Source organism: Stegodyphus dumicola, chromosome 3 (genome assembly GCF_044657685.1).
Source record: "Stegodyphus dumicola isolate Sdum_Otavi_A_Nest chromosome 3, ASM4465768v1".
In the NCBI taxonomy this organism is placed as follows: domain Eukaryota; kingdom Metazoa; phylum Arthropoda; class Arachnida; order Araneae; family Eresidae; genus Stegodyphus; species Stegodyphus dumicola.
In genome coordinates, this window is record NC_140770.1 from 50048104 (window position 1) to 50192282 (window position 144179).

Here is a 144179-nt window from a genome sequence, read left to right on the forward strand (position 1 = left end):
TGTTACTTTTGCTTCAGAATGAAGGTTCTTTATAAAATTTACAGAGTTTCATATTCTTTGGTAACATAAATTAGTACCAAACTCCTAACTTAGAGCGAAGTATCGTTGTTCCGGAAGTTAACCACGGAGACATGATAAAAATTGAAATAACCTTTTTATTAAATCAGAACTTTAACATAAAAGCGCTTGATATGTCAGTCATCACTTGTGGTGATGCAACTTAAAGTTCCAGTCAAATCCTATAAATTAAACTAAGCCTAATGGTCAAAGACTTAACAATTAACTTTAAGTTATCTCAGAACTTGTCACCGACGTAACAATTAGCAGGGTGTCTCTCGTTGAGTGAGGACGTGCGACAATGAGCTCCCCACAAGCCACCTGCAGCGATGCGATGCCGGAATTCATAGCCGGCAGCCCCTCCGAAGCAAGCGCCGAGATGGACACGACCGTCCCTGTCTCCGACACTGAACCAACTCCAGAGGTAAATCCGGACGATTTGCTCATCCAGATTAAACAACTGTATCTTCTCAAGGCGAAATTCACAGAATTGGAACAGAATCTGTCCAGGGTCAGAAGATCAACTCCTCTTGCAAGCTTTGATCTCAAGTGCGTCGAACAAGAATCTAAGGTAACGCTTTTTAATCTTACCACTCTTGCAAAACGCCTAAATCTGCCTCTCTTTGCCATTCCCCCAACTGAAGATGAGTGTATTAAGAAATTAATCAAATCAGCTAAAGAACTAACTAAAGATGTTATCTCGAGTAAAAATAATCCAAATTCTGATAAACCTCAAAATTTAAATAAAAACATATCCAATAGCCCAATTCTAAAACCTGCAAAGTTAAATGCAGAAAAAATTCTTCATAGCGCTAAGAAAATTCAAAAATTAACTCTAAATTCAAGAGATAGTAACGATTTGCCTAAAAATAAAAAACTTAGGAAAGTTGACGATGAAGGATTTCAGCGGCCTCCTCGCCATCTTGTAGCACGAGGTGCGCCAAATTCCCCTTCGAAACCACAACCTAACAATAGCCTACCTCCATTTTGGAGCGAACAACCGGAGGAGGAATTGCCTCCCACCCAACCTGCGGTTAGGGTAGAAGAAAACAGCGATCTCGTGGAGCAACCCGGAGACGGTACTTCCCCCCCTACTGAAAGCTCTAAGAATTCAAAGAGAAAAATTCCTTTCTTCTTTGTAGAGCCAAAAGACTTTGAATTTCTTACCTCCTTAGTGCAAGCTACTGTGCCTACGGCCATCTGCAGGATGAAGGGTAAGTTTCTCCGCATAGAAATGCAGTCCGAGGAAGACTATCGTTCGGTAGCCCAAATTTTAAACAATCAGGGCGCCGAATATAAGTCGTTTAACCTTAAGCAGGATCGGCCCGTAAAGGCAATATTACGCGGCTTACCCAACTCAGCAAAAACAGAAAAAATCAAAGCTGAATTGCAACTCCTGGGTTATTCTGTTATCTCTGTAACCCAACTCCGTAGGCACAGGTCCCGCTACCCAATGCCATTATTTTTAGTACAGCTAAATCCTGCATTAAATGTCTATGACATTTTTGAAGAAACCACAATGTTCGGCATTGAGATCAAGTTCGAGAAGCATATCGGGAAGAAGGGACCGAGCCAGTGTTGGCGCTGCCAAGGCTTCTTCCATAGTTCCGCAGTGTGCACACTGCCAATCCGGTGTCTGAGGTGCGCCGGCCCGCATTACGCGTACCAATGCACCAAAGACCCGGAGGAAGCCAACACCTGCGCGAACTGCCTTGGGCGGCACGCAGCCAACTGGTTTCACTGTCCCCGAAACCCAGCCAACAAAAACAAAAACCCCCCTATTAGATCGGATAGCGGGATTTCAAAATTTGTACCGGCTCCGGCTAAAGCTCCGATTAGCAGCACGGATCCCTCATTTAGTGATGTCGTTTCCGGACGGAAAAATCCCGGACTACCATCATCTACTAAGGACCAGAACAAAGCACCTGTGACGAAGCAAGCTCCCAAGCAAGCGCCGAAGCAGCGTCCTCTCCAGCCAACTCCACCGGCCCAGGCTCCAGCCCCGACCGTAGATGATGGAAGTTGCACAGATACCCTCCGGAGCGTTTTCCAAATCGCCTCGGAATTCGGTATCGAACACAAGATCCTCCTCGAGGCTTTTAGAAATGCTCTCCCCAGGCTCCGAAATGTCTCCACGGGGCCTGAGAGAGCATTTTATATTTATGAGGCATACTGTGGCCTCTTAAACTAACGGCCTCAAGTTCAACTGTGCAACCAGTGAAGATTCTCTCCTGATCTCCTACTGGAACGCTAACGGAATCAAGAAGAAGATTCACGAAGTCCGGGATTTCATTAATGAGCATCACATGGACCTCTTCCTCGTTCAGGAGACACATCTGGTTGAGGGACTTAGCGCGAACATCGCGAATTATTTCTGCTACCGAAATGACAGAGAGGTATGCATCAGTGACACTGTTCGTGCTAGTGGCGGTACTAGCATTTATGTAAAACGCTCCCTAAAGCATTCTAGGATTCCCACGCCACCACTGGAGGCCTTAGAAGCGACTATAGTACAAATTCATATTGCAAATTGTCCCCCAATAGCAGTAGCGTCCTGCTATATGCCTCCGAGACAGGGACCCGCATTTATCTCTGATCTCAGAAAATTAAGTGGTGTTGCAAATAACCTGATTATCGCAGGAGATTTAAATGCCCGTCATAGAAGTTGGGATTGTGTCACTGCCAACAACTATGGCGATAAACTCAAAATTTGGGCTCAGGACGCCCGTATCCAAATTATTGCGCCAAACACACCCACCCATTACCAGTTTCCTGGGGGGTTGGGTGCTCCTTCCATTATTGATCTGGCCTTATTTAAAAATATCCCAGTGGATTATTCGATCGAAGTGATTCCGGAATTGTCCTCTGACCATTATCCGGTTCACCTCACCCTTAAAACATCCAAAATTAACCAAAATTTACCGGCGCAAGTCTCCACAAATTGGGACAACTTTCGGTATGTCTTGGAAAATGGTATTCTCCCCCCTATCAAAATTCACGATAATCAGGAGGTTGATTTTGCCATTGACAGGCTCAACCAAACCCTAGGAAGCGCATTTACGGCTGCTTCCAAACCCAAATTCAGGCAAAATTATTATAAATTACCTGATCACATTAAAGATAAAATCAAAATTAAAAACCGCCTTCGCAGAGACTGGCAAAATACACGTTCGGAAAATTTTCGAGTGCAACTGCGAAGGATCCAGAATGAGATCAAGTCTGACATTAAGAAATACACAGACGAAAAATACGCAAACTATCTTAAGTCCTTAAAGACTTCCGATAATAGCCTCTGGGTTGCTAGTGCACGGCTTCGCAAACCAAAACACGACATTCCCCCCCTAATGGGCACGGTCAATGACCGGATGGCATTAACAGACACCGAAAAGGCTGAACGCATAGCAGACAGCCTTCAAACACAATTTTCACCTAACACTGGACTCATGTTCGATTCCTGTGCAGAGCACACGCATGAAGTCCAACACCAAGTTGAAGAATTTCTCTCCTCAGATACAAATTCTGAGGATCCTATCACCACAACAATGACTGAGATTTCTGCTTTTATCAAAAATCTCACCCCTGCAAAAGCACCTGGCCTGGATAGGATTTCTAATCGCATGATTAAAAATCTGCCAGTTAAATTCATATTTTACCTAGCAGTTTTGATAAATTCAATGCTAAGGCTAAAATATTATCCCCATAGCTGGAAGAATGCATTAGTCATTCCTATTCTAAAACCTGGAATGGACCCAAAGGTCCCTCAAAATTATAGGCCGATCAGCCTTCTGTCTTCACTTAGTAAAATTTACGAAGCTATACTGCTTAGATACCTGAATGATTTCTGCCGAAACCGAAATATTATTATTCCTCAGCAATTCGGCTTTCGTGCTAAACACTCAACTCAGGCCCAGCTACTGAGGGTAGTTGAAATCATTCACACAGGATCTCGCAGTGGAAAGCCTACAGCTATTGTTTATTTAGACGTAGCAAAGGCTTTCGACAGATGTTGGCATATCGGAATTTTATTCAAGCTCATGCGACTTGAAATTTCGGCTAATTTTGTGCACATAATGCACTCTTACCTCACTAATCGTACCTTTTCTGTCAAAGTAAAATATTCTGTCTCTTCTCCTCGCCCTATCCTGGCGGGGGTGCCTCAGGGAGGAATTCTTAGCGCCACGCTCTTCAACTTGTATGTAAATGACATACCACAAACACCAAGTGTCGATCTAGCACTCTATGCAGACGACACAGCCATCATTTCACAGCACTCAACATTACATGCCACTCTCAATCACCTACAGCTGTATTTAACAGACTTGGAGTCCTGGCTCATTACCTGGAAAATCAAAATTAATGTCGCAAAAAGTGCCGCCACAGTTTTCTTTTCCAGAAAGAGGAATGTCCATAGTCAACTCCCTCCACTCAGATTATTTGAAGAAAATGTACCCTGGGTGGAATCCTATAAATATCTGGGAGTTTATCTAGATGCGAAGCTGCTCTGGAATACCCACATCAATTACGCCATCTCAAAAGCAAGAACTTCAAGAACCCAACTGATGTCTCTCCTCAAAAGAACCAGCAACCTCTCCCTCAACAATAAGATCCTTTTATACAAGAGTACCATCCTACCGATCCTGACGTACGCCGCTGTCGTCTGGTCAACTGCTGCCAATAGCCATCTAAAGAAAATCCAAGTATTCCAGAGCGTCACGCTTCGTATCCTGACAAATGCTCATTATTTCGTCCGTAATGAAGTGCTTCATAACGATCTCAAAATTCTACCCCTAGATGCCTTTTTCCGGCAAAATTCGGCAAAATTCTTTAATAGATTAACGCAGATTGAAAACCCAGTCTTGCATTCACTTCCTGCTTACGATCCAGCTGAGCCCAGCTCAGCTAAGCGACCTAGGAGCGTTCTTGATAGAACTTATAACATCTTTCCTAGGAAGCCGAAGCGGAGGTGTCTGCTTGACTAGGAATTCTTTCTAAAAATTTTTAAATTAACAAGCACTTCACGGGCCTAACCCGACGACCCTTAATTAATTCCATACTTCCACATGCCCGCCGGACCTAATTCGGCCTCGTTTCTCGGTTTTATATCCGTGCTGCTATAGGTAACATGCCCCTCCACTTGCCAAGACCTCATCTTTTCATAAAACACGGCCCAGACAATTATAAATCAGACTTGCAATAGTTTTAACGTTTCTCTATTATTTTATCACCTAACTTAATTATTTAACTTAAACTGCCTAATTATTGAAATTTAAATTAATATTCTAATCTTCTAAATCTAACTCCCCCATACGCTACTCAAAACACTTTTATTTCATGAATTTTTGTTCCAGCAATCTGCATATGTACAAGCTTGCATATCTTCAAACACCAACTGCAATCAGGTAATTTTGGTTAATTCTGTCCCCATTTTTATTTCTTTCCACTTTTTAATCCACCTCTCCTCTCCAACTTATAACGTTTTTCTTTACTTCCCTTCCCTTTAACTATCCTAAAACTTCTCCGTCTTTTCTACAGTTAACTTCTTCACGGTTCTTTCCGCTCCAAAAGTTGCTCCTATTGTACTCTTGCCACGGGCGGTAGGAGAACTTTTTCTTCTCTTGAATCCTTTCCCCCCCTCTTTTCGTTCCACCATCCCTTGCTCTGCTTTAGTCGTAAGACTCTCTCCCCCCCAGCCCATCCCCAAGGCATTAGCGATTACTGCGGTTTTCCGTATTACCTAACATACCTTTCCCGAGCCCTGGAAAATTATGATTCCCGGCTATTAGTCTTTCAATCTTTCCGATTCCATTAATGCAATGCATTCAGGAATTCGCCTTATCCAACACCTCTCTCTCTTTCAACCTAGCGTTGAAAGCAGAAAGAATTTATCGTCCATAGTGAGGACTCCTTATTCACTTCCTTCTCTGTAAACCCTTAATGGTCTCCTTCATTACCCTTCAGCCAGTGCTTTGTCTTAATCACCTCAGTTTTCCTTAACGAAGTTGTGGAGGTAATTGCATTAAGTTGCAAAGGTACTCCGGAAAATATCGCCTTGGGCCTTGGGCCGACGTAACAACTATATGTTGGCAGAATTATAGCAAAACCAAAGAATTACAATCTTATCAGAGCTGGCGAAACTTAGTGGAAAACGTGGTCTTTTCCACTAAGTTTCGCCAGCTCTGATAAGATAGAAACACAAAAAGGTAGAAACACGCTGTCTTTTATAAACCAAAGCCTCGACTTAAATATTCTCGAACTCACTGACATTTCTTGTGAAGAAATGGAAAAGAGAAGTTATGGTAAATGTCTAAACCATAACAACTAACTCATTAAAATAACAACCATTCTACAAGTTTAAAAAATAATATTCTTAAGAAAAGCTTTGGAAAAGTCTCCAATAGCAAGTTGGTAAAGGAAGACGCCACCCAACCGGGATAGTGTTTAGCGAATCTCACTACCGTACTTAAGGGCCTGAGTTCTTCGAATCCCGGAGAACGTATGGATGTTTGTAAACGCATAGCGTCTGTGTGGCATGGGGAAGCTCTAAATATGCGGCGAGAGGAAAGGCCTTTCAAGATGTTGGTGGTAGGGGAAGAGGGGGTACAAGATCCTCGGAATCATCACCCGCCGGGGTGCTCTCCATCAAAACTGGGAGGTGGAACTGACCTTGTCACCTATATGGTGCTCAAGGCTCTTAGCGACGCGCAACCTTGCATGCCTCGCCACGATGGATTTCGTGGGCTTGTTCTGATGTTATTCTCAGACAGGTGAGATAAGTCACAAGAACAATAAATGTCCTCTACAATGATGGTCACTTACAGTTTTTGATTTAAAAAAAAATAGAATAATGACTAAAAATATATTAAATGATTTTGATCAGCATATTCTGCTATCGAAGTCTGCGTAACAGCTATGATGCGCTACTAACACTGCAAAAAATAAAGCAGAATATGTGAAGTTATGAGACTCAATGGCATACGCAAAACGTTGAGGAATACCATCAGAGAAGTTATAAAGGAAGGACAAAGGAGTTAGGTTGCCCTAGTGCTACATTTGAACTGTATTACATACTTTATATTTCCTTTCAGCATAATAATGATACAAATAGAAAATTGCTCTCATAATATACTTACCTTCGTATACTACAATCGTTTCTTTGAGAACGACAGCTTTCGGCTTTGTAAATTTATTGGGTAAATTCTTCAACCTTTTGTTCCATTTGTTCAGGTTAGGATTGTATCTTACCACAACTATCACTCGTTTGAATCGTCCAGCTACGTATATCTTGTTGCATAATGCCAACACAGCAATGACTTCGCTGAAATTCACAGTAGGAGGCAAGAGTGTCCACGTATTTGTTAAAGGATCATACACTTCTCCAATGGATACTTCTTGTTGAAGAAAGGGATCGAAATAAGCGCCAAATGTGTAAATCTTTCCTCTTAGGACGGCCGCATCTCCCCGGCAGGGGTTTGCAGTAGAAGCCACATACTGCCACATATTGGTCACCGGATCATAACATTCAACAATTCTGAATTTTGTATATCTAGGAAGATAAAAATTGCCTCCAATAACGTATAGGCGACCGGCTACAGAAGCTATTGCACAATCTAGTCGAGTTGTCCTAAAATTTGGCAGAGGTATCAGTCTAGCTTGTACAACATCGAATAACCAGCATTCCCAACCCATGAAGAGATATACGCTCAGACCAGGTCCACGATCAACATCGACTGGCCGGAAGAGAAAACTAGATACTTTTCTTTGGAAATCCAGTTTTTCGTCATAAGTTATGAAACAACTGCAATTTTCTTTCTCGCAATCGAATATAACGTAACACTTCTTTGGTGGCAATGGTCGTCTTTTACTTACATTGCTTGAGCTTATATGCTTGAATGTCTCATTGCTTTTCATGATGGCGTGATCAGCAATCTTTGATAAATCACTGAGATTCAACCGCAGATAGGGCAAGAGTCTAGCCACTTGTTGCAATCTTTCTTGAGGGTTACTTAGTGCCCAAATTTCAGTAGCTTTCCAAACAGTCCATTCATCAGACACATTAAGGTCATCAGATTTCAAAATTGTTTCGATATCTTCCATTCTTAATTTCGACAAGCATTCGCTGTGCTCTTGAACAACCTTCTCAAAATGCGTCACCACGAAGCGAAAACATTCCTCATTGAGTCCTAAGTGTTCCAACCAGGATGATATTTCATAAAATGCAACGCAATTATACATGGAGATGTGAGAACGAACATAATTGCAGCATTTAGATACTAAGCCTTGTACCAAAAAATATTCAGATGCAAACATAAGATCTTGGACAATAGCTTCGTCAATTTGCACTTTGTAGTCAGTAGCGTACTTAATAATTATTTCCATAACTTCCGCTGACACTCCTGAGATGTGACATGTACTAAACCTTCTTCTGCAACCTATTCATAAATAGTGAAAAGTATTATGAATAAAACATTGGCACATCATTAAAACTCAGTATTAAAATATGAAAATGCAATACTTTGAGCAAAAATTTCCTAATTTTACAGTAACGTAAATTATAAAATGTTAAGTTTCGAATCCTAAGGACTGAGCATATAAAATTTTAATTTTTTCGAAAGAAATAACAGATTTATACAAGTGTATAAGTTTGTTAGGTTTATTTATATTAATTAAGAAGTTACCTCTTGTTACGAATCTGTGCTGTTAAGTCTCTCTTTCCGTTTTCTTGCTAGAATGCAAATTAGCTCCTGTATATTTAAGTGTGGATTGAGATTGTTTCAGCCAGTAACGTGTAAATAACAAAAGTTATCCAAGGGTTATAATTAATCAAAGGCTTACATGGCTTTGTCATATTAAGCACATCATAGGAAAAGCCTGTGGTATAGCCAACCAGCTTCCTGTACTCTTTGGAAATTACTCTGGATTCTAAAAAATATAAGGCATTAAAGGTCCTATGCATTATAAGGATAATTCTGTGCTACGTATGTGCAGCCTGGCTGTCAGCCTCAAAGTCAGAACTCCACAAACTTCAGGTAGTACACAGTAAGATTCCAAGAAGAATTGTAAGTGTTTATTATCGGACTTGAAATAAATTGATCCATGACAACTTGAATATCGCCTGTATAGTGGATTACATTACCAAACATAACAAGCTTTTCTTCAAACCTGGACGTAGCTGTGGTTGCTGCATAATTTGCAGAAGTTCTTAGTTACCAAATCATTTCAGAAGATAATTTGATAAAGCCATTTGCTACTCATAATCTTAGAGATCACAACTTCGTAACCTAGTTTTGACTATCAACGTTTACTTGTTTTCTAGCGCGGCATGACTTTTGTCTCTCGTCACTTTCCTCGTCACTAGATTGGCACAGGAGACAATGGTCTTCCCAAGTTTACCTCAATTTCTTGACCGTTCTTGGAGTTTCATCTGCTACTTCATTAAACTCAATGGCTTGTTTTATAAGGTATATCTGCCGCCTTCTTGGCATGTCTTCGTGATGTAGTGGTCTGCATGCTGAGCGTATTCCAGAGCTCCGCGGTTCAGTTCCCACCGAAGGCGGATGCTCATTTTTTCTCTTTTCTGCTTAAAAATTACCTAATGTCCCTACAGTGGCGCTCGAACTTAAAAAAAGGGTTGTGGATGATGATTCTCCACACCCAGGATTTGGCGATTGGGTCCCCTAAAAACCCCAGTCGCCCTTTAAAAGAGCAGAGTATATAAGATATTTCTTCTTGGCATGCCTTCGTGGTGTGGTAGTCTGCACGCTGGTCGCGTATTACAGAGTTCTGCGGTTCGATTCCCGGTGAAAGCGGTTGCTCATTTTTCATCTTTCCTGCTTCCAAATTACCTAATGTCTCTACAGGTTTTCTTATTTAGTTTATTGAGGCGTCCTCTAAGGCCACAGAAGCGATTTCATAATCCGTATCCGCATCCATATGTTTTAGCCAGATTGTGTTCTTCCTACTGAAGGCCACGTTACTAGTTGTTATTCTACGATAAGCATTCCTGTCTACATCATTGCTTTATTCTTGTTGACGGTGCTGTCACGACGGTGTAGGTTAAGGGCCAAGCCTTTGGCGAATAGATACTTAGGTTTAGTTAATTTAAAATTCTACTTTTGAGTTCACGCCATAAATACTACCTGATTTTGAACATTTTTGTATTGATTTGTATTTTTTGAACGTTTCTGTTTGCTTATGTAGACATAACTCTGACGTCGTTTGAGTCGACTTAGTGTATTTTACCAAAACATGTGAAACTCCATAAATTCTAATGTAAGAAGAAAAATAACCATATTTATGTCCTTTTGTTGGATTTCAACTAAAGGGAAAGTGAATAAGTTCCCTGCTTTTTAAATGGAAAAACTATTATGTCGTAAATGCTGTATTATGGTAGGTAAAGCAGTTAACTTCGCCAAAAGTTGATAAGATTTGATATCTAGCTGATTTAACGAATTTCACTTGAAAATGAACTATGGTAGCGTAGCTGAAAATTAGGTTCTGAAATCAAAGTAATTGGTGTAAGGTAACTGGCGTAAACTGGCAATGTAAATGAATAATACGAAACTAACTACATCCAAATCATAGGTATAATGTGTAAGCTTGTACAGGCATTAGATATGTTTTGAAAGGTGGAGAGATGAAAAATGAGCAATGCCCTCGCCGGAACTCAAACGACGGACCTGTCGAACACGCGCCGAGTGTGCTGACCATTACACCACGAAGGCATGCTAAGAAGGCGGGAGAAATGCCTTATATACTCCCCCTTTTAAAGGGCGACTGGGGATTAAGATAATTCTTGGATGCCCTGCCCCGTGAACTAAGCACACTACAGGTACACGTCACCTTTGGGCACTTCGTGGAGGTTCAACCTCCACTATTACCCTTCCAGGGGAGCAGCACCTGGATACGACACCAAGGAACACTGGTCGTCAATTGCTCCTGCCAGTCGTATGGGCGAGCCCGTCGCACAGGGCCGTTACCCAGCAAACCGGAGGGATAACCCCCGGCTACGGATCCAACCGCTCAGGACATGCCAGACTCCGAGGCCGGCCAATGAGTGACCTTTCCCAGAGCCTTCAGCACCACCAAGTTCATAACTTTTATACCCCCGTGTCCGAGACTGCCTAGGTACAGATCCTAGGCAGTAGTTATCCTGATTTTATCTCATATTAAAAGCTAAGATTAGTAATTAGAAACTGATTAATTTAACAGTGCTGAAACAATTTGCTTGCTAGCATTATTTGCATCGTTTAAAATATACATAATTCAATAATATTTAGGTTTGTAAGTTGTCGAAAAGTGTTGGAATCTCTAACAGTTTACTTTATTACATTTATCATAGTCGTTATCGGTAGAAAATATCGTTAGATGGTTCATTTTCATGAAGGCTACTTTATTTCAGAGGAATAATATTTTCCCCAAGGACCTTTTCAAAAGAAACTGAAATGAAGTGTTAAAAATGATGCCCTAATTTGTCAGAGCTTTAAAATTAGCATTACGCTAATCTTAGAGTGGATTGCTTTCCTGATGATACACGCTAATCCAAATCAGGTGGAATGACGTATACTGTCCAGTTTCTTGTAGAAAAAGCTGTACTGAAATTAATGTTATCTTTTTGGACACTGAATTTCCTAGATACAGGAGTCGGAGGTTGCTATACGTCACTTCAGGTGACATACATTCTTAATGAAGAACAACATGGATGGCTTTCAGGCATTAATATTATCAAGAGAAATGTAATTTACAAAATATAATACACTATAAAAAAATTCAGAGGTTAAAGTCATATAAAATGGTACTCTTCTATTGTCAGAACCGGACGTTAATTAAATAATGCTGTAAGTAGGTTAGTTGATAAATACATTTAATGTTTGATAAATAATAAATTTGCGTTAAGTAGTAACAATCATTAAGTTTACAAAACAAAATGTTTAATAAATATCTTTGGTACTTTTCCGTTTTGCCGGCGCAAGCGATAAAGTCGCCAGTAATGGTACAACCGATGCCAAACGAAATATCCTTTCACTTTAACTTTTACATTTTCAAAGCAAGTCGCAGCCATTTCTTATCATATTGATTGTTTCTTTCAATACTGGCATACAATTACATAAAATTTTTACCAGATAGTTCAATTTTATGCCCTAAGGCCATTCGCTGGCGGTAATTAAATCAATTAGGATGCAATCACACCGCTCACCCGATGGCGAAAATATAGAAAAGCCAAAGTCAAGGGTTAAATTCATCCATTCTAATGAGAATGCACTAGCGAAGTAAAGCACTGAGGTTTTACATAATTTCTGAGTAAGCTATTCGTACGGATTGAAATAATTCTTGCAGTTAAACTTATATTCCAAATTAAGATTTAACTTGAAATTAATCTAGATAATTACTGAGAGAATCAGATTTTTGTAGTGTAGTTTACGTGAGATGAGACACTTGGGGTCAAGTGATATGAACCGGCGAATCAGGATGTTATGCGATGAAAGCATAGTAAATTCTTATATTAATGTCTTTTTACAAATTTATTGTCTTTATTTATTGGCATTTTACGAAATTTTAAACAACATTAACTAACATTTGTCAACATTTTTTATGTGTATGTATTTTCGCCAATAAAGTCTTCTTGGCGAGATTTGCGCCGGCAAAACGGAAAAGTACTGTTTCCGTTTAAATATATAACATATATATAAACATAGCTTACATAAAACATATATATATAATTATATGCTTTATGTAAGATTTAGATGGTAAATAATCGTTTTGGAAAATAAATTGTTTCCCTTTTGTGAATGAATATTTAAAATTCTCCGCAAATAATAGATATTCTTGATATTTGCAATGTATTCATACATTTTCTGCTATTTATTACATGCTCAAAATGTAAAAAGTCGCTGTTTGTGAATCTATATATATATAGAAAGGAAAATACAAACCTGTTGTTGTGAAAACGGTAAGAAAATATGGGCTAATTCTAGATAATAAGGTCCGATGCACAGCGAATTTTTTACCATCGTCCGTTTCAATCCATGCATCGCAAAGATAAGGGAATCTGTCGAATTCACCTCTCTTTAAAACACCGCGGCTTTTGCTAGAACTCCGTTGCTTGCCCATGTGGATGTTTTCGGATTAAAATATCGGTTCTCCATCAATTACTTCATAGAAATTCTGTTTACCATGCATGAAATAAATTAATAGCCTTGAATCATAACACGAGCTAAAATAGATATGCGTGGTTGGCAGCTGAAGAACGCGCAATATTACCTAACTAGCATACGTGGGCTGCGTGTTAAATTTATAAGTTCTATGCACAAAATAACTTATAAATTACTATGACTTATACTGTACATAGAACTTATAAATTAAATTAAAATTTATAAGTTCTATGTACACATGAAAGAAAATGTATAAAAACATTTCAGTATGAATGAATATGAAAAATTCTTTCCAAGCAACAACCAAATCGTAAATAAGTATTTTGTTGCCAAACCAGGAAATAAAAACTTTTGAAACTTCATGGCCATACGTATGACGTCATGATTTAAATTAAATGCAATATAACAACTTTTTATTAATATCAATAAAAGAATTAACGTGACAATAATATATCGTGTCAATTATCCTAATTCGAAACAAAAAAAGTTGCCAACATCAGCTATTTATTTAAAATGCTGACATTAACATTTATGACATAATATGACGTCACATGCAATTCTTCACCGTCAGAATATAACCTTATACAATAATACTGTATTTAATGTTTGGTAATTTATTTTTATTTCATATTTTCTAAAACTTCCAAAGTTTTTATTAAAAAAACTCTACGATTTGAAAACGAGCATTGGCAACACTTTCGAAATAGAGCAGATTTTTATTTCCAGCGCGCGCGTCTGTTGCCACTCGGAAAGATGAGTGTGAAAATTTCGAGTTTTCAAAGTGTTTAATGAGATACATTCCGCAAGAGAAGAAGAGGAAGAATGACCTTGCTTGTTTGCATTAGCTGTACATAAGCCACGTGATCTCTGAGGTCATCTGCATCGTTTGTTTACAAAAGATATACATAAGTCACGTGATCAATAATGTCATCAGAATGTATCTCATTAATATCTGGGCTGATTAAAGTCGTGCAAAGATAAGAATGATCGAAATGCCTTCCCTCGAAGTTTTAGGATCCGGGGGTACCTCTCTCGAATTTCAACTCTCTTCCGGAACGGAAGAGATAACACAAACAAGCAAACAATCTTTAATAGTATAAATACTGCATTGATAAAAATTATAATTGTGAGAATTTCAGTCCGCATTGCTGATTAGCACTAGTTCTGGCAGTTTCAGCCAGACTAAATTGTCTGTGCAGTGTATAATAGCTATGTTTTAATTTATTACCTGATAACTAACTTATTATCTCATAACATAACGCTTGGTATGATAATTAACACATTACATGAGTTTTAACAAACTGTATACTTTGATATTTATAGGGTACTCTTCTGTCATCGGAACCGGATTCAGAAATGTGTCTAATGTATGCAAGTATAATGGGTGTATCTGTTCATATATGCATAAGTACGTATGTATGCGTGTGTATACACACATACATATACACGCACATATATACGCACGTGCATACATACATACATACATTTTCCAATCCAGTTCCGGTAATAAAAAAAGTACCGTTTATAGACATACAAAGGAAAAATTTAACCTAATCTAATAAGAAAATCTTGCAAAGTTTGTGAAACTGTTGACAACTATAAAGTCGCTATAATAAATAGGGTGTGAACGAAGAAACTCCATGTGTAGTCACCACACAAAGAAGACAGATGACAGGTAATAGACCTATTAAGAGCTCTGAGAAAACGTGCTTTGATATAATAAAAATAATAACTTTCACAGTAAAGTCTCTGCTTGACATTATAAAACTCCTACCATCATGTATAATGTCAGAGGATTTTACCAATCATCCACGTGTTTTTCATTATAGCCACTCGATTTCAGGGGAATCAACGATACACCTGAAATTGTGCTGCTTGGGTGACAGTTAAGTTGAATATTCCTAAATCTTACTGTGATTCACATTTTTTTTACTGTGGTTAAGAAAATTTATGTGCATTTGCCATGTTCTCTCAGTCCATGAAAATCGACACCGCAGACAGTTGAGCTTATAAGAGTTGTGAGATTAAGTGCTCTAATCCTGCAGAAATAAATGAGCTACACCCCGCAAGAGAAGAAGAAGAATGACCTCGCTGTTTACATTAGCTATGCATATGTCATGTGATCTCTGATGTCATCGAAATGTATCTCATCGTCTCTAACCATAATGAATCAGAAGAAACACAAAACTGTTGGTCAATGATAGCCCTGCATCTTTCAGTTTGAAACCTACCGCCAGAGTTCCGTTAAAGTCTGAAAATCATCTTATTGCAAGATGATACTTCATACTGCATGTTCGTTTTGAGCAAAGAATACGTGGATCATTTCATAAATTATTCACTGATTATTACGGTTTAAATGTATGTTAATATATTGTTACGAATTTTGTATTTAGATAGCTAATTTTAGTAGACTTATAATGAAAATTGTTTTATTTCCCCGTGGAATACAGCGCGTGACAAATTTTAAGAGAAAGCTGTGCTGGAAAAGTAAAAATACAGAAGCATGTCCATTTAACATTGAATAAATGGATATCTCGGTAATTTTTATTTAAATTGAATAAATGTAATTGTCTACTATGTTAGTTGTAACCGTAATTAGATCCTCTTATTGGTTTCTAGAAATCTCGAGAAGCAGAAAATGTTAGAACTACCTCGCGCGGCCGGTTGAAAACTATTTAAAGCCGGACAGAAACATCTCAGCTCAGTTGTTTAAGTTATTTGCGTAGTTAGTAGTAGTTGCGTATTTTGCGTAGTTATTGTTGTTGCGAGTTGTTCCGCGTGAAGTGAAATAAATCGGATTAGCTTTCTCTTTAAATGCGCTGTGCATTACGTTCTATTTAGCATTTTTAGTAGTTTGAAGTATTGATTATGACTGCGTGATATTGTGAACACTTGTACGAATATCTCTGAGGAAAATCCCAGCGTTCTGTTATATTTCTTTTGATAAGAATAAATTTTATTAACCTTTTATCGGACTTGTGCATTCAATCAATTACGAACACGTACGCATGTAACAGCATTGAATATTATCTCAAAGCAAAGCAATAATATTGTTACGTGTATATGGTTTCAAAATTGGTTGAATACGTTTATAGACTTATACAATCTTTAAATAAGAGTTGCATATGAATATATTCCTGTCTAGTAATTAAAAAATTATGAAAAAAAAAACAACAAATATTATGTTTATTTTTTAAAGAAAACTTTAGTTCAAATGTTAATATTTGGGATCAAAAAACACTTTTCTTGTTTTGACGAACACGAAGCATCTCCCTGAACGAACACGAAGCATTTTATCACTTCTAAATTTTTTTAAGGATCTGAGTCAAAATACTTAGATTAGAAATATTCCTCTTCACATATCTGCAAACTTTAATGTTATCAGCAATTCCCCCTTACCAAGAGTCGTTATCTCTGCCTTCAATTGTCTGCCTGTGTAACAATTATCTTAAGGATAGAATATCTCAGATGTAATTATGAAATAAAATCTTTAGTTAAACATCTAAGACGCAAAAAATGGAAAAATGGAATAATATTCTGTGCATTTTTTACTCTTTTAAAGTATTTCATATAACAATTCCTGTAGTAACTCAAAAAAAAAAAAAAAAAAAAAAAAAAAAAAAAACCTGTAACTGCTCAACACAAAATCATATCTACGAAGAATACAAAAATTAGCAATGACAACTAAAAAGAGATATGTAAACTAAAAGTTAAGGTTATAAGTTTGCAAGATATATGAGGACAATGTTAATTGTTTGATCTGTAAAATAGGAAATTCAAGGCCGTTGCCAGTACCATTATTTGCAATCATAATGCGTGTCGTCATCATCGAACAACATTTATTTTCTCCACATTGTATAAGACTATTCGGGTCAGTTTTTATTCTCTTTTTTTTTTTTTACTGAAGCGGAACACATTAAACGAAAATTAATTGGGAAAAAGAATTAATCTACTCGACTTTTATTCCGCAGTTGTTGTTCCCATGGTTAAGAGTCAAATCGTGAGGAGGGAAATAACCTTAAAGCTTTTATTTTAAAGTAACAGAATATAGCTTACTATCTCTATTATTAACTATCTATTCTTCTCGACATGTACCAGAATACCATTCCTTCTTTTAAGATTTTTTGATTAAAGTGGTTATTTACTTTCCGATATTCAAATGGTGCCGAAATCGAAAGAGTAGTTTTGATTTGAAATAACATTAATAAATTCAACCACTCTCAGTTTATTCAAACCAAACTGTAAACATATAACAGCAAATTATTCATACGTAAACATTTAGTAATAATAAAATCACACAGTTAAGCTTTAAAATAAGAATTAGAACAGTTCCAGGTCGGCTACATTCTAAGCGACCGAATTCTATGGATGACAAATCCCAAGCAACGCAGGGCAATGAAAAAGTGAAATTAATTTTAGACGCATATAAGTAAACAGTGGTTCATTTCAGACAATGATTTAAAACTAAAAATTGAGAATGTTTTTTGTTAATACATTATGTAGGTATGTGTAATTCTACATTTTACTGAATAGAAATTATATTTTTTAATTTATTATCGTTACATGAAATTGCATTTGTGCTATACTTTCATTATTAACTTTAAAGTAATTTCTCGGTTTCAAAATTTATTATGAATATTAAATTCATAATGATTCAAAATTTTAATTAATATGCAGTAGCAAATAATGTACTTAACATTTGTTTGAAGTAATCAGTAATACTTTCTGCGTCCATTTGTATTTATAATATCAATTTCAAGACGAACTTCTAACTCAAAAATCAATCTAAAACTTACTCGACTATTATTGTGATCTGTGCAAAATGTTGTTAAAGTTTTGAACATATTGCATGCGTCACTATTAACTAGGTAACGGAAGATATGACCAAATTTCATTATTCATAATTTTCTGATTTTTTACTTCTTTTACGAAGTAGTACTGGAAGTATTGTAATCGCGAAAAATTAAGGGTATCATATTTCAACAAAAATATCCATTCTGATCGCTCTCGAATCTATTTGAACGATGGTTTGCGTGACATCTGTATGTACCGACAGAATAAAGGTCCCTTTTTCTCAAAAAGTTACAAATGGAAATAAAATGGATTTATAAGAAAATTTTTCGTGACGTCTGTACGTACGTACATATCTCGCGCAACTCATAAACGAGTGGCCTCAGAACGTTGAAATTTTGTATATAAGACTGGTATAACAAGTGGTTGTGCACATTCGTTTTTGGTTGCAAAGGCAGCACCAAAAGTATACCTATTCTGTTACTCGGCTTGGTAAACTCAGCCTTTTTTATTGCTATATGTTGGTAAACTGTGCATTTTTTTGCTTTAAATGCGATTGAATTATGTTATTAATGTTTTTATGCCTTTATTTAATCTGCATGCATTGTTTGTAAAATTATAAACAATTTAAAAGTTGTTTCAGTGCTACTAAGTCTAACGGAGAAGCTAATTACACTGGTTATCATATATTAAGGAACAATCACAAAAATAGCGATAACTCCCTCAAAAATAAGCCAAACCGTGTAAAATTTGAATATGTTGCGAAGTAAGAGTAGCTGAGTAACACTGCAATATGCAAATTAGTGGCGCTGCTTTCGGAATACGTCATCTGCGAGGAGCATAAAAGTCCATGTTTGAGAACAAGCCCACATATTTCACTGTGACAGTGACATCAGAAATCTGAGATAGCCAATTCGTAACAATGATCTCCAGGCATCATTTGCCTGCAGAACTGCGATGGAGAGCCATTGGGAGACTAGAGGCAGGACAAAGTCAAACAGAAGTGACCAGATGGCTAAATGTGAGTCCTTCTGTGGTTCATAGACTTTGGAGGCAATTTCAAGCCACAGATTCGGCATCTAGAAGGTTCAACCAAGGACGGCCAACTGCTACGACGAGCGCCGATGACCGATATTTGACATTATGTGCATGCAGGAATAGAACCGCTACTCCGACTCTTCTTAGATCCTACCTTGCTGTAGCCACCGGAAAGTTTGTGTCAACGTCAACTGAACGTAGAATTCTTCACGAAGGTGGTCTGTATGTGAGGCGACCAACCATTTGTGGGCCGCTCACGTCACGCCATAGGAGAGACCATTTTCAGTGGGCAAGACAACATGTCCACTGGACGCTTGATCAATGGAGGGCGGTTCTCCTAACGGATGAGTCCAGGTTTAGTCTAGAAAGCGATAGTAAGCGTTATTTGATATGAAGAGAACCTAGAACCCGTTATTATCCGTCAAATATCCGTGAAAGAGATGCATACGGAAGGGGCAGTGTCTGTGTTTGGGGTGGCATCTCTTTGGATGGACGCACAGATTTCCATGTCTTTCTAAGGGGAACTGTGAATGCTCAGATTTATAGAGATGACATCCTTGATGTTTATGTGCTCCCATATGCCGGGGCAATAAGTGATGCTTTCCTGTTACAGGACGACAACGCAAGACCACACAGGGCTCGCATCGTAGATGATTATCTTCAGTAGAAAACAATTATGCGCATGGAATGGCCAGCTCGATCCCTGGACATGAATCCTATCGAGCACGTTTGGGAGGCTTTAGAGAGACGTCTAGCTGCTCTCAATCCACCCCCTCAAACCCTTGCCGCGCTTGCAACTGCTTTGCAAAGGCAATGGCTCTCGCTTCCTATGGAACTGATAGACCGCATAATTGAAAGCATCACACATCACTGTATGTGCTGTATTGCTTCTAGAGGCGATCATATTCCATATTGAAGGTACTTTTCCTATAGCAAACTGACACCTTCGATTTGTTCATTTTATACATGTCTAATTTCTATACTACCATATTTGTGTGGTAATTTCTTTTTATGTTATTTTATACCTTAATATGTGTTGTATATTGTGGGTAAGTTTCATTAAATTCTACATGTAACTTTTTCAGTAATCGTTATTTTTGTGATTTTTCCTTAATTTATGATAACCAGTGTATTTACATTTGAAACTTAGCAGAATAGTGAATTAAGTCAGTTCCTGCACCTTCATTGTCTTTTGCGGACTGGGATCAAAAATAAACTGTCAGTCTTGTGTGCCGAAAAATCTGCCTTTTTGCCCGCTGACCGAATTGCTTGTTTTGCGTAGAAAATCTAATTTTAAATGTTTTAACTGAATTTGGTGTTTTATGTTTTCCACATTTTTCAATTTTTAATGAAGATATTTTGAGGTTTTAGTTTTATGTATTTTTGCCTTGCCGCGAAGTGAGAATTGAATTAATTGAATGAGAAATCTATCTCTAATTTAAATTCGAGGGAACTAAGTTTAAATGAAATGCAGCAAAAAATGTACATGATTTAATAGGCCGTAAAAGGATGTCATGTGGTGTCTGTCCACATCAGATTTTTTCCCCACAATCAATAAGGTTTTTTACTGTTTCTGCTTTTTTGTTTATTCATCACATTCTACTGATGCTATCTCAACAATTAACATGCACTCATAGGCAATCATTTAGATGAAAAATATTCGTGTCCTACAAATGCGAATTTGATTAATTTAACTAATCACCGTTCATTCCTCAATACAAAAAGAGATGCGACATTGACATTTCAATTTACATTGATTCGCCATTTGTCCCTTTTACTTTTTTACAAATTTGGCCTTTATGTGAACTTTTTACTTCATCATCTACCTATTTGCATGGTCTACCATCTGATTCCGACTTCAAATCCTTCGTGGCAACTTCTCAAAAGCTTTTACAGCAATCTTAGATCCGCGATTTCTTCCATATGGCTAATAATTTGAAAACAGAAACTTTCGAGTAGAGAAGATTTCTTACTTGACATTTTTACAGTAGAGTAGAAAAGGGTTCTTACTTGGCACTTTAAAAAATCATAGGATCAGATATTAAGCCGAAATACTATTTTGGCACGCGTATTAATCAATTGATTGTAAATTAATGTCAGTTTTACTACCGATTTTAATAAATGCTGTTGGACTTTTATTGAAACCAGCTTTTGTGAAAGAATTTACAATTATAAGCCTACGGGCTATTAATATCGTTTTGGCATTTTACGTTGGTTCACTATAAAACGGCATTTCACTTTTCAAATTGGCCCACCAGCGGCCGAGCGATAAAGTGGCTGAACACTGATAGTTCGGTCCGAGGTTCGAATCCCGCGAACGGGCAGGCTGCATGGGAGTTTTCGTGGTTTTCCACATGTCTAAAGTGTATACAAGCCAGTTTCCCTTAGAAAGTCCACCGCAAAGGCATCCTTCCCCTTAGGCAGATAGCCCTCGAGGCTTTGCCATAATCCCTTAGAAAGTCCACCACAAAGGCATCCTTCCCCTTAGGCAGATAGCCCTCGAGGCTTTGCCATAATCACATACACACACACACTTTTCAAATTGTTGCCACCAAATATTATCACCCTGTATTATATTTAAAGAAATTAAATAATGCAGAATTTGCCTGAATGTATGTATGTTTCACGCATTGTGAAGAAACGACAGTTCCTAGAGACATTAAATTTTGAATAACGTAGTCCTTCACTCGAATATGGGCATCTGGTAGCCCGAATTTGGAATTTTTTTTATTATGTATTTTATACTAGCAGCTACGCGGCCAGCCATCGTCTGGCTTTTAAATGTACCGGGAAAATGCCTGAAGGGATCACCAAACATTAAATTTAAAAACTGTACAGAATATTACTCTGCAGAACAACTTTATCAAAAAAATCAATAAAAATGTATCATATATATATAAAAATATGACAATGAAATATGCCAATCTCTTACAAACAGTGACATAAATACGATGAAAAAGTGTTGCCAAACCCATATTTCTAAAAGAATGAAACTATCCAAAATGATGCGATTTCATCAAAAATCTATCAACAACAATAAGAAAGGAAAAATGTTGCCATAATCACATTTTTAAAGATGTGAGATGTGAGAAGTGTACTCGGAAGCTTCATTTAATTAAAAAAAAAATTACAAAATATTATAATTTTTCCAAAATTCTTTTTGTAAAAGCAGTCGCATGGATGAAAGTTTACCGTGTCCAAAAATCAAAGAAAAACAAACCGCACATTTTTAAAAATAAACTTTTTAGAAAAAATCCCGCTGAAATGGTGTTAAGCTGACTTTGTTAAATAAATTCGTATTTAATCGATTTATTGAAACACGAAATTTATTGTAAGTTCGTAAAATAGCTAAGTGCCTACGTTTCATGACGATGTGAAAATGGAGTGTGTAGAGTAAAATCTCGTTTTCCTATAGCCCATTATGTATCAAAATGACGCGATTTCGTCACAAAACATAAAATAAAAAAAATAAAAAAAAATTCGAATTCGAATTTCGAAAAAATCGCTTCGAGGTGCACTGGCTCTTGTCTAGATGCACCTATGTACCAAATTTCGTAGCCGTAGGTCTATCAGCTTACACACAGCGCGAACGAAAGCACACACACAGACAGACTCTTTCCATTAACATTAACATCACGTTCACCTTTACGGATGTTTACTCCCCTTACATTTCTTACTGGTATTATGTTGGTAGCGTAGCAAAGCAAAGACATTACGATGTCTAAGGATATTTTGCATGGAGTGACGTTGAATGTGGGTATCACATTTCAAATCCCTTTTCTGAATCCCTCGTAGAAAAAAAAAAAAAAAAAAAAAAGGCCCCTTTGGGAGTAATATAAATTCTGAAAGCTTTCAAATTTTATTTTTTTTTTTTTCTTAACTTCTTTCCAAACAGAATTAATCGATTGGATTCATATAAAATTGTGACTGCTTTTGCTAAATGTATTGCAGGTTTGGTTCCATTTTGGGGGATTACTGACTTTAAAACTGATTTTCTGTAAGATGCTTTTAACGAAAGAATGATACCGCAATGTAACAGCTGTATGACTGATGCGGTATTTAGGGGAGTAAATATTTATATTCACGTACTATATTACGTCGCATGTTTTTCTCCTTTGTGTATTTTCTCTTTAGCGTTTCAACGCCAGGTTCTGAAAATTCGCGCAATTTTGTCCTTCCTAAGTGTACTCAGAGGACAAGCTTCCCTAAATTTTAAAACGGATTCGTCCATGTAGTGATTCTTTTTATTCTACTAACAAAGACAAACACTCTAAATTACCTGCGAACATCAAGCCGAACCTTTACCATCTAACTATTGGACTTTACGCCAGCCTGATACAACAACCAACTCATCACAGCGAAGGAAACATGAATTGACATTCAGTCTACGATTTCGCTGAGTTGGCTACACATTCACCTTCTTCCATTATTTATGAGCCCCGCCAGCGGCCGAGCGGTAAAGTCGCTGAACCTGGTAGTTCGGAGAAAGCAGGGAGAAAATACCTTATAGTAATAGTTTACATTAAACCCTCTGAAATGTATATGTTACCGTGAAAGACCGAAATTGGAGAATATCGACTTTCACCGGAAAATGTCGACTTTCACCGGAGAATGTCAACATTCACCAAATACGTCGATGAAAGATCGAATATTTCTTTACATTCGGACTCTCATCGGTGTATGTCGACAATCACAGATATGCTCTGGTGTAGGTCGAAAAGAGAGGAGTATATGTGCACGCTGCCATTCCAAAAGGAAGTGTTTCACAAATAAATGCAGTTGTAAAAGCAAGGGCCTCTTGTGCTATTCAAAGTGTCATAATAGTTTACGTTGTTGCAATAAATAAGATTTGAATCACATAATTTGGTAAGTTTATAACTTCTATTATTTTCCTTTCTCATTTTGAATGTACTGTGTGTTTTAAGTTCTTATATCCTTAAGTCCTTATTTTGAGTCTCAAGTGCGTTTTTTCGTGAATGAATTACGGAGAAGGAAAGATAATATTCTTATATGTTCAACATTCACCATTAGTACATGGTGAATGTCGACATTCAGCGGTGTAAGTCAGAAATAAGAGTATTTGGAAAATATTTCGGACATACACCAAGCGACTATGTGAATGTTGACATTCACTGGTGAAAGTCGACATTCTCCAGATTTCGGTGTTTCACCGTAACATATATACGAATATAACTTTTAAGAACTGTAAGAAATTTCGCGTACTAGTATAATTTTAACATCACATTGTTTTAAACGTTTCTTTTTTACTCTGTTTCTTTGCATGAAGGCGAATAAATTCGAGCTGAAAGTTTCAATCGCCATTCACCACGCCCTGTTTCTGTCTGATTTTATTTATTAGGGGCGAACAAACATGTTCCCTGCCAACACCGTATAGTAGTTAAACAGAAAATATTGTTAAAAGTCAGGCTAAATAATAAGTTCACGTCCGATTTAAATGGAAAAACCTAAAATTTCTTATACATCAACAGTGCAAAAACTCGAAAATTTCTTCTACATCAACAGTTTACAACAATTCATTCATTTATTGCAGTTACATGAATGTTAAGGACTTCTATACTAAAGCATAAAACATGGCCTTCTAACTGGTATATGCCTTAAGTAGTGCCTCATAATCCCAGGTTTCAGATATCGTGAATCTCGAGACAAGCATTAAACCTATCCAACAGGTAAGTACTTAAGCTTTCCCACTGTGATGCTGACCTGGTTAGAGAGACAGGTTGTTCACGATGTTAAAGAGGCCTCGGGGATGTTCCTGATACATGGCCGTGACTCTGATGCTTTTTTCGTCCGATAGCTCTAATGTCAAGGTCAGAGAAAAGGTCGTCCACGAGACACTTCGTTTATTTTAAAAACAAGTCTCATATTTCTTATCAAGTTTGAACTCGTAATTGGACTAAATCCTCTTCTAATTTACTGTATCTTCTGTTTCCAAAACGGATACGGTAAAATTGCTGATGTTTTTGTACGTTCTTACAGAACAAAATAGTATTTTAATCAAATAATTAAAATTATTTAATGTAAAATGCACAAATTTTCTGTATGTTGTCTACTATTAATGAATTAAATGTAATCCAAGCGCAGAAAAAAAAGTAAATTACCTTTTCATTATTTGTTGTTAAATTCTAAAAACTGTGAAATACATTTATTATTATTCAATATCGTTTTTATTGTAAAGAATTACATTATAAACATGTTTTTTCGTTCAGGGTTTTATATTGAATATGTGTGTCTTGGAGATGGTATATGGAAACTTTTCTTATTATAAATAATTATGAATTATTAATTGCATTAATATATATATTGATACAATTTTGCGTCGGATTATGTCGAAGTTTATCGAAATTTCAGGGATTTTAATAACGAATCTAATGTTTGAATAATGAACGCGAAAAGTTTCGCGATTACGCTTTCTACAACACCCATTAGCGGCTGAGCGGTAAAATTACTGAACACTGGTAGTTCGGTTAAACTTCTGAAACCCGGAAAACGGGCTGGCTGCATGGGTGTTTTCGTTATTTTTTGCATGTGTAACGCGTATTCAGTTCTTCTGTATGCATACGTGAGTAAAGCGGGCTGAAAACGCAAAACCGCTGAACACTGGTAGTTCGGTCCAACTTTCGAATCCCGGCGAACAGGCAGGCTCCATGGGTTTTTTCGTGATTTTTCGCATGTGTATAGTGTATGGAGTATTTTCTGGATGCATATGTGAATAAAGCGGGCGCAGCCCGCGCAAAGCCGCATAACACTGGTAGTTTGGTCGAACTTTCGAATCCTGGCGAACGGGCTGGCTGCATGGGTGTTTTCTTTATTTTCTGCATGTGTAATGCGTATGCAGTATCTTCTGCATGCAGACGTGAATAAAGCGAGCACAAAACCGCTGAACACTGGAGTTCGGTCCAACTTTCGAATCCGAGCGAGCGGGCTGGGAGGATGGGTGTTTCCGTGATTTTCCGCATGTGTAACGTTTATAAAGTATCTTGTGGATGCATACGGGAATAAAGCGGGCGCAGCCCGCGTAGAACCGCTGAACACTGGGAATTCGGTCCTACGTTCAAATCCCAGCTAAAGGGCTGGCTGAATGAGTGTTTTCTTGATTTTCCGCATGTGTATAATGTATGCAGTATCTTCTGGATGCATACGTGAATAAAGCGGGCGCAGCTCGCGCAAAACCGCTTAACGCTGGTAGTTCGGTCCAACATTCGAATCCCGCCAAGCGCGCTGGCTGCATGGGTGTTTTCGTGATTTTCTGCATGTGTATCGTGTATACATTGTCTTCTGGAAGAATACGTGAATAAAGCGGGTGGAGGCATCGGAAAACCGTTGAACGCTGGTAGTTCGGTCACACTTTCGAATACCACGAAGGCATCCATACCCTGATGTAGCGGGCTTCAACCCGCTAGTTACATCAATAAAATCCGTAAATGATCTCGAAATACACAATATTTTTGGAATAAATATGAATCAATAATATAAGTTAAAATCTTCCAACGTATTACATAATGTCACATGCAAACAATTTTATAAACTATTAGCTGTGTTCTTCGATTCTGATTAATAACATAACAAGCCCACGAAATTCATCGTGGCAAAGAGGGCAAAATTACGCCTGTTGTTGACAACAGCCTTGAGTAGGTGGTAGTTCTGCTCCTAATTTTGAGAAAGAGCACCCCGGTGGGGGGACAAATTCGAAGGTCTCCCACCTTTCTTCCTCTACCTCTAACCTCTCTAGAGGACTTTCGGCTCACCGCATATTTAGAGTACCCTCATGCCGCACAGGCACTATACATTTACAAACACCCATGCCTTCTCCGAGGTTCGAACCCGAACCCTTCGTAACTGCAGTCAGCGTCACTAACCTCTATTCCGGTTGCTAATCTGGTTTAGCAAATCTCTTTTGTTGTTATTATGAGAAATTAATGGGTAATGTAGTAATACTGTAGACACAATTTTTCCCGCATTCTTCGGGAAGAGGACTGGAATTCTAGATACTTGATGGTCTGAGGCTTGAATCAGGAATGATCAATTTCTGTCGCACAGGAAGGCAGTTTAAGATGCTTGTGGAATTACAGGCAGCACACCACGTTTTGTTCAGCCAATATTTAGGAGGAAAAATAAACAAGATTTTTTATTTCCAAATTGACAGTTATGTTTATTAGAGTTTTTCTTTTATTTTTCAAATGTTGGGCCCTCAGTCGGCATTGGCTTGGCCGCTGTTAAGGCCATACATGGTGGTTACTTTATTATGGAGGTACCTAATATATCGGCTACCCTTTGCCTCCTATAACGTGACGGGTAGTTACAACCATACCTTCTCCGGGATTTGAGCCCGGGTTCTTTGGTATCGCAGCTGATTTCCCTAACCAATATACCGTCTGGGCGACTTATTTGAAATTATTATTACAAGTGTTTTTACAGATTTAATAATAATGATAATAATTGAATTTATCATCATATTCAAGAAAATGTTTCTGCGTTTTAAGTTAATGTTATAATTTGAGCAGAAAATTGAGTTTGTAATCATGGGAGGAAGTTGTTATAGAAACTACGTGGTAAGTGCAGAAAGCACGTATTCCGGCTCTATTCCGCGAATAACGTTACGAGGCGAGTTAATGTTATGGGGCGGATTTTGAAAGCAGATCTCGCTAGACTGTACTTTCTGGTACACTGGCAGCTTAGGGCTATGTTTTTTTTTTTTTTTTTTTTTTTTTTTTTTGTTCATGAAGGCAGTGGAATGGCTATTGCTACAAAATATCTCAAGATGCAGTTTAAAGAAAACAATTCTAGATCTCACGTTGCTTATATTATTATGAGTATCTTGCTTGGATCTGGTGCACTGCCATAGCTTGTCGCGTCACCGGTTTGAAGTCATCGGTCATCGAGTAAAAGTAGCTGACAACATACTCTTTCTTACCATCGATCAATACATTGTTCTTTTAAAAGAGGCACTTCGAGCCCTCCCCACTTGAGATCGTAACTCGGGTCATCATTATTTTCAGCGCCTTTTTTGAGACTGCAATTGGAGTCAAGCCTTCATTCATGAAGCGAAGCTTGTTAAATGGAAAGAAACAGCAGAAAAATTGAGCCACTCAAATTGTCTGCTGCAGCTGTCGTTTCCATGGTCACGAGGCAATCGATCAGCGAAAATGACCTTGAAGTTCTTATTTAAAAGCAACAGTTTGTATGGCTGGTTGATTAGCTGAGCCTTAAAGGAATGTCTTATTGGAGAACTCATATTGAAGAAGAAAATCCATTCCGTTTCTCGGAAGCCAGGTCCACCACGAATTTCTAGGAATCAGCTGTCTTATCTTCTCATTAATCTGTGGGTCTTTCATGTTTAATGTGCCCACGCTTATTGAAGTAAAACTAAGTCCAGAAACAGAATTTGTGTACAAAGCTCGCATTTTGCAATCTTCGATTTGTCATTTTTCCCACAGGTAAATAGATGAGTCACAGGTAAATACATTCATAACGTCCTCATTACAGAGCACTTTATAGATCTGTTTACCTGTGGCTTATCTTAAAGCGCAAGAAAAGAGTGAAAATTATATGATATAATTTTAAGACATTTCCTGAGAATAAATAATTTCCATACAACATTGTTTTTAGCCCAAAGGCTCAATTTGCCCGGAAGGGATATTAATTTCGTTTTGACATTTTGCGTTGATTCACTACAAACGGCGAATAACTTTTTAAATTGTTGCTATCAAATATTAGAATCCTGTATTATATTTAAAAAAATTAAATAATAAAGAATATGCATAAATAAATGTCTGTATGTTTCTCGCATTGTTATAAAACTACGGTTCTTAGAACCATCCAATTTTGAATAACGTGCTTCTCCACCCAAATATGGGCATCTGGAAGCCCAAATTTGGAACTTGGAATTATCTTTATTATCTGTTTCATATTTTGTAAAACATTTATGAGTTTATGATTAGGAAATTCAACGATTTCACAGCGAACAAGGACAACACTGTACGGAACAAAAACATTTATCTCCAGCTCGCGAAATTGTGTATCGGAAATTCTAAAGATATATAGTTTTAAACATTTTGCGATATTGCTATTGAATTGAATTTTATGGTTTAAGCGCGAAGAACATGATATTTAATAAATAAAGGTAACACACAAAACGGTAAAAAACGTCACTTTGGGCGTAATATAAACTTCGAAAGCTATCTTTTTTTTTTTTTATTTTAGTCCTAAGGGATTTGAATCCCGAAGGACTATTAGTTTCGTTTTGGCATTTTGCGTCGGACGGATAAATGTCGGTTCACTTTTCAAACTGTTGCCACAAAATGTTAGAGTCCTGCATTATATTTTAAGAAATTAAATAATGAAAAATCTGCATAAATGTATGTATATTTCTCGTATTGTGATAAAACAATGGTACATAGAGTCATCGAATTTTGAATAACGTAATCCTCCAACGAATATGAGCATGTGGAAGACCAAATTTGAAATTTGAAATTTGTTTTATGATCGATTTCCTATTTTTTAAAACTTTGACGAATTTTTGATTAACAAACTCAAGGATTTCAAAGCGAGCAATGGCAACGTTTGTACAGAAAAAACATTTTTATCTCCAGCGCGTGAGTCTCTGTATCGGAAATTCTAAAGATATGCTCGTTTTAAAACTATTTTGCGATATTGCTGTTGCACTGGATCTTATGGTTTAAGTGCGAGGAACATGATATTTAATAAAGAAAGGTAACACACAAAATGTTAAAAAAACGCCCCTTTGGACGTAATTTAAAATCTGAAACATTTCAGATTTTTTTTTTATTTATTTATTTTTTTTATAGACAGCTCTTCATCTTGCCAATAAAATATGATAAACAACTGGTTAATGAAAAATTATTTTTTTTATAAATAAGGATGCATTAACTTATAACTATCATGTTATATACATTGTTATCAAATATATCAACTTGTTACAAATCAAAACAAATTTTTTTTTAATTGCGTATATTTATGCTCAGCAGTTGAACCATACGTAAAACTTTGTAAAATATGTCTTTACAAAATGATCTAGAAGGTTTTGAACAAATAGTATAGGAGCGTTGTTACCATTAACTATTACACAACTTTAAGCATAATATAATTTATACAATAACACTAAAGCCACTGAATTCATTGGTAGTGTATAAATGAAAAGCAAGTATCAATGCAAACATAGTCCACAATCTATATAAATGGTGTCTTACTTCTAATTTATTAAAGATTTAAAGCAATGCATCTTTCGAGAGGGATTCATTTCATCGCCAAGAAGCAAGCACGGTGACCCCCAACTATTTAAAATTCGGTCACAATCCTGCCTAGGGTCATCTTTACTTCCCGGGTATATAAACTAGATTCCTACCCGGACGTTAATTCACGTGCATTTCCACTCGTAAAGAACTTCTCAAACAGCATGGATGATCGACGAATCTTCTGCCTTCTGATCCCCCTCTTGGTGTTCCTTGCTTTCGAAGTTCAAAATGCCCACTCGCAGACGCTTCTGTTAGGGGCTTGCCCTAACCCACCTGTGCAGCAGAACTTTTCCGCCCAAGACGTGAGTAGAATTTTAATGATATATTTTGGTAGGATTTTTTTTTTTCTCAATTCTGTTTAATTTCTTACGTAGTATTAATAATGTCTTATAATGTATATCCTATTTCAATTTTTTAACTGAGATGAAATCAGAAAACAAGAAATCTCACTATTCTTTGCATACAGCATAACATTCCGTTTCGACATGTATATAGAATATATGGTAATTTTTCAAAGACGTGCTTTGAATATTTTTCTGAAAAACTGGTAGTGGCTCTAATTTTATATTTCAGATCTGAAAATATATATATAAGTATTATTTTAAATGTTGAACTACTTTATTATGAATATACATATTTCTCCACGTTAAGCTATACAATTACATGAAAAGGAAACTTCTTTTCAACTACAGAGCAGACGATAAAGAAAATCAGTATTCGTTGCTTAATTTTAAGAAATAAATAAAATATTCCGAAAATGTTTAATGTTGAAAGATTTTGAAAATTATGGGGTATTACGAGCAATCTTTACAAAGTTCTAATTTGAGAATATTCTTTTACAGAACTCTAACGACTAAATCAATACACCGCAAGCTTAATGTTGCCAAAAATTAATGACTATTATCATAACAACTTATTTTCTGATTGATACAATAATGCCCTTTTATAAAAATAGCACAACTGAGCCTTTATATTTTTTATCCAAGAATTGCTATTAATTTCGATTTGGCATTTTGCGTCGACCACTATCAAATGGCATTTCATTTTTGAGATTGTTGCCATCAAATATTAGAGCCCTGCATTATATTTAAGGAAATTAAATAATGAAGAATCTGCATGAATGTATGCATGTTTCTCACACTGTGAAGAAACAACGATTTCTAGAGACATCAGATTTTGAACAACGTAGACCTCCATTCGAATAGGGGCATCTGGAAACCGAAATTTGGAATTTAGAATTTGTTTTATTATTTATTTCATATTTTTCAAAACTTTGACGAATTTTTGATTGACAAATTCAACGAGCTCAAAGCGAGAATGACAACACTATACGGGATAAAAAAACACTTTTATCTCCAGCGTGCGATACTGTGTATCGGAAATTATAAACATTTGCTCTTTTTTTTAATATTCTGTGATATTGCTGTGGAATTGAATTTTATGGTTTAAGTGCGAAGAATTAAATAGAGCTAACACACAAAACGTTCAAAAAAACGCCGCTTTGGGCTTAATATAAAATCTGAAAGCTTTCAGATTTTTTTTAATAAATAATTTCAATTTTTAACATTATAACGCGATTTTTTCCTTGTGAGTTAAATAATAAGAAGTAATATTTCAATCTGAACAAGAATCAATTATTTATTTTTTCGTCATTAATATATAATTTATTTTTTCCTTAAACAAATACAGATTAGAAAATCTTTAACCCTCATGTATACAATATACGTTCATTAGACAGCTGCGACTCATGTATACAATATACGTGTACGGAGCAACATGGATGTTACTCTGGTTTTCAGTTCAGCTGGGTACACTTCCTTTTTCCTCCTAAGGGACAGTTTACATTATTCTTATCATTATAAGGGCACAGCCCCGATCCTCCTAGCCGGCACAAGCTATGTATGATCAGAAAATGTGACTGGCCAGAAGGAACCGTTTGCATATATTATAGTCTCTAACTTTTTAAGAGTAACTTCAAGGCCGTTGCCAGATCTCCCGATTTGCGATTGTAAGGCGCGTCGTCATCACCAGATGGCATTTATTTTCTCCACCTTATTTGAAATTATATTTCAAGCCAGGCGCGGTTCATTTGCGCGTTTTTCGTGAAGCGAAACACACTAAACGGAAATAAAGTGGAAAGAAAAATTAGCTACTCAAATCATATCCTGCAGCTGTCATAATTACTAGGCAAGTCAGATAGCGGAAAATAACATTGAAGTTCGTATATTAAATTTATAGAGTCATTAGGTTTTTTTTTTTTTTTTTTTTTAATGCTGGAGAGTTGAAAAATATGGAGTGACTTCGCCGGGACTCGAACCCTGGACCTCTCGAATACACGTCGAGTATGCTTCCAATCACACCACGAAGGTATTTGGAAAGGAGGGGAAAATACCTTATACATCCCCTTTTAAAGGGCGACTGGGGATTAAAACACCCGATCGCCAAATCCTTTTGGTGACGATTTATCGTCCACCACCTTTTAGTTCGGGCGCCACTGTACAGTCATTAGATTTTCTGATGCTGGAGAGGGGAAAAATATTCAATGCCCTCCCCAGGACTCGAGTCCTGGACCTCTCGAATACGCTTTGCGTATGCTTCCAGTTACACTACGAAGGCACGCGAAAAGGAGGGCGAAAATTTACCTCGTAAAATAACAACCCTATACCATAGACAATTTTTTGAAATTCATGTTCAGTGGAAACGTTATTACTTAGCTAACACTAAATTATAATAAGGAAATAAAACACTAATAATAATAATAATTAGGAAATCGAACACTAAATAATAATTAGGAAATCGAATCTCTGTTGTAACAAAAAAGGACTATAGTAAGCATTGTAACATTCAAACTTTGAAAGAAAAAAAAAAGCTTAGTAATTTTTCGCAGTTTTCTTGCATTTCTATTAATTACTTTTTCAGAGTAAATAAACCTGTGTAAATGGCGATCATTGTCGAGTGGGTAAGACCGCTGAACTCTGGGATAAAAGTCTGGCTCGGGTTCAAGTTCGTGGCTGACTGTACGAGCATTTTCTAAATTTTCCGTTTCTCTCGGATAATCATAAATATTTTTAAAGGATTTATTTTAGATATGATTCAATTAGCTTCTTATGGCTAAGATTTTTTTTTTTTTTTTTTTTTTAATTATCAAAATTTTGTTTAGTTCTTAGGTCGTTGGTATGAGGTGGAGAGAACTTTTGTCATGGCAGAAGTCGGATGGAGATGCATTTCCGTGGATTATAAGGAAGAAAGTGGAAGAATTCGTGTCGAAACGGCTGGTACTGCAGTGTAAGTATTTTTATTTTTAAGGAACTAAAAAATTTCTACCAGCACTTAGGGTGCTGTTATATAAGCCATGAGAAGCAATACTGCATTATCGTAATAGGGGTGTTAAAATTATCAATTATCAGTTAAAAATTATCTAACAAGCATGATATATTAGTTAACGAAAGTTTTTTTTAATATGAAAATTCAGTCTCGAAGTTCCATTGGAGTTTTAATTTAAAGCAATAATGCGCGAATGATCTGAATTTAAGTGTGAATAGTATAAATTACACTGCGAAAAAAAAAAAAAAAATGTTACAGTTCTATATCTCTTGTTCTACTGGGACGATTGAAGAAATTCAAACTGATTTTCCCATGTCTCGAAAACGCATGTTACGATATATATTAGATTTATATATAGCGTTGCTCTACCACAGGTATTTTAATCGGATTTTTTTTCTGTAATAACATACCCATTTTTTCCATATCTCGATTCTACGAATCTAATTATGCCTATATATTAAATTTTGCAATTTTTGGTAAGAAATTTAAAAATTTATCTTGGCGCATTTTTTTTCAGTTTCAGGAAAGAATGGTGAACTTCTTAATTTACAGCAACCCATTTTCCTTTCGTTTTCTTCACTGCCCGCGAGCGTAAAAAAAGTTATCGTTCCTACTTTCAAATAATTTTAACAAAGTGCGTAAACCACATTTTCGCTATTATAAATTACAATAAATACGCCAACTTTCAAAACGCGACAAAATGTATATTCACGTATATCTTAGGAAATTTTGAATAAAAAACTCTAATGTTTTGCAGGTGTGCTTGGAAATACATCTACTTTAAGATAATGGCAAAAATTGTGTAGCTTATAATTCAAAATTTTTTTTCGAAAAATTTACAAAAATTATTATAAAATACAAATTTAAAAAATAAATCAGAAAAAAGGGCGAATTTATTTTGGAATGAACCTAAATTTCGAAATATGAAGGGAAGAATCAAATAAGTTTAATAAAAAAATCTGATATGTACGCCACATGACTTCCTTGTACGGAATATTAAATTATACGCATTTTTTCTTGCATTTCGTTTAAACTTAGCCCACCAGCGGCCGAGCGGTAAAATCGCTGAACACTGGTAATTCGGTCCGAGGTTCGAATCCCGCGAACGGACTGGCTGCATGGGCGTTTTCGTGGTTTTCCCCATGTGTAACGAGTATACGAGCCAGTTTAACTTAGAAAGTCCTCCACGAAGGCATCCCTCCCCTTAGGCAGATAGCCCTAGTGTGCTTTGCCGTATTCTCAATACACCACCACCGTATACACCGTTTAAACGTATTGGATTGAATTAAATCTACTTCGCCAACAGCGCATAAACCACAATAGAATAAATGCATTCTTTAAATTTCACTTTGTTTACCATAGCGACACTCTGGCGCTAGGTTTACTTAACAGTATTATATTTCGTTCATAACTCAGAATGCACAAAATTTATACCATTTAAAGAATTAACTAATCGTTGCCACATGTTCTATTCAAATACTGTAATAAAGCTAGAACGATGTATAAAAGAAATTAAGCAAACAAAACAAAAGCGAAACAGTTTTTCACAGACAATTGAGTATTTCTTATTCAATTAATTCAGTTCTCACTTCGCGACAAGGCAAAAATGCATAAAAACTCAAAATATCTCTATTAAAAATTACGAAGTAAATCTTAAATACTTATTTTCTCGAAAAAATTCCAGAAAGGATTAAGCATGATTTTATTCGCAATAATAAATGAAGGCGTTATCTTTGTTGTTGCGAAGCTAAATTTCTCTATATTGGCAACAAATCCACTATCCTGCTGTTTCAAATGTAAAACAAACAGTGGCCGCCATCAAAAAAAAAAAAAAAAAAAAAATTATTAGGCTTAGCGGCACTTAAACAACTTTAAAATTGTTGATAATTCTTAAAATATTGCATACAGATTTACTAAAGGCATAAAAACCTTAACCGGAAGATAAGAACAACACAATTCAATCATTTTTAAAGCAAAAAATGTACAATTTACAAACATAAGAGTAAAGAAACTGAGATCGCTGAGCCGCGTAAGAGTGGATATATATATAAATATATTTATATACGTTTAGTGCGGCCGATTGCAACCAAAATACGAGGTGCACATCTGCATGTTATAACAGTCCTATGTACAAAATTTCAACGTTCTGAGGCTACTCGTTTTTGAGTTATGCGAGATACGTAGGTACGTAGGTACGTATGTTCGTACAGACGCTACGAAAAATTCTCTTCAGAATTCATTTTAAAGCTGTTTTATATTTTTTTTGGAGGAAAGGAGTCTTTTATTCTGTCCTTAAGTACAGATAGCGCGCAAAAACATTGCTAAATTGCATTCGAAAGCGGTCAAAATGGATATTTTAGTTGAAATATGCTGCCTGAAACTTTTCGCGATTATAATACTTCCTTTTTACTTCGTACAAGGAAGTAAAAGAGATATTAATAAATATATATCAAATTCGATTAACATGAAGGAGGTGAAATTTTGAGAGCTAATTTTGTAAAAACTTCTCGTGTGATTTTTACAATTTGGCATAATTTGAGTCGTACAATCGATATATGGAAAAACATTGGCATGTCATTTCAGAAAAAATCCGATTTTGTGTCAAAATATCTATATTAAAACAATGGTAGATATATAGTAATCTAATACATATGTTATGTCGCGCTTTCGAGACAAGAAAACCGCAAGTTGAATTTCGTCAATCGGCCCTATGTAAGAGAAGATATAAAAGTGTCCAGTTTTTCGCAGTATACTTATAATAATTATTATGGGTGATAATCAACGAAAACGTTTTCTTAAAATTTGCATAGATAGACAGTTTCAACATTTATTTTATCCATTCTTAGCTAGTATGAAACATAAGTTTGGGATAATATTTCTGTAGATTTATGCGAAATGATGTAAGCATGAAGATTAATTCATTAGGAAAAGGAAGCTTAAGATTATCTTCAAAAGCAAAGATTTCACGTTGCCATATCATCCTAACAAAATAGTGCATAAAAAGCTACTGCATAAGAATTTTAAACGACATTGCCACGCCTCGTATTATAAACATTTTAAAGCATAGGTAACAACAAATTACGTTGGGAAATTTTAAGTAAACCTGAGCCTCTATGAGTTTCAAAATCTTAAATGGTGATTACAGCCACAGATAAAAGAAGATGCTTCTTTAAGAACTTCTTCAGAACTAACTTCTTACCTGATTTTTTTAAAGAATGTTATGCCTCATCCGAACAATAGCATTTTTCTCATAATTTTCTGCATACGCCGTCAATTCTACTTCATCAGTTAGATTAAGATGCAATTGAGTTTTTATCTCTTTTATTTTTTTTAACATCATGTTTATCTTTTTTGTTTTACATTTAATGATTTCTATTAGTTATGAACTTGAGCACACTGCGTCGTCGCAAAATTTCAGTAAGCAATTATCAGTTATCCAGGAAAGAATGAGTCCAGTTACATTTATTCCTATCGGAAAATCGTTTCGGTTTATTAAAATTTCCGATGACGAACGGCCTTCGGGAACGAATTAAATTCGAAAACCGAGGTTTCCCTGTACTAAGATTTCCAATCATTGGAAAATGTTTGCACATAATGCTTGTAACTGCACCAAGTAAAAAAGTAATTACGTTAATTACGTTATTACACAATTAAAAAGTTATTACGTTATTACACAAAGGGCATCCTTTTTGAGTCAGCTGGAAATAACTAGTTGGTACTATAAAAAATTAAATCTCGTTTATACATTCTTCAGCTATTTGCTATTTTTCATATATTAATGATGCCTATTGGTTGGGATTATTAATGATTATTAATGATGATTATTGGTTGGAGAGCCAACTGCGATACCAAAGGCCTCGGGCTCGAATCACGGAGAAGGCATGGTTGTAACTATCAATCTTTTCATAAGGAGCAAAGGTGGCTCACCTATTAAGTGTCTCAATAATAAAGTGACCACAACTTCTGACCTTAGTAGTGGCCAAGCCGAAGTCCACTGAGGGCCCGCCATTGAGAAAAAAAAAATTCTCTCCTTCTTAATACATGAATTTAATTTGCAATAAATTTTTAGACAAAAGGGCGTTAGCCCAGAAGGGCTATTAATTTCGTTTTGGCATTTTGCGTTGAATAACTTTCTTCACTGATTCACTTTTCAAACTATTGTCACCAAATATTACAGCCATTTATTATATTTAAAGAAATTAAATAAGGAAGAATCTGCATAAATGTATGTATGTTTTTCGCACTGTGATAAAACAACGGTACCTAAAGCCATCAAATTTTTAATAGCGTAATCTTTCACCGAATATGGGAATCTGGAAGCCCTAATTTGGAATTTGTTTTATTATCTTGTAGAGTTCCCCACTTGTAAATGCTACGTTGCAGTTGAGCGTGAAGAATCTTAAGATCTGATAAGCGAATAATCGCTTGCGTTCGTGTGAAAAGAAACAACAAGATGGAAGGGTATTTATTATTCAAATAAGATTTAACAGAACTCCGTCTTGGAGTGTACAATAAAAGCCGACACTTGGGCTTGAACTTAAGAGGCTAAGAAGTAAACTAAAACTAATCTAAACTAAAGAGATATAACCCTTAAACACGAGATGACTGCGAAGTTATCAAGGGCCGAGCGTAATAGCAGCTTTGAGAGAGAGTAGCCCAAAAGGCGGACGCTCGCTAATCAGAAACTCTGATTCTCTCTAACTCAGCAAATAGAACTACGCGGTTAAATACCACTCTTCCACATTATGTATTCAGACGTGATTCTAAAACTACGTTCTGGCCGGAAGTAGTAAGTTGAAAATAAGAATTTGACAGGAAACAAGTTTACCTCAAAATTTAACTGTTAATAGAATTAACATAATCTTTATAATCTATTTCATAATTTATCAGACATTAACAAATTTTTCATTACCAACGATTTCAAAGCAAGGAATGGCAACACTGTACAACCGCCTTTTCCCAAAAAACTCCACATTTTTATCTCCAGCGCGCGAGATTGTGTATCGGAAATTCTGAAGACATGCTTATTTTAAAATTAGTTTGCGATATTGCTGTTGAATTAAATTTTATGGTTTAAATGCGAAGAACATAATATTTAATAACTAAAGGCCACCTTGGGGGTAATATAAAATCTGAAAGCTTTTAGATATTTTTTTCATTATGTATTGTTTCTTTTTTTCTGTACATATAATACACAGATACACATGAAATGTTATAATAAGCAACACTTCTTGTGTCACTGAACAATGAGTAAATTTGAGTCTAATGTTTGAGAGAAATGGTTGCTCTTTAAGTACAGATCATTATTCATTTTATCAATGGAAACGAAACTGGAAAGCAGTCAATAAAGGTCACAGATACGAACCATTTATATTATGTTACATGATAGTTTATACTTTAAAATTATTTAATAATATATGAAGAATTCCAAAGTTGTTTAAATTTAGACGAATTAGGTAAATATACATTGAAAAACCAACAGATTTTTGTCATTTATAATACATATAACAGGCGCGTTTTCGGATTCAGAAATTGGGAACGGTATTATATTACCATTCAAAATCAGAAAGATGCATTAAAAAAAAAGACGTGGCTCGGAATTTATAATAATTATTGTTCCATAGTTAAATATTCATATAAAATAGCTATTATATAAATTTTGAAGCATACAATACTTCAAAATTCTTATAAGCACATATTTCATAACAAACTCCACGGTATCCGTGTGTATCATGGCTCACCAGCAAACTTTCAAGCTGATTAATCTCGTGATTGTTTTTTTTTTCTATAGGGCATTAAACATTGAAACTGATAATTATATCTGTGAACTTATTTAATAGTATTAAAAATAATATTTGTTAATTTTATTTCAGAGTTAGAAGAGTAATGACTGCTGTCGCAACATTCTCACCTAACAGCCCAGCACGAATTATCCTTAGAGGGGAAGGATGTAAGTACCTAGACAGTTTTATATTATGATATTAAGTTTATATTCAATTCCAGTTATTAAGCATTAATGAAAGAAACTTATTACAACTAAGAAAAAAGCTTCCCCGTATGTATATATATGTAAGTATATTTCACGCAAAAGCGTGATCTAGCAGTCCAGACAGTATAGTGGTTAGGGGAGTAAACCGCTGAGTTGGCTTCCGACCCAGGTATAGATATATCCATGCAGAATTGGTTACCAACTCGGCGGGAGTCAACCACTAGCTGCCATGCCGCATCCATGGGCATCCCCGGCTGAGCAGACAACATTTATAAAATGCAAAAAAGAAATATGCATGTGCATACAAGGCACTTGAAGAAGAATACAGCAATGTACAATGAAATATACATGTGCATACAAGACACTTGAAGAAGAATACAACAATGTACAAAGAAATATATATGTTCACTTGAAGAAGAGTAAAATCAAAATAAATGTATATACATATAGATACAAACTCAGATACAGGTACACTTACATACATATATATTCCGAAACAAATAAAAGTATACATACTCTCACTCATATTCATATATACATCTATATATATGCGATATCATGGTAGTTGAAGTTTACATGAAGCATGCCATTGAGGTACGCGTGATCCTTAGTATAAATTAGGTACCATAAATAAAAGATATAAACATGTACAGATACATTACAGCATTCAGATACAGTACAAACTTTATGTGTGAGAACCTGGCACAGCATAAATACAAAATTACATATTGAACATACTTATCACATACTCTGTTGCTGACATATTGAACGAGCTTATATAGACTTTTATGGCTACTATCTTCCAGCATCAGAAGATTAATTGCTGGTACAGAAGTCAATTATTGTTTTCAGTTTCCGTTGGGCAACTCTGTTACTTTGTAGATTCTGGAACCAATTTGGCCAGAATCTGGCTCCTGGTTGCTTGAGGCTTATAAGTTCTGTGTGTGGGCAGGAGAATACAAAATGGTCAGTGGTTAGGGGGTAGGGGAGCCTATTGCGGTCTCGAAGAGCCCGATCTTGAGTCCTGGAGAAGGCATGGATGTTTGTAAATGTATAGTGTCTTCCGACCATGGGGCACTTTAAATATATGGCAATCTATTCTCTCCATGTAGCTTGATGGTAGGGTAGAGGGGCTGTCCCTCAAAATTTGGAGGGAATAGAAGTCCATCCTCCTTGAGGCTCTGGCAACAATTCTTCGATGAAATTCGAGGACAACAACAACAAGCGTGCTGTACAGTATAATGAACTCATTTAAGTGACTCTTCGCAGTCACACCATTGCAAAAGATAAAATTATCTAATATAAAATAACATCTTTATATTTTACAAATGACATTCATTTCATTGACATTTAATTGACGTTTTATTTTGCATTAGCAAAATTTCTACTGACTTGAAAATTCCAACAAGGAAGAAGACTTGAAATTTCAGTACTAAAATTGCTGACGTCTGTAAACAGTTTGTGACTCCTTATTATTAAAAGCAGCCGAAAAAAGTGTCGCTTAGACGATATAGTAGGTAGGGAAGTCTACTACGGTACCGAAGGGTCCTGGTTCGAATCCCAGAGTAGACATGGATGTTGGTAAATGTATAGTGTCGGTGCGGCATGGCGGCACTCCGAATATGCGGCGAGCTCAAAGTACTCTCGTATGGATTGGTGGAAGGGGAGAGGGTCCCCCGGGGGTCCTCTCCCTCAAAATTGGGAGTGGAAAATAGAAGTCCTACCTCTCTTTGGAGTATGCTCTGGCAACTATTGTTCCATGTAATATGGACACGACAGCAACCGAAAAAAGTACAAGATGGTCAGAAAGTCTGGAACGATTTACAAAAGTTGTAAAAATGTAATTATAAAAAAATTACGAAGATGGATATAACTTGTAGTAATTTACATAAAAACAAGAAAACGAAACACAAGAAAGGTGTCCCCCTCCAGGAGATAATTATTTAATTCAATGATTGCCAATGTAAGTCTCTGTAATCACTGAATTACAACAACAATTGCAATCCTACCCAAAGTAGTACTGAAAACCTTTTATGAATTATATATCTTAAAATTTAATTGTGTAAGCATCCGTCAACAGAAGATACTATTTTATTCTTTTCGAATGCCGTTTAAATTGCAAAGATTTCGCAAGTATGATAAAACACCTTCTGTTGAAGAAACTTTGAGCCAATATTTATCGTTTGGGCGAACTCTCATTCTCTTATGCCAATTTGCTTAATTATTACAATTTTTAAAAAAAATTATAGGCTTTTTTGGATTATCTTACACATGTACTATTCTGCATTCTTAACATTTAAAAATTAAATTTATTTAATGCATTTTAATGAAAACTGAATATGGAAGCTATCATCAGAAATTATATAAATAAGTAATCAGAATAACATCAGTTAACACTAATGTCAACTTACTCTTTAATCAGAATAATAGCAGTTAAAACTAATGTCAAATTACTCTTTAATCAGCATAACAGCAGTTAAAATTAATGTCAAATTTCTTAGTAATCAGAATAACAACAGTTAAAACTAATTTCAAATTACTCTTTAATCAGAATAACAACAGTTAAAACTAATGTCAAGTTCACTTTGAAGTTAAATCCCAACAATATGGGGAATTATAAAAACTGAACAAAATATCTATAATACTGAAATAAATTTAGTTGAAAACCTGTTTTAAAAGTCTTCTGCTATTGCTTTGAAACCAAATAAGGTTGCAGTAACAAAATGACGACTAAACAAAAATAACAAAACAAACAGAAAAGTATTAAAATGACGACTAAAATGCATTTTAGCTAAGTTTATTCGTTATGTATTTTCAAAATGTTTTGTACCTGGAATTTTCATTCAAAATTGCATTATTCCAATAGCTTCCCATACATTAGAAATTGTTTAAATATCATGTATCTTTTACAGCCCTACCGACGCAGAGTACCAACTATGTCTTGTTTACGGATTATGAAAATGTGGCTGTAGTGTGGTCCTGCAGAAATGTGGAGCCTCCAATTCCAATAACAGGCTTTGATTTCTTACGAAATTTCACTCATACGGGTAAGTGTAGAATTCTTTCTGCAATTAAAAGCAGAATTTTCTTATTCCTGTTGAATTTTACTCTCTTCCTTTCAAAAATATTACTCTACATCTCTCTCCTCTACTGTTCTCCTCTCTACTTTTCTCTCTCTACTTTCTCCCTATTACTCTACTTTTTTTTATTTCTAATCAAGCCATCGGTAACAGCTGCATATTTCCCCAATAATTTTCATCTAGAATGTTGCAGAGATTTATTCAGTTTGACTAACAGTTAACTTTTAGTTAAAGCAACTTTCCTTTCACTCTCGTTTTCACCGATTCGTTCCTGCCAGAATGTTGATGAAATAGCGCGCGTAAATTGAGGTACGAAGAGGTGCTGCTTAAGCGAAGATTTGGGAAGGTGATTTTAGACCGTGATACTCCATCTTGAAGGCCACGTTGTTATTTTGAATTAATAGTGATTTGATTCTGTAGCGTTGAGTGCTTCTAGCCATTAAGCTTGCTTCTACCCGCTTCTATGAGTCAGAGCCTTCCTACGAATTAAATTACCTGGTGAAACTTTAGGCTAATTTAATTGCATTTTATTTTAAGTTCATCGTTACCTGTTTTAAGTTAAGCCAGAAGTGTTGGATTTATATATGTCCAAGTGAGGCCATTTCGTCAATTATATTTGTTTGAATAAAGGGTTCTTTACATCCTTCTTCTGACTTTTCTGTTACACCGGGTACAATTCCTTATACAGTCTTCTAGAGCTTGTTAGTTTACGTTACCTATGCGAACGAGATTCTATAGTGGGTTTTAGAATTTTTCCTCACTTGCTTTATAAGTCAGTGCAGTGAAAAGATAATTGCTATTACAGAAAAAAATTATTTAAACTGTTGTGGCATAAATTAAAGAATTTCAACTTATAATTTACTAAGAAGAAGCAAGTTCTACTTACTTTGCAAAATGTTTATTTATTCCCTGTTATCTATTATTAATTTTGTAGTTTTTATTATTTCTGCAGTCATTTATTGCTTTATTACTCTGTAAATAATTTACTTGAATTTTCAAATGTGTAATCAATTTATATTTTAAGCTGTTTCAATATTTTGAAAATTTCTCTGAAAAAGTAATGTCCAAGGGTAATCAAGCGTTCTTTTCAGTTTCATTTTATTTGATAAATATTAGTTCTTTCTAGCTTCGTTATTCAACAAACCCTCCATTAGTCAAATAGCAGTGTTTTAATTTAATAGTGTTATTAAAAGTCTGTAGTTAACTTATATTTTTGAACAAATATCCATGTATTTGTCAACTTAAAAAATAAGGACCTTCTTATTGTCAAAAAACGATATTAACTTCTGAAGACTCATTAATTCTGTTAAGAATATCGTTTTCTGTATTTATTATTACACTCCAATTTGTAATATTTAATTTTTAGAATTTTGCAACTAGTTTTCAGATATATTCAAAAAGAAAATGTTTGTAAGTTTAAAATTAAGTAAGCTGTTCTACATACGCATCTTATTTTTACTACTGCATAAAAACTTCTGTATCTAAATACTATGTTTAAATTATTGGATTACGTTAAATTTGTATGCTGATACTTAACAAATTCTATGATAAGATGCCTTAGAAATACAACCAGCTGTGGCAAAGCAAATTTTAAAACAAAATCAACTCGTTGTTTATTATGATTTCTAATCAAGCTGTCGGTAGCAGCTGCATATTTATTCACATCGTATCCTCTGCAGCCTTCTTTATACTCTAATTACTTTTTTCTGTCTAGCAAAAGTGTTTTGCTAAAAGCTGATAACAGGTGGAAAAGTCTGCAAACGACATTCTTAAGGGGACTCATACACCTTAAACCCCTCATGATCTTCGAATATGTGACTATTGCAAGAATTGGAATATTTTATTTATTTTAAAAGCAATTACTTCCAACATTTTACAGCTGACTACAGGATATAGCTGCTTTGGAAATTAGTAACCAGAAAGTTTGTGTTGCCACAAATATTTTTGTAATTTAATCCTCTTTGTGACAAAATATTTCGCCATGTTTCCACCTTGCGCGCATGATATTTTAAAAATGGCTAACGGTACATACTTAAAATTTGATGGAATTCTTTATATGGGCACTATTTTCTAACTGAACCAACAATCTGATGAATATTTTAATATTGAAAAATTTTATGGACGAAAACATTACAAATTTTTTTAATAAAATACATTTTATAAACTCAACTCCAAATAAAATAAAAATTTAACATGAAATTTTTAGAATTTTAGGTTCACAGTAGTTTCCAGATGTTATAAAAGCTATATATTAAATATGGAATTAAATTATGAAACAGAATGTTTTAACTGTGCGCGCAAGTTGAAAACATGACGAAAAATGTTGTCACAAAGCGGATTAAATTATAAAAATATTTGTGGCAACACAAACTTTCTGATTACTATTTCAGAAAGCAGCTATATTATGTAGTCAGCTGTAAAAAAACTGGCAGTAATTGCTTTTGAAATAAATAAGTTATCCCAATTCTTGCAACAGTCACCTATTCGAACATCTTATGGGTTTTAAGGTGTATGAGTCCCCTTAAAGAAATGCAGAAATAATAAAAGCTTGCTCAAAAACACACAAAACATAGTACAATTTCGAAAGTAAAATATCTCAATCAAGGAAATGTGACCTTGCATAGTATTCAACATATATACGTTGTAAACAGTTACATATTAAGAAGTTAATAATGTTTTTAATTGAATGAAGAGAAAAATGTTTTTAACTGAAAGATGATAAATGTACTTTTAACTGAGAGAAGATAAAAGTGCTTTTAATTTAACTGAAACATAAAATTATTAACTACGAATTAAAAGCTTTGTCTGAAATTTATCAAATTTATTAAATAAATAAATGATTTTAGACTGTATAATTCAACATAAATCAACTTATTATGTTTAATTATTAATAATATTGTAGAATTTAAAAATTTTAAGGTTTTATTTGAAATTTCATCTGCTATTTGTATAAATCTCTCCTATGAATATTGAGTTTAAAAAAATCCAAAGGTAAATTAATATGAAAGTAAATCCGAAGTATGTTAGAAATTTGGAATACAATAGTCGGATTAAAGGAATGTACAGGTTTTTAAATGTTATCTCTTATTGGAGCTTACGATGCCTATGTAGTCACTGCTTTGAAAGGTAACATCTTAAATGCGGCGTCAGTCTCCAGGCACAGACGGTTAACTTTCCCCTTGGCCGGCGTCGGTCCCCAAGGATCGTCAGTTTAAAAGTTAGCAAATAATTCAGTAATTTCAATGAAATTTATTAAACTTATTTATAACATATTTATTTTAATTTATTAGCCCAAAGAGGCGTAATCACAGTAAGGCTATTAGTCTCAAAACGACACTTAGCGTTGGTTCACTATAAATGTCCATTTCAGTTTTGAAATTATTGCCATCAAATTTTATCGCCCTGTATTATATTTAAATAAATTAAATAATGGAGAATCTGCTTGAATGTATGCATGTTTCTCGTATTGTGAAAAAATAATGCTACCTAACAATGTCTATTTCATATTTTGTAAAACTTTAACAAATTTTTGATTAAAAATCTCAACGATTTCAAAGCGAGTAATGGCAACAGTGTAGGAAAAAAGAATTATCTCCAGAGGGCAAGACTGTCTATCAGAAATTCTCAAGATATGCTGTTTTAAGATATTTTTAGCCCAAAGGGACATTAGTCCAAATGTCCTCGAAACGGTTATGTGTGTGTAAATGGAAAAAACGTCCCTTTTGCCACAATATAAATAGTCTGGAAGACCTTCATATTTCTTTTAATTATCTTTATATTAGACACAGCTTTTATTTTCAAGTCCCATTCCCTGTCTTAATGAATTATCATGTTCCAACAATGACAACCGGAATCCTGGGCGATGTTGATGGTTGGATGATATAAAAAATTCACTCGATGTATCACTGCCTTCTTCTCTTCCGAATATTTTCGGTTTTATGGGCTATAAATACTTTCAAAAACAAGCCAAGATTTTCTATTCTCAAATCGTCTCTACACTTCCATGGCGTTTTTCTAACTAATCGTGTCTAGGAGTCCGCTTTCTTGTCCTTTGTATACGTGTGCACTGGTCGTATACGCGTGCATTTATTTATAAGTGTACGTTTGTATACGTCTGCATAATTGTCCCAGTCCGAAAGCAAAATATCCCACCAGCGGCCAAGCGTTAAAGCGCCTGAACACTGGTAGTTCATTCCGAGGTTCGATTCCCCAGAATATGCTGGCTGCATGGTCGTCTTCGTGGTTTTCCCCATGTAACGTGTATACGAGCCAGTTTCTCTTAGAAAGGTCCTCCATGAAGGCATCTCTTCCCTTAGGCAGTTAGCTCACCGAGCTTTGCCGTAGTCACATAAACTAAACTAAACTAAATTGAAGGAAAAATAAGAAGGATAAATAAAATAAAGTAGTTCTCTGTTCATTCTTCCCTGCGCTCGCTCGCTACCGGCTGAACGGAAAGGACAGCAATATCGGCTCCTTTTTCAGCGTGTTATACAGCTGATTTTATAAGGTATTTCTCCCACCTTCTTGGCGTGCCTTCGTGGTGTGGTGGTCTGCACACTGGGGTGTTCCAGAGGTCTGTGGTTCGATTCCTGGCGAAGGCGATTGCTCATTTTTCATCTTGCCTGCTTGCAAAAAATTACCTCAAGTCTCTACACTTTGATTTTAGCCATGAAATTAACCTTTAAAGGGATTAATCAAAAGATGAAAATTTACTTGAAAACTGTCTATTACGTTTCAGTGGTTCATATTTTATGAATATTTACTGTACGCTTATCAATCTACAAGTTTTTATCTTGTAATATTTTTAAAACCATAGAAATACACGTAATTAACATTGAAAATTTTAGTTACTCTATGCTTTCTATGTATAATTTAATTTATATTTTGCATCTAATTCTAAACAGAGGCAATCTACCTGTTAATTATGTGATATTTACAAAATCTAAACTAGACCTATTTAATGAGAAGTTTGTGTTTTCGTATTTGTTCGGAAATATAATGATGATCACATTTCAGTAAAGATAACTCTTGAAGCGTTTTTAGTACTAAAATACGCCACACTTAGTGGTATAGACTTATGGTGATTAGTGGAAAGTGATTGCTATCCTGAAACCAAAAGTTTGTGTTCAAATCCCGCATATCGGTTATACGGTATAATTATACATATATATATATATATGTGTGTGTGTGTGTGTAATAATAAAATTCCATAGTCAAAAATACACCTAAAATTCTAACTGTATGTTCTTTTCATTTTTAATGGCGACGGTCTCTTATTTGAAAGTACGTGGAATTAAATCCACAGCCCCGTAGTCAAATTATTTTTCCCGCCTTTTTTACACGTACAGTTATAGAATGTTCTGGAGATATTTAAAGCAAACTGGAATGGCTGACGTCATTTCTTGGAATCTCCGCCTTTCCAGAGGCTAAAAAGGACTCGCAAAGGAATATCGGGGTCTTTTCTTTAATGTAACGATGCAGTAAACTTCATAAAAAAAGTTATTAGTAGTTCTTTTTTATTTACTCCGGAGATATGAATTTTTGTAACTGCTATTTCTCCTGACCAATAATAAATGGATCCTGTTTTTTAAACTTATCGTCTGATAATTTAAGCTACGACTACATCTATATTTCTTCGCCAATCTATTTATTCCGGACAAAATCTAGTACGTCCCATATCTATATATATAGTGGTACTGAGTTAAATCACATTGTCATCTGTAAGGTGCTCAAAGCTGTCAGACAAGTGACAACAACAACAATAAACAAAAGCAGAAGGAATATATGAGTATATTTTCCTTTTCATTCTGTTTCATGCTTGCACTATCGGTTTAGTCCCTGTGGTTATGGTAACAAAGAACCATGTTCTCAGCAATAGGGTGGCTAAATGACTAAGATTCGGCCATCCCTTTGGGGATTTTCTTCCATGGGGAGGGGGGGGGGAAATAAATAACGAGGAGAAAGAAAAATATTTAAATGTAGCATATATTTTGGCTTATTTTGCTATTCGTTAGATTATTTATTCCTGTAATTCTTTATTTCAATATTGAAAAATAAAATTCAATAAAGTTAATACAAAACCTAACTTATATAAGTGCGGTGTTCAAGAACAAGAAGGGAATAATCAGTGCCCTTCCTAAAACTTTGAATATAGTTGAAGAAACTCAAAAATCTACGTATATGTAAAACGCATGTCTCTCATCGCAAAGATACATATCCTGTGATCATTTGGAAGGAATATCATGTGATCAAAAACACACTCATTGTATATTATCACTATTACATAGTCTTTTCAAGAGCAAAATGATACGTAGTGTTCTAAAATGACTGTGACAGAATACCTCTTGAATAACTGCTCATAAACCCATGCTTCAATTTAAGAAATAAATATAATTTTTTTAAGTTTTTCAAATGAATATAAGTTTAGCCATGATAATTCAGTCAATATAAGTTTTAGGATTTGGTAAAATTTAATTTGTGCTGAAAAGTTCAGTTTCGAAATTTCAATTTAAACCTACTGCAAGAAATTTCAAATTAATAAACTATTATTTATTCTACGAAATGTCTTCTAGTTAGAAATCTGCTTTGTAAAAGGAAAAACTGGTCATAAAATTTGCTGAAATTGTATAATTTATACTATTACTGATTACAAGAAATGAAAAAATATCGCTTTATAAGGTCGTATAAAAATGATGTTCATTAAGGGGGCTCATACACTTTAAACCCCTTATGATCTTCGAATATGTGACGGTTGCAAGAATTGGGATATTTTATTTATTTTAAAAGCAATTATTTCCAACTTTTTACAGGTGACTACATAATATAGCTGCTTTGGGAACTAGTAACCAGAAAGTTTGTGTTGCCACAAATATTTTTTATAATTTAATCCACTTTGTGACAAAAGTTTTCGTCATGTTCCCACCTTGCGCGCAAGATATTTTAAAAATGGCTAATGGTACATATTTGAAATTTGATGGAATTCTTTATACGGGCACTATCTTCTAATTGAACCAAAAATCTGATGAATATTTTAATATTAAAAATTTTTATGCACGAAAAAATTACAGATTTTTTAATATAATGCATTTTATAATCTGAACTCCAAATAAAATAAAAATTTAGCATAAAACTCTTAGAATTTTTGGTTCACAACAGTTTCCAAATGGTATAAAAGCTACATATTAAATATGGAATTAAATTATGCAACAGAATGTTTTAACCTGTGCGTGCAAGGTGGAAACTTGACGAAACATTTTATCACAGAGCGGATTAAATTATAAAAATATTTGTGGCAACACAAAATTTCTGTTTACTATTTCAGAACGCATCTATATTATGTAGTTAGCTGTAAAAAGTTGGAAGTAATTACTTTTAAAATAAATAAGTTATCCCAATTCTTGCAACAGCTACATATTCGAAGATTTTATGGGTTTTAAGGTATACGAGTCCCCTTAAATAAAACATTTTTGGCTTTAGAATTTCTACAAAGGGAAATATGTAATAATTTTATGTGTAAATAATTCTATAGTGTAAAAGGTAAGCCTACATTCGGAATTTTCACATTCGTTATTTTCTTTAGCACTACTTGTCCACATTTCACAATAGTTTTCATGAATGATAACTCCATTAATTTTAAAACTATGAAGAAAGTATATTTTTTACTAATTTGTGGTAGCAAAATACTGTTCTTTGTTATATTTATTTCTGCAAATACAGTATAAAAATTTATTTTTCATGTATTTTTACTGAAAACTTTCTTGTGACCAAAACCGTCGTCATTGAAATATCTGCCTAACTTTGATTCACTTATGAAACTGACACAACAGACCAACAATCAGTCAGAAAGCTACGAATCAAATCCGAGAGATGCGACTTTAATCATACAATCGATTTGGAATATCCTGTCCCCTTTGGAATTCCAGTGGCAAAGAGTGCAATTAATACATTGGTTATCTGATTTTATACAGCTCTTTTTCTAGTTATTAGAGTGACAGATGAGAAATAGTAATTTATGAATGATTATTTATTAGATTAATTCATTTGAAAAGTTTTGGGATTTTTGCCATCATTTTTGTTTTTTATCTTTCCAGAAAACTTGTGGATTTTATCACGAAAAAGGAAACTTGATCCAGAACTTAAGGAACATATCTACAGTTTCTTGGATAATAACGCCATCAACAGACGTAGCTTGAGAGCAGTTCCCCAGGAAAATTGCCAAAGTTCCGACACCACCACATGAGGAACTTGGAAATGAAAGTCGAAGTTTTTCCCAACGATAATTTAAAACAATCTTCTTTATTGTGAAATTTGTCAGTGTTATGTCCTGTTAAATACTTTGTTAAATTATTATTCTTCATTTCTGTGTAACATCTGCTGGCAGATGAAAAACTAACTTAATAAAAACTTTATTTAATATACTAAAGTAGATTTTTTTATATAAAACTTTAAAAAGTTTATTGTTGTTTGCTGTTCGATTAAGGTCAAATTTACATTCTGATAAACCGTCGTTAGATGAATATATAAACAAGTTCAATACACATAAACTATTTATTGAACTTAGTAACGAAAATGTAAAGAACAACTGCAAACAAAACGTTAAGGACGTCTTTTAAATAACTTAAATGAACTACAAGTTCTTCATATGAATAAATACGATAATTTTAAAAATTAACAAATATTTATTCAGTTAACATGCAGACTTAAATTAGCATTGCTAACATAAAAGGCATCAAAAGAAAAGCTGAGAACGCTGCGTTCTAAACATTACATAAAAAAGAAGAAAATATTTTCCTTTATAACACTAATAATCGTTGTCATTCAACAACAAGAAAAGTAATAACAAAAACATAAGTTGAAAATAATAAGTGAAGTAGTAGTTAATTTTAAATAACAATATTAATTATTGTACAATCTTTAATAGTAATCTTATTTACTTGAGAGCGGTCAGAAGCTTAACTGTAGGCTACATTTGAATGAACAAACTAATGCAAAGCCGTTTTACAGTTTTAAAATTAAAATATCGCATAACTCTTTAAATATTAACGTGAAAACTGGTGTAGGTACATAGGAACTTATCATTAGCTGAAATCATACTCAGCTTAAAAAGAGGAGCGGAAGGATTTAATTTGGATTAAGTATCTAATAGCGGATACACATAATTTATTTCCAATAATTGTAAACAAAATTATCAATTCCTGCTTTCTAGTGAGGCTCGAGACATCTATACTGGCATATTAGCAGCAATAATTCTGTTCAGTAAGATATTTCAAGTTTTGATTAAACGGAATTATTTCATATTTTCTCTCTGCCATTTTCTACAATAGGTCTCCTGTATATGCCTATCACTTTCCTTGCTCGTATATACTACGAACGGATTCAGCTCTCGGTGAATGGCTGTTTGGAAAAATGTGCTCTGCATTTCTCTGTGTATGATATAAATGCTGGACAATTTGTCTTAAAATGTTCTCTGCGAAAGCATTCCTTTCCTTGGCCAAATTAATGCACTTGATCTTTACCTTAGTCAATTAAGCAAAAACCTAAACCTTTGGCATCTCACCATGAGCTGTTGAACAGTTATATATGCTAGTAATTCGACCTAGGTCGAACCCAGATTGAATTACTAGCAACTCAGACGAAAACGCTGGCTGTATGGTTGTTTTTTATGGTTTTTCCGTATGCAGCGTGAATGCAAGTCAGTTTTCCTTAGAAAGTCTTCATAGTAAAACTTCTTGCAGAATAGAAGAGAGGAATTCTGTAGAAGCTAAACTCTAATGAATGTCTTCTGCAATAAAAACTACTAGCTCGTATCTCATCCAGCATATTCATTGGATACGTGTCCAACAGAATTACAATTCCTTCAGTCATTACTTAATTTTCCTTTGAGGTAAGACTGTAATAACACAAAGAATCTTCGCGGTAGAACAACGAAATTTCTTTCACGGTGTCAATTCTTTCAACAGAGGAAAGGAATTCTACATAAGAAGGGTAGCTAAGTTACCGAATGAAAGACAGCAGTTTATAGACAGCAACTGAAAACATGTTACAGATTGAGACCCAGTAAATGTGCTCTACAACGTAATACAATCTTTTTATTGAATAATGCAGTACCTTTGAAGCACCATTTCTTGTTGTAATTTCTTGTTACCATAATAAATTGTCGTTTTGATGCATTAGTTGCTAACGATGTATAAAGTCTTTCATAAAACTTTAAAAAAGTTTATTTTTATATGATAAAGAACTGAACTGACAGAAACCGGAAATTAATGTTAAAAACGACTTTATGAGTACAAGAAATGATCAGTCATTTAAAAATAGTTATTTACAATAGAAGCAAGTCTTTATTAAAATTTTAAATAAGGCAATAGTCGGTCTTAAACTGTCATATTTGCATGTTTAGAAATAAGCTATAAAATACCTAATTCATTTTACGTTACTGAATATTTTTAATTATTTATATTTAACTGTACATAACTAATGTTTGTTTCGTCCATTGTTGGCCAAGTCGATTAGACCTCTGAAAATTAGCTTTCCTTGTTTATGTTACCAATTAAATGGTTTGATGCATGGAATTTTCGTGCTTTTTCCAATATGTAACATGAATACGAACTTTCCCATGCAAATTCCTCAACGAAAAATATATCCTTCAAAGGTGATAATTATTGCATAGCAATGCGCATCGTGTTTTTCTTTCATAGATAATGAACCAAGCAAACAATTAACTCTTTTTATTAGTTTCAGGGTTTACAAATTTGCTGCTTCACATATGTTTTTACTTAAATAAATTATCAGGTGACATTTTACTCAATTATAGGTAAATAATATATGTATATGAGTTATTTTAAGCTTTTGGTGGCATGCAAACTCATCTAAAACACCATGCAGTTAATTCATTTGATACATTTCTTCCTTAATATATCAATGATACTCAACGCTAACCCATACATAATGAATGATAATAAAATTTTCCTTTATTAAACCTAAATTTTGAAGAGAATTGAGCTTAAAAGTCCGAAAACTTCCAATTATTATTATGTTAATGAAAAGAAAAATAATATAATTATTACTCAGTATGTGTAGTGTTCCATAATTCACAAAATGATTGAAGTTCTTATAGTTTAGAATAGGAAAAAAACTCCGAATTATTAAAACATTCAAGGAGTAAAATTTCTCAACTTTATTAACAACTGCTTTTCACATAGATTCTACAAAATTATCGCACTTAGCAATCTTGTTTTGTTGCCTTGAGTCGACTGCGATCAATTTTGTTGTCATCTAAAAATTTGTAAATGTTTTCTTTTGTTGTAGCTTCAAGAGTTGGCGTCCTCGATAAAATCCACAGGTATTCTGTTACAAATAAAGAACCTGAATTAGTTATATTTTATAGTAAGAATATTTTTAATCATATAATATTATAAATATTTTAATATTAAATCATATTCTCATGAAAACTTGCAAGTGATCAAATCTATGAAAATCCAATGCGGGTACCATAGGACTGCATTGTACGGCTTATTAAATTCCATACATTTTTTGCTGCACTTCCTTTAAGTTTATTTCCTTAAACTATTTTAACTTAATTAACCGATTCCTCCAGACAAGTCGAAAATGACACCCAAAACTATAAATTTTGAAATTACATATCCCATCAATTTTTATCGTACGGGAGTCAAACTTCTTACAATTTTAATTTTTCATTACAAGTATAAAACTTTCTAAATACAAATATATAAAACTGGAGATCGCTTTAAAAGTTAGATTTCACTATTTGATGAAAATTATTTTATTTAATTTGACATCGCCATAGCATGAATATTTTCATCACTTATAACACTTCGAAAATTGGAAGTACAGTCTAAGCTCTCGCCATTTAGTCTGCAGCTGTCTGTTGCCATAGAAACAAGCCTTGACCCATTTTCCGTGAGGGGTGTCTTTAAGACGAATGATAAACTCTTTTCCCCTCAGCCAACAGTCACCAAAATAACAGTAAAGCAACCCTTAGTTGACCCCTATTTGAAATATACTAGCCCTGTTGCTATAGCGACCGTCACCCGCCAGACACTGTGGCGGGGACTATTCTTTTCGTAGACAGACAGTATATATAAACAACGATTGAGAGAATAAAGGCCGAGTAAGCGCGTGGGTATGTATAAACGTTTGGTATTGCGGATTGCAATAAGAAAGGGAGGTACACAACTAGATGTTATAGCAGTCCCATATAAAGAATTTCAACGTTTTATTCCTAATCCTTTTTGCGTTATTCGAGATACGTACATATATAGACACGAACGTACAGAGGTCGCAAAAATTTCTTTTGGTTTCCCTTTTAAATCCATTTTACGAAACGGTTTGTTTTCCGAAACGAACCGTTTCGGAAAACAAAGTCCTGCTTTCGGTCCATACGTATAGATGTCATGCAAAAAAATCGTCGAAATGGATTCGGAAAATGTCAAAATGCACATTTCCTTTGAAATATGGTACACGAAATTTTTCGCGATTACAAAACTTCCTTTACAGGAAGTAAAAGCATGGTAAAATCAAAACTGATAAACTGAAAACTCTTTGGAATATTACAATACGAAGTTGCAAAAGATATTTATCTTTCAAATTAAAACTATACATTGCTTAATTAATTGAGAGATTTAAATGTAATGCATATATTCCTAATAATTTAAAAGTCTGATTGATTTTTAATAATGCCTCTGCTTGATGCAACGTATAATATATATAATTTGCATGATTTACAGTAAGTTTAACTGATTTTTTAAATATTTGTACCATAATTATAATAAGATGTTTCTAACTCGCCATATAATAGGAGCATGAACAACCATTTGAGTTCCCGCCTTATAAAGAAGATTTTTTACTTCCTTGTACGAAGTAAATGAAGTATTGTAATCACGAAAAGTTCCGGGTAACATATTTAAAAAAAATAACCGTTTTGATAGCTATCGAATGCAATTTAATGATTTTTTTGCTTGACATCTGTCCGTAAGGACAGAATAACGGACTCTTTTTCCTCAAACAAATTCTAAAACTGATTTAAAATGGATTCAGAAGAGATTTTTTCCTGGTCTGTGCGTATGTATGAATGTATCTCGCATAACTCAAACGAGTATCTCAGAACTTTGAAATTTTGTATATAAGACCGCCATAATATGTAATTGTGCACCTCCCTTTTTGTTTGCAGTCAGTAGCACCAAGATTATGTATATATATATATAATGTTGTATGATCTTAAATTCACTTAGTGCGAAATGGAGTTATTCTACTACTTGCGCAATTGCTGCACAGTAAGTTAATAATAATTTATTTACTAAAGAATATTGATTATATTATCTCTCAAGATTAATTTTAGTAGAATTATCTTAACAGAGTGAATCCATACCTAGTAAGTTCAATTTCGAAAATTGTTTATATATATATATATATATATATATATATAAACATTTAGGCTCAGGTGAGCTCAGTTTTTTATTCTTATATGTTGGTAAATTGCGCTTTTGCTTTAAAAATGATTAAATTATGTTGTTCTTACTTTAGATTAATTTTTATGGCTTTAGTTAACCTGCATGCAATGAGTGTAGAATTGTCAACAATTTAAAAGTGCGGCTAAACCTATATTTTTTTTACCGTAGCAGCCATATTTGTTACATTTAAAACTTAGCAGAATAGTATATTTGTTGCCAATCTAAAGAAACTGAACTTCAGAGATAGCGTCCTTCATTATTGCGAATTAAATCATGCTTAATCTATTCTGGAATTAATATTTAAGTTATTAAATTATCTCATATATTGGCTCAGCATAGCGTCCACAACAAATTAAGTCAGTTTCTAAGCCTTCAGTGGCATTTTGCCGAATGAGACCAAAAGTAAACTTTCAGTTTTGTGCACCGAAAAATCTGCCTCCTTACTCGTTGGCTGAATTTCTTGTTTTTGCGTAGAAACTCTAGCTTTAATTGTAAAAGTTGCTCTTTAAACTGTTTTAACTGTATTTATGTTTTATGATTTTCTATATTTTTCAATTTTTAATAAACATGTTTTGAGATTTTTATGTAGTTTTGCTTTGTCTCGCAGTGAGAACTGAATTAATTGAAAGAGAAATATATAGCTAATGAAATTCGAGGAAATAAGTTTAAATGAAATGCAGGAAAAAATGCATATAATTTAATATTACGTACAAGGAAGTCATGTGGTGTACACATCAAACTGTTTTAAACACATTCAAGAAATTTTGTTTTGTAATACAAATATATCCATCATTAAATAAATTTTTTGTCAAGCTATATTGCATAATATTTTTTCATTTATCTTAAATATTATAAATGTGGAAATAAATGAATAATTTAAAAAGCCATTTTATTTGGATTTTTACATTAGTCATACATAAGTCATTTTACATTAAATGTTAGTTCGCGCCATGAGTGATACAAAAAAAATAGGATTCTGATTTCTATATACTGTAATTACAACAAAATTTCTAAATCTTCTCATGTATATCGTCTGCATCCAAAATAAAGCTTAGTAATTAAGATGAAAATTTGTAGCACATACCAATGACATTACAAGAATACATATAGTGCACATAGATTTATTTTATTTTCAAAAGTAATAGTTTTCTGTTTATATCAATTTGCATTAAAAAAACAATGAAATTAGTTGCAGCCATTTAAAAAAATTCAGAAATGAAATGAAAAAAAAAAAAAAAAGATCGAGCTTTTTAAAACTGATTCGAGCTGAGTTTTAATTTTAACTGTAAAAAGAGTCGGGGAAATTTTTATTTAATAAGTACAGCGAAATATTTGTATAATTTTTCTTATTTTAAGTTTATTCTGTCTTCAATTTTTCAAAATTTTTAATTTAATTAAAAAAATTTTCAAAATTTTTAAAATTATCTTTGGGATACTAAAATTAAAATTCAAAGTTTGTTTAAAATTTACCAAAAAAAATTCCCAAGTAAATTTAGCATAAATTAACATTCGCAGACATTTGATATTCTTCCCATACATTAATATTTGCTGAAAGGAATTAAAAAAAACATTTAGAATGCAGTTCAAGGATCTTTCCAAATCCAAGAATTGATAACTGGAGATTGAAGGCTTTTACTTAATTCTTATGCTTAATGTTAATCCTGACAGGTGATCAAAATTTCGTTATCACCAAGTATTCTGATTATGAAGGGATATTTAGTTCATATATAAAGTTTAGATATTAGCTAATAATTATGAAGGTATATTTAGTTATCACCAAATATCCCTTCATAATTATTAGCTAAACAGCTGACAGACGTCGGATGCACACTCTGCACAAAAGAAGGGGGGACAAATCTACATCTCTGTTCTACTGGGCTTATTAACGAAATTTAATTTGCATTTTTCATGTCTTGAAAGCGTGTCTTAGGATATATATTAGATTTATGTACATAACATTGTTCTAACATAGGTATTTTGACAGAAAATTGGACTTTTTCTGAAATGACATATCCATTCTTTCTCGATATTTTCTATCTCAAATTATACCCAGATATTAAATTTTTCAAAATTTGTTGAGAAACTTGTCCATAAATTTAAAAATTTATCTTGGTGCAATATTTCAGTTTGCGCCAAGAATGATTCACTTGGTGATATTCTTAATTTATAATAACCTATTTTCCTTTCCCTTTCATTGAACACGACCCGAAAAAAAGTTGCATTGTTTATTCTAACAAATATCCCAAATTTGAAAAACACCAGTATATAAAATTACGTACGTCTTAAGAAATTTTGAATAAAAATATCTGATTTTGTTTAGGTATGTCAAGTAACCTATCTACTTTAAGGTGATGATAAAACTTTTATAAGTTATAATTCAAAAACCTTTTTCGAAAAATTTATAAAAATTACTAAAAAATACAAATTTTAAAAATAAATCAGAAACCATCTGCTAATTTTATTTTCATCGAACCTAAGTTCCGAATTTTAAAGAGGGAATCAGAAGAGTTTAATAAAAAAAGAGATATTAATACATATATATCAAACCCAATGAACATTGAGAAGCTAAAATTTTGTGAGCTAATTTTTTGAATACTAATAGTGAGATTTTTACAAAACTTAACACTTTAGTAGAACTTGAGTCGTAGAATCGAAATGAGGAAAAATACGATATGTCATTTCACAACAAGTCCGATTTTGTGTCACAATATTAATGGTAGAAACAATGCTAAATATAAGTGCAACATATATCCTAAGTGGCGCTTTCGAAACATGGAAAACGCAAGTTAAATTTATTTAGTCAGCCCAGTAGAAGAAGATGGAGATATAGGACTTTACTTCTTTTTATTTTTATTTTAATTTGTTTTGTTTTATTTTGTGTGTATGTGTGTGCAAAGTGTACATTGAGAGAAACTTCGATTAAATAACTTTCCTTTCTTAAATTTAAAATATCACAATTCTAGTTACCTGCATTGAATAACTTGAACAGACTAAAGCATGAGTACACCACAGAATAATTTTCATAATCAGTATCCAAGATCCAGTAGTCAGCCTTGAATGGCACTGCAATTTGTAAAGAAAATGTTCCAATCAAAAAAATTAATCTTAAAAGAAAAAAATTTTTTTTTTACTTATTTACTTCAAAATATTACTCATTTATTCAGCATTTATTTAGAAAAGATCCTTAGAAAAGTGTACAATAAAAATTTATCTTTCAGACCAGTAAAGTTAATGTCTTTAATTATGGCTCAATGAATTTCAGGATTACCTTTGATGAAAGTATTGGCAAAATCTTTTGTAGAAATAGGACCTATTCTAATGAACAATACGGAAGTAACTTTATTTTCACCCAGGATAAATCAATAGCTCTATTTAACTGATTGCTTGATAAAATTAAATAACCGAAGTAATGAAATTATAATAAATTTATTTCTTACTAGACGCTACGCGGCCAGCCTTCGTCTGGCTTTTAAATGTACCAGAAAAATGCCTACAGGGAGCACCAAATATGAAATTTAAAAACTGCACAGAATTTTACTTCGCAGAACAACTTTATCAAAAAAAAAAAAAAAAAAAAAAAAAACAGAAATTCTAATAAAAATGTATTATATATAAAGAAATTACAACGAAATAAGCAGTATCCCTTAACACAAATATCAATTATCCTAATAAATAAATTAATCAACTTCCCGTTGCAAAATCTTAAGAATTCAAACGGTATAAAAAAAGTTAAGAACTTTGTTTCCTAAAAAAAATCATGCAAAACTTTTTATATATTAAAACATAATATAAAAAATTACAATGAAATAAGCAATAAACTTCATATTTTCAAGAGAAAAGAGTCAGCAGTCCAGAATCCAAAGCAATGAATGAAAAACTGTTGCCAAAACCACATTTATAAAAGAAAGAAACTCTCATCAGAGAGCAATAGCCAATCAAAATTGTGCATTGTAATGACATAATTCAAAATATACAAACCTTTTTGCCATTAGCTCATAAAGAGAGAGAGAGAGATGAGAAAAAAGGAAATTCTTTCTATTGTGCCTCGCTAGACACATGCGAGTCAGAATAAGAAGATTGCGATGTGCGTGTTGCGCATATAATTATTGATATTTTATCTCATATTTTCAACAGTCAGCAGTCCAGTATACAAAGCATTGAATGAAAAACTGTTGCCAAAACCACATTTCTAACAGAATCAATCTATTCAAAATGACGCGATTTCATCAAAAAAGATAAAATAAAAAAATCTGATTCGAATTTTTAAAAAAATCGCTTTGAGGTGCACTGGCTCTTGTCTAGATGCACTTATAAACCAAATTTCCTAGGCCTGGGTCTATTAGCTTACGCGCAGCACAAACGAAAAAGTCACACACAGACAGACTCCTTTTTTTTTTTTTTTTTTTTTTTTAAATTATACATAGAGATGTAAATGAAGCCTTCGAATAAACAAAAGAATAGTTTTTTTCAATTAAGTACAAAAATATCAGATGTGCACGGAGTGCTTTAATTTTATTTCAATTAAGTTTTCTAAAGGATTAGAAAAGAAATTTTCTATTTTTATGTTAAATTTTTATCCGTTGAACCTGCAGGTAAACTACTCCTTTGAATAATTTTACCATTGAATAAGGTTTTAATGCATACGATTGCAAACGATAAAATATTTTTTAGTCTCATAAATAATTATACTGATAATAGCAAATTTTCCATTTTATTTCAAATTTAAAATGGTTTCAATGTTCCTATAAAATTTTTAAATATACAATTTATGATATTTTTACTCCCAAATCATATTATATGTACACAATTTACGATCCAACATATCATTTAAATTTTTCATCAGATTCAGAAAAATTATTCTTTGCAAATGTTGACAATTAAACTGAACAAATTATGAAAATCTTATGATTGAAAGACAAAAAATAAATACTGCTAAATAAATACTAGAAAACAAATACGGTTATTAATGTCTATCAACCGACCTCGCTTTTACCACCCCAAATGCGGAAAATAGGGCTAACTATTCAAATTTTGTATATGATAAGCCCCAAATAAAACTTCAGGGAAAGCTATAAATGATACGCATTATTATGAAAGGATACTGTCTTATGTGGAACAACTTCTTATCATAAAATAATGGTTTTTCAGTTTTTCATAATTTATTGTGAAAAACTTCTCTTGTAGCATTCCATTTGAAAAAAAAAATGATGTTGGAGGAATATGAGGTAATTTTAAAGTTTTTATTTTAAATTTGAATAAAAGAAATTATTTATTCAAATTAGTTTGTTTATTAATACCTAATAAACAGTCCATCAACTCGACAAAGAACTGAATTGTTAATAAATCACCATTACAGAAAATTTGTACTAAAATACGAAAACTGTTATGGGAAATGACATGAAAAATATAGTATAGGTTCAATAAAATACATGAGTAAAAACGTATGTGTAAAATCGAACATGTGTAAAATCAAAAAGTATTATGCGTTTCGAATTCCTTAATTATATAACAGTACTTACTGTTATTGAACTTTACTTTCAACTTTGAAGGAACATTCTTATCCGGAATGGTGGCTTTGCCTTCGATTGTGCTTTCTTTTCCAGATCTTAAAAAAAAAGGGTAGAAATTTTAAGAAAAATATTATGACTGAACATAACAAAAAAACATTCGTTTAACTCTTTCGCATCGAAGTCGCCCGTAACGCCCGTCCATTCAGGCAACGGCAAACCGCCCCAACGCCTCGTTTATTTTCTACCTAGTTTTTTCCCCTCCACGTTAGTGTATGGCTCATTGGTTTCGCGAGTTGTTAAAAACATGTTAATCATTCTTTTGAAGCAAATAAAGGAGAAATACGGAAAGCTATTGACGTTCGCAGGTGCAATCCGGCCCTAAGGTGAAACTGCACGCAATGGAAGAAACCGCAGAAAAACCTCCAAGAGCAGCAAGGGGGAAAGGAAAACTATTCCAAGACAAATTCGTAAACACGGGCGTTTTCGATGTTTGTTGAAAACAGATTTGGTCGTCTCTCGATGCGAAAGAGTTAACATTTCTTTCCGATTTGACACCATCTCAAAGATTGTTCATAGCCTGGTATAAATGTTGCTTTATACAAATATTTTAAATATTGAAACGTCCTTTTGAAATTTAAATATTAAAAGTAGTTTAGTTCTAGAGTCATTAGGCTATTTTGATGCTGCAGACGTGAAAAAATGAGCAATGTTCTAGCCGAGACTTGAACCAGGACCTCTTGAATACGCGCTAACCATTACCCCAAGAAAGACATGCTAAAAGAGGGAGAAAATACCTTATATACTCCCCCTTTTAAATTGCAAAAGGGGATTAGGGCACCCAATCGCCAAGTCCTGGTGGTGAAGAATCATCATCTACCATCTTTTGGTTCGGGGCCAAAAGATGGTAGAGTCATTAGGTTATTTTGACATCATTAGGTTATTTTATTTATATTTATGTTGGAGACGTGAAAAATGAGCAATGCTCTCTCCGGGACTCGAACATGGACCCATCGAATACGCGCCGAGTGTGCTAACCGTTACAGCACGAAGGCATGCTGAAGGAGGGAGAAAATACCTTATATACTTCCACCTTTTTACTCTGGAAAGAATTTTAAAATTACGGGGATTCAAGAATACGGCGATACGCTTTTCATATTTAATGTAAAACCAGTGGCTCGTTTATTTCCCAACATCTTCGAAAACTTTGCAATTTAACAGTTATTCTTATTCCAAACGACAGAAAATAGATGTTTTATGTTACTTCAATTTTCAAAAATATATAAGCAAATTAATTTTCCTACGATACAAATAAAGTTACGCAGATATCAATATATCTGTGCATATGTTAGCAATTTTTAGAATTTCCATAAACTCAATTCCTTTGCTGTTTTTACAAGCAGTTCTTCGAAAACATTTGCGAGCTTTAAACGTTCAATAAAATTAATACAGTTTTATGTACATATGTACATTGTATTCCGCAATTCTGAAGTAATGATCAAGTTCTAGCAATGGCCAAGTGGTAAACCTCTGAACACTGCTAATTCGACCTGGCTTCAAATCTTGACGAATGAATTGCCTTTAGGAGATTTTCTTGCTTTTCGCCATGTATAATATGAACACGAGCCAGTTTCCCCTAAAAATATACCACGAAGCAGAAATATCTTAAGCTTTTCCCTACTTTGCCATAATCTAAGTACTACAAAATCTAACCTTGTATGTAAGAGCCCACACCCTTGTTTATCGGCCCCGGAAGACCTCTTATATACTCAGCCCACCTGGGTCCAGTATATAAGAGCAGTGAACATTGATAGTTCAGTTCTGTTACTTGAAAATGGGAAACTATCAAAAGGCTATTTGCTTAAAGAAATAGATACCTTCATGGATGACTTTCTGAAGAAATTTGGGCTTATTTATATTACGCATGGAGAAAACTACGACAATCAACCATGTAACCATCTCGTTAGCCTGTGGTCGAATTACTAATATTCAGTGGCCTAAAATCTCGGCTATTGCTGGGGACACTGATAATTGGTTCGAAGTCTGAAGTCCTACAGACTGGCTGACTCCATTGGTATTTTACTTTCCCAAACGCATCCTTCCACCTTAGGTAGATTGTTCCCGCGCACTTTGCCATAATCGATTTTAAACAGACAACCTAAAATATTGTTTTGTTTACCGGAAGTTTATAAAAATATTTACTTTCTACTGCCATCACATATAGAAAATAATCCTTTTATTAAAAAGCATGATATCTTTTTTAAAGGTAAATTTTAAGAAGATTATTTTAAACGCTTTTAAAGTTATGCATACTAAATTTTGCTAAATACACTTCAAGTCTTCTTAGCCATATTTTCTGCCTTCATTTTATACGGTCTTCTTGTTTTGGAATAATAAAATCATGCCGTATCTAGTGTATTATAGATAAATTGAAATTTCTTATTTATATTATCCAGTTAAGAAGTGTTTCGATTCCAATGGTAATCAGTTTATTCCGTATTAATTCTAAGGAATTAAAAATATTTCTGTCAAGAATTCTTGGTGTAAATTGGTTAGCATATTAGTGCCCAAACATGAAAGATATATGCAAGCATTTAACTGTGGATGAGGAAAGGTTATTTTTCATATACAGACTGACTCCGAACTATTGTTCAAAAATCTACATGTAGATCAGGAACACTGTAACAAGCAAGAATCATATAGGCACATATGATTGCAAACGCAAAGCAAACGCGCTACATACCCACAAAGCCAGAGATTGAAAGATGCGAGACAGGTCACAGATAATGATAATTCATTACACGAAGAGGAGTTCACGCAACATTTTAATTTACGAGGAAGTGTTAAAGCAGGTGTTCAAAGTTGCGACCTGCAGGTATAATACGCACCTCGCAAAGACGATGCAGCGATTGACAAACATTCGCAAGAATGCCTGGTGTATTGGCAATAACACCATTTGCAACAACGATTCTTGCAACCAAACCATTTCCGATTCCTCACGGGTTTCATATCCTAGGTTTTTCATGTAACCCAAAGAAAAAAATCAGAAGGGGACAGATCTGATGAATAAGGTAGCTAGGAGATGGACCCGGACCAATATCTGAACGCTACATACCCCGGAAATGTAGCGTTCGGATATTGGAGGAATGCGGGAATAACTGAGCCCCACTGGAGCTCCTTCATGTTGAACCCACATTCGCTGCTGCACATGGAGCTGAGCAACTCTCGCAGGATTTGAACCAGAAAGGTGCAGTAAGTCTCTCCATCTAGGATAGATGTAAGAAAGCAGGGAACGATCCTTCTATAGCCAAGCAAACCTGCCCAGACATTGATGCTGCGGGGAGTGGAGCAGCATGTGGCTCTTGGATTTTCATGTGCCCATTGCAAGTGCCTTCCAGCGTAAACATCGCTTCGTCAGAAAAGAGGACGTCAGCTACAAAGTTGGGGACCGCTACAGTCTGCTGTTCAAACAACGTGCAAAGTCCAATCCTGCCACGGGCACAGACTGCATACGTTGCACGTGGCACGGATGCAACTCGTCCTCTTCTAAGATACGCCAAACACTGTATTGAAAAGCACTTAAACGTGCTGCGATACTTCGATTACAGGTCCCTGTGTCGTTTGTCTCTGGTCCGACAGCATAGCTTCTTCCAGGCTAAGTGTCTGCCTTCTTCTGTCAACACCATTACCGTTCATTTGCGTTTCGGAACGTCTCCAGCTTCGCTATAAGCAATCGTCAGAAGAGGGTTATGAGTAGGGATACGTCTTTTGGAAAACGGGTAACGATACACGGCTAGCTGCTATCCACTGCAATAAGCTGTCCCGTAAACGAAGTACATATCTGTCACTCTGTTCGAGTGTAGCGATTCATCCTTCCTTACCTTCATACACCCAAAATACGTTTTTAGTCGTTTCTTCCTGGCCCGCTTTCTTCACGCCCTCTTGCGCGTCTGGGTTGCGCGTACGACCGTATGTTCATAGATAATTCTTGTTTATCTTTCTGTTTCTGATTAGCATGTTGATTTTGAAGCAATAGTTCTGAATCACTCTGTATATATAGATATATATTATAAGCTGTTCCTGTTCTTTACAAAAAAAAAAAAAAAAAAAAAAAAGGAATATTTACCTTTCACTGATTCCTCTGTTGACTACAGATATATAATCTCCTTTGTCTTCATATTTGGCTTTGTTGCATTTCAAGCCAGCTTCGAAAGGTGTAGGATTTTTTTCGATTTCATACCATTCCCCAACGTACTAGTGAAAGGAAAAAGGAAAATCAACAATGGATACGATGCTATTACGTTCAACATGAATAATTTTGACTTACTTATTTATTATTTCAAAACCAAGACACATATGTTCATTGTTAAATTAAAGCAATAAGTGCCTTTTTATCGTTCTTTTAAAGCTTTTCACTTTCATACCAATCAAATTTCTGCTTGTTTGCAAAATGTAACACTAACACACAAAGATAAATTAATTGCATAAAACCTGTTTATAGAGAAAGGGGAATAAATTTAAATCTGTATTAAACCTATTTTAACCTGTTATATGCATGATCATATTTATCTATAATTATGCTCAGTAAATTAATGACACACAATAAAAATTATCTCTCGTTAAATTTGTGAATACATTTTTCATACGGACCCTGTAAAACTGTAAAACATTAAATCACTGTACCAAAGCAACAAATTATCATTACATACTTGAACTGTGCGAGAGAAATTCATGACTCAACAATAATTAGTTAATTTCTAACTTGGTATGAGCGACTTTTGGCGAAACGTTTATTTGTTAATAATTAAAAAAACGACAATTCAAATTCCGATACAATTTTTGCTGCTGTTTACAGTAGTCTTACGAGTATTACGTTCTCTTCTCACTCGCTACTTTTTTAGAAAAGTTTCTGCTGCTAGCAGTTCTACTGTAACCATGACTGAAAATTAATACAATAAATAACTATCTGTGAATGCCATTTTTTATTCATTCTGTATCGCATTTGTATTAATTTCACTACTTTTTTTTTTTTCAAATTTTCATTTCGAAATAATACTTGCTCATCATGATTTACATTTTTAACTATTTCTTAATGCCTAACTACATGTTTCCTTTGTCTTGATTCCTTACATTTTGTGCATTTCTTTTAGATTTTTTATTATGCATAGATGAGAGTCTTTCTTACATATTCCAGTTTTACAATATTTGGTAAAGAATTCAAATTCTTTCTTTCCTTTTGTCAATATTATGATATGTCAATATTAATATTTCCTTTTGTCAATATGTCAATATTGTATGGAATACTTCAACGTAGATTTTTTTTAAATTGTATTATCTCTCAATCAGTTTGTAACTGCACCATATTAAACCGTATTTTTTTAACCGTATTAACTGCCAATCAGTTTGTAACTGCACCAACTTTGTCAATATTCTTTAGAGCAGTATTTTTCATCCACCGATTATTCTTTGAAGTCCGGTGAATAATGGCAACTGCATTATTATCGTAAATTTTGATTATTTCTGCTATTGCCACTTGAGCAAAGGAATAAGCGACTTCAAGAAGCTGACAGGTGGCGCTTCAGTATGGTAGATCAGGGATTCTCAACCGCTTGCCCAGCGGACCGTCACTGATCCGCTGTTTTTAAAATGCAATGATTTTGTTATTTTTTAATTAACTTTCTGAGATTTTTCTCAAAGGTTTATTTATTTATATATGATAATTATACTCATATTAATAATAATTATAATTACATAATAATAACAATATTTGCTTATCTTTACATTTAAACATTATTGTAGGCAAATGCTAATAAGAATGTTACAAGTTGTATAGTAATTCTTGAGCACCTTGTCAAAATTCTTTAGGAGGAAGAGGGGAATCATCGGTCCGCAAAAGTGTTTTCGTAAATTTTATCCGTTCTCGGGTCAAAAAAGGTTGCGAAGCATTGGTTTAGAGCTTTCGTTATGCGATTTCATGAGCCCTGTATGGAACAAAAGTTCTTTATGTCATAAGTTTAATTCTCTTAACTCGTTACCTTCAAATTATATAATTAAATGACTCACAATGACCTTCTGTTTAAAGGTTTGAATCAAAACTATTGTCATTTATGCAAAACATTCTTTTTCGACACGTGTCATGAGCACGTGAGATGAAAGTTCATTTTTTTTAGAAGGGTGTAAAATTTGTTACCGTGATGAATGAAACTTTGGCAGTTACGTAACATATGTGGCGATTAATTCAGTAACTGTCCTCAAAAACAGTAGGGAGAAGTTGATGCCAGGTACTGTAAACATAAAATTTTGAAAGAGGAAACAAATCATACAGGAAAGTTTCTACGCCAGAATTGTTTTCCTTTCAAACACAAGGACAACTGTTGTACTCTATCATTATGTCTCTCATTCATTATATTCTGTTTCAGCTGTCTTTCTGTTAAAAAGGCATAAAGCTGACAGGTCACAAAATTTAAATTCATTATGTGTCATAAAATCTGCTTCGTTATCAGTTTTCCAGATACAAGTGATTAATTTTTAGGCTCATCGCTTTCACTGACTATGTTTTGCCATAATACCGAAAATTACAAATCTGCAATCAGGTTTCTTTAAAAAAACATGAGATTCTTTATAACTCTATGCTTTAAGTTGGTTAAAATACTAAAATTTTTCAAATAACATCAAAACTAAATTCCATTCCAGTTATTAGCTCAAAAGGGCGTTATCCCGAAAGGGCTATTAGTCTCCAAATGGGATATTGCGTTGTCCACCATAAACGGCGAATCTGCCACCAAATATTATCGCCCTGTATTATTTTTAAATAAATTAAATAAGACGTATGTATGTATATACGTTTCTCGCTTTGTGAAAAAACTGCGTTACCTAGAGCCACCTAATTTTGGATAACGTTGTCTTCCACTCGAACATTCTCACCTGGAAGCCCGAATTTCAAATTTCGAAAATCATATTTCATATTTTGTATACCTTTAATGAATTTTTGATTAACAAACTCAACGTTTAAAAGCAATCAGTGGCAACACTGTACCGAATAAAATTTTTTTTATCTCCAGCGCGCTAGACTCTATCGGAAATTCTAAACGCATGTTGTTTTTAAATATTTTGTGATTTTGCTTATGAATCGAATTTTATATGGCGTAATCGTCTAGAAGTAGTATTTAATAAATAAAATAAATACATGAAACGCTAATAATAAGAAAGAAAAAAAAAGAGTTTTGCAAGCCATCTTACTGCGTTTTTCTATTTTACACACAGATACGCGTTTCGAGAGCATTTTGGTAACATCCCTTAGGGATAAAAAAATTTTGAAACAGTACAGCTTTAGAATTTCCGATAGACAGTTTCGCGCATTGTTTAAATCTGATACTATCTTGTCTTAGAACCCATTTGTTGATCTCATCGAAATAATTTTATATCTAATTTGTTTTAAATCTAATTATACTTTGTAGAATCATTAGGTTATTTTGAAGAGGAGACATGAAAACTGAGCAATGATCTCGCCGGAATTCGGATCCAGACTTCTCGAACGCGCTTCGACTGTGCTTCCAATCACAACATGAAGAAGTGCTGGAAGGAGGGAGAAATTAAAGAGATAATATTGGACATGCTAAATCCCGTTTAAGGAGTTTTTCCGACTTAAGATGTTTATTTCACAAAGTTTAATTTTTTTCTTTCCTATTTCCATAACATAAAATATTTTCGCATAGCATGTTTTTATCTTAAAAGACTTTCCCACACTAACATAGACTTAAGTATCTCTTTTAAACTGGTATCGTCTCTTTCTTAAATATTAACTAATTTTTTCAAAAATAATTTATGAGTATTTTTGATTAAATAATTAAAATTGTAATTAGTAATAATGCAGAGATTTATATTTATTTTAAATAATCAATTCAATTGAATTTTACGTTCTTTCCTATAAGCCTTCATTTCCCTAATTGTCAACGCCAAAATATTTAAATTTGGCAGCGCGCGTGAAGTAATACTAATTTTACCTTGAGGGAGAAAAGTTTAAATACCAAGTTCTAAAAGGAAAATGAGAAAGTTTGGGCATTCGCCGTCACCTCTGTAGCATGAGCTTCTATTTCTGCAGTAGTTATTGCTGGTGTTGTGAGCTCCAAGATTTATATTTGGTAACGATATTCAACAGCCGTTGTGTTCCTTTTTAGACAGATTTTGTTTTTTGTAGTTTGGCAACAGTAAGAAAGATTAGAATAATGTTTTGATTTCCTTAAGTGTATAAGCAAATAAAGTTATGGCTTTCTTAAGCAAGAAGACGTAATTGTTTATATAAAATATTTATTTTCAAGTGTTATATAACAGAGTTAGATTTAATTTAAAGGCGAGATCGACTGAATGAAATAATATTCAGGTAGAATAAACGCAACAGCTGGTTTACCTGGCATAATAGCTTTGCTGCCACTAGTTTTCGACTCGGTTTTAAGTAACAGGAGATTTTCGAGCCCTGTAGAGAATTTCTATTACTTGTTAATATCTTCGAATTTTTAGTTTAGTTCTTGTTGTTTCAGTTACCGCCCGAGTGAGGCGTATTGTGTTAGCGTCAAGTCGACGCATTGTGAATTTTAGAGAGTTTAATAAAGTGTACTTTTAACCCTTCTCTGTAGTTCTTACACGCACTTACTACACGTGCATTTGTCAGTTAGAAGATAAGCAAGTGGATTTTACAATAAAATGTGATAAAAACATGCCAAAAAATTCAATAAAAGTTGCAGATTCTAGTTTGTAATATTTAAACAAAGTTTGATGAAGACAATTGAGCTAAAAGTGAAATTAAATCAGTTAAGTTTTAAAATATTAATTAACATCAAACTATTTAAATTTAATTTAATAACAAAAAAATGGATTTAATTTCAAAATAATCAATCAAAGTGTACATTTATTATTATGATATCAGCAACCCGCTTTATGAGTAATCATAATTTTGAAAAAAGAATGTCATTTTAAGAAATTGTTTTTTATTTGGTAATTTGGAAAACTTCTTAAACGGGTGTTGCTGCATTTACTAAAATTTATATACAACTAGCCTCTAAAAATTTGCAAAACTTTAACAGTTGAACATTTAACCCTTCTTTTTTTGCAACTTTAATGGAAACGTGCGTTGTGTGTAATAATTATAACAAATTTCTAATATTACCTTGCTAACGTCGAACGGTTCCTTGACTTTGACATCGGGACATCCACCTACGTCAACCTTCTGTGAGAGAGCTTCACCAGAAAGCACTGCTACCAGAACCACTGAAAACGCCAAATGAAACATTTCGAAGAAAATTTATTACTCTGTTTCCTCTTAACTCTCGTCTGGAGGTAAGAATGAGTGAAGTAATGAAGCATGCTTCTCTTTATTTAAAGTGTTCATTGCGTAAGCTTTATTCGATTACAAAGGATCTAGAATGATAAAACTAATCTATCGATAAAGATGTCAGCGAAAGAATCGCAGGTGTTATTTTTGAGAGTCATTTCCTGAACCCCAACGTAAACCGTCAAGTGGTTATTGTTATGCGAATATTCAGTGCTAAATAGAGACCGGAATAAAAGAAATAATAATGTTATATAATTACTATATCTAATATTTACAGTTGCAGGTTGGCAGAAAATATTAGATAAAGGTTTTATTTTTCATGATTCACTGTGTTTTTTTTTTTTTTTTTTTTCCAACGCATAACATTTAATGTCTGAGATATGAACAATTTATTATTAAATTACTTTACCTTGAAAGTGTACGGAATGTATTTACGTTAAGAAGTCAAATTTTATTTTATGAATTTTACTAAAAGTTTGCATGCTTCGGATTTTAATGCAAATGAATACATATGATTATATTAAAAATAAATAAATGAATACACATATATTATTACCGAATAAAGCAAATTTTATGAACGTGAGTTTAAATTACCCATAAAAATGTGTGATAAGGAATTTCATATAATATCTACCATGTTTCGTGTGAATAGCTACAATGATAAGTTAATGGTAAAACAACTCAGCCACCTGTACGTCATTTATTAGCTTCTTTTCACAAACTTTCTGTTTCAGTTTCATCTAAAATGTTTCAATTGGCTTAAGACCTGTTACCGCTAGCAATGTTCTTTTTGTAAAATTTAAACGCCATCCCCCAAAAAACAAGAATAAATTTTTCTCTCTAGCGTTCGGTTTTTACTTTTTACTGAAAAGGTAATTCTTTGTTGATTTCAGTCATGACAACACTTCAGCTATGCGATGAGTGAAGGAAGAGCAGGAGTAGTTATTAGATAGTAGTCTAATAACTACTCTTAAAGTCTTATGTCCTCTTATATAAATCTATACTTCGACCAGCATTAATCTATGCTAGTCCTGTTTCGGGCCACGCTGCCAAAACTCACCTTCAGCACAGCCAAGTTCTTCAAAACAAAGCACTAAAAGAGATTATCAAAGCGCCATGGTTCATTCCAAATTCGTATATCCACCGTGATCTCAAAGTTGATACAGTTCAAGATTATATTCAAAAACTTGCCAGAAATTTCTTCTTTTCAGTTCTCACTCATCCTAACAACTGCATCAACTCTGAGCTTCGACCAGAAACTCACCTTTTTCGTCGACTGATGGCGGCCACCTGACTTTTACTTTCGTCTTTTTGTTTTACTGATGTTCTTCACGTGATATAGAGTCAAAGGAAGTGCTGCTTTCTGAAACTCAAATTCACTATATGATCTTAGTTCTTAGATAGTAGTAGTTGTTGTAGTTATTATAACCAGTAATAATTGCTGCCTACAGACTTGAAAATTCAGAAATCCATTACGAAAAGAGATGCCTTCGTGGAAGATGCCTTCATTCTAAGGTAAACCAACACGAATAGAATGATTTAAAAATAAACCATCTGTTTGACATTAGTAGCTTGCAACAACATTCATTAATTTCGTTCAGGGAGAATTTCTAAATAGGCAATGCCCCCTGACGACGAGGGTATTCAACGGTACACCACCTTGGCGGTTTTATAGAGTGTTTTAGAGGGTCGTTTATTCTCAATGTTATGAATAAATGGTTACTAACCCTCTCAGCGTTACGGCCGGAAAATTCCGTACGGAAGGCTGTCTTCTATATTCATTATACATGAAAATTTCTGCTAGCTTTTAAATGTATCTGATTTTGGTTTGGATGTATATCGGAAGAAAAGGAATCAAGGTACAAAATGAGATAGTCATTTTTTAATTAAAATCAAGAAAATATCACTTATTCATGACAATTTGAGGAACTTTGAACCATGGGTAATAATAAATGACACATACCATATAAATTTAAACATTTTATTTCTTACATGCTAATATAAGTTACTTAAGTAAGAAGAAACACTTCAAATGAGGAATAAAAATTTTAACAATATTTGCATGTACATTTCATTGGCTAGAACTATTTTTATTCTAAAATAGTGTAAGTGTTTTTTGGTTTTAATCTCGGTATAAAAATCTTCACAAGCTAATCCGATATTAATTTTACTGTAAAATTGGACTAGGAATATTGTAAACGCCCGGAAAGCCTCTCGCATCACGCATGTTCACGATTGACGAGACAAGACGATACGATGACAATATTATTTATTGGCAGATCATCACTCTGCTATAGTTTTCACCTTTCATACAGTACAGAGATAACTGACAAAGTAATTATCCTAAATAATACTTCACAGTTAATTATTTTTAGACTTTTTGGTTATCTACAAAATCAAATTTAATTTTTACCGGGATGAGAAGTAAACCCGCCGGGATTTTGTCTGAAAACTGTGACTGTCCCGGTCAAACCGAACGTCTGGCAAGCATATTTCTAAACATAAAAAGAGAGTATTTCTTCCACCTTCGTGGTGTAGGGGTCAGCACACTCGGCACGTATTCGAGAGGCCCGTGGTTCGAGTCCCGGGGAAGGCATTGCTTATTTCTTCAGTTTCCTGACATCCAAAAAAATTCTAAATGAATCTGCAGTGGCGCCCGAACTAAACACGGTGGTGGAGGATGATTCTTCACCACCAGGATTTGGCGATTGTTTCCCCTAAGTGCCAGTCGCCCTTTAAAAGGGGGAGTAATATAAGGTATTTCTCCCGTCTTCTTAGCCTGCCTTCGTGGTGTAGTGGTCAGCACTCTTGGCGCGTATTCGAGAGGTCCGTTGCTCGAATCCCGGTGAGGACATTGCTCATTTTTCATATCTCCTGCTTCAAAATAACCTAATGGCTCTACGAGATAAAGGAAGCATTTACATTGATTACATTACGCAGCATCTGGTCCATAATAGACCTGGAGCTGTACACAGTACTTCTGATCATACGGCATAATATAGGAGTACAATTCTTTAAATCTGATATTTTATTTACGTAGTATTAAATACTAGCAAATATCCTGGTGACAAAGAAACAGAACAAAAAAAGAAGTGACCGGACTGTCTGCTTTTCCTCCTTTTGAATCAGACATTTAAATTTTAAAAAATGCATTCAAATAAAAAAAATTGCATTCAAGTCAGGATTTATCAAATTAAAAATATTCAGTATTTTCATAGAATGACATTATATATATATATATATATATATATATTTCATTATTTATTTCATTTTTTTTAAAAAACTTTCATGAATTTTTCACTACCGAACTCAATGATCTGAAAGCGAGCACTGGCACCTCTCTACGGAATAAAAAAAATTTCCAGCGGGTGAGACTGTATATCGGAAATTCTAAAGATTTGTTCTTTTTAAATATTTTGTGATACTACTTTTTGAATTGAATTTTATGTGGTTTAAGTGCGAAGAACAGGATATTTAATTAATAAAAGTAACACACAAAACTTTAAAAAAAAAAAAAGTTTCTTTGGACGTGATATAAAATCTGCAAGTTCTCGGGTTGTTAAGTTTTTTCCCTTGCAATGCGAGACGTATCAAATCACTTCTAATAGTTTCACCTGATTAGAAAAGTTCTAAAATAAAGCTGATGAAAACTGAAAGTATTTTCAGTAGTATTGTCTAAATCAGCAATTGAGCAACTAATTGCTCGACTGTCTTCTACTACACGGTTCACTTCTATATGTGGTCTGTTAAAGCTTTCATTCTGTTCATTCTGTTTGGTAGGGTTTGCGACTTTTGAGAACAGACATTGACAGATGATTAAAATTGAATTTTATCAATTGACAAGCTTAAAGTTTTTTTTTTTTTTTTTAGTTCTTTAACCAATTTGTCGTAACTGATAACAGTATGACGAATCAACTCAGAATCTGAACCTTCTACCCGTAACTCTCTATTAATATAGATATAGAAACAACCCGAATGAATTACAAATGGAATTTATAAACTTACAAAAGAACGCTAATTTGAGAAACAAATTTCAGAACGTGGACATTTAAAAGTTTTACCAAAATTACATGATTTTCGAAAAACTTCTACGATGACTTATGCATGCAATGTAAATCATACTTTTTAGAAGGACTTATATTTACTAGAAATTATTTTCCGTAATGAAAATAATTAATAGCGACATACGATCGAGGCTAAGTGACGTACGATTGGAAAACTGAGCACGCGTGGCTGTGTCGTCTGTATCTGCAAGTATAAATGAACTGATTGCAAATAGGCAATGCCAATTTCTCATCCCAATTTGCTTAAGATTTTTTTTCTTATAATAATTATCTGCTGTTCAATTTCTGCAGTATTTCATTTTTTAGTCCAAAGGGGCAATTTGCGCAGAAGGACTATTAATTTCGTTTTGGAATTTGGCTTGATTCACTATAAACGTTAAATCAGAGCCCTCTATTATATTAAAAAAACTAATTAATGAAAAATATTCATAAATGTATGTATGTTTCTCCCATTGAGATAAAACAACGGTACCTATAGAGCGATCAGATTTTGAATACCGTAATCCCCCAGCGAGTATGGGTATCTGGAAGCCCTAATTTGGAATTTGGAATTTGTTTTACTATCTATTTCATATTTTGTAAAACTTTAACGAATTGTTGATTAACAAACTCAGAGATTTCAAAATGAGCAATGGCAACACTGTACGGGAAAAAAAAAATTATGTTCAGCGCACGAGACTGTGTATCAGATATTCTAAAGATATTCTCATTTTAAAACTATTTTGCAATATTTCTTTTGAACTGAATTTTATGGTTTAAGTGCGAAGAACATGATATTTGATAAATAAAGGTAACACACAAAACGTTAAAAAAACACCGCCCCTTTGGGCGTAATGTCAAATCTGAAAGCTTTCAGATTTTTATTTATTTATTTATTTATTTATTTGTTTTATTTGTATTATTTTTAACAAAACCGTTATTTTGTTAACAAATATACAATATGTGTTTATTATCCTCTGTTAAGTTTTAATACCTTTCTTGTAACCAGCCCACACAAAAATTTTAAATTTATGGTTAACAGGTTGTAAAAATGTTTGCTCACCTAGCGTTTGCGTTTAAATAGTGCTTAAGCATAAACCTAGAAATATGGAGTAGTTGTGTTATTTACACAAAAAATTTTGCGTTATTCTTCAGCAGAAACATCTCTGCTATAAACATTTAGTGAATGTAGAATGACAAAAAAAGAAGAAAACAAACTGAAATGTTATTTCCCAAAACTGAGTTTTGTAGGGCTGTATTGTGGCATATGAGAATTCAACAGACGGACTATGCGTTTGTTATAATTTTAACAATAGGTTAAATTTACCATATTACATTTTTTCTCCAAATGATTTTGATAACAAATTCTACAAATACTTATATAAGTTTAATTGATAGAACTAACATTCTGGTCTTAAGTTCCCTACATCTACTGATAGACGTAAATCATTCCAGTCAAAACTCTTTTTCCTTTCGCGATAATCGGCAAGACCTTGAGATTGGTATCTATTCTTATTTTTGTTACTTCATTTCATAATCAAAATAGCAGCATTTCATCCTTGAATGCAATTTCAGAGACCGCATTCTCACTCTTTCAATTTCAAAGTATAACTGTAAAAATAGTTTTTGAAAGTCTACACACAAAGATTTTTCTCATGTTTCACTCCTACCCACCCTCCTCATAGCACGAGCAATAACAAAGTATAAAAAGTTTCAGGCATGTTTGTTGCTAAATGTGATAAAACAGCCAAGGTGTGAACTGAACTGATTTGAATGTTTGCAGCATCAAACATAGCAAAAACTAGCATTGACTTTGAAAAAGCAAGTTTAATTATGAACCCATCCGTTTGCATTCTCATGAATTACTAATAGGATATATAAAGAAAGTATTACAATGATAAATATTTTCATATGCAATTGTTCGCAATGGAATAACCGAATCTAGTGATTATTTCACCATCTCAAAACCGAAAACCTCGGTCAGGAGGATCCAATTATGAAATCCACCAAATCATAAACATTATCAAATCGTGCAAAACTTCTTCAATTAGCCATTTCACCGTTTGACGAGAGACACTCATCGATTTTGAAATGTGTCTTCACCGTTAGCGACGGCAGACACTCGTTGAGATTAAATGCTGCCAGTATTGTTGTTACCCCTGAGATAGATTCGTCGCTTCTTGTTTTTTCACCCACCCCCCAGAATGAGTCGAAAATGAAAAAAGGTGATTGATGACTTAATTCATAATCACCATCACTTAATTACGATCAACTCCACAACGGGATTGTATCAGGAAACAAAGGATGGAGAATCACTTTCTCCGAGTGGATACCGCCTCAGTACACATCCAGTGAGATCCACAATAATTCCCTCGCTTCCCTTAATGATAAAGATATTTGAAGGATTTTATTTGTCACCTTAACAGCATAGATGAAAATATTATTCGATTTATATTCCATTATCACTACCATTGCGCCTATTATGAATGATACAGTTCAGTTAAGATTTTCGAAATTACATTTCCTTTTTTCGAAACTTGAATTGTTAATTAATATTTCACAATAATCAGTACTTTTCCATTTTTTAGATCTTATTATTTAAGAAAGATGCAACATTCAAAACCTGGAAATTTTAATAGAAGCATTAGTGGTATATGAAATTTTGGTTACTGTTTCTTTCTTCTATTTCCTTCCCTAATCGATAATTAGATTTTGCATAAAATCTTTCTGACAATTTCACTTTTATGTATTATAAAAGCGCTCTACATAAAAGTTAGTTGTCTTAAAGATGCTGTCCAATGCCTCTCCAGTTCTTTCAATCTTTTATATCCGAAATGAAGTAAATGAAAATAATTGACTAAAGGAGTAGCAGACTCCTTTGATTTTATTATAATCACAACTGTGATATTTTCCCCTTTATTTTCATAAGAAAAAATATATATTACGCATAATCCTTATGCCTTTAAACAACGACGAAATAGCTGCATAAAGAGTAAATATTCTATTGGAGAAGTTAAACAACAAGAATCAGAGTAATCGTAATGTTTGCGAATTTTGCAGAAAGAACGAAATAGAATATGGTGATAAGAGAAGAATGACTGAAAAGAAGTCAAGCTACTCGCAACATCTATTTATGGAACGAGAAATCTAAAACACGATTTCCTTAAAGGCTGAGGGTGAAGATGGATTAGAATTAGGGTCGTTAACTAGGACAGAAAGGTTCTTTTTGACTGTGAAACGCCTCTAGATAATCTAATTCACTAATGGAAGATATTTTTTGAACAATTTTTGCTGTAGAAAAATAGTGTCCAGTTTTTAATCCAACAGTGCTGGGCAACACAGGATTTTTGTGTTTCCTCTTTCTGACATATGCCTCGTGCTCTTGAACGAGAAATTTTAAGGCTGTCTTAGGTTTTACCAATATAAAATAAACTACACTGGTCAGGAGTCCTGTAAATAGCCTATGAATTCATATGGGAATGGGGACTTTAAGTATGGAACTGGGAATTTTATTGATAGAAGAAAAAAACGAACTCGAAAGTTAAATTGCTATAAAATACGTGGAATGTTTTAGCTAATCGATGGAAAGAAAAGAATGACAACAGAATTCTTACAATCTTCTAAATCAAGAGGGTGCCTTCATTCTTGTTATTTAACTTGTCCAATAATCGTTATTCGGCGTATTATTTTAAACTAAATTAGTAAATATTTTATCATAAATTCTGCAAACAACGGGAAAATTTCTGGTTCCATTTAGATAGGCACTACGCATAACTAAAACTTCTTTGCTGTAGAAAAATGACGATAAGCTAAAAAAACTATAGGTTAAATAATTGTAATTTTAAATATGAATTTTAAATTTCTGAGCTAAAGAAACTTTCTTTTGTCCCACAAAGGAAGATAAATATAAAATTAAATATGTAAAAATATAAGAGATATAATTCTAACACTTTTTATTACAGTGCATCAAAAATATAATAACAAAATATTCAAGGACATTTCAAATAGGCAATGCTAGAATTTTAGCTAATGTATTTATTTTCACTTTAACGAACGAAGCTTGTACTTGGCAATTAAAGACTGTATTTACATTGTAATAAATTGCGAGAGATTTTTACTATCGCATTTTTTTACAATGAAATATAAATCGAAAATTATAAAACCCGTGATATTAAGTGAGAGGAACAATAGCTTCGAGCGCAATTAATTTTCAGCTACATTTTATCAAGAAATTATACGCTCGAATAAGCATATAATAATAAAAATAACAGTAAGCATATATATGCGTGTGTGTGTGTTAGGGAAGACACTATTTTTAATTTGGGAATTTTTCTCTTGGATATAAATGATAACATTTGTAAAATGATCTATGATATATTACACTTAAAAATTATTTATATATTTTATCGGGCATATCCTTCCTCCCTTCCGCTTGCCTTTTGTGGTGTAACTGGAAGCATACTCGACGCGTAGTCGAGAGGTCAGAGTTCGAATTCCGACAAGGGCATCGTATATCTTTCACATCTCCTGCCTTAAAAAACCTAATGACTCCCGAACTGAAAAAAAAAGGTGGTGGACAGCAGATCATCACTACCAGGATTTGCAGATTGGATCCCCTCCTCCCAATTACCCTTTAAAAGGGAAAGTGTATGGAAGTGTATAAGGCATTTTCTCCCTCCTTTCCTATGCCTTCGTAGTGTAATTGAAAGCATACTTGACGCGTATTCGAGAGGTTCAGGGTTCGAGTCTCGGCGAGGGCAATGCACATTCTTCACTTCTCCTGCTTCAAAAATACCTAATGACTCTACAATTTAAAAAATGTGTCCTTTCGCTTTAAATTTCCTAAAACTACAATGATACCCATGCTTCCTGTTAATAATAGATTTCCACAAGTTGCTTGCTTTTCGATCGAACAGTGGGGGTGGGTCAAAGCGGAAAATAGCTCTTCTGAGACATTGCTACTCTGTCAGTGTACTGGCACACAGAAAGTGAGAATTAGTCCTGCTCTTAGGAATTCTTGTGGGAACACATTTTAAGGCTGAGAAATGCAACCAACAAAAGAAATTTCTCCATTTAAGAAATCTGAAGAGGGAAGAAAAGTTTGAAGCACATTGCTTCTGTATGTAAATGCCTTACTCAAGTGTCAAGGAGAAGGTGAAGTCCAGAAATCTTGTTCAGTGGTCACGTGAAAGCTTCGCCGAATCTGGTGATATGGGGTAGAGCAAGCCAGCTACTTTTTGAGACGATTACAGTAATGCAATATACAATAAAGAAAAGAAATAAATTTTATAAATAAATAATCTTTACACTATGTACAGCAAGAACTTGTTCTTAGAAGAACAGAATCAAATAATAGCAAATTATAGGCTATCTTTTGCCACGAGCTGCTTGGTCACTAATAAAATAATATTTTATAAATAAATAATATTTTAAAATAAATGATATCTTTTAAATAAATAATATTTAAAAACCTAAATAATAATTACATTAGATACAGCAAGAAATTTTTCTTATAAGAACAAAATCAAATAATAGCAAATTACAGGCTGCTTTTTGCCAGGAGCTCCTTGTTGACTCTGCTCTAAGCCATACACCAGCCTTTTTGTTTCATGGTCACCCTGTCTTTGTGTGTGGCACGTAGTGGTTCAAGTTCGTCGACACGCATTTTATCCATAGAGCTCCAACTATAAAACGGAGCACGACCCATTCCAGACCTACTTCAAAACACATGGTATAACAACCACGGACATACGCGTCTGCGGAGCGGAAGGCTCCCCAGACCACTACGTTTTTGAATGCCATCTGACAGCAGGAAATCACCTCCCTCTTCCCACCAACAATAGACAATCTTGTCACCGCTTCCTTATACACAAACCGGCAGTAAATACAATCTTCAAATTTGTCAACACACTCAAGGGAATGGGCCAAGATTTATGCTCTCCTCATAACCAAAATTCGCAAGGCATGATACACTGACTAAGTCAGCACGTAGTTATACATCCGCAGACACGTAAGTCCACCTATAAAATTTACATAAATCTCTATTACAGACAAATCATTCGAGGGGTGGTCTTCATGCGTGAAGATAGTCTGTTTTCGACGCTGCTATCTGTTTTAACCACGTGATTACTTAGACGTACGTCCCTTGCCTCGTGCAATCTCGCTATGCCTAATGGACATCGGTCTGTCCTCGTGGACCAATCTTATGCTATTCTTTTGTCGTTTGCACAGGATATTGATAATCCTGCAAATAAAGCGATGTAAGAAGTTCTTCATAATGTTGATGTTTTACAAGAGCAACTAAGAAGAGGTAAGTCTGTGAAATCAGGGCTACGTAAAGCTGAGAAGATTTTCTACGCCATTATGGATAAGGAATGCTACATGGCGCAGCAATTCTACGATAAAGATCATCTTAGGGGTTTTTCTAAAAGTGATCCGATAATGATTGAGTTTCGTAGAAGACAAGGTGAAAAGAAGAGAAAGTAGTTTCTCAAGTCCAATAAATCTTCAGATGAGTGGAAAACGCCGACCAAAAGTGCTAAGTTTTTCACCGCTCCTTTTACGGAACCTTTGAAACCTTCTGTTAAGACGACTCCCGTTACTACTGCAGCTTCCGACGTAGTGCCGAAGAATAGTTTTGAAGGTCTTACTACAGTTCCTGTTTCCGTGCCCATGAACTGTGCTGAGAATATAGATATGATTAGCTGTTAATGATCTTATGCAAGACTCTGAGACTAGGACTAATTCTAAAAGTGAACGACTTCCTCCGATTGAAGATGAGACTCTTCACCAAAAATGGTGTTAAGGATTACGTTGGTGTTCTGACAAAAGATAAAATTACTCTGATTTTCAACTCGACGCATCATAGAGATAGAGCACTAGCTGTGCTAATGAAGGATGAAGTGCAATTCAGCACGTTTCGCAGAAAGAAGGAAACGCCACTTAAAGTGGTTATTCTCGACGCATAGTCGACTGTCTGTGGCCTGACGACTGCCTCTGGCCTGCCTGACGACTCTGTGGAGAAGATCAAGGCTGAGCTGACCAAAGATGGATTTCCAGTGCTCAGCGTGACGCAGCCTCCTTTCCCACAGAAAAGTGCTTCAAATGAGAAAAATATTTCGCACACAGATAAAAAATAACATTTTGAGAAAAAAAATAGATCAGATAGTTAATCGTATCCAATGTTCAAATATGCAAATGAGTTTACTAAGTAGTTCCACAACCGTTTTGGATGGAACAGTCTTTTAACATAGCCGGGTATGAATTCGCTAAGTGTTTCAGAGTTCATCACAGTTTTGTTTCAGTTCTGTAATGAAGGGGCTTGGGAGGCGACTTTGAAATCTGACTGATTTTTTTCTCGCTACTCATTCCCTCATTGTGAATTTAAAAAGCTATTAACATCAATAACTGACCACCAATAATAACTGCAATCCATATTTAGTTTAATCACAAGTTTAGTGAAATGCTACTATCCGCTGCATTGCCGTAGGTTCTAATAGAACCGAATGGCATTTTCTCATAGAATGAAGCATGATCATGATCATATGAACTAACTTAAACATGGTATCATGTGCAAGGCATTCATATTTCCTTGAATATCTCAATCCTTACTAACCAGATGGCTTCCATTCCGTGATAATTAAATGCTCTTTATATCAATGGGAATAAAACGGAAACTGCGGTTAAAACTACATAGTGAATATTGTTCCATAAGAGGACAAAATAAAGTTCTGATTTTAAATAAGTAATGTCAATAATATAAATTTTGGTAACAGAATATTTTTTTTAAGTTCTTGAGACTCATTTTTGCCGAAAAAGCTGATTATGTTTGCTTCTTTATTCAAATTTTATTTGTTCCCTCGATTGCTAATAAAATTGTATTCCATTTAAGATACATAATTTTAAAAAAAAGTGGATTATTTATCAGTTTGATTAATTTTGGGAAATCATTAAACATTGAGCGCCGGTAAAATTGCGTTGCCAATATGTGTCTCACCCATGTCATCATTCTTTTAGAATAGAGATGGAAACCACTATAGCTTATTCTTTTTTCCCACACACAAAAGCATTATGCTCCAGAGGAATTTAAATTCTTCATATCCCAGTAATCAAAATTTATATTTGATTTCGCACAATTTTCATTGTCATCATGTCTTTCTAAGCATCCAGAATGTATACAAGTTTTAATAATTTATCAAGTTCTTGATATTTTTAAGTACACTTATATGTATCTTAAAATGTGTCCAAATAATTAAAGTAACGCAAATGTTGGAAGTTAAAGAGTTAAGGTGCAAATTGAGAGAGTCAATTTGCAATTATAATAAGAAAATACTTTTTACTCATACAGCACAAGTGCTAGATATTTTGAGGCCCTCAGGAAGTCTTTCGTGAGGTTATCCAAGGCCAGCTAGCAGGGGCGTAGCTAGAAGGGGCCAGAGGGGGGCATCTGTCTCCAGGCGCAGCTTCCAGGGGCGTCGAATTGATGTTATGAAATTTTAAAATTAAATGTTTTGCTTTCTTAGAAAATAGAAAGGGGCGCGATAACTTCAGCAGTCCCTAGGCGCTGAAAACCCTAGCTACGACTCTGCCAACTAGATATCTAGTTAGCTTTGGGTCATCCCTCCTAAGACAGCAAAGGCGGACATTAATCCTCGTCTTTTTTTTTGTAAAGCGCAATGGCTATTTTATTTCTTATAGTCGTAAATCATCCATGCATATAAATATTACGTACTATTTGAATTTAAATGGTTCTCTTTGATTTATAATGTTACTCTTTTGAAACTGCTTGACCGAAAGATAAGTCTCCTCTAGTATATACACACAGATCGTATTTTATTCTCGAGTGTCAAGATGTAGAAACATCTTTTTACTCGACATCTGATAAGGAACAGGTGGGAGGAAAAAGAGTAGGGTGGAAGGAGTGTGGGAGGCGGAAAAAAGAGAATGAGGTCCGCACTAGCGGCGGCGATAAAAAGGGGGGATGGCAAGTTCAGTGTCGTTATAAGATGTAGTCGCGGATGGTAAACCGCAGTGTCAGTTTAGCGTGAATGAGTCAATTAAGGTTGTAATTCTTATGTGGGTAGGATGTGACATGGGTACCGATGTTTTTCTCTGGGATGCGGGGAGTGTCTGAGAGTGCTAATAAGGTTATTACTGTGAGTTTGTACTGAATAAAAGAAATTGACCGCTAATCATTTAATATAATCTTGAATAAGTTCAATTCGAAGGTCTCTGTGAATATAAATGTTTGGAATATACCAAGGAGCATTGATTATTTCTCGTAGAATTTTCTTTTGTAGAATTTGTAACTGTTTAATATTGGTTTTAGATGCATGTCCCCAGATCGGTGCTGCATAAAGGAGGACTGGGCGAAGAATGGAGCGATATAGAATTAATTTGTTTGTAGTAGATAAGTTGCTTTTTCTACCAAGAAGAGGTCGCATAGTAGCTGTGGTGATTTTAAATTTTTGTACTACGGACCGGAAGTAGGTTCTGAAGGTAAGTTTTTGGTCAAGGGTGACTCCAAAGTATTTGGTTTCATTAATCCAGTCTATTTCTTCGTCAAATGTTTCAGGGCGTGGAGGATAGTATTTCATATTTCCTTTACGGAAAATTATGGCCTTAGTTTTATCAGTGTTAATTTTAATCCTCGAAAGAGTAAGCCATTTTTCCAGTTTTATGAGATAGTTTTGGAATTGGTTTCTTACGGCGATAACTGTGCAGGCTTTAGTAAGTATGGCGGTGTCATCGGCAAAGAGTGCAATATGAACATAAGGGTCTTTAGTGATGTCTTGTGTATAAATATTAAAAAGGTACGGCGAAAGTGCCGACCCTTGTGGGACACCAGTATTGATTACTCTGGTGGTAGAGTAAGCAGTACCGATTTTGATTCTGAATGTTATGTTGCTGAGAAAAAAGGCTATTAAGCGAATAATATGATCTGGAAAATTGAGAGTGATTGGTTTGTAAATAAGGCCCCGATGCCATACCCTGTCAAAAGCTTTCGCGATATCGAGGAGTATAGCACCGGTCGGAAGCTTGCAGTTGTAGCCTTCAGTGATAATGTGATAAGAAGTTGGTGGCAAGTGCTATGCTGATTACAAAAACCGAATTGTTTTTCTGGGAGAAAATTCATGGAAGGGTGAATTTTTTGGATGTGGAAAAGTAGGATTTTCTCAGTAACTTTAGACAGATGGCTAAGTAAATTGATAGAGCGATAGTTCTGTGGGAAGGTTGGATTTTGTTTCGGTTTAGCAAAAACAATTATTATAGCTTGCTTCCATGAGTTAGGAAAATAAGCGAATTTGATAATGTTGTTGATTATCTTAGTTAGGCAGGTAATAGCGTTAATTGGAAGATGCTTCAGTGCTTTGGTCGAGATGCCATCGTCCCCTGGGGCTTTCTTCGTTTGTAAGGCGCTGATGGTGTTGGCAACGATGGTTGGGGTAGTCAGGAAAGTGAAGTTGTACGGAGCAGGGGTATTAAGGAAATTATTGACCTCCTGGTTGACCCGTTCAATATGATTTTTGTCGTACGGAGTGGGATTAAGAGTGAATGTATCTTCCATATAGTCTGCAAAAGATTTAGCTTTATCTTCTTCTGTATATGAAATTCCACTAGGTCCATGGATAGGTGGAATAGTTTTATAGGGTTTCTTGAATTTGCGGTAAATGTCAAATAGGGAATTGTCCTCTATAGCTAGGTTATTTAGGAAATTGGTCCATTTTTGGTTTTTGAAGTTTTTGATTCTTCTGTTGATTTCTTTTTGCATAGAGTTTAGTTCGCGTTTGAGTTGTGGACCCTGGTGGTTTGCCATCTTTTACGGATCCAGTTTTTCTCTTTAATACTATTTCTTATATCGGCAGGCAAGGGGAGGAAAGGCTTGTTCACATAAAAAGTATTGGTGGCTTCCTTTAAAGCAGAATTGATGCAGTTGGTAAATTTTGAGACTTCGTGCTCTAAATCTTCTTTGTTGTTGATGCATGGGTTACCTTGTATGGAGTTATTCAGAATTTCAGAGTATTTGATCCAATTTGTAACTTCTATACTTCTGTCAAGTGAGGGGAGGTATTTATTAATGGGGATTTCAAATAATATGGGGTTGTGGTGGGAAGACAGGGCTGAAATTACAGAGATATTGCATCTGTTAGTAATGTTATTTGAGATGAAGAAGTCAGTTGTGGTGGCGCTATTGTACCCGTAATGGGTAGGCTCGCCTGGAGCATGAATGTTATAATTATTTGATTGAATGAGTTTAAATATGTCATTTCCTTTTTTGTTAGCAGGTCCTCGGGTCCAGCAGGGGTGTTTGGAGTTGAAGTCTTCTCCGACAATGGTATCAATTCTTGTGCGCTGGGATTATTATTTGGTGAGATGTATATATTCGAAATTTTTAATTTTTTATGTTCTATTACAATTTCTATTGTGTTACTTTCGAAAGTGGTGCTGGGATTAGGAATTTGAGAGTGTTTTATGCTCCTTTTAACAAATGTGATGATGCCACCGCCTCTTCCTGTCTCACGATCCGTACGGTAGGTGTTATAATTAGCATTAAGTACTTTGAGTGCTGGTTTAAGGTGAGTCTCTTGTATGAGTATTACGTCAGGTTCAATTTCAATAATGAGGTTGGATCATTCATCTTTTTTTTATGGTAAAGCCCGTTTGCGTTCCAAGAGAGGATTTTTATGTTGCACCTATTCTTGAAGTATATAGGAGTGTTACCGAAGACCTCTTGGTTTGTATTTATAAATGTATGCATCACAAAGAATTGTCACTGAGACAAACATAAATTTATTCTCTAAGAGGTAAAAATTAATTAAAAAATTATTTTCTTTTAAAATAACATAAAATCTTTAATTTAAATTTTTATATTTTCCCATGCCACTTTGCCATCATTCATTTCTTCCAGCAAGGCCTTGCTTCCAATTTCAAAATGGTTTTATTCGAAGATAAATGGCAACAATTGCTTTGTTATATGTTATGATTTCTTCGCGCGTGTGAAGTTGTGGAACTATGTCAAATTTGTCGGTTAACCAGTATATTAAAGAAGTAAAAACTCTTTAATATATTATTTTTACACAAAGCATGTGCTTCCTTCTTCAAAGGAAAAAAAAAAAAAAATGAAATTTTTGTCAGACTATCACTTAACTAATGTTTATATGTTTTATATTAATATGCTATGAGATGTATAGTATGTCATAAATCAACTGGGAAAGCTTATACGTTTTTGAATGATATATAATGCTATTATTTGTTTTAGAGCACTTGTATTTTTCAGTTTTATTTGCAGATATCAGCATCTAGTATTAGCGAAATGAGTGTATTTTTCTTTCACTTGTGCTGTTAATCATCTTCTTTAAAGGTCTGCTTGTTTTCAAAAATTCTGAAAAATAGCATACATAAATATTCGAATACTTGGAATGAGTAGTTTATATTTATTAAAAGAACGTGAAAATAACGAGACATACAATGCTTTGTTAGATATCTTTTAGCTAAAGTTACGCATTTCAAGCGCTGTGGCATAGATTTATATTTTCGATTAAGAATGTTCCATTTTTTTATCCCATATTGTTTTTCAATAAACTCACTCCGTACATGTTACATAGGATTTAAATCCGAAGAATATAAAAGAGTTTTGATAACTTTAGAACAACTGTATAATAATCACAAGTGAACATTTATTATATTTAGGACGCTGTATGTTTAGCATCGTTACCGTGATATAACTTGAATATATTTTCATTTTAAGTTTTCTTGCAGAGGCTTTCGTGTTTTCATTCAGAATCTTTATATATTTATGCTGATCTTATTATTTTCGATAAAAAATAAATTTCCCATCTCAGAAAGAGCGAAGCATACTCTAGCATTGTGCATCCAACTTCATGTTTAACAGTTGGCAATAGATTTTTCAGGTGCAGTTTTTCATATGGCATCTACCTCATAGCAATTCATTCATTGAACCCAAATACATTAAATTTTTACTCATCTGTAAATGTAACATTATTTCAATATGGTAAAGCCTTGTTTAGCATGGATTTTGCAAATGCTTGACATATTTTAATATTTTTGTTTTTGACCAAGAATTTTCATTTTGCGGATAGCCCATTGTTTTCATATCCCCTACTAACTCTTCTAACAGTTTCAGCATTAACTTTTATTGCAAGCTGTTTCCACATCTGCTGCAAGTTTTACAGCAGTAATTTTTTTGTTTGATTTTTCATCAGATAAATCTGCAGTTCCTTTATGTTAGCTTCATTTTGAACAGTTCCATGCAATTCCCATTGTGCAATATATATTAAAGACTTAACACTTCAAGAATTTTTTGAATATTTTAAATACTTTTATTATCTTTGAAATCATGGATAATTAAATTTTGAACTACAGTTGTCGCTAATTCGTAGCATCTTCCCGTGTTCACTTCAAATATGGAACCATTAATATATTTTGCTAAACAATTAATAATTTCATAATGTAAATTATAATTCTTGTGATGTCTTTTCATTTAAAATAAGAATTTATGACTATATGTCAAGACATCTCAATGAAACTTTTGAATGTCTGAATTATTATACAAGTTACTGATAAACTTTTATAATAAATTATTTTGTTGCAAGGAATGTTTTGATGATATTTATTTTGTAATAAGCAAGTATAGAGATAAAATAATGTATTAGAAAAAGATTTGAGCCTGTCTTTAAATATTTAGTAAAAGATATATGCCAATAAATTTCAAAAATACAAAAGTCCAAAAGCAAATGTGACACACTGTATTTAAAATGAATTTTTTTTTCTTCTGAAATTTGTACAATACATATAAAATGTAAATTTTACATTTTAATCATCATTAACAAGTTAAAAAGTACGATAAAGATATTTATTGTCTCTGTCATTCCTTATCTGCAAAGATATTTCTTGCAGTGCATGCGTTATTGACGATATTTTAGGTAAAATTTCAGGAAGATTAATAGTATTGACGTATAAATTCATATGCAACATCATATTTTTAATTTTTATAAATATTTGTATGTATAAAATTCATCATGTTTTAAGGTTTGAATTAATAAATGAGTTGCTTATTAAGTTTAAGAAATTCTCTAATTTATACTACATGATTACCAGATAAATACATAAATTTCTAAAATGTACATTAATTAAATTAATAATGCATTTTTGGTTGTTTTATTAAGTGAACTTGATTAAATTTTGTGGCAGATAAATGTTCCTTTATTTAAAAAAGTATACAATGAATTATTTGCAATGTACTATTTGAATTAGTTTGTTAAAAATAATTAGTGTAATATTATCTGTATATATAATCAACATCCATATATGTTATATGTTTCAGTAAAAGAATGATTATCTATTACAGATAGAAGATTCTCTACGGTCTGGTAATGGTGAATATGTTGCTGTAAGTTAATATGAAAATTTCATTGTTACACACAATGTTTCACAGATGTGATCAGGATATTGGTGCATTTTTAAAGACTAAATTATTATTATTATCAATTAAACAATTGCAATTTTTTTTTTGTTTTGATTCTGACATTTAATTTTATAACTGTTTTTTGTGTATTCTATGAAAATAATTGAATATAAATGGTATAACCCATGTTAGATTAAAAATAATATTTTTTATGGTATTTTATAATACACAGCATAATTTAATTGTGTCTACTGTAGTGTATGTATTTTTTACCCAATTTTTTATTTTGCAGTGAAATAATTTTTTCTAATTAATTGTTCGATTAAATTTGAACTATTCATATTATTTTCATAACATCTCTGCTTTGATCTGAAATGATAATTACTATATTAGATACTTTGATGATGGAATTATTGGTTGATCTTTACAATATGGTAACTGGTAGTTTGGCGACATTTTGGAGGCGATAAAGGTTACTACCTGGCACTTTGGTAATAATGTGAGCAGTACTCAGTTCCGATTACACATTATTTTGTGTGAGGGAAATGAGAGATCATGGGATATGTCATGTGATATTAATGGACGAATTACGGTTCTTTAATCGGAAAAGGGGGGAAATCGGGAAAAAATGTGGAAATTTTGTATTTGGCTTTATTCTGTGTTGTGTGAAACAGTGTTCGTGAATTTTTGGATCCCATGGCCGTAACTAAAGTGAATTCGAAATGGGTATTTATGTATGTATTAATTTAATGTATGTGCTCATTTATATTTTAAGTATTGTTTTTGAATTTAATTATATTTTAATTAAATGATAGTTATTTTGTGAATTTTATGTTTGTAGGAATTTGGTATACGTTTTAGTTGAAGTAAACGTGCATGGAAATAATTTAAATATCTGACAATAAGTATTTGTAATGGTTGCGGTATGAATTCGTTGGTGACATGTATAATGTAATAGATGATTTAGAGGTAAAAGTTTTTGGATATTTTATTTATTTTATATGTGGAAATGTTCATTACTTTTTCGCGATCAGGTAATTTCATATATGTTCTTTTTACCGGGTTTAAAGATTGAGAAAATTGTCATGTATTTTCGTGAAATTTTTCTAATTTATGCGAAAAAAGCAGTGTACATGGATATAGTGAAGGGTGTGCGCAATGCCATTTTTGTGCAATTCTGGGATGTTTTTTTAAGTAAAAATAAGTCTGTGTGCACATGGTTTAGTGATATTTTAATTAAATGATAGTTATTTTGTGAATTTTATGTTTGTAGGAATTTGGTACACGCATGGAAATAATTTAAATATTTGATACTAAGTATTTGTAATGCTTGCGGTATGAATTCGTTGGTGACGTGTATAATGTAATAGATGATGTAGAGGTAAAAGTTTTTGGATATTTTATTTATTTTATATGTGGAAATGTTCATATTTGGAAAAGGTAAATACTTTTTCGTGATTAGGTAATTTCATATATGTTCTTTTTACCGGGTTTAAAGATTGAGAAAATTGTCATGTATTTTCGTGAAATTTTTCTAATTTATGAGAAAAAAGCAGTGTACATGGATATAGTGAAGAGTGTGCGCAATGCCATTTTTGTGCAATTCTGGGATGTTTTTTTAAGTAAAAATAAGTCGGCGTGTACATGGTTTATGTGTATGTGTTATTTTGAAAAACGCGTAAGGAGTATGGTATTGTGCACTTTTTCCCAATTTTGCAGTGAATATTTGTCATGATTAAGCAGTTTTGTTAGATAAAATTTCTAGCATAAGTGTAATTCGGCTAGTAGATTGTTGGAAGAAGTGTTCAGTAGATAAAAAGAAAAGAAACATGTCTTTACTTCGTGAAGACAAAATGGCGGCGGGGAAAAAAAATAGAGGGTTGCTGTAGGAGAGTTGGTCGCCAAATGTTCGCCAAAAAAACGCCAAGTTACCATAATGTAAAGATCAACCGAATTATTTGCATAAATAAATTTTCTCTTTTTGCCTTTATTTGACTATTTCTTTTCTTTTACCTCAGTTTTATGTGTTCTGTCTTTAAAGCATAGTGTAAATAAAATGCTCTTAGCACTTGCATTTGGCATTAGGAAGATAATGATATCATTATTGGTACTAGAACTAAATCTGAGAAACTTTGAGCTGATGTAGTTTAATTGAAACTGCTGCTTTATTACACAAACCTTGATGTTGCAAGCCAGTTTAAGTTTGAAGTACCTACATTATTGATCTAGAGTGCTACTTTAAAACTGAGATTAAAAAAAAAAAAAAAAGTAATTTTGTCAATTATATGACAGTAATTTATAGAATATAAAATAGATAAAAAGTCGGCTGATCTTTAGAATATGGTTACTGGTAGTTTGGCGACATTTTGGAGGCGATAAAGGTTACTACCTGGGACTTTGGTAATAATGTGAGCAGTACTCACTTCCGATTACGCATTATTTTGTGTGAGGGAAATGAGAGATCATGGGATATGTCATGTGATATTAATGGACGAATTACGGTTCTTTAATCGGAAAAGGGGGGAAATCGGGAAAAAATCTGGAAATTTTGTATTTGGCTTTATTCTGTGTTGTGTGAAACAGTGTTCGTTAATTTTTGGATCCCATGGCCCTAACTAAAGTGAATTCGAAATGGGTATTTAGTGAGATTGAAAGGGGTAGTCATAAGTGTTTCTTTAAGGTTGTGCGAGATAGAAGTAAAGATGTTTTATTAAGTTATTTATTTTACCTGGTACCTTGCTGTGAACTATAAGTATGATTTTAAAGATCCTGAAACAGGCGCACATACGCTTGCTTTTTGTTTAGCGGAAGAAATAAGAAAAGTTTATCGGACATGTAATCAAGATTCTGAAGAAGATTAGGTAAGTTAGTATTTTTAATTATTTGAGGATATTATTTTTATGCATTGTTCTAAATGTAAGGTGGAAGTAAAGTAATTTGGTATTATTGGGAAAATTGTTATTAGCAATGATTTAGTTTAAAGTAATTAGGATTGTAAGCTAATTTTTATTAATTTAATGTATGTGCTTATTTATATTTTAAGTAGTGTTTTTGAATTTAATTATATTTTAATTAAATGATAGTTATTTTGTGAATTTTGTGTTTGTAGGAATTTGGTATATGTTTTAGTTGAAACGTGCATGGAAATAATTTAAATATTTGACACTAAGCATTTGTAATGTTTGCGGTATGAATTCGTTGGTGACATTTATAATATAATAGATAATTTAGAGGTAAAAGTTTTTGAATATTTTATTTATTTTATATGTGGAAATGTTCATATTTGGAAAGGGTATATACTTTTTCGTTATTAGGTAATTTCATATATGTTCTTTTTAATGGGTTTAAATATTCAGAAAATTGTCATGCATTTTCGTGAAATTTTTCTAATTTATGAGAAAAAAGGAGTGTACGTGGATATGGTGAAGAGTGTGCACAATGCCATTTTTGTGCAATTCTGGGATTTTTTTTTTAAGTAAAAATAAGTCGACTTGTACATGGTTTAGTGATATTTTAATTAAATGATAGTTATTTTGTGAATTTTATGTTTGTAGGAATTTGGTATACGTTTTAGTTGAAGTAAACGTGCATGGAAATAATTTAAATATTTGACACTAAGTATTTGTAATGCTTGCGGTATGAATTCGTTGGTGACGTTTGTAATATAATAGATGATTTAGAGGTAAAAGTTTTTGGATATTTTATTTATTTTATATGTGGAAATGTTCATATTTGGAAAGGGTATGTACTTTTTCGCGATCAGGTAATTTCATATATGTTCTTTTTACCGGGTTTAAAGATTCAGAAAATTGTCATGTATTTTCGTGAAATTTTTCTAATTTATGAGAAAAAAGCAGTGTACATGGATATAGTGAAGAGTGTGCCCAATGTCATTTTTGTGTAATTCTGGGATGTTTTTTTAAGTAAAAATAAGTCGACGTGTACATGGTTTATGTGTATGTGTTATTTTGAAAAACACGTAAGGAGTATAGTATTGTGCACTTTTTCCCAATTTTGCAGTGAATATTTGTCATGATTAAGCAGTTTTGTTAGATAAAATTTCTAGCATAAGTGTAATTCGGTTAGTAGATTGTTGGAAGAAGTGTTCAGTAGATAAAAAGAAAAGAAACATGTCTTTACTTCGTGAAGATAAAATGCCGGCGGGAAAAAAAAAATAAAGGGTTTCTGTAGGAGAGTTGGTCGCCAAATTTTCGCCAAAAAATCACCAAGTTACCATAATCTAAAGATCAACCAAAAAGTCAAGCATATGTAATCCATCATTTTGGAGCTTTAGTGCAGCTGGATTATCAGAATAAAATTGTATAATACAGCAGATGCATTTTTTTCACATTATTGAATCAAAAGTTTGTGTTTATGGTAATAATTATGCATTTGCATTAATCACTGAAACTTATTAATAAATAGAACTGTTCATATTTTAATTATATTAAATCAGTTTTTGCTTTGAAGTCATCAGTATTACCACTTCATGAAATCTTTTCAAATGAAGGCTAAATGTGTATTAGCTTCTGTTCTTTTTTTCAAACTAAATCATTGTATCGAATATGAATGTAATAAATTATTGTTAGTTTAGCTTGGGAATCCCATATGTTTGTGCCCACTACTATAGAAAACTGAGTCTGGCACACTTGCCAGGTCTTTTCATCATCAGTGAATTGTTTAGAGAGGAATGAGAAAACACAGTTAGGAATTTAAAGGCGCTAGATTTGTGTTCAGCTATTGCTATGGCCTTTTTTAAGGTGTTAACTTATTTGGCAACAGCAGCAGAAACTCTGACATTAGTTTGTTGTTTGACAGCAGAAACTCTTTCTTTGGCTTGTTATTGGACTGCAAAAACTCTTTTTTTTTAATTTGTTCTTTAATAACTGAAACTCTTGAATTTCTCCAACTTTATCTTAAAAAAATATCTATCCTGCCTTCCATAGTCTTGAATTTGTTTTCTATTAATTTCTCTTTTAATTTTCTTTTGATCTGCTTCAATCTTTTCTAGAACTAACTTTACAGCTCCTTCTATCATTTCTTTGGCTGCCTCCATTGTTTCTGGACCAGATTTCATGGCTGTTTCCATCTTTTTTCCCATTTTCGTCTCTTGATTCATTTCCATCTTTTACCGAACTATTTTCATCTCTTCTTTAATGGAGTGGGCAACCCCCATCCATCTTTACATGAAATGTAGCAAAGGCTGTCACCAACTGTCTTAGTTGCTTATTCATTACACTTGTTACCAACATTCAATCCCATTTCTGACACTAAAAATTATTTTTTGCATGTGTGTTCATAATAGATTGAATGCACACAGAACCGATTATAGATTGATAAAATTTTTTTTCCCAAAAGAAACACTTCACAGTTCTGGCACAGCCCACATAAGTATTTATAAAGCTCTTCTCAGATGACAGAGCACAGTCAGCAGTTACAACTTCAAACTACTAAGAAAGTTAAATACAATACAATGCAGAGCGAAGTTCACATGGAGATCTCTGAATACTAAAGTCAGCTCTGAATTCAAAACTGAGGACTGATGCTCTCTCCAGTCATACATAGTTTTCGCCTGGCTGATGAGAAATTTCTGGCACCTTTTATTTCTTTAATTGATGGGAGACACAGTTAGAGTTACATATAGGGATTAAGTACAGTTGTTGAGTTACAGTACCCATACAGTTATACTTGGACCAAACCAGAATGTCACCAAATTTGGCAGCAAAAATTAGCTACCCAAACCATTGCCAGCTTGGTGATATCTCACCAGCTTAGTGGGATAGCCATTTACTTCAGTGTTAGACTTGCTCCGCTTCTTTCTCTAGTAGAGCTTCGCCCTCTTCGGACATTTCATGTTACATTATACTAGATTTGTAACAATATTATGTTAGTGCTTCCCAACTTTTTTTGCTCCATGCTCTTCTTTCACTATTGCTAGATGGTCATTCATTCCCCCTCTCCATTCTGAAACTTAAAAAAATTTTTTACCAAAAAATGCATGTATATTTATTTAAATTTAGTTTATTTGTTAAATATGTTTTATAAATTAAAGAAGAAAAAGTGTAGAAAATGTTACTTGAATAAAAGTACTTTTTTACATAGCATATTCGGAAACTAAGTACCGTTTCATTCTAGCGCCGTTGCAGCGCTGTGGTAGGCGTCCCACGCATGCGCACTAGACTTTCTTGTTCACTGACTTTCAATTGTCACCATTTTGGTTGCTCTATGTTGTGTTTTCAGTTTGCTGTGCACATTCAAAATGTTTAAGACAATTAGTTCTCCTGCTGACTGCGAGATTCGTGCCCTGATTAAATTTTTGAATGCGAGGAATGTTAAACCGGCCAAAATTTATCGTCAAGTGACAGAAGTTTATGGTGAATACGCGATAAGTGATGGAATGGTGAGAAAGTGGGTAAGAATGTTTAATGCAGGTCGAACAAATGTCCACGCCGAGGTTTGGAGTGGTCGGCCTTCTGTTGTCACCGATGATTTGGTAAGGAAAGTTGATGAAGCAATTCATGAGAACAGACGCTTCACAATGACAACTCTTTCAGAGGCATTTCCACAAATTTCACGTACTGTTTTGTTCGAAGCGCTTTGGATCTGACGATGACACAAAAAATGCTGTGGAGTCGTGGTTATCGAAACTGGCGGGAAGTTTCTTTGACAATGGTATATAAAAACTGGTCACCCGCTATGACAAGTGTTTGATAATTGGCAGTAACTATGTTGAAAAATAGTTTAAGACATGTATTTTCATGTAAAAATAAAATTGGATTCGAAAAAATTGTTTTACTATTTTTTTTTTTTTTTTTTTCAAAACGGTACTAGTTTCCAAATACGCCTTGTATATTCATGAAATAAAACTAACCACTTAACAGAAAAATAAAAGGTTGACTGCATTCTTTCTTCAAAACTATGAAATTCTTCCTTAGTAGGGAATTCCTCTGTAGTTGAGAATCCTTGTATTATGTGCTTTGGTGTTCTCTCCATGTTAAAGGACATGACTGAAGCATATTCATAATAGCCTGTATGAGAGGTAACTCATGGTTGAGTACACAGTATTCAACTATTTCTTATCTTTTAATCAATATTGTTGTGTAACAAACTTAATAGGTGGTGTGCTATTAATTCATCAATCAGAATAAGGCAAAATGATTTTTTAAATTTTTGCTGTCCACAGAATTGAATAGTACCCCCACCCCCAAATACAATGTATGAAGAGAACTTGATATTACTTAGGTTTACAACTCGGTAGTTTAGGAGGTAAAAGAAACTCCTGAAACATTCTGAACATTCCTCTACGTCAGAGTAAGCAGTGGTCATTGTTTGCATATTAATTTCTTATTTATTTTTCTTGTTTGGTTGAGCCAAGACAGTATATTGTCTGAATATCTGGCAAATGCTCCAAGTGTTATGCTTTAATTGTCTAGAACAGCTTATTAGACAAGGTGATTGCTATTACAAGCTAGTGCCAAGTCCCAAATCATGGAGATAAGCTAGTTGGATGTTGATAAATAGATAAAACCATTTCAAATCCAAAAGTTGCTTTTATCTCCTACAGCCCCTAACTTAATATGTTATATTCCCTGACTGAATTTATTATTCTTTCTAAGCAATTGCACTATATTCTGTTGGAGAAATGCCATTTGATAGAATTTCCTGCCTATTTCAGTACCCTGATAGATGGAATGATATGTCCATCTATCAGGGCACTGAACATTTCCATATTTCTAGAGACATTTAAGTTTTTGATGTGGCATAAAGTAACATTTCTTTATAAACAAAAGCATATTAGTTACTTTGATTAAGTAGATTTGCTGCTTATTTTTTCCGAGAATTTAAAAATTCAGCCATTTCTTTTTCAACAATCTGCCAGGCCTGTAATGTGTATTGGACTGTTATTATAGATTTTGTTATGACATTATAAAACTGTGTTTAAATTTAATTACTTTGGGGTACAGGTTTTTGCTTTAGGTTATTATATGTTATCCCAGTGTTAGTTTTCTTAGTACTTACCTATTATGATGTCAGCAGTGAAAGTTAGCTACCATCAAACCATGGAAATTGACAGAGATCCCACCAAATCGTTCCTGTGGAATTGTGAAGGAACTGATGCCTTTTCATTTAATAAGCAATCACTATTCAACACGCTTTATTTTTTCACTGTGTAGAAATGCTTTTGTAGATTTCTGCTATTTTGTTGTGCCTATAATTCTTCCAATCTGTTACTGTTTCATCTGCCATATTCAGCTGTATAATAATGCATATTTTTTATGGATTTGTCCTAAACATTGAAAATAATCGATAATCTCCTGTTCTGTAGAAGATAAATCTAAAATTTTATTAATTTTTATTTTTCAAAATGAAAAAAAAAAAAAAAAAAAAAAACCAGCAATATGAGTTAATTTATATCTTTATTTATAAAAACAAAAGGTGGCTTATCAAGAATCAAATGAGCATTTTGCTAGGTCATGCTTACCCGTAACTGGAGCTGTAACGCACTGCTTGGCAACAGTTTTTGGCCAGTGAAATAATATTTATGCACTATTTTCTTTATTTCACTTTTGAATAATAATATCTGTCAGAGTTTCAGCTGTTGAAACTATTGCTTGTCAGCTGTTTTATGCATTAAACCTACTTTCACTTTAAAAAATATTTTCTGCTTATTTTAATTTGGGAAATTTGTCTCTTTATGCAGGATTATCTCTCAGTTCAACATTCTCATGCTGCAAGTCAAAGAATAATTTCGTCGAATCCTGAACTAAGCATTAGGCGATTGTTTGAACCTCCATGGGATGATGTTGTACTTCTCCATATAAGGTTTTGTATGAAACAGTGTTAATTTTTCTTTAAAAGCCTTTATAATATGTATTTAAAAAAATACAGCATTTAATCATTACTTAATAACTAAGTAACTGCTAATTCAAAAGTCAAACAACAAAAATCAGCGTTATATTTACAAAATTTTCACAGGACTAGTTTCGATGGTTTTACCGAGCCACCATCCTCAGCTGCAAAACCGCAAATGAACAAGATAGGAAATAATGATTAGATAAGATAAGAAAGCCTGGACAAGAATAAGCAAGTGGCGCCATCTGTTGGTGAAACCAGAACTAAAACATAATTTCTTTAAAGGCTGAAGGCAAATTTGGATTGGAATTAGGATCGTTAACTAGAACAGAAAGATTTTTATAAATGTGAAATGCCTCTAGAAAATCCAGTTCTCCAATGGAAGATGTTTTTTGAATAATTTTGGCAGCAGAAAAATTGAAAGTGTGGTTTTCGGACCAACAATGTTGAGCAACAGAAGACTTCTGTGTTTCCTTTTTTCTAACATATGCCTCATGTTCCTTGACGTGACATTTTAAGTCTCTCTTAGTTTGGCTAATGTAAATTAAACCACACTGGCAAGGAATCCTATAAATACCCCAGGAATTCATATCCGGAATGGGGTCCTTGAGTATGGAACTCAGAATTTTATTGATGGGAGAATAAACAACCCGAAAGTTAAACTTCTGCAAAATGTGTGCAACTTTATAGCTACTTGATGGAAAGAAGGGAATGACAACAGAATTTTTATAATCTCCTGAAACAAGAGTGTGCCTTTTAGTGTGTTGAGATGAAAATTTTTTAACTGCTTGATTAATAATGTTGCATGAAAAGCCCCCGTCAATAGCTATTGCTTTTAAATAATTTATTTCTTCATCAAGGGCTAGTTTGGAGGAGCAAACTTGAAGAGCGCGGAAAACATAGGAATAAAATGAAGCTAACTTTTGTTTAGTCGAATGACATGATTTAGAGTGTGGTGGAAGGCAAACCGATGAAGGTTTACGGTAAACCGTAGTACTGAAGTTGGATGTGTTACGTGTGACCAGAATGTCGAGAAACGGAAGAGAATTGCAAGTCTCAAGTTCAAAAGTGAACTGAATAGCAGGATCAGTAGAATTCATTGTTGAAAGAACTTTATTTAAATCATCTTTATTACCTTCAAATAGAGTAAAAGTATCGTCTACGTAGTGGAACTATGCCGGGAAGTTTAAAGTTTCAAACAATTTTTATTCATAATAATGCATGTAGATATCAGCCAGGATGGGACTGAGGGGGTTTCCCATGGATAATCCCTCAGTTTGCTTGTAATATTTATTTTGGAAAACAAAATGTGTTTGTTTCAAACAGAGTTGAGTGAGAGAAATTAGCTCATCAATTTCGATGCAAGAGAAATGAAATTCGCAAAGTCTGGTTTCTAGATATCTTAATGCACCCTCCACTGGGACATTGGCGAATAATGATTTTACATCAAAAGAAACCATGAGTAAATTACTAGAAGAAATGTTTTAAACCTTTTTTACAAACTCTATTGAATTTTTTATGGTGTAAACGTTATTTTCTAATAGAGTGGAAAATCTAGAAACTAAATATTTAGCTAACTAATTCTATTGATCCTGCTATTCAGTTCACTTTTGAACTTAAGACTTGCAATTCTCTTCCGTTTCTCGACATTCTGGTCACACGTAACACATCCAACTTCAGTACTACGGTTTACCGTAAACCTTCTTCGGTTTGCCTTCCACCACACTCTAAATCATGTCATCCGACTAAACAAAAGTTAGCTTCATTTTATTCCTATGTTTTCCGCGCTCTTCAAGTTTGCTCCTCCAAACTAGCCCTTGATGAAGAAATAAATTATTTAAAAGCAATAGCTATTGACAGGGGCTGTTCACGCAACATTACTAATCAAGCAGTTAAAAAATTTTCATCTCAACACACTAAAAGGCACACTCTTGTTTCAGGAGATTATAAAAATTCTGTTGTCATTCCCTCCTTTCCATCAAGTAGCTATAAAGTTGCACACAGTTTGCAGAAATTTAACTTTCGGGTTGTTTATTCTCCCATCAATAAAATTCCGAGTTCCATACTCAAGGACCCCATTCCGGATATGAATTCCTGGGGTACTTATAGGATTCCTTGCCAGTGTGGTTTAATTTACATTGGCCAAACTAAGAGAGCCTTAAAATTTCGCGTCAAGGAACATGAGGCATATGTTAGAAGAAACGAAACACAGAAGTCTTCTGTTGCTCAACATTGTTGGTCCGAAAACCACACTTTCAATTTTTCTGCTGCCAAAATTATTCAAAAGACATCTTCCATTGGAGAACTGGATTTTCTAGAAGCATTTCACATTCATAAAAATCTTTCTGTTCTAGTTAACATGTTGAAGTCTAACGTTAGGAATGGAGACAAATAAATAAGCAGAGATTTAAAATGGCACCCTGATTATCAACAAATATGCTTTGTGAAAAGTTTAAAAAATGTTCTCCCACAATTTCTTTAAGAAAATTTTGGAACCACAGTACTTCCTTGGCTGCGTGGCACAATGAGAGGTACTCAGCTTCAACTGTTGACAATGCAGTCGTCTGTTGTTTCTTACTGCTCCATGAGACAGCTCCACCTGCTAGTAGCACCACATAGCCACTAAATGAACGTCTGTCAATCTTATCACCAGCCCAATCAGAATCACAAAACACTTCCAAATTCTTTCCTGTCTTTTGGAAAGTCAGCTTTAATTCCTTGGTCTGTTTTAGGTAACAAAGGATATGTTGTACACCAGCCCAATATTCCTTGCTTGGGCAATTATTGAATTGGCTCATGTAAGTAGTAGCAAAAGCTAAATCTGGCCTTGTTCCTCCTGCTAGGTACAAGAGCCCTCCAACAGCCTGCCTATATTTTAATGCTCCTTCAGCATTCAACATGTTATCCTTAGTGGCTGTTGTATATTTCATACCTAGATCTAATGGTGTTGATGCTCTTTTAGCATCTTGCATATTGGTTGTTTCCAAGAGTTCACTAGCATAGACACTTTGGTCAAGAGTCACACAGCTATCTTCCCTTCTGCTTATCCTAATTGAAAGAAGGTGATGTATTTCTCCCAAGTCCTTGATTTTAAATGTAGCTGCAATAGTATCCTTAAATTCCTGAATCATGAATTCTTTGCTGGACATTACAAGAAGATCATCCACATACACACCTACAATTAACTCCTTTTCTTTATTGAAGTAAACACAAGGATCTGCTCTGGATCTTGTTAGGCTCGTTGATTTCAGAAATTTATCGAGGTACATATTCCATTCTCTCCTAGACTGATTAAGTCCATAAAGGCTTCTCTTTAGCAAGCAAACTTCTCTGTGTGTTTTCTCATGCAGACTCACGGATGGCTGTTCCATGAAAATTGTCTCACTCAGTCTTCCATTTAAATAGGCTGCAGTAATATCAAGTTGATGAACCTGCCAGTCTTGCTCAACTGAGAATGCTAATAAAGTTCTAATTGATTTTGTTTTTATTACAGGAGAAAACATCTCTTTGTAGTCAATTCCTTTGACTTGGGTGTAGCCACGAGCAACTAAACGAGCTTTATATCTTTCCACTTGTCTATCTTTGTTAAGATTTCTCTTGAAGACCCACTTACATTTCACAACTTTCCTTCCCTCTGGCCTAGGCACTATGTCCCAAGTTTCATTTCGTTTTAAATTTTCCAACTCTTCTTCCATGGCTAACTTCCATTTTCTGCATCTGAACTAGTTAATGCATCTTCTAAAGTTTCAGGATCATTCACGAAAGCTTTCTTGAGTGTTGAGCCTTCATATTTCTGTTTCTCGGATTGTCAGCTGCACTGCATTCCACTTGTAATTCCATTTATTTCTGGAGGATTTTCTTCATAAATCTCTGAATTTTCCATGATATAATCCTTTGTCCACTTAGGCGCTGAAATTTGTCTTCTGGGTCGAGTCTCTTTTTCTGGTATATCCTCCACCTCCTTCTTTTCCTGTTGAGGGCCTTCGTCTATTACTTTATTTTCAACTCATCATCTTGAGATGAATTTCTTCCAGAAACTTTTTGTGGGTGCAATGTTATAATGTTTCCAGTCATGGAAGGTTTCTCTTCAAATATGACATCTCGGGAACAGATTACTGTACTGGTTTCTTTGATGTAAATGCGGTACCTTTCATCTCCATCATACCCAAAGAGATAGCCTTTAGTTGCCCTATTGTCCATCTTTCTCCTCTTCTGAACTGGGATATGAGTATAGCAAGTCGATCCAATGATGCGCATGTGTTTTATTCTGGGTTTCTTTCCTATGCATAATTCATAAGGGTTTGAATTAGGAACTGAAGACTTGCCTGTCCTATTCAATATATAAATTGAAGTACTGACGAACTCTGCCCATAGGAAAGCTGGAAAGTCCACTTCCTCATTCGAGTATTTGAGAGTTCTGACCATTTCTAGGACTGTTCTGTTCTCTCGTTCAGCACTGCCATTTTGTTCTGGTGTATACGGAGCTGTGAGCCTCTGGAAGATTCCATGCTTGTTCAAGATCTTGCGAACGGCTTGGTTGTCAAATTCTCCACCATTGTCACTGAGTATTTCTTTAACTGTATGCCCTAAGTTCTTAGCGTGAGCTATGAAATTTTCAAGCACATCTTTTACTTCTGATTTGTGCTTTAAGAAAAAACAGTATCGAAATTTGGTGTAGGCATCTTTGAAGATTGCAAAGTAACGGTATTTCCTAAATGACTGATCAAATGGCCCACAAATATCTGTCGAGAACAACTCTCCAGCTTTTGTAACCGCTTTCCTGGTTCCAAACTTTAAACGATGGGATTTTCCGTATACACAAGCTTCACATAATTTCATATCAGACTTAATCTTAATATTCAACTCTTTCTCTACACAAGCTTCACATAATTTCATATCAGACTTAATCTTAATATTCAACTCTTTCTCTACAATGGCCTTTACATGCTTTTTATCTTGGTGACCCCATCGTTCATGATAAAGTTGGAGAGTTGATTCATTATTCTCAGTCATGTTGATGTCAATGTGAGTTTCAGGAACTAAGGTCTTCATCACGGCTTTGAAGAAACCCCCACCAGCATTTCTTGTTCCATGCAGAGCTATTTCACCATCTATTTTTAAATAGCAGTCCTTAAATGTTGATTCAAACACACTGTTTTGATTTCTATCTTGAGATGCTAACACAGAAAATAGATTTTTACTTATTTCTGGAACATACCAGAAATCTTCAAGATTTTTGATTTGATTCATCCCATTTACAATGGTCATTATCTTGATGGTGCCTTTTCCAATTGCTGATAATGACTTTCCATTTGCCACAGTGATGCTATGAGGAAACTTAAATCTTTTGAAGTCTATAAAGTAGTGCCTGTTATTTACGACATGCTTCGAGGCCCCATTATCAATAAACCAATCATCAGAATTCGTTTCTGCAGAAAATATTGTATCATCTACAGCTAGAAGTGTCATATTTGCAGCAACACTGTTTTTACTTCCCTTGTTTGGCCCTATATGGGGACTGGGTTTCGGCGGTTTTCCATTAGCTATCCATTTCTTGCATGTTCTGACCCAATGTCCTCTCTGGTGGCAATAATTACACTTGCCATTGTTTTTCTTGTTAATAGATGATTTCCGCTTAAATTCCGGATTTGCTATCAATGCTTCCTGATCTAAAGTTTCTAAAAAATTTGGATCTTTCCTTAATTCTCTTTCATGGGTGCACAATTGTGTGGTTAATTCATCTAAAGTTCTCTTTTCATCACTAAGAAGTAACCAACTCGATTTGAAAGTACGGTAACTGGGAGAAAGAGTATCCAATATTTTACAAATCAACAGCATTTCTGGCAGTCTGTTTTCTTCCTTATTTTCAAGCCCACTGTTCAGTTCATTCCATAGATTTTTCAATTTTGACAAATGAGCTGCCATATCATCATTTGACCAACTGAATTTGAAGAACTGTAAACATATGTTATAAAGTTGGTTATTGGAAGAGTCTTCGAATACTTTGTGAAGTTCCAGCCAAACGTCTCTTGCGCTGTCAAATCTCATTACCTTTTGTAAAGTGTCTTCAGTCATGGAGTTCGTAAGAACCATCATAGCGCAATTATTTGCTTTATTAAAAACCTTCATATAATCTCTAAATCTCTTTCGAATCTCTTCGGTGGCCGCATGATCAGGTGATCAGGCTCCTCTGGCTTCTTCAGTTTTCCTTCCACGACTTCTAAAGCGGTTTCGTGATAATTTAATACGAACTTAATTCTATATTTCAACTGAGAATGCTAAATGAACTTAATTCTATATTTCAACTGAGAATGCTCACTTTTTCCGCATAATGGCTGAACCAATATCTTCGCAGCTTCCATTTTTGCGAACTAATTTGCCGACTCACGTAAGGCTTAAGAACTGCTGTGTTAGGCTTACGAACTTGCCGGTAATGTTTATCCCCACTTCGCTCATAAATTTCCTCGCACAATTATATCATGCTGGTACCCATAACCTGATGAAGTCTAACTTTAGGAATGGAGACAAATAAATAAGCAGAGATTCATCTAAATTAACATATATTGAAACACAAAATGGCATAAGTATAGTAAATTCTACATGGTAAAGTAAAACGTTGCCAAGAGAAAAAAAAACTTTGCCAAGAGAAAAATATAAAATGCGTGTTGCCACACATGTTGTAAAATACAAATAGGAAATATAATCACAAATAAAAGTTATTTGCAACATGACGATCCTAATTCCAATCCAAATTTGCCTTCGGCCTTTAAAGAAATTATGTTTTAGTTCTGGTTTCACCAACAGATGGCGCCACTTGCTTATTCTTGTCCAGGCTTTCTTATCTTATCTAATTATTATTTCCTATCTTGTTCATTTGCGGTTTTGCAGCTGAGGATGGTGGTTCGGTAAAACCATTGAAACTAGTCCTGTGAAAATTTTGTAAATATAACGCTGATTTTTGTTGTTTGACTTCTGAATTAGTATTTATTCGGCGTGTCATTGTGTCTTAATTAAGTAACTGCTTTTATCTAGTGAGTTTTTGCAGGTGTTAGCTTTTGTATTAAGCTAAGATATTTTATCAAGAATATTTAATTATTTAATTTAATAATGTTTTTGTGAAAACAAGCTGAAACAAGCTGTTGATATTAGGATTTCATTCTTTTTTTTTTTAATATTTAAGTCCTGAAATATGTAATGATGTGCTAAAATTATCTGCTGTAAATAGATTTTTTTTTGTATTATTAGAATTGCAAAATGAAGATGATTCAAATTAATGTGCTATTTCTATAATATTAACAAAAATTAAGTATCATCTCATTGTTTTAATGAGTGATAAAATTGGCTTTTAAATACCCATAAATTGTCAATTTTTATTAATTATTTCATTGAAGTAAAAATATTGTAAAATTTGATTTTTCTGAACTGGCACAAACCAGATTTTTACAAACTGAACTTTCTAATTTTAGAAAAGGTTATCCAAATATAGTGGTTCAGTGTACTTTTCAAGTTCTTATTCAAAAGGGACTTGGAAGATACACTGGACACATAATTCTTTTTAATGATGCAGGCACATATAAAGTTACATAAATCAGTGTACATCACAGAGATCACTCATTCAATGAATATGATGAAAATGGTCCAAAGATTATCAAGCATAATTGTCTAAAGCAAGCATTGAATCTTTTCTAAGCATAACACACACAGTTTAAATAGAAAGTTTTTTTCACTTTTGTTGCCAAATTAGGAATCAAAGCAAGAGCTTTGGAGTGCCCTTTTGTTCAGAGAATTTGTGCTTACTTCCTACATGAACACTTTAAAAAGCATTCACTTAAAATCACACAACAAAGTCATAACAGCATAACCAAGGAAACAAATATCAATGTAAATTAATTTCTATATCACAAATTACTTGCTTTGATTCTAAATAATATGAATTAAATAGACTAAGTACAAATTATTAAATGCAAATTAAACAAATCACAATATAGGCAAATTTTTAAAAGAATAACAATACTACCAAACACAAATACATTAATAACAAATGAATTATAAATCAATTATTTACATGAAAAATTATTTGACAAAAAGGATATAATATTTTGCTATAGTTCATTAGCCACTACTAAGTTAATAAATTTAAACAAGAAACTGTTCCAAATTGGTATTCAAAGTAATGGATAGGTCAACTCCTCTTACAAACAGTAGGAGCAGCTGCAAAGCGTTAAGGGCTGGTTTTATTAATAAATAAATAAATGAATAAATTCATGGCAGACTGTTTCTCTGATAGATACATCTTAGCATCATGAAATTTAGTTTGGTTTTGGTTTATTTTTTATGAAAACCTGAAGTCTGCTCATGTAAGTAGTATTTACCACCTTGCTTGTAGTGATATTTATGTGTAACTTAGTTAACAGGTGGAAATTTGAAATCAATATTTTTCAAGCCTTCAAGGATTTTTATCGGCCTGTTTGTAGAGACGTAATATTTTTCGATGTCCTGAGATTAGGATAAGGTCCTCCTGAGTATGTGCAGTATAGATTTAAAATGCTGTAATATTATACTTTAGTAAAATATTGTAGGAAACTAACTGATCAGTTAACCCAATTACTTGAATGTTTATTAAATCTAGAAGTTAATAAATGTCTTTAATGCTGAATCCTTTTTGTGCTATTTTTGTTATTATTTTGTGGTGTATGTTCAGCCACTGCATTTGTTTGAACTGTATGGCTCTTTGAAACATAGAGATTCATTTATCTAGAGCTTGCTTATTAAAAGAAATACAACTATTTGTTAATATCACTAATTATTTTTCCGGACGATTTATTGAGATAATGTGATCATTTGAAGGTACTGAGGAGTTTGTTAAACTCAAATTTTTATGTGTGGCCAGTAGCAGTTGTCAATATAGTTAACAATAAAATCTAATTATTAATATCAAAATTTATTAAATACCAATTTTTATCTATGCAATAGAACTACAGGTCTGATTGCTGTTAGTTCGCCTTAACACTATTTCTGAAGTCTGCTTACTGAATATGGATTGTGGTGCAACTCCCTACAGTTTTTTGTAACAAAAGTTATCTCATTAAAAAAAAAGCTTATTGGAATAGCATCAGAGGGCTAAAGAAGGATGTTTAAGAATAAAATATGTGTCATGTTTTCAACATTTTGCTCTATTTTTTGTGTAAAATGTGTCGATAAATAAGACACATAGTTTGGAATTTTGTCTCCTTGTATTCGAATTTCATTTGCTTGGAATTGTGCAGTTGGTTTCATTTGTGGTTATTTCTGGACATTGCTGAATTAACTGAACAGGGACATCAGTCAGTCTCATTCTCTGAAAAGACTAGAAGAATGTAAATATATAAGATAATATTTTTTTCTCTCTTTTTGGAGTTCTATTGCTTATAATGGAACCATAAAATGCATTCCTTAGTATAAGTATTAAAAAAAAAAAAAAAAAAGAGAGATTGATTTATAATTTTGAATTTTTTATGGAAAATTTAAAATGAAACATTCTAGCTATTTCTAATATTGTTGACATTGATATAAAAGTATATATTTTAAAAAGCTAAGTTTCATTCTTTTGATTCTAAAGTAACTAATAGAAAGAATATATGTATAAATGTTTTTTTTTTTTTTTTTTTTTGGGTAAAGAAATTTAAAAAAACAGTTTGTGAAGAAAAGAAAAAACAATTAATGCTGTAAAGTGGTTGAATACAAGATCAGAGAAAACTAAAATGAAAACATCAATATAAATTAGATAATAAACTTGTTTATTAGTGGGAATATAAACTAATGGAAACAGTTATAATATTCGTGAAAGTTAATAGAAGGAAGTCTAGAGAATTAATTAATGGAAACAGTTATAATGTTCGTGAAAGTTTAATAGAAGGAAGTCCAGAGAACTGAATTGGTGTGAAGTCATGAAAAAAGCATGAAGTGATATTAAATCCTAATAACTTTAAAATAGTGCTTGTATTGTAAAGATATGATGAGAATAGTAACTTATAAAATTTTATCTGAGAGCTGTACTATTGGTCATATTTAAAATAGAATTAGCTGGCATATGGTATTTTGCTCAAGTTCAAATAAGCCTTTCTTACAATAAAATTCTTTTGATTGATAAAAGATATGCTTCTTTTAAAGACTACTACTTTAGTCAGTTGATTACAATAAAGCATGTGAGTTTTTTTTTTTTTTTGTCTTTCTGTAAAATGGATGCTTTAATGGAGAATATACCAAACGAACTGTCCCATATTCAAGTTATACATGGAGAAAGTTCGAAAGCTGTATGCTGCCAACCCATTAGTCATGAATTACACCAGGACTAGCTTTGAATGTTACCCGTCTGGACACTTACTTGTGAACATGCATTTTAATGAAAAAGTCATGCACAATTCCAAAACTGGATGAGGATTCCAAAGATTACATCTTAAAATATGATACATCACTATATTGTACGATAAATATTTGTAAATTTTTGAAAGAAAAGTTTCCAAGCCATTAGATTGGTCACTATGGATCTGACAGCAGAATTTTCTGTAAACAGCACTGATCTCTTAATCTTATCCATGTTTTTGGAAACACTATTGTTGAGAACATGGTAAATGTACATGGGTAGATCCAAAGTAATTCTAATCTACTGTTGAAAGAAATATAAAATTTTAGCACTTTATTTTTCAATATGATCTACCTGTACTTCGATACTTTTCATATCATTTAATAAGCAGCTTTTCGCCCCTAAAAAGTAATTTGAAGTTTTGTTCTCAAGACATTCCGTAACTGTTCTTTTTACATTATCATCTTCATTAAATCTCTTTTCACAAAAGTCATATTTTAGTTTAGAGAACAGTTAATAATAACTTGAAGCTAAATTTGGGCTATAAGGGGAATTCAAGCTCCTTAAACTCACATTGCTTCTGAACAGTACTGAGACTTTTAAATTTTGAATTGCTGAAAGAAGTCAGGGTACCCGTATTGCAGAGACTTTGCTCATGTGAAGTGTTCATATGAAATTTGCAAAACAGTTTTAGATAAACCCAGTCTTACTGCTGTCTCACTGACTATTAATCTTCTCTCACTCAATATTTCATTCTAGACACATGCAATATTTTCTGGTGTCATTGCTACTTATGATCAACCCCTACAAATATATTCTCGACAAATGTGAATTCCCCCCCTCCCCCCATTCTATCACTGGAGAATAGGAAGGAGATAAATCATGTGCCCTGTAAATATGATCCAAATGTTGCTTAATTTTTTGGTCTTTGTTTTATTCTTAATAAAAAATTTAATTACAGAGCAATATGCAATTTTCAATATTTAAAAACAAATTAGTGCATTGCTATTTTTTTTTCTTTACAAATTGGCCTGATGTAAATAGGGGTGCACATTTGCATTTTTGCCTCAAATGAAAAAATATGTAAGCATGGCTGTGTAAATGTAAAAGAATCACACCATTAAGTAAACTATTAACTTTCAGTATTTTCTGAAACAGGAATAAAAATTGGAACAGGGGAATTCTTTTTTTGTGCATGTTAATTGTAATTTTCCCCGCTGTATTGTGAATGTGAAAATAACAGTACAGGTTTTAGTGCTGTTTTATATAAAAATTAGCTATAGTTAATTTTTCAGTGTGAAATAAATTTACATTTTAGTATTATTAAATGCATGCATTATGGCTTTATATATAATGACAACTTATTTACTTTTGTAAATTTGTTATGGTAGTTTCTCAGACTTTATAAATTTCTGCTTTGATTTTTATAGGTGTCTTCAAGAAATGCAAAAGGAAAATTATGTAGAAGCATATAAGCATCAATTTACTCTTGTACAGTATCCTTGTGACATTTCCATGTACTCTAGAAATATATGTGGCACATCAATTATATTATGCAATTCATGTTTTCTATCTTAAAATAGCAAACAATGATGTTACAACATTTATATATCGAAAATGAGTACAGTAGTCACAAACTTTCAGGAGAGATAGAGTACGCCTACAACACTTCCCCACACATGTGGGAAATTACATAGCAGTGCATGGTCGGAAGAGCTTTCCTGGTGCGGTAGTGATGACAGAAAATGCAAAAAAAGGACACAAACAGCGAGACAAAACATGTTTTATTATATTTAGTACAGCAGAAACCTACAAATAAGAACAGAAATAAATAACAATCGTCATTAAAGAAGACATTGTTGTTTGAAATTACGACCCTGGACTGTTATGCAGGCCTCATTTCTCTGGTGCATGGAAGATGCATGATGCATGGTTCCTGCATCACAGTCCGGGTCGTAATTTTGAACACCTTTTATGATGTTGAACGTTGTCTCTTTATGTTGTTTTTCTTACCAAATAATAAACATGTTTTCTTACCACGTTCGTGTCCTTTCTTGACTTTTGTGACGTCAATACGATGCCAGGGAAGTGTTTCTGACCATGCATTCCTATGTGATTTCCCATCGCCTAGGTGTGCTCTCTCTCTCCTGAAAGTTTGTCACTGCTGTACTGATACAACCTGTATAATTAAATTGAAAAAAAAAAATTTTTTTTGGGCATATCAGTAGCTTTAATTGATGAAGTTTTAAGTGTATTTTTTGCTTGTTCTATTATTAGTTAATCTTATCTCCGTAAGAAGTATATATATGCTATGGTATTATTAAACAATTCTTAAGCAAAACTTTTCTTAATACAAATTTTAAGGTCGATTTATATATGTTTTCCTTGACCATTAATATGACATTTACCAAAATCTTACAAAGTCAGAAGGATGAAAACTGGGCTTTACCGATAATGTATACTCTTTGTTTAGATCTGCGAAAAATAGCTACAAAAGTAAGTTGTTTTTTCCTTGAGCAATGATTGATTTTTGTATATGTATAATTAGGTTTTTGATATTATATTATATTAAGTAATCTAATTCAAATTACTGATATTTTAACATTATTTAATCATTCTGACAAATTACTAATGTTATTCTAACATTATTTATTAAGTATTTTTATGCTGTTTTTAAATGAGGAAATTGCTTATGGTTGTTACTATAATATATCTCTATGATTTCAGGCAGATATGCAACTAGACAGAAAAGAAAAACCTCATGAAATGTTAGAGAAAGGAGCAGATCTACTTATGGGTTTTTTTAGAATATGTGTTGGAGATAAGTTAGTTATTAATTATTTAAATAAACAATCCTAATATTTTAAATTTACTCTGTTTTTGTTGTTAAAATTAGTTTTTTACTTCTTGTAATCTTTCATGGTGCTCGTAACCAGGAAAGGAAAAAAAAAATTATGAGATGCAAATGCTTTTTTTTTTTTTTTTAATCCAATTTTGCAGTTTGCTTAGATTTGTAATTTAATTCATGGCAAATTTTGGAAATGCCGTATTCATTGTAATCACAAATTCAGAGTTGTGTTTGCATTGTAACTATTGCTTCCTTTACTTTTTAATTTTTTTCATAATAATGTTTGATTGTAGAAATAATGTATTTCAATTCACAATGAAGAATATTTTTTCTTTTCGAAGAAGAGAAATTCCATGCTTATCTACCTCAAAATATGGTGAATTTTGGGCTCATTTCTATTAATTTGGCGCATAAATGCTGATCTGAAATCAAACTCAAAAGGCAGGAACAGTAACAATACATAGAGCTTCATGAAGAGAATAATTATTTTATTAAAATCAGAATAAATGCAAAAATAAAGACAAATACAAAAATAGGAATTGGATTTTATCAAATTAATGACAAGGCTGTATGCTATACTGAATTTGGGCCAGATGTTTTTCCAAGCAAAAACACCATAGAATTGTACAGATGCACATTAAACGTCATATATATTACATTACATAGTACATTAATGTTGTTACAAATTTAGTGTTTTTACTAGTGTTACAAGCTTGCTAGTTTTCCTTGCTTATTTGTAATGATATCATTGCACAGCTAGTTATTCATGATGCAATATAAATAGGTAACTATATTTTGCAGTTTGATGCATGTTTAGCAATTTGTAACTCTGTTGGAGAAACATATGAAATTGTTCTAAAAATCATTATCAATCTAAAACTGATTGCTTCATTTTACGTGTCTTATATATATATACTAGGCGTATTCGGAAACTAAGTACCGTTTTTAAAAAAAAAAAAAAAAACTAGTAAAACAATTTTTTCGAATCCAATTTTATTTTTACATGAAAATACATGTCTTAAACTATTTTTCAACATAGTTTCCGCCAATGATCAAACACTTGTCATAGCGGGTGACCAGTTTTCGTATACCATCATCAAAGAAACTTCCCGCCAGTTTCGATAACCACGACTCCACAGCATTTTTCATGTCATTGTCAGATCCAAAGCACTTGCCACCAAGCTCGTGCTTCATGTGCAGGAACAAGTGACAGTCGGACAGCGCCAAGTCCGAGCTGTACGGTCGGTGATCAAACTGCCCTCAATGAAACTGTCGAATTAACGATTGAGTGACACCAGCAGTATGGGGCCGAGCATTGTCATGGAGCAACACAATTCCTTTACTGAGCATTCCTCTTTGTTTGTTTTGAATGGCACACCTTAGTTTTGTTAAAGTCTCACAATATCGTGCCGCATTAATGGTTTCACCTCTGGGAAGAAATTCAGTAAGCAAAACGCCTTTCCTATCCCAGAAGACAGTGCACATAATTTTTTGTGATGACATTGTCACTTTGAACTTTTGTTTTTTCGGAGAATGAGTGTGTCTCCGCTCCATCGATTGTTGTTTCGATTCTGGTGTGAAATGACACACCCAAGTTTCATCACCTGTCACAATTTGGTTTAAAAAGTTTCTCCCTCGTCACTGCACCACGTGAGAAATGTCAGGGCACTACCAAGTCGCTTTGTTTTGTGAACATCAGTGAGCATTTTTGGAACCCATCGGGAACACAGTTTGCGATAATTCAAGCGGTCAGACACAATTTCGAACAAAACAGTACGTGAAATTTGTGGAAATGCCTCTGAAAGAGTTGTCATTGTGAAGCGTCTGTTCTCATGAATTGCTTCATCAACTTTCCTTACCAAATCATCGGTGACAACAGAAGGCCGACCACTCCGAGCCTCGGCGGGGACATTTGTTCTACCTGCATTAAACATTCTTACCCACTTTCTCACCATTCCATCACTCATTGCGTATTCACCGTAAACTTCTGTCACTTGACAATAAATTTCGGCCGGTTTAACATTCCTCGCGTTCAAAAATTTAATCACGGCACGAATCTCACAATCAGCGGGAGAACTAATTGTCTTAAATTGTCTAGTGCGCATGTGCGAGACGCCTACCACAGCACTCCGACGGCGCTAGAATGAAACGGTACTTAGTTTCCGAATACGCTGCGTATATATTATTCTTATTATTTAACCAAAACCATTTTACCTACTTGAAATATTGTTCATACTTCCAGATATTTTGAAAAAAGCTGTTAGTGTGAAATTAAAATTTACTAGTAGTTTTTGGTATCTTATAGTAAAAGCTCATCCTGAAAATTTTATTGCATTTTACATTTTATTATTTAATGAATTTGAAATTAAAAATTAATAATGGCAGAAATTGGGGGGGGGGAAGTTCAGCATACATCTTAATAAACATAGAATTAGATTTATTTAATACATTTGCTCTAATATTGATAATTATCTATTCTGTGAATAAATATCTTGAGTTATTATTCTCAAATATTAATGAGATTGAAAGCATATTAAAACAGCTTATAAATTTTGTGAAAAGCTAAGTCTATTGTTCAATTCTGCTATTGCTGCTTGTATGATAGAGCCATGTTTTGTTTTCTGATCTTTAATTTGTTCAAAATAAATGAAAATAGCAGGAAGCATGACACATAAACGAGTAAATATTGCCCTGTTATAAATCTGAATCAGCAGATAAAAAATTTAGATGTTTGAATAGTATACCAAAAATAAAGTTTTTAATTAGTTCATGTACATAAATAGAGGTATCTGACAATTATCTCTTCCTTTCCAAAAGAGGAAGAAATTTTTACTGTATATTAAATGAAGGGGAAAAATAAACTTTTGTAATACAATGATAATATCAAAATAAATCTTTATTTATACTCATATTTTTGGGGGGAGGCAGAGTTGCATTTTCGTTTGAAAAGTTTTGGTTCCATGTAACTTTAATTATCCTTTTTTATAATACCACAGTGCTTTGTTTAATAATAAAACATTTTATTTAAAAGTATGTTACACATTTTTTATTTTCTCAATGCTACAGAGTTTTGCTAAAAAAAAAAAAAATAATTAGAAATGTTCTTTTTATCCTTGAAGAATGAAGACATGTATATTTCTGGATTAATTGTAGTGCTAAAAATGTTGAAAATAGAGCAAATAGCCATTTCTTTTTTTAGCCATAAATGTAGAATAATTTATGAAATTAAATCTGTATATTTCCATTTGACAAAATTCTTTCAAAATTTATTTTTTTATTGCACTGTTTTACAAAATTATCAACAGTAAACATACCAGCAGAGAGATTTTTTATTATTGTAACATTGAAAAATTTTAATTGAAGTGGGATGGCATGGATGTTTTCATTTTCATTTTAATGTTCTACCCATACTATTAAGAAATAGATATATGTAATGTCTTTGTTTTTTTATATAAAAAATCACCTTGAATTAATTAAATTCTAAATATATTTCAGTTATATATATGAAATATAATTGAAAAGTTATTAAAATGTTAGGTTGCTTGCATTTGTGATACATATACGAGTATATTAGATTTCATTATGTATATGTACTAGACTATATGCATATATTTTAATGGAACATATATTTGTTGTTTTGTAAAATAGTGAGTTTTTCTGTATAAAAATGAGACATGAGAAAGGTAGGAATTAAGTAATAAATTAGCAATGAATTTTCAGTCAAACTGTATCGGATGGTATATAAGATTTAAATATCATGTAAGAAAATATGTTATTCTCTCATGGACATACTTTACTTGTATTATGTTAAATTCATTATGTATAAAACTTAGTATAATGTACATTTTCAAAAAAAAAAAAAAAAAAAAATTGTTTTAGTCATTCTAACTTGAATTCCAAATTGGGAAATTAGTACAATTATTTTCCTTTTTTCTTTTCTTAGTCGTTCATTGCAGGAAGATACTAAAAGATGGGGTATATTAAATTTAACAAACCAGCTTTTCAAAATATATTTTAAAGTAAGTTAAATGAATTATTATGGAATATAAAAGTGTGTATACTGATATTTAATGATAATTGTATGTAATATTAATATGTATATATTTGATGACTTTAAAGAAATTACACTTGCTTAAAATAATATTTATCTTAGACTTTTGTAGGGTTTTAAAAGTTTAATTTTTGTGAGTTTATTGAAATTATTTATAACAAAATATCAATGCAAGCGTAGAAGTCAATGAACAAGTTTTCTTTTGACTTATTAATCAGAATGAATTGCAATCTAGCATTAAATTCTGTTTCACCATCATAATTACAGACAATATTTTAGGATTGCCTAATATTTACTACTTTACACAGTATTTAAATGGGATTTAATGAGTCAATGTTAAAATTATTGAAGAAGTTTAATTTGGTCCTGTTTATGAGCTGTTAACATAGCCAATTTAGTCATTTCTATAGAGGACACTACTGGTTATTATGAAAAGTTTGCTGCAGGTTAATGCTGCACGATTCTAAGTTTATTTAAGCATGTTGTACGTGTCTGTAGCTATTTTACTCATTGTCAAACAAAAAGCAACTTCGGCTATATGCTGTCCCATAACCAAAGGACGTGAAAGCATTGCTATTGCTTTCATAATTTCTCTGTGTTATTTCTGAGTAATTAAGTGGTTTGTACAGCTTCTTTTTTTTCACAGACATTGCATGCCTTTAAGTTATGTAATGCTAATTTTATTAAATAAAAAAAATGCTCAGTATACATTTACTAAGTGATTTTTGTTATCTGTAGGCTCTTGCATTTAATTTTAAATTTATAAATGTAAGAAGTACAATATCTCTATATCTCTCTACTTTTGCAATTAGTATACAAAGATGTTATTGATATCTATCAATATCTGTATACTTTAGAGAGCCAGCTGTTTTCATAATTCTATTAGCCATGAAAAGCTGAATTATTTTCAGGATTATTATCTGTATCGGTTAAATGTCTATAATATATTCTTAAATTCTTGATTTTGAAAATTTTTAGGTAAATAAATTACATCTTTTGAAACCTCTGATTCGTGTGATAGAGAGTTCTAATCTCAAGGATATGTATCCTATTGCTCAGAGAGTTACATATAAGTGAGTATGGCAATATTTTTTAACATATCATGAATAAAAACTGAATTTTTTTAAATTAAAATAATTTGAATTACCTGAAGGTTAAATTTAAAGATGGAAAAGGAAGGTATTTGTTTATAAAAATTTCTTAAAAAACCTTCTTTATTTATTTAGTTACATAGATAACTGAAATTTTCAAAGAGATGAGGTACTGCTTGTATGTTTAAAAATTAACACTGATGTTTTTAAATAATCATAGTTTGTAAAGAAAGCAATTAAGATTCATGCAATGAGTCTTAAGATAAAGAATAAGTAAGTTTTTCGGAGAGGCTAGTTATTAAAGTGAAACTATTGGAAAATTTATTCATCATGAGTATTTATTTTGTCCCTGTTCGTTCAGGGCCAGTTTTACATTTTGTCTGTATTTTTAAAAATTCAAACACGAAAAGATAGGTAATACATAAAATATAAGTAAAATAATCCAGGCTTTTCTTATAAATACCATAGACTGCTGATTAAACAGGATAACACTGGGTGTGAAATCCCAGCAGCTAAAAAATACACAGGATGGTTGGAATAACTCATTAATCCTATGGCTAATCCAACTTTAGCAAAATAATACACAGGAAAGAGGAATAACTCATATTATAATGCACAGAAAATGTTGTTAATAATTTAGCTGTATTTTTAAAGAATTTTTTTTTGGAGAATAAGTTCATTTGGTAATACAAATTCTATAAGCATTAAAAGACATGCTTCAAAACCAAAAAAATGATATTTTCGTTCACGTTATTCTTGCATTTCAATAAGAATCAATTGAAAGTAAATGATTAATAGCTATATATTTAATTCATTTTTGCAGATTAGCAATTTATTTTGAGTGGATGATTTAGAAATGTTTATTCAGATAATGTAAATTAAATTCTGTTCTTTTTGTGATGAAAGCTATTTTTAAATAATCACCTGCTGTCACTATTATTATCTCCCATTTATTCTCTTTTTTTTGCATTTCTTGTAATCCCCCTCGGTGGTTTGTGATATTTTCCAGTAAGCTTTTATTAGTGTACAGTAAGCAGGCAGAACTCCTTTTTAGACAAGGCCCAGTTAATCCAGTTAATGTTCAGTTAATTAGGAATTAACTGTAATCTATTTTATTATTTGTTGTTATTTTTAGTTGTATCAAAGCAATAATTTTTAAAAAAACCCTCAGTATGACATATTCTTTACTACTACATATTTTCCCTAATATTGAATGTAATCAACTTTATATAATTTTGATAAGTGATATTTCAATAAAGAATAACCATGACTGTATGTTTATATGTTGCAAAAATTCTTTATTGGGGGGGGGAGAACCTGTTGAAATCTATGTATGTATTTATGTAAAAATATGCATTTATTGCATGCAAAACACAATTTCTTCTTGCTGTTGCTGCTGCAAAAGTATTTTTCAACACATTTGTTTCCTTGTATTTTAGGTATTTTGTTGGGCAGCAACAAATGTTTCAGAGTAAATTCAAGCTTGGTGAGTATGCAAGAAAGGGAGGTTTCCTAAATATTTATTTAATTTAAAATCATTGTTACACATATACGATTATAACTGAGCAAATACACTTAATTATTCTGTTGGCTCAACATAATATTCCCCCCCTTAGATTGCGTATGAAACCATGCCTACTTTATTTTCTCTGTCCTTGCATTAAAAAAATACACTGATTGATCCTCGTTAGCCAATGTCAATTGCACTGAGGACACATTTCTTTCCATGTAAACAATCTCTATCTGAAAATACCATCTGCTCCCCTGAATTGTACCTTTCTGACAATTCAGTTGTACCTTATCTCATGAGGGATGCGTCGCCTCATGAGCTTTATAACATACTTGTACCATGCAGTTAGCATGTACTAGCTAATACTTATCAATCCAAGTGACTTTTTCCCCATGCTTTAATGATCCAGTTATAGTGTACCTCATCCATGTTAATCTCTGTGCCTTTGCTATTTTGTAAACAGATATATAGTAGAATAATGGCTTCTCTTATGTATAAGGAGGAGGTGTTTCTAGGAGTTATCACTGCTTATATTTTGTAGACCTCCAATACTGAATTAGTATTTGGAAGATCTGCTTTTATCATCCAACATGGCTGGTGGCAAGTCCTTTCATCGATACATGATTACTTGCAACGGTAAGTTTTGAGCAGTGGTGCATCAGAACTCATGTATTCACAATATTGGTGTGAGGTGACATATGAAAAACCCAGTGGCTGCATGACTTCAGAGTGATCCAAGCACCTGGCCTGGTCGATCTAGCCAAATGTGCTGAAATGTTGTGGCTTAGAATCTTGAATGTTATTGTGTAGTATGAAGTGTGACGAGTTTCCAGTTGCATGCCTTACCTCGTTCTCCCATTCATCAAATTTGTGTTAAATATTTTCATCAGCATGCTAACTATCTGTAATTCAGTTGCTCACCAATGTATTTTAGAATAATTTACCATATATCATTTTTTGTTTAAAAAAATTACTTCCTTTTTTCACAAAAGTAATGTTCTTGGCAGTCATTTCATTTCTCATATGTCAATCTTTTATATATAGAGCTGCCTTATATGTAGCCCTCCCTAAAAAAAAAAAAAAAAAAAAAAAAAAAAAAAAACTGATATGTGAGGCCATTTTTTAGGGCTAATATAATAGTCTAAAATCTTTTAATTAGTTAATTGTTATTTAAACGTCTAATTTTTACATGAATGTCTGAAATTGTCAATTTTTTTTGTATTATATTAACTTAAATGCAGTTATCATTATAAGAATGTATATTAAAGTTGCTTTTTTTTTTTTTTTTTTTTTTTTTTTTTTTTTTCTTTTCAGCTGAGGAAAATCTATCTTTTGCATTTTTACACTGTCATAAAGATTCTAAAAGGAACAAAAGACTGATTCTAATATTCTTAATTACAGTTAAAATGGTTCTAGTAAGTACTACAGCTGCAGTATTTTGTACATTTGATATGTAACTTCAGATTTTTATGTGTCGGACATTTACATGTTTCTTTGTATATTTAGCATTTTAATTTTTCTTTTCTTGTGTATTCCAAATTTTATCTAAAATTTATTGGATTTAATAAATGGGTTAAATTCACACCTTCATTAGTCAATGAGTAGTGCATAGAGATTGCTTTAAAATGTAATAAATAGATCCTGTAAATAATAATATTACTTAAACTATTTAGTGTTTCTTTCATTCTATGTGACAAATAAAATGAGCATTTAAAATATAGCAACACATTTTTCTATTATTAATTGCTGTAATAGTGTCTCCAAATTATAATAAAGAAAGAGTAATGCTATAAATTTTATTCAGAAGCCATTTCTCTTAATTTGCATCAGTAAAATCAGGCAAAGCAGCAAACTTTTGCTTGGCTTACATTTAATCAAGACTGTATTGATTTTGAGTGAAAACATGTACAGGTCCCTCTTCATCAGGAGCAGAGAAATCTGCAGTGAAGGAAAAGCCGTGATTGTATTTATATCTAAAAGGAGTAAACAAACAGAAAAGTAATGCCCTCTGCCAGCATGAATAATAACAAAAATTGAAAAATTAAGTTAATATAATTTTATAAGTGTCAGAAATGTCTGGATTAAAGTTATTAATTAAACAACATATATCTTTGTGAATGTTGAAAATTTTAAGGAAATCCAATTTGCCAATGGAAATAGCTTTTTAGATAGTTTTGACAGAAAATTTGTGTCCCCCTGATGCAAAACTTTCATGAAGTTTTAGTTCAGCTGATATGTCTCAAACCATATTCACAAGATATGCTGTAAACTCCCCAAAAATTAAAGTCAGAAATGGTATCCTTAAGAATCGAACCATGGATTTTTATTGATAGGTAAGATTTATTTGAAAATTGAACTTTTGGAGAATCTCTGCAATTTTGTAACAAACAGAAGGATGAAACCAAAGCAGGACAAGGTTATAGCAGCCAACAATGTTAAAGCAGTACAAGGCTCTAATGGTGGAATGTCTTCTATGATGGCAAGATGAAAATTTTTTAAAGGCTTTTATCAATGGCCATGGGAGAAAAATCCTCGATCAATGGCAGCTGATTTCAAATAATTAAGTTTATTAGTTAGCAAAGGTATTGAGGAACAAAATTTCAGAGCACAAATACGTGATACTAAAAAGAAGCATTCTTTCCGCCTTAGCTAGGTGATATGACTCAGCATGTCAGCAGATAAACAGAAAAGTTGGCAAACAAACAGAAAAGTGTTGTTGGTAAAGAGTAGTCCTGAAATCAGATTCATTGTGAAGTATAAGAATATCAAGGTAGTAATATTGCCAAATTCAGTTTCTGGAGTGAACTGGATAGTTGGAGGAGTTGAATTTATAACAGACAAAATTTGAGATAAATTTTCTTTATTACCATCAAAAAACAAGAAAGTGTTGCCTATGTAGTGCATCCGAGTCAAAAAGATAGTTTCTCAAATAAATTAACCTCAAAATAATGTTTGTAAATGTCAACAAGTACAGGACTTGTACAAGTACAATAAGTACAGGACTTAGGCAATCCTGTACATAATCCTTCAATTTGTCAATAATTTTCATTTTGAAAAACAAATTGTGTTAACAGAGAGAGATTTCAGTAACAGAAATTAAATCATCAATTTTGGTATGTGTGAAATGGAATTCTCGGAGCCTAGTTTCAAGGTATTTTAGTTCTTCAACTGTAACATTAGTAAATATTGATTTAATATCAAAAGAAACTGTTATGAAGTGCAAAGTAGAAATATCTAAGTTTATCAATGACTTCAAAAGAATTTTTCACTGTGTGAATATTGTTAGAAAGTAAAGGAGAAAATGTGGACACTAAATATTTGACCAAAGGATATGTGCCTTTTCTAAGTTGGAAACTACAAATCGAAAAAGGATTCCAGTTTTATGGACTTTGGTGAAAGCATAAAAGCACAGTTACCAACAGGTGAAATGAATGATTTTTTAAACTAGTTTGGAGTATATGAAAAGATTTAGCAGATGTGTTAACTTTCATGAGATCAGAAGATGAAGGATCTTTAGAGATTGAGTGGCATAAACCTTTAGTTATGAGTTATGTGACTCCATCAATGTATGTATGTTTGTCTATAACAGTGATCTGTCCACCTTTATCAGCTTCAGAAATTATAATGTTAGGCTTAGAATGAATTTCATGTAAAGACTTCCTTTCCTTTGGCTAAAATTCAAAACAAAAAATTTGTTATTAAATTCACATTATGAGTAATTAAGTGGTGGATTGTATCATTCTGTGGTTCTGAAATTTTAGGGAATGTGAAAGGTTTTTCAAAAGGGGTAATAGTTTGAGGAACTGACAGTTTAGAAGTTATATTATCATTCTTTCATCTGATACTCTGAAAGATTAAAGTTAGAGATACTAATGGGATTATTATTTACAGTGGGATCATTAACAAGATGGGTGGGACTAACTGACTAGGGTGTGAGCTTACAGAATTTAGAAACAAACAGTTTTCTATGGCGTTGACAAGCAATATCTGTTCTGGACCAAGATTTGCTATCATTTGAGGAAAACTTAATGTAGAATTGCTAATTGTTATATGAAGGTAATATAATTCACATTCAATTTTAGAGAAACATTTGTACAGACGAAGAAGTGACAGTTTGAATTCATGCATAATTTTTTAAACATGAGCAGAAGATTTAAGACCTGCATTTGACTTATATAAATTTGAGAATGATATTCTGCTGTTTGCATTTAAACAAAAAAATAGGGGGGATGGTTCAAGAACTTCATACACTTAAGGTGTACCTGATAAAATCGGTTCCTGTCTATTGACATATTCCGAAAATGGAACAAGCACAAAAAAAGTGCAAAAATATAGCCCAGGCCAGTCAAAATAATATGAAGAAAAATATTAAAATAAAAATAAAGAAAACAATACAGTACAAAACAAAACAACACTATTGATACAACCAAAAATTAATAAAGAATTTTGCAGAAGAAAATGTGGTGATTTTTTTTTATAGTAGTGGAGAAGATTTATCCCAGATTTGTTATAAATTAGACTAATCCAGCCATCCAGTTAACATCTTAAACTTAATTACTATAAACTCTTTCTTCCATTTGTTTGCTTCCCAATGCTATGTCACCCAGCTAAGGAAAAAAAAATGACTCCTTTTTACATTTATGTTTTTCACACTGTTAGAATTTGTTCTTCAAAACCATTGCATGCTAATGAATTCATTTATTAGAAATCATTTGCCATTACTTGAGAATTTTCTCCCATGGTCATTGATAAAACCTTTAAAAAATTTTTAACTTGCTATCGTAGAAGACATTCCACTGTTAGAAATAATATTAATAACCTTGTAATGTTTTGGTTTCATACTTCTCTCAGTTACAAAATTACATGGATTCTCCGGAAGTTAAATTTTCAAATGCTTTTCTTGCCTATCGATGAAATCCATGTTTTGATTCTTAAAGATTCCATTTCTGACTTTAATTGAGAAATTTATAAAATATCTTGTCAGTGTGGTTGGAGACACATGAGCCAAATTAAAAGAGTATTTAAGGATGCGAATTTTATGTCCACAGCATCAAGGGGCACAAATTTTATGTCTGAAAAGGCAAAATTAACAAGTCTTTGAATCCTAATCATAGTTGGAAATTTAATCACAATTTTGACTATGGATCTGCAAAAAGTATTCAAAAAGCTTGCATTGGCAAACTGGATTTTCTTGAAGTTTTCAACATTCATAAAGATTTATTTTGTTTAAGTAATGAATTTAATCGAGTCCTTCTGAACACTTTTACAATTATATTAACTTAATTTTTCGATTATTGTTATTATTTCTGCTGGCAGATGGAATTACTTTCCTATTTGCTTTACTCCTTTTGGATATAAATACAACCTTGGCTTTTCCTTTGCTCCTGATGAAGAGGAATCTCTAACCTGTTTAGCTTCGGATCGATAGAGCCTTGATGAAATCTATGTGAAACACAAGGTTGTTGCTTTGTCTAATTTTATGTTTTACTTTGGCATGTTTCTCTTGTGTTTTGCATTCGTTATGCTAAAAGAATATTCAAATTTGTGAGAAATGGAATAATTTTAATGAGTGCAGTTTCTGTGCAAATTTTGAATTAACTTTGATTTAGAAAACCAGGAGTCTACTCCCTCTTTTTAATTTGCTGCAAAATATCTAAATATTTTATTATATTATATAATATCTAAATTATTATTATATTGCAAAATATTTAAATTATATTTCTTAATTTTGTTTAGAAGTTGTACTATATTACAGCTGTTTATGCTAAATAAAATTTTTTTTAGCATTTGAATATAAGAGTGCAGAGCCATATTATATGATAATTTAAATCTTTATTGTCAACTTAAAAAAAATTGTATAAAAATTTAATAGTATTGTTAATAAACTGTTATGAGGGCACAATCTATGATGGCTATTTGAGATTTAGCATTTTTTATTGTCATTGAGATTTAGCATTTTACTCTTGTCACTGATTAAAGATGATCATTAAATCATTTTAAATCATGATTATGTATGTTTTCTTTTTAAATTATGGAATTAAAATTAGTTAACTTCTAAAAAATATTACTGTTTAACTCTAAAACCCTGCTTTTAAAAAAGTTTCTTTGTTTGCTTTGTGCTATCTACATAATTACAATGAATTTTCCAAGATTTAAAATTTAAAATTGCTATATTTAAAAAAGTTTTACAGTAATGTTTCTTTTCTTTTCTTTTCTTTTTTTTTTTTACTGACTATTGTGTTTCACAAATAACATATTGATAAATATAAATTGATACTTTCTGATGTTTCGAATAATTTGTGTGCATTCGTATTGCATAAAGATTTTATCTGTTTTTTTCTAAACTTCTAATCTTCCTCTTTAAAAATATGAGTATTTGGCCTATAATATATTAGTGAATGTAATATTGGGTAAATTATTATATGCATTCAATCAGATGAATTTTGCCTTTTGAAAAGTATTTAAATCAGTGCTCCCGTGAGTTATTTCGGCCAATGTGTGGGGAGACAATGGTTGCTGAATCACAGTAAGTTTTAAAGCACTCATTTAGTTATTAAGTAGCATATATTGAGTCATCTTGAAAATTCTGCAGTTTTTCAAATCAAAGTGCAATTTCTTCTAATTATTTTGTTACTGCTGATAAAGCGTGACCTTGATCGAAGCGGGTGCTTAAACTATGATATTTTCTGTTTACAGTGCATAATTCTAGCATGTGTTTGGGCATAATTTTTGTGTCAATGTAGTGCTAAGAATGGAGAAAGTTCATTTTCATCCTATGATATTTTTTATTTTAAAAAAGTAAAATTTTATTAGTCAGGCTGCTCATAAAATTTATACTGTATATGGACAAAGTTCTGTTTCTGATAATATGTACAGTTTCAAAGGGATTTGAGAAATTAAGCTGTGAAATTTCAGCCTCGAAGGTGATATCTGCTCTGTATGGCCATCAACTGTAAACAAGGACTAAAAAGAAGCTGTTACTGAAAATCCACATTACACAGCTCAAAAACTATCAAATAGACTATATATTCCTAAATATTCTAAAAAATACAGTACATGATCATTTGAAGAAGATTGGGTGTGTAAGCTGCTATGATATGTGTGGGTATCCCATGCTTTAACGAAGTAGAATTCACTTGCTTGCATTTCTTCACGTGATTCTTAATGAAAAGAAATAAAGAAGCTTCTTTTTTGAAAGTTGAGAAATTGATGCTGTGCAATAATGTTATAAGAAAATGATCATGGTATAGTTCAGAAAACTTTCCTTTAGTAACATTGTGAGGGAGTTCTGCATCCCAAGAAAATAATGCTTCATATATGGTAGAACTGCAAAGGAATTGTATAAGAAGAATTGTTGCCACCAAACTAACAACAAATTTTGAAAAATGTGAAATGGTAGTTTTAAAAACTGAAATCAAAGTATTATACACAGAACTGAACAACCGTTGAGATGTTTTCATCGTGACACTGTTCAGTGCAGCATTTCAATAAACGTTGGGCAGAGATATATGGGTTCGACTGAAATATTTGTGTCAGCTCCCCATGTTAAATAGGTCTTGCCCCCTGAGATTTTCATCTCTTCAGGTCACTTCAAAATTCTCTGAATAGTCGAAATTCACTGGAGATTGTTAAACAGCACCTCAACAGCTTTTTTAATAATAAACCTAATGTTTTTCCAAAAAAGAAATTTCCATTTGCCTGACAGATGGCAAAATGTAGTGGAATAAAACAATTTTGTGATTCAAGAAAATATTCTTTTCTTTTCTCCTTCCCCTCCCATTTTTTTGCTATTTCATTTGTATTTATCACCAAAAACAGGGTTTTTGTGCATATTGTATCTGTTTATTTCTTTAAAAAAATCAGTAATTTTAGTTTATTTTTAGAAAATTTAAATAAATAATGAATTTAACTGTGTATTTTTGATGTACTATTTTATCATTGTAAATGAATCCTCTTTGGTCGATGAAATTCGTCAGAAGTCATTGCTCTCTCAGTATTAATGTAACTGTCAGTATCATCTTTGCTTGTATTTTAAGTATGACTTGCTGCTCTTCTGTTCTTGTGACATTTGAAATGATATTGGCATCATTTAAGCATTGAAAGTGCAGCTCATTTGAATAGCCATCGAACCATTCCTCGATATTTTCCCTATCAACATTTTAGGTCAATTTTACATTTTCAGTTCTTTGGCTTTCAGCTTCAGTTATTGCCTTGACTTCTTCATATTAGATAAATCTTCAGTTTATCTATTAGGAAGAATTTTTCTTCATGATCAAAGAGTTGTTTTACTTTTGGCCAAGCTTTTGCTACTCTGTATATGGCATCCAATATAGTCAATGCTTTCCAGAATTTCATTAAATCATCAACTTCCTCTCAAGAGTTATGAGAAGACCAGAATCGTGAAGTCATTTCACTGATGATATTATGCCATGGTCCATTGCCTGAATTAAAGTAGTAACGTTTGGCAGTAATTTTTTTAATGGTCTTGTTTTGATGAGAAGGTGAATTATATAATAGCAATACTGCTTTTTCTGGTAAACCTTTACTTTTAAAAAAATTCCTCACTTCAAGAACCCATTTAGTTTTAAACCAGTCTTTGAATATCTCTTTTCATCCATGCATCTTCTTGACTGCAAGATTTTTCATTTCAATCCCCTTAAATGAGCAAGGCCTTTTCCTTTTCGAGTCACCAAAAGTTTCATTTTATATATTTATCCCACGCATGGATAATCCGTACCCGGACAATAGATACTGTATATGCATATGGGTTACGAGATTACGAAATTAGAGGACACTGGTTTAAATCTTGTTTATTGTTTTATTTTGTGAAAATTTACATATTACATTTTACGTATTAGAGAAACTGATATTTATAATTTTAAGTATGTTAATTTGAGTTAAAATCTCTCTGTAGGGGATAATGCCATCCATGTACCTGTTACAGAAGTATGGTCTGATGCAGTTTGCTGAACTGGTGCAAGCTGTAAAGTAATTTTTAGTTTATTATTTTAAAAAGTATTATTTAAATGTACTGGGCATAAATAATATTTTTTAATAATACTTAAAGTATTGTTAAAGCATGCCGTAAAAATATTATTTATGCATTTATGCTGGTAGATAGATGGTTATTTGAATCTCATAGGATTTTGATGTTTAGTCTTAATTTATAGCTAAGTCTAACAATTTAGTAGCATTAATATACTTCTGGTTCATATATGAGAAAGCATTATATATTATTTCTAAAGCAGTAACTTCATATATAAATTGTATGTAGTATATATACATAAGTATATACTTCATACAATTATTCATAGTATGAAGTATAAATAGATTGTCTTAGCTACAAATGGGAATCAAGAAAAAAAACTTTTCTTCGTTTTGCTTTTTTTCACTTCAAATTTGCTGTCCACCCCTTTTTTGTGCAAGTGGTGTTAAGTGCAGATTTTTTAAAATATCTCTTAACCTAATTACTAATTTATCAGCTGATTATACTTTTCAGTTTCAGCTGTTGAAAAGAAAACTGAAACTGTTAACAAAAAATTATATAAATCTTAATTTAATTTTAAAAATGTAACTCTTTAAAATAAAATATGAGTTAAAAATACGGTTCTTTTAGGAAAAAGAGTTTAAATGTTCTTCATTTTTTTAAAATCATTTGCAAATATTAAAAATAAAAAGAATACAAAATTTCTTTTTCCAGTTGTTATATTTATTATAGTCTACCCTGATAATCATGGAATATGAAAAAAATTTTGTAGATTTAAAGTGAAAAAAATGAACTGGTTTATTGGAAATCACGATGCCAATTATTCTCATTCTGATTTCATAATGTTTGATAGAGATATCAAACATCTTTTCCTAGCTATTTTATGCATAAAAAATTTGTAGGTTGGTTAAACTTAATGTATACTGAAAGTGATTTGAGTATGTTGCAAAATGTGTGCTGTTTATAAGAGTTTGCAAATACATAATGTACACCGTGTCCATAAAAATCCTTATCTGATGATTAGTTTCATAACCGTTGGTCATAGACATGTACTTCCAAGTGCAAAAAGCATTTTAAATGATGCAAAGATTCATGTTTTCATATTTTTAAATTAAAAAACATTAATTTTGTATAAAATATGAAACCTTTTTACATGTTCATGTGGTTGTTATATTTAGGAAAATTTTGTACTTGTTATAAGAAATAGATGAAAATTAGACTCCCATACAATAAAAATTAACCAAGGTACTTAATTTCAAAATTTGTGGTATATGACATCATTTTGAATTTGCATTTACTGTTCAGTCACTAGACAAATCACATTAATTAAAAGTTCAATTTTTCACCTTAAATGCCTTTCAATATGTTTTTGTCATTCATCTCTTTAATTTACAATTTTCTTATATTTAGTATGTCAAAAGAATTTTCACATGGGAATTTATAGGTTTTTCAAAGTGTAAAAATACATTATTAATATTTTCAAGAAGTTTTATTACTTTGAAATAATAATCTGGTAATCATACAAATATTCATTAAACTATCAATATTTTTCCTTTTTAATTAATGTAAATAATGTCATGAATTAGCTACATGCCAATATTGAAGCATACCAGTTACCAACGACTTAAAGTAGTTTTCTAAAATACAAATTATATAAGATTTTGTGAATAAGGTATCCATTAAAAAAAAGTACTCTGATCAATACTTTTCACAATAACCTACATAGAAACACTTGCAGCATAATATCTTGCTATGAGAAAGCTTTTTTAAAATGACATTCTATTTTTTTAAATTTACAAATGTGAACTTTTACTCTTCAATTTATGTTCAGCCTCTGAATATGTGTGCGTATATATACATATGTGTTTGTATTAAATATCAATTCATATAATTTCTGTTTTTTAGAGATGGAGATCTTCAGAGATTTGGAGCTGCTTTAGAAGCTTCTGAAGATTTCTTCATAAAATGGGGAATTCGTTTAGTTCTAGAGAAACTGAAAACAATAATCTACAGAAATCTTTTTAAGAAAGTGTGAGGAAATTTACATATTGTACTGTATATATGCTGAAAAGTGATGAAATTTTGCCATCTATTTATTATTACAACTTCAGATTTGTTTCCCCCACAGTACTTTTACTTTTTCCAAATTTTTAATTTACTTCCAGTTTATAAAGTTATAGTTTGATAATTTTGTTGGTAGTTTTAAGAAAAGGGAAAGCAAAAAAATGGATGGATTAATTATTAGCATTATTTTAATTTTGTGTTTGTTATAAATTTATTTGTTGACTTAGAAACATAAACTTATAAGAGTTTAAAAAATTTTAGAGATTCAAATTAATAATCTTTTTCTAAGGGGATTAATCTTAAGATAAATTAATTGGCATACATTGTCCAATTAAGCCAACCTGACATATTGGGTTGTTCGGAATGTAATTTCGTTTTTTTGGGGGGGAACATGAAAGACAATTTTCGTATAATGAATAAATATTTTATTAAATTATATATTGGCCATTCTGGTCCAACACCTTTTGCCATCTTTCTGGCAGTAACATGATTTCCCGCTCATAAAAGTTTTGGTCCTTGCTGGCAAAAAACTGATTCAGGTGGTTTTTGACATCTTCATTTGAGGTAAAGGTTTTACCATCCAAAAAATTTTGCAGGGACTGGAACAAATAATAATCTGAAGGTGCCAGATCTGGAGAATATGGTGGGTGTTGCAGTATGTCCCATTCAAGCTGTAAAAGCTTTTGGCGAGTGACCAAACTTGTATGAGGTCTTGCATTATCCTGGTGGAACACTACACCCTTCCTGTTGGTTAATTCTTGACTCTTCTGTTTAAGTGCCTCATTCAATTTGTCCAGCTGATAACAATAGACTTCCGAATTAATAGTTGTATTCTCCGGTAAAAGCTTTAAAAAAAAAAAAAAAAAAAAAAAAAAAAAAAAAAAAAAAAAGATTCCTTTGAAATCCCACCAAACGGACAGCATCACCTTTTTTTGGTGAATGTTGGCTTTTGAAACGCTTTGAGCCGGTTCATGTTTTCTGCTCCATGACCTCTTGCGTTTCACATTGCTGTATACGACCCATTTTTCGTCCCCAGTAATAATCCGCTTCAAAAATGGATCATTTTCCTGACGTTTGAGGAGCAAATCACACACGTCAACGCGACAACACAAATTTCGCTCCGTAAGAACATGGGGCACCCACACATCGGGCTTCGAGGTTAATCCCAGGCCTTTCAAGTGGCCATAAACAGTCGAATTCGACAAATTTAACCTCTCGCCGATCTCTCGTGTGGTTATTCGCCGATTTGCATCAACTAATGCCTTTATCGCATCTTTGTCAGCTTCGACCGGCCTTCCAGACCGTGGTGCATCTTCGACATCAAAATTGCCGGATCGAAACTTTGCAAACCAGTTCTGGCACTGGCGTACTGTTAACACGCCTTCTCCATACACATTCGTCAATTTTTTTCTCGCTTGGATAGCATTTTTACCTTTTCTGAAGTAAAAAATTAAAATATGACGAAAAGGCTGCTTATTGCTCTCCATATTTAAAAGGGCACCAACCAAAAACTACTGCGTAGAATTAATAGAACTTTTTCACACACAAGCCTTGTAATATCAGCTCTCAAGACATATAATGCTTATGCGGCTTAAGTGTGAAGTTGGTTTCGAAAAAATGTAATTAAGTCCTCTGACGGGAAAAAAACGAAATTACTTTCCGAACAACCCAATATTATATGATCTTTAGAAATTCTGAATTTCATAGACTTATTTTGATGTTTGTTTTCCCTGTATGGAAATCTTAGAAATATGATCATGCAATTTATCAGTGTACAAAGTGCAATTCATGTTTTTTTTTTTTTTTTGGCTTATTTAATTCCTTCTGAAATTTGTTTAGTTGTGCTTGTGCAGTTATAAAAATTTTTTTAACTTAGGATATGAAACATTTTAACCATATATGTATGTAAGGAATTAGATGGTGGCTTTGAAATAAATAAAGCTTGTAAAGCAAAAAAAAAAAAAAAAAAAAAAAAAAAAATATATATATATATATATATATATACTACAAAATTCTTTAGGTAAAGGAAAATGGAACTGTCATGCATTAATGATTTTGGATTACATTTCATAGTGTAGTAACAATTTCAAAGCTTTATTTTTCATTAGTTTTATATTTTTTAGTAATGTTGATTTTTATTTGATTTGGTTCAATTTCATGCATTAACACAGAAAAAATATACTATAAACTGTATCGAAAGGCAGGGGTTATGTCATATATTGTGCATACAGCAAAATCACGTTCTGCAAAATTAGCTTTTTATGAGAAAAGTCTGTTAGATGTAATTCAGATTTAAAATGTAGATTCGAAAAAGTACGTTTAATTTGAACAAACCTAAATATGTAATTAAAAAAATAAACAAATGTCAAGTGAAATAATTTTTATTGTTGCTTAATGAGTACACAATAAAATAAATTTTTTAAAAGGCTAGTGATTTTTGCTTAGGGCTTGTAACTAATGTAAGTCTTTAAAATTTTCATGGAGGAGTACAGAGTTTTCAGTGCCTATCGTAGTCTTTTGTTAATATATTTAGGTCAATCTCTACTGCAAAATCAGACAGTTTATGTTTTTTTTAAACAATTTGTTTAATTTCTTGTAAAAAAAGTGCTTTATTATTATTATTATTATTTTTTCCATTATGACTGCTTTCACTGTCTTCTGTTGTTATAAGATAATCCAGTTCTTTACTTATCATTTTTCAACTAATTCATTGACTTCATATTTAAAAACCCTTTGCTTCCAATTGTTTTTTGCAAGTTGTACCTTTTTTCACTTGATTTTCAGTCACTGGAAGTTCTTAAGCATTGCTGATAATTTCTGAGATGTCAGCAAGCATTCTACATTGATGAATGAATGTTGAACCACATATAAATGAAATTCTAGCACTGACCAAATTAATAGAAACAATTAAGATAGGAAATCGCTTTCTGTAAGGGTTTACTTTAATGTTTTGGAACATTGATATGTATATCTTAAAGCTGTTTATTGAGTATTTTACTGTTATATGCCTACTTGTATTACATTAATATTTGAATTTTCTTTACAGTTCTCTTCTGCTGCGTACTCATATTATTCCTGTTAGTGCTTTCAAAGCTGCACTAAATTTTAGGAAGGTAAGTTTTTATATAGTGAAAGCTTGACTGTCTGGAATGGAAAGCTAAGGGAATGTTGAATGCCGCATCCTTGATAATGCCAGATGGCTTGTGCATATAAAAGATGTGCATTTCAGGAGAGAAAAGCTAAATGAATTGGGGGAAACTGTCTAAAATTACTGAAACGGTCATTTGATTTATTAGCAAAAGCTTACATTTGAAATTATATAAGATTTAAAAAAAGATATGCATTTCATATACAAAAGTCAATGTATTTTGGTAGAATATGAACATAAAATATCATAGCAAATTTTAAAATCCTATCAATAATGAAAGTTGTCTTAGATCTCATCAAATTTGCACTACTCATACTGGCAGAAGTTTGATGGAGACAGCTTTTTATTTATTAAGATGATCAACAAGTTATGGATATAACATATCAAAAACTTAAATTGCACATCATAATTTTTCACTTTGCATCACTGTTGTTTATCCGTTTTGAAATAAAGTGCATTGCAACTTTTCTTGATGTCAGGATTCTGTAACTTTGAAAATACTTTGTTGCATGCTATTCCTTAGAGCAGGTCCACATTTTAATATTTTCTCAAAATGCAAGGAAAGGATAGATTATTAACTTATAAAAACTAAACCAGCTTGTTAAGAATGAATCAGATTTACATATAAGAATAGCAAAAATCTTATGATTGTTTGTGACATCACTTTTATCCATTATTGGCACTAAATCGCACTATCTAACGATTTCTTTTTCTTTGTTGAAAGTGTTTCAATTGAAAAGATATCTATGAGGATTATCAAGTCATAAGGATGAATTTTTTCAATAAAACAATGATACAACAATGAAGTGAATAGCTAAATATTCCAAAAGATAGCCATGTAATTGTATTCACATATTAAATGTCAAAAGTGGAATCCTAAGTAATAGTGCTGTGTATGCTTTATGATAACAAGTGTCTCATTTGCGTAATTTTTTGGCAAAAAATCTCAAATTATAAAATAGTCTGGCTATATGAGCTTTCCAGTTACCTGAATGCTGGATAGTTGGGCTTTTGTTATATTGGCATATTTTTAAAAATGTATATATTTCCTTATTTACATGTAACTTATAATTAACTTTTACATTAGTTGTTTTGTAACAGCTTCTTATTCATATCATGATAGAAAGAATACTCTTTTAAGTAATTAAAAATAGCATTAGCTGTGAATATTGATTTTCTTCTTGTTTGCAACTTCTGTTTTAAAATAAATGAAAATCTAAAATTGTATGTGGTTTTTGAAAATAGTACTATAGTACAAAGTCCAAAATCCAACACCCAATATTTATACCTCTGGACCACCAGTCCAAAAAAATAAATCCGGCCCCCTAAAGTGTAGGAATGGACAATAATAACTCAAAAAAGGAAGCAGGCATGCCGTAAATGCGGTTATACTCCCAACTAACTAAGCTTCCTGCCTGATTTCAAACACTTGCTGGCTAGGAAGCCACACAGTAGCCAATGACAATATGTTGATTGACATAGTATTGATTCTGGTCAGAATCAATTCGGCCATGGCTGTGAGGAGGGTAGGGCCAGAACTACACATTTTGCCATTTAGTACTATTTCTGTGGGCCCAAAATTCTGATTCCCAGTGCCTGTTTAAATCTTAAAAATTTTGCTGCACAGTGTCTTAGCTAAATTCTAAAAAATTTGCCATCCCCAATTTTTGTTGCTCAGTGCTCCTCTAAATTAAAAAAATTTTGTCACTGCTTAATCTTTTTCCTCTTGGTTTGCACCAACTCTGCAGAGGGGTTAGAATTTTTTTGTCTGACCTAAACAGTAAGTGAAACCTTGAAGTTGCCATGTCTGCATCTCACTTTACTAGATTTAAACTGGTGACCTAAAATCTGAAAATTTCCAAACTCTAGAATCTTTATTCTGGATTGAATCCAGTCGTGATCATTCCGGATCTTGGACTGTATAGTGTATTTTTAAAAGAATGTTTCAGCATTATGTGCTAAAAATATAAATACTTTTACTGCTAATCAATCATAAGAGAGAAAACTTTCAAGCTTCCAATAAAGATTTTTTAAAAAAATCTGTAGATGTTTTATACTGTATTAAAAACAGTTACATTATCTGTCTGCTATAATTCTTATTTTATAAGTATTAACATAAATGTATCCAAATTTATTGAAACAAAATTAAGATTTTTCCTGAAGAGTATGCTTATTTAATAAAAAAAATACAAATGAAAATTGTTTGATAAAATAAAATTGATTGTACAGCCCTGTATGTTCTGAAATTGAAATGGAAGTGTAGGATATTTTATGTTTGATCAGTTCTTTATGTTTGATGCTCATAGCTTTTCTTTCTCATATTTGAGTGTCGGTGCATCATACTTTTATTCGAATACCACAGAAGATTTTAATTGTGACACTAGAGATTAAAAATAATTTTAAATTGCAAGACTTAAAATGGTTAGTAGTTACTTTTATGAATGAGATGTAGGGGGGATGCTATCTTTATTAAAATTGAACCAGGTATTTCCAATAATTCTTCTTTAGCCTTTTCCAGAGCAGCATATTGTCCATTAATAGAAATTTCCATTTACTTTTTCAAGATACTGTAATGCAAACGTTTAGAATATGTTCATGCCATTGTTTCAAAAGATTTTCCTTCCTCCAAAATGTTTACTAATATTTATTGCTTATTAAATTATTATTACTTTTTCTTTGGAATATAAAATGTTGTCATTTTCTTTACCTTGTTTTATATGGCTAATACACAAATATTGGGCATGTGGACTAAATCCAGTGGACTAAAGTGAAATAAAATTTCCATTAATCTTGATTGTTTTTGAATGCTATTAATGTTCTGTGTATCTAGCAATTCGATGTTCTTGTGGTGCACCAGTGAATAACTGGATCCTTTGTACTGAATTCTCAGTGACTAGATAGATTGGCTGCATTAATCTTTAAGGTTTTGTGAATAGACTCATTTTACTGTAGAAGATTCTCCTAGGAAACATTCTTCTTGAAGTAGATCATGAAATGTTATTTTACTATATGTAAATTATTTATACCTGCTATTGGTTATTCAAATTGATTACTTCTGGTTTTAGTTGTGCATTAAAATTTTGATCTATCATATCATATTACACTATGTTGCCAAATTTTTTGAGTAAATGTTTAAATCTGTTCTTCTGTGAACTATGTAAAATTCTTCAAATGATTTTATTATTTCTTCTGCAGGAATATGAAGATGATGATGTTATTGAAGATGAGGAAGTAATGTGTATTCTTTCAAATTTAATACATGATGTAAGTATTCCATGCTAAAAATACAACTTTATCTTCAATTTTATATTTATTTTTTAAGCTAACTATTAAAATGATTGTTTGTACTTATTTAAGCATGACAAATAAAAATGTAGTAATTTAATAATCTAATTTTTTTATTTCTGCTGGGAAAAATAAGCTACTTCTCTAAATTTTGTTTGCTTTATATGAAGCTCTTTTCAAAATCTAAGTTTCAGGGAGATTTGAAATGAATAGATTTATTGAATTGATTCAAAATCACTTCTCTTTGATACAGGCTTATGCATGTGAAAATTATTTAGCCCTTTGAAATAATAATTTAAATCAGAAAGTTTTCATGATATTTCATGATAATTTTATCATGTTATTTTTCAACTTGAAATTGTCAGTTTTAAGATCATTTAGATTTGTTGAGTAATGTTTAAATTTTCCTAATGCATGAATAAATTTAGTTTTACCTATTTTACTTTATGCAGTTAGCTAGCTTCAGTTTACAGTCCTTCAATTAATTTTCTTTAAGATATTAAGTGTGTAAATCTTTATTTAGATAATACAATGAGTTGCTAAAAACAAAACTAAAAACTAAACTCAGTGGCACAACAACCCTAGTAGCCAACGTTTGCAGTGTCCGAAATCTGCTTTCTTGACCGTGGGCCTTGGGGTGTGTGAGCATATGTCCTAAACAAGTGGTCAGCCCCAATGCTTAGTCCCCAAGCGAACTTGGTATTCATTTTATTGATCCACTCAAGGGATGAAAGGTTGAGTCAACCTTGCCCAGCCCAGGAATTGAACCCCTGACCTGTGGTGCTGCTGCATGATGCGCTAGTTACTGCACTGGGCTTCTGCTGAAAACAAAAAGCATTCTCATTATTTTAGTATGCCATTCATGTACACCATTATTATTATTAATTTTTTCTAATAAATTTATATTCATTTATATTTCTAACAAATTTATATTCAAAATATTTTGTTACAATCCTAGATTTTCTAATTATTTTTATTTTCATGATAATTATTATAAAAAGGGAGAATATTCATCTTCGTGGAAACAAAAGTTTGCCATGCAACAGTATTTAAGTGATTTTATTTTTCTGGTTTTAGGGTAGGTGCATATGGTTACATGAGCTATTTATATAACAGAAAATAAGGCCAGTTTTTTTGGGAGGAGATGTATTTGTTTACATGATTTTTGTTATTTCGTTTGTGTGGCATAATGTAAAGCCATGAAATCCACAGGAAAACATTTAGACATAATAAAAATGAGTTCTTTACATATAAAGATGCAGAACAATACATTCTTTTTTACTTAAATAAACATGATTATCAACACATTTTGAGGTACACATTTCTTGTACTTCAGAAAATCAGGAGATAATGTTGACCACATTGACATTACTACATCATGGGAAAACAACTCACAAAGAATAATTATTAGTCAGCAGACACTATGATTGCATCCATAAATTCCTAAATTAGATGCATTGGTACATGGTGGATACTGAATGCTACTCTATCTGTGAACATTTATTGCCTTTAGGCTTCTGGTGTGTTAAATTTCATGTTGTCACCTTTTTCAGTACCATGCAAATGTACTCAAAATGCAAATTACAAGACTTTCCCTCAAGGAATGGAAAAGCAGAATAAAACGAAAATACATTCAATAGTTAAACCTTAAGACCTAAATTTATAGATAGCCTGTGCTGAGATTCTTTTTTAAAATATTAGTGGGCATTCCTGATGTAGATGTATATTTAACATTCAGTTTCTTCACCATGAAATAACTAATATCATGAAATGAAGTGTGTTATTCTAAAATGAGGAATTGGATTCTTTACTAAATGCCATGCACTTTTGATTATCAGTCCACAGCATAATTAGTCTTGCTTTCTTTTCTGAAATACCAAGTTCTCTTAATAATGAACTCAAGTGCATTGCTTCTTTAGAAGATTTGATTTACATTAAGTATTTTGCCTTGATGCTTGAAAGCTCTACAATTATTTGCTTGCATGATTCCCTAGAAATCGGAAAACCCATTGAGATGAAACTGTAGCCACAAAAAAATCTCTCATCGTAAGAATTTCCGGCCCAATCTATGCCTACATAACATTTAAGACTTTCATTTGTCTCCAGTAAGTTATTTTAATGTGGATTTAAGATAGTATACCACATGCTGTGCCTTGAATCCACTTAAGGTATTTTGGATTACTGCTAACTGACTGAGTCTACTAATAGAATTTGCAATGTTAGGTTGTATTGATACAGCCAAATAAAATATTAATACTTGTTTTTGTCTGTACTTTACACTTTTTTAATGATATTTAAAGATTTACAGAGTTTAATACTAGGGTCTAAAGGTGCTCATATGGGTTTACATTCTTGCATATCATACTTGGATGATATAGCTTTTGTGCATTTAACTTATCAAAGTGATATATATTGTTGTTTTAATTTTTCAGTGCTAATGCCTAAACACTGCTTTATTTTACCCAAAGTCCCTTATTTTGAAAGATTTGTTGAGAGTTTTCGTAATATTTATCATCAAAGATTCTTTTTAGTTGGAATTGTCAAGTCATCAACATAAAGAGCAATAATAATACATTTGTCTGTTAATTTCTTCTAAATACAATTATTAAAAATTAATTTTTTTGAATTTTAATTTCTGTAAGATTTCACCAAGTTTTAAGTTCTACTTCCCCTTTTTTTCTGACTGAAACTGACATTTTAAGTGTGCATGCTTTGCCTTCAGAAATTGTAAAACCTTGTAGTTATGACATAAAAATTTCTTCATCAGTTTTTCCCATTCAAATAATCTGTCTGCACATCCATCTGATGTATGTGTAGTTCATATTCAACAACTAACATGAGTAGTGTACAAATAGAATTATAGTGAATTGGAGGCAAAAACATTTCTTTGTAATTAATTTCCATACTTTTGCGAGCAAACTTTGGCAAAAGGTTTCACCTTAAATGTCTGTTTTGTAGTCAGTGGCTTTTTGATTTTCTGATAGGTTGATTAATTCACATGTATTCAAGTTATTTTCATTAAATCAAGTGCTGTTTTCATCAAATATTTTTTTTGTATTCTTATGCATAGCTGCTTTCTGCTTTTCTGTGTCAGATCTTGATAGAATTTCTATGATAATTTCTAGATATGCAACATTTTCCCAGTTTACCAAACTAACACAATTTTGCTGATAGACTTTTCTTATCTTCGAGGTTCACCTGTTTTCTGGAAATTAGGTATTTCTGGTCCTCTTTCAGAGCTTTCACCTGGAATTGTACTTAAACATTCGGTGCCCTTTCATTTAGTATTTAGAATGTTTTTCAACTGAAGAATTTTCTTGTACAAGAATAAATCATATAAATTCATTTTCATCAATTTTTAAGTTTTTAGTCATGTTTTCCTTTGTGGTTGTTCTGTTCCCCAAAACTGAAACATGATAACTTTGCACTATGAGAAATTCCAGGTTTTCACAGATAATACACTTTTCCTTCCTCCGAGTGTCCGATAAAAATACAGTGACATTTCAGTTTGGGAATTTAATTCATTTCTGAAGGATATTTGTCATGCAAAATGCTTAAACTGAAACTATCTTCTCCATAAGAATTAATCTAAAATCGATTAATCCGTTCCTCAACAAGAGTGGAGGCATCTCTCCCCTTAGGCAGATAGCCCTTGAGGCTTTGCTGTAATTAAATAACCTAACCTAACTAACCTCAACAAGAGTGGTAAAGAAGAGAAAAAAAAGAAATATTATTGTTTGGATGATGAATCCCCATCCATAAAAATATGAATTGGCTGTCTTTCTGGAGCATTTTCTTTTATCTTTTCTTTGTCTTTTAGTGCCACTGGGCTCTTTCTAGGCTTTCTTTTCATTTAAAATATGTCCAATATTATTAATTGTTGTCTATGTTTTAAATGTTTCTGACGTGAGACATGGCATTAACATTAAAAATGCTTATCCTGTAGCTTGCTCCTACTTTACTAGAGGGATATCATTCCATGAAACTTTTCACCTTATCCTATTTTGCACTATTTTCATGTCAAAGAACTAAGCTAATCTTCTCTTCCTTTAAAGACACTTTCTCCACAATCATCTTTTGTTGCTGATTGTGAAGTTCTTCCACTTCTTTCTTCATGAACTCATTTATGGTCCTGTAGTAACTCATCCATATTTGCATCAGTAACTTCCAAGTCCATGGTCTTGCATAGAGACATAATATCATAGATGACAAAAACATCTCCCCTCTCTTCCCTTCAAAATCTTCAATTTGGGTATAATTTTGAGCAAGCTAAATTCATGATCTCAGAGTTTCTTGTCTTTGATAATTGTTAAGCAGCAAAAATATTAAAATTATGTTACTGTATGTTAAATTTTTTATTCTGTGGCTTAGGTTACCTCAAAACACCTTTGAAAATGATTTGTTACAGACATAAGTGTTAGTAACTGGAGACAGACATAAGTGTTAGTAACTGGAGACAATTATAATTCATCATCCAACATATTTATTTGTTCAGATATATCTGCAAACCAGTTTGTTCGTTATAAGAAGCATTTGTGGTCTGAGGTTTTGCTGTTTAATTGGCCCTTCAAAGCAAATTGAAAATGATCTCATATATCCCAAATTCAGAAGTGAAATATCTCAATTGATTTTTCCTGCAGAAGTTGCACTTTTTTTTTTATTTTTTATAAAGAGTATAAAATTTTCCTAAATGTGAGGATCCAGAAACCATATAAAATTAGATCCTGTAATATTTTTTTTTTTTTACAAAATTGGCTTTTTTAATTTAAAAGTGCCATACTGGGAATATTTGCATTATTTGAAAAATTTTTGTAAATCGAAATATGTGTCTAGAACCAGCAGATATAAAAAAAGGATTAAGGATATTTGTGGGCAAAGTGTGTGTGCAATAAAATCATGAATGGCTGTACTTTTATCATAAAAACATATTTGTCTTTGTGGGGTGTGTCTTGTGTGTGTATCTATATCTGTATCACAAAGGGCAAAGCCTGAAGGATTCTTAGCTACAAAATTCAATACACCAATTCACCATGAGGAGGTTCACTCAAAGCATAATGTTAATAATTTCAAACAGTTTTAAATTAACATTCAGATTATTTTTATGGATTATTTTATATCTGTTTTTAATTTAATAATCAGATTACTAATGATGAAATTTCAAGTTTAGCACCATTAAATAAATTAGAAAATAATATTCCTGATGAATTTCATTCAGAATCTAGTGTAATTGACAGAGACTGATCTTTAGAAATTTCTCATTTTCCCTTAATTGATTGGTGTTTTTAAAAATATGAAAGGAAATTTTGTGACTTGTTCTTTAATGATAAAGTCTTTTATTTGTAGTAATCATTTACTATTTCATGTATCGTGAAATATTTTATGGCAGATTTCATATGTTTTGAGTGTTGTAACTCTAGCTGGCAAAATAAATAAATAAAATTTGCTGTAAGATAACTTTATTTTATATTCTAGAATAAAATGAAAGGTTACATTTCTTATCAGCATTTGAAAGTGGTCCTTAGTAAGCAGAATGCATTTCCTCCATTGTCAACATCTGAATGAGATTGATTATATTTGGCATATCAACCTATTATTGTATATTTGCATCACATTTTTGTATCTCTTAATTTTAACATGATTATGAAGTCATATTGTGAAGTATTTTATTTTGAAAACATTTATTATACTTGAAAACGGGAAAAAATAAAGATATTTTGATAATAAAATTAATTCTAAATGCCTTATGTAATGTTTTTGTAAAATTAAAGCTTGTATTTTGTTGGAAAAATTGACAGAAATTTGTTTGCCATATTGCATTTTCTATAAAGAACATAATACGTGAAAAAAAATTGGAAGAGTGAATTGAAATTTGAAGTTATACAGATGAGAGAGAAGTTAAGTGGAGGAAAATAACATACTTAAATTTTGTATTAGGTTTTCATATACTATTTGTGTTAGCATTTCATATTTATTTGAAGCTTAACATTATTTTGTTAGTATTTTATATTTATCTGAAATATATTAAAAAAGCATTTAAGAGCACTTTTATAAGATTTACATATTTATTTGAATCTCCAAGATTAGATATTTAAGAACAAATTTTCTTTATTAGAAAGATATATATATTTTTAAAAATTTGAAATGCTTTCTAATTATGATAAGTTGCTTTCATAAACAGCTTATAATACAGTACATAATAATGACACAAGTATAAACATACTAGATTTATATATAATATTTAAATACTATGCCTATAATTCCTTGTGCTGTTCCTTTTTACTGTAATTTTGTGCTCTGTGTTTTACTGTCTTCAGTAATTTAAGCAAATATCACCTGTTCCATTTGCCTTTTAACATAGTTAATACAGATGTATAATTTATGTATTTAAATTTTTAAGTGAATTTTTTACAGCTATATTACATTTTTGCTCTTTCCCCTAAGTTAAGGCTCTGCCATTTTGTTCTTGGAATCATGTTCTCTTAAATAAAAGGCTTTAATACTGGACTGAAAATTCTATTCTGTGTATTAACTACCTAGCTCTTTGTAGCATATCACTTGAGTTAATAACTCTGCCATTTTAATGGAAATTCAATTCACAGAATCAGAGTAAGGACAAGGGTGAGGCAAGTGAGACACTTGCCTCAGATCAACAACTCGAAGGAGGGCCAAATTAGCTGTAGAACATTAAAAATTTAGTTTTACAAATAAATTATGATTATTAACTTTCAACTTCAGAATACATCAAGAAGTATCCAAAGAATTCTGTGATCTGAACAAGCTAATGCACTCAAAGGAAAATAACATTAATTTATTCTTGGTATTAATGTATTGAAGTAATATTAATAAAATACAATATTATTTTGAGTTAATGTATTGAAGTAAATTTATGCTCATTTTCTCTATGTATTGAGTTCACATAAATTAAACTAACTCAGAAAGCACCACACTGCCAACATTAGTAATGATTTAGGACATTCCTTTAAAGCTTGGAAGTAGAAATCTTACTGCTATTCACCATGCGACAAATTCAAAAGCTCATTTATTGAATATGGGTGGTTGGTATCAATAAAGCTCATTTATTGATACCAATGCTTTAAGTTTATTGCAGCAGACCTAGCACATTGACCACATAGGCACATAGACCTATTGAAATAACATTGGAAGACTAAGCATGGATGTTTGAAAATAAAATTTAACATATGATGAAATATTTCTTTAATTTCTTTGCATAAAATTTGTCATTGAACAAGACACATGTTTCAAAGTTTTGCTTTGTTTTATACATATTTATTTTGGGCTAAAACTATGCACTTGATTTTGTGTACGCTTAATTCTACAGTAGTTGCTGAACTGATTAAATGAGTCGGTTCTTTGTCAAGGCTGGATGTGAACATATAAGGTAGGACATGATTTCTCTCTTTTCTTTTTTAGTTGTTGTATAAGCAATAAAATTGTTTAGTATCAAATAAATAAAAAAAGAAGTACAATTCTCAGCTTTTTTCTTATAAGACTTAAACTGTTTTAGCTAAATTTATAACTGATATTTATATAAAAGAATGTTTTAGAAAGTATAAAAATGTTTTCGAATGAATAAGTAAATTAGGTTTCGTAGATTGCATGGCATATCCATTCATGTATCTAAAATGACTGCAAAACAATCTGCAGTCATCTTTTGAAAAATTAGGACTAGGAACAATCTTTGAATCATCATCTTTTGAAAAATTAGGTCTAGTAAAATCAGCTGGGTCTTTCAACAAGATCCAAAACAGATTGCTAAGATTATTAGGGAATGGCTCCTTTGTAAAGTATGCAGTCAACTGCATTCATCGCCTCAGTCGCAAGGTTTAAACCTATAGAATATATATGGGATGAACTTGAACAGTGAATCTGCCAGTACTGTTATAAACAAAGAAAGTGTGAAGGCAGCTACTTGAACGAACAGGGTCAGAAATTACACAAGAAATGATAAAAAATTAGTTCTGTCGATGCCAGACAGATTACGGGCAGCGATAGAGGCAAAAGTTCGACCCACAAGGTATTAACTTTATTTTTTTAAATTCATTTCATAAGAGTAAATGAATTTCTGTCTCTGTATTTGGACTTATCTGATGTATCAAGTATCGATTTTTGTTATATTTTGTTGAAACTGAACACACTATGGTTTATTTTCATGATTAGACATAAATTTATATATTTAGAAGTTAATTGTGATGCATTTATTAGGCTGCGTAGACTTTTGTGATTGAGTGTATCACCACTCGGACATTTGTGACCGAGTATATGCTATATACACTGGTGTGCAAAAATTAAGGACGAGACGGTTTTTCAATATAACTTTGTACAAAAGCTTTCCAAATCAACACATTTAATACCGTAAGATCCCCAATACGTAAGGACATGAGTAATGTAAGCAACACTTACTAAAAGAGAAATCAGAGGGATAAAAAGAAGCTTTATTGAAAAAGTAGCATGGAGCGCAATGAAGGCCGAAACATCCCTGTGAGGGATGTCCAGCAAGAAACATCTGGTCTT

The 144179-nt window shown here is 32.8% G+C and overlaps 3 protein-coding genes and 1 pseudogene across 4 annotated transcripts; 2 read left to right on the forward strand and 2 right to left on the reverse strand.

Moving 5' to 3' along the window:
• Positions 1–349: 349 nt before the first annotated feature.
• Positions 350–51122, forward strand: LOC118180882 (apolipoprotein D-like). Its single transcript, XM_085812878.1, has 5 exons — positions 350–628; positions 33468–33592; positions 39505–39581; positions 42533–42667; positions 50791–51122. The coding sequence occupies exons 1-5, from the start codon at positions 359–361 to the stop codon at positions 50937–50939; spliced, it is 756 nt and encodes a 251-aa protein (XP_085669004.1). The 5' UTR covers positions 350–358; the 3' UTR covers positions 50940–51122.
• A 2727-nt stretch (positions 51123–53849) lies between these two features.
• On the reverse strand, positions 53850–71014 carry LOC118180889 (apolipoprotein D-like). The gene is made up of 5 exons (XM_035349949.2): positions 70837–71014; positions 65800–65927; positions 61686–61771; positions 59134–59229; positions 53850–54043 (listed from the first exon to the last, which is right to left on the reverse strand). Exons 1-5 carry the CDS (start codon positions 70957–70959, stop codon positions 53919–53921), a joined length of 558 nt encoding a protein of 185 aa, XP_035205840.1. The 5' UTR covers positions 70960–71014; the 3' UTR covers positions 53850–53918.
• A 15965-nt stretch (positions 71015–86979) lies between these two features.
• On the forward strand, positions 86980–142151 carry PCID2 (PCI domain-containing protein 2). 2 transcript variants are annotated; one of them, XM_035349944.2, is made up of 15 exons: positions 86980–87092; positions 89413–89454; positions 98171–98292; positions 110095–110160; positions 111064–111160; positions 111392–111489; positions 115426–115531; positions 116542–116636; positions 118094–118140; positions 119479–119579; positions 127079–127152; positions 129056–129181; positions 132261–132327; positions 135558–135626; positions 141120–142151. In XM_035349944.2, the coding sequence occupies exons 1-15, from the start codon at positions 87057–87059 to the stop codon at positions 141207–141209; spliced, it is 1236 nt and encodes a 411-aa protein (XP_035205835.1). In that variant the 5' UTR covers positions 86980–87056; the 3' UTR covers positions 141210–142151. The 2 variants fall into 2 exon arrangements, with proteins under 2 accessions (XP_035205835.1, XP_035205836.1); XM_035349945.2 differs by having other exon boundaries at positions 115456–115531.
• Positions 142152–143021: 870 nt separating this feature from the next.
• Positions 143022–144179, reverse strand: part of LOC118180884 (ras-like GTP-binding protein RHO) — a 10185-nt pseudogene continuing 9027 nt past the window's right edge.

Coding starts and splice junctions, on each gene's coding strand:
- PCID2 (XM_035349944.2), top strand. CDS start 87,057: ATGTCAAATTTGTCGGTTAACCAGTATATTAAAGAA. Junction 127,153..129,055: donor GAACTGGTGCAAGCTGTAAA/GTAATTTTTAGT, acceptor TCTGTTTTTTAG/AGATGGAGATCTTCAGAGAT. Junction 135,627..141,119: donor TTTCAAATTTAATACATGAT/GTAAGTATTCCA, acceptor TTTATATTCTAG/AATAAAATGAAAGGTTACAT.
- LOC118180882 (XM_085812878.1), top strand. CDS start 359: ATGAGCTCCCCACAAGCCACCTGCAGCGATGCGATGCCGGAATTCATA. Junction 629..33,467: donor GCGTCGAACAAGAATCTAAG/GTAACGCTTTTT, acceptor AATTTTGTTTAG/TTCTTAGGTCGTTGGTATGA. Junction 39,582..42,532: donor TATCCTTAGAGGGGAAGGAT/GTAAGTACCTAG, acceptor TATCTTTTACAG/CCCTACCGACGCAGAGTACC.
- LOC118180889 (XM_035349949.2), bottom strand. CDS start 70,959: ATGTTTCATTTGGCGTTTTCAGTGGTTCTGGTAGCAGTGCTTTCTGGT. Junction 61,772..65,799: donor AACAGAGGAATCAGTGAAAG/GTAAATATTCCT, acceptor TTTTTTTTTAAG/ATCTGGAAAAGAAAGCACAA. Junction 54,044..59,133: donor GTTCAAGTTATTCAATGCAG/GTAACTAGAATT, acceptor TATTTGTAACAG/AATACCTGTGGATTTTATCG.